This window comes from Rhinichthys klamathensis, unplaced genomic scaffold, assembly GCF_029890125.1.
Source record: "Rhinichthys klamathensis goyatoka isolate OS25496 unplaced genomic scaffold, OSU_Roscu_1.1 h1tg000232l_1, whole genome shotgun sequence".
Taxonomy (NCBI): domain Eukaryota; kingdom Metazoa; phylum Chordata; class Actinopteri; order Cypriniformes; family Leuciscidae; genus Rhinichthys; species Rhinichthys klamathensis.
In genome coordinates, this window is record NW_026606756.1 from 2099174 (window position 1) to 2243352 (window position 144179).

General features: G+C 41.3%; 3 protein-coding genes and 2 long non-coding RNA genes across 6 annotated transcripts; 4 read left to right on the plus strand and 1 right to left on the minus strand.

Annotated features, from left to right (window-relative positions):
* The first annotated feature begins 28600 nt into the window (after positions 1-28600).
* amfrb (autocrine motility factor receptor b) lies at positions 28601-30575 on the plus strand. The gene is made up of 4 exons (XM_056265369.1): positions 28601-28671; positions 29475-29613; positions 29763-29896; positions 30368-30575. The coding sequence occupies exons 1-4, from the start codon at positions 28601-28603 to the stop codon at positions 30573-30575; spliced, it is 552 nt and encodes a 183-aa protein (XP_056121344.1).
* Positions 30576-30650: 75 nt separating this feature from the next.
* On the plus strand, positions 30651-31524 carry LOC130099669 (uncharacterized). The gene is made up of 3 exons (XR_008808432.1): positions 30651-30869; positions 31183-31271; positions 31354-31524. It is a non-coding gene; the product is annotated as an uncharacterized LOC130099669 (long non-coding RNA).
* A 614-nt stretch (positions 31525-32138) lies between these two features.
* On the plus strand, positions 32139-67399 carry dpep2 (dipeptidase 2). Its single transcript, XM_056265375.1, has 11 exons — positions 32139-32247; positions 33168-33316; positions 56751-56877; positions 57641-57770; positions 60116-60257; positions 60477-60546; positions 61272-61448; positions 62954-63038; positions 63123-63198; positions 63633-63768; positions 67076-67399. The coding sequence occupies exons 2-11, from the start codon at positions 33177-33179 to the stop codon at positions 67262-67264; spliced, it is 1272 nt and encodes a 423-aa protein (XP_056121350.1). The 5' UTR covers positions 32139-32247; positions 33168-33176; the 3' UTR covers positions 67265-67399.
* A 2010-nt stretch (positions 67400-69409) lies between these two features.
* On the minus strand, positions 69410-116843 carry slc12a4 (solute carrier family 12 member 4). 2 transcript variants are annotated; one of them, XM_056265325.1, is made up of 24 exons: positions 116590-116843; positions 110348-110445; positions 110045-110176; positions 109802-109948; positions 100359-100413; positions 100131-100261; positions 99786-100027; positions 99456-99670; positions 99100-99264; positions 97261-97359; positions 97034-97091; positions 96768-96942; positions 96264-96382; positions 94956-95054; positions 94572-94691; positions 94353-94457; positions 93592-93760; positions 92937-93132; positions 92663-92832; positions 91865-91996; positions 91662-91769; positions 81771-81958; positions 81222-81355; positions 69410-69946 (listed from the first exon to the last, which is right to left on the minus strand). In XM_056265325.1, the coding sequence occupies exons 1-24, from the start codon at positions 116726-116728 to the stop codon at positions 69855-69857; spliced, it is 3288 nt and encodes a 1095-aa protein (XP_056121300.1). In that variant the 5' UTR covers positions 116729-116843; the 3' UTR covers positions 69410-69854. The 2 variants fall into 2 exon arrangements, with proteins under 2 accessions (XP_056121300.1, XP_056121301.1); XM_056265326.1 differs by lacking the exon at positions 116590-116843 and adding an exon at positions 111751-111855.
* LOC130099598 (uncharacterized) lies at positions 93604-97369 on the plus strand. The gene is made up of 2 exons (XR_008808418.1): positions 93604-93694; positions 96810-97369. It is a non-coding gene; the product is annotated as an uncharacterized LOC130099598 (long non-coding RNA).
* Positions 116844-144179: the final 27336 nt, after the last annotated feature.

Sequence of the window (144179 nt, forward strand, 5' to 3'; positions counted from 1 at the left end):
ACATGTAATTTTAATGCCAACATGTTTTATTTCTTATGGTTTGGTTGCACTTTGAATACAGCTTTGTGCGTCTAATAACGCGTGCAGCCGACGTCATACATCGCTTGATGTTGCCTCTACTTTAGTAGCCTAGGCTACTTGCTCTGAATCGTTTGAGAACCACTGGACATTGCTCTGGAAATCGTTAATGCACCGAGTGGAACGATAGAATACATCATTCAATAATAATTAGCCCACTAGGCCGATTAGCCTAAAGTGACTTTTTAAAGTGAACTTCTTGCAAGTTCAACCCACCAGTTCAATTATGTAGTATGTTCAGACTGCATTTGTCACTTCATATTTGTACATTTATATGTAAATGTCTTGTCACATAGGCTATATTATTTTTACATTATTAGCCTATAGCCTACAACAATAGCAAGTAACAACATGCTGCAATGATAATCACATGTGTCATTAAGCTTGCTGTATAGTGGAGTGAAATATTAAAAGATGTGAAAATAAAAGCAAACATATACACAGACATGATCTAAATCGAGGATATTACAATCAGACAATTTGCAATGCATCCACAGGACACCTCTCTTTATAAGTCTCTGAATGAGACTAATTGTTGACTCGATTGTACCACCTTGTGGTGCTTTGCAGAACATTCTCTAATAAATGTAAACACTTTATTTCACATGGTTTATACAATATATTTCACGAAGAGTTATGCTACACGACTGTTCAAAGTGTCATTAAGAATGTCATTTTTAAGGAGTCAATACATTAAATTGATCAAATGTGACAGTACAACTTTTACATTGTTACAAATTCTGTTTCAAATAATGTTGTTCTTTTTTAACTTTCTGTTAAAGAATCCTGAAAAAAAAAATCCACAAAATTATTAAGCCGCACAACTGTTTCAACATTGATGGAAAAAACAAATATTTCTTAAAGCAAATCAGCATATTAGAATGATTTCTGAAGGATCATGTGACACTGGAGAAGACTGGAGTAATGATGCTGAAAATTCAGCTTTGCCATCACATGATTAAATAGCATTTTAAAATATATTCAAATAGAAAACCATTATTTCAAATTGTAATACTATTTACAGTATTACTGTTTTGCTATAATTTGTTTCAGTAAATAATTGCAGCCTTGGTGAGCATAAGAGACATCTTTTAAAAACATAAAAAACGTCTTACCAACCACAAACTTTTATAGAATACTCAGACAGTGTAAGGGGGGAAAAAAACAAGGAAAAAAACTCACTTTAAAAATATATCCTGTTAAATTTACAGTAAAAAATGGCAGCTGTAGCAGCCAGAAATTCACTGTAAAAAAACATACTGTAGCAGAATGTCTGTATTTTACAATTTATAACTGTTTATTTCATTAAGCAGGGTTTGACTTGGCTTGTCCGGGACAAGTGGATTTATTGAAGGGGCAAGTGAAAGGGAATCTTACTTGCCCGACCGGACAAGTGGCTTGATTAAAACTTCAGTGACAAAAAAATAACTAGGGAAGCATCGATATGCGATACTCAATATTGACTTTGTTCTATTTCACCAACTAAAATTTTGCTTCAGAATAAATTGTTTACACCACCAAAAATCCTTTCCCCCCAGGGTAAGTAACATTTTGACTTGGACAAGTGAATGATCGATACACTTATACAGATGGTAAAACAGTTCACCACATGATGAATCAGAATTCCTTTTTACATAGAAATCTGAAATGTGAAGTAAACACAAAATAAGTGAATAAAAATTAGTTCTGAAAAAGAAAAGAATGAGCAGGAAACTGGTCTCCAGAGAAAAAGAGAGGTGAGAGCTCTGCAATGAACTGAGATTTGTTTAGCTTCTGTGAGTTCTTTAACATCTGTGAACATCACCATATCTATATTATTGTGTGTGATCATGTATTCATTTTAGCAGCAAGCACTTCATGGACTTCACAGATCAAAACGCTGTCCTGCAAAACAGTCAAATATATAGGCACTAAATTATTAAAACATTTAATATTACAAAATATTTATGTATTTATTCTTCATGAAGATCCAAAATTTGGCGTATTTCAAAAATATTCCAAATCTTCTCCCTCTCTGATATTTCTGTATTTGGTTGTGTTGTGAACTTTTGCAGCGCGTTTCCTTATTTGGAGCACACGTGTGTTGTGAAACTGATGAAGATGTTTTTTTTAATTTGCTGGTGTTTTTTTCTATTTGCACGCGTGTTTTTCTATTTGCATGTGTTTTTTTCTATTTGCATGCGTTTTTTTCTATTTGCACACGTTTTTCTCTATTTGCATGTGTTTGCTTCAGTTGCAGCGCGTTGAGCTGTCTCGGCCACCGTACAATCAAATTGTGAGGGCGGGCTTTATACGATGATGGACAGATGATCAACAATAGGCGCGTTTCCATTACAGATTTGCGCAAAACTTTTGCGATTTTTTCTAAATGTCGATAAAAAACTATTGCGAAATGACGGCGTTTCCATTAACTGATGTTATGCGACTTTTTCCCCTCTCGCGATAAGTCATTTAAACATCAACGGGTAGGTTTATAGCCTATATCCCTATATCACAGCCACCGCACCACCACACTAGACATTATTATTAATAGAAGGAGACGTGGTGTGTTATCCAAGCATTAATGGCAGGGAAAGACCCGTATACTGCGAACGGCATAAGGAGTTTCTGGGTGTTTCTCCCTCATTTCTGCTCCGAGGTCTGATTGTGGCATTTCTTTGAGGTTTAGAATCCAGTATTCCTGTAGCCTATTGTTTCTTTTATGAATTTAATAAAGAACTCTGTCCAAACGGTCAGTGTACATTTGTGTCCATTCGTTTTTCCTTATTTAACCCGTATTGCAAAACGAAAAATGAACGGTGGTTGTTGTTTTTTAAATGCAAAGTTGAACACCAATTTTTTTTTTTAAATTTAAACTGTACTACACAAATGCTGCGAAAAAAAAAAAAAAATCGACTAAATTTCAGATGTTTGTTTATGACTTTTTGCCCCTTTACTAAACATTTAAAATATTCCCAACTTAATACAATTTTTTTTTAGATTTTAATGGTTTTCTAAGGCCAAATTAGAACCTGAAAATTATATTTTTCCCGCAGTGCTGAATGAGAAGAGCCATATTTAGGCCTATGTCTCTGGAACCAGCCTACAGAAAGGTGATTTAGGTGAGTTATAGGCTAATGATAATAAATGTGTCTGAAAGAATAACGAGGCATTTTAATTTTATTAATAAACTATTGTTTTCTAAATTAGTGTCGGCTAAAAACATCTCCATCTCCGCTGAGGCGCGCCGCGCGAATGCACCTTTAGAGAGAAATGCACCATTCATACGGATTACATAATCAGAAGGTATTAGCTTTCGATTCGAATTTGTTCGTTTTAAAGTGGACATTTCAAGCTTTAACTTTTTTCACGGAGATCATGAAAGCGCGCATGATTGTTTTATTTTATTATTTATTACTATTTTATTTTGTCTAACCATTATGAATGACATTTGACGAATTGCTTTGTTCCTTTTTTTGGATAAAAGCATCTTCTAAATATGTAGCCTAATAAATGTTATAATAATGATGATAATTATTAGCCCATTATTATTTGCGTATACCACGGACGGACCCCAAACACACCGCGTCTTCTAAGTCAGGTGACTGTAAATGCGCAAAAACTGTTTCCATTGCAGTTTTGCGAAATATTCCTTTTTCGAATTGCCTGAAAAACCTCCTCATGCGAGCGTAAAAACTTTTTTGCGATAAATGGGAGTTTTTGCGAAATTGACGTGTTTCCATTGAGCGTAATTTCAATTCGCAATTTCAATTTGCGCAATTTGAAGGGTAATGGAAACGCGGCTAATAACGTAATCATCCACGTCACCAATGAGCGCTTGGGTTGAATTCGTTTACAACTAAGAATGGTTGCCGCTGGAGAATTGAGATGTGTGTAGATTCAGCCATCGCGTCTGTTATAGAAGATGTAGACAGCACATTAATTTTAACCTGTTAACCGTCACCAGTGCGTGGGCGCTCTGAAGCGTTTTTTTTTTAAATAGTTCAAAGTTACTATCATATTTAATGTTATTAACTTGACAAACTATACATCATTAAAACGATATAAGACTCAAGTTTCAGTATTTGACCACTATTGTATTCTGAGAAACTTATAGTGACAGTTATGTCTTAATTTGTGTCAGGAGTTATGAAATTAAAAAATGAGTCGTTACCTTTAATATGAATTATGAGCGTCAGCCGGTCTCATTCAGAAAAAAACTCCCGTGCGATCGTCATGACAGCGATTCACAAAACAACGTCCCTCAGGGCTTTTAGCTCAAACATGTGCAGATTTGGAGAAATATTGATAGATTATCATAGGTTTACATCAGATTTCTATAGACAGGAATAATATTTATTGAATTTATACCCAAATGCGTCGATGTAATCATTTTGAGCGCTGTATTCTCTGATGTACTGAGTTATCCATTCATACTGAAGTCTGGGGCGCTGTTGCACAGTAAAGTCCATATATGGATCACATGAAGAAGAGCCATAATCATGTGACATTCAGGAAGTCCTGACACATAAACAAAGCTATCCGAGATCGCTGTAAAGTGCAGATAAAGATGTTTTGAAGACAATAAACATGATTGCAATGATATTTGATTTACCTGTGTTCTTCCAGTCATGTCAGGTATTTTCATAATAATAGATTATATGTATAATGTAATGCTAATCGAGATAGACTTTCAAATTGTGCAGAATACAATAAAATAATATATTTTCTATCTGATTTTTTTATCTGAAGCCAAATCAGATTACAGAAAGTTATTTAAAACACTCGACTTGCGCTACAAAGTAAGTTTAGAGCACAAACATAGTTTTATTCTCATAAATTGTCGTGTATTGATGGTGTGCTAAGCTAACATGCTAGCTAGTACTGAGCACCTGCTACCTAACTTCGGTGTAATTTTTATGATTTTTTTTTTCTAAATAAGAATGCTTACTGAAATGTTTCGTTTTTCAAAAAGGGCATTTGATACAGTTTCACTGTGAAGTGAGAACTTTTATAAAAGAAATGAGGGATTGAAACATTGTGAATTGCTAGTCGTTAGTGATTATAATGCAGACAAAAGAAAAGCATATTTAGAGCAATAAACAGGCTGGAGAGGTGTGAATATGTGCAGGGGAGACTGAGACTGAATGGGGCTTGTTTTTGCATCACAAAACAATAGAGGCAATAGACTGAATAGATGCTTATAAGATGACAATAAACCCCAGTCTAATCAAAATAAAGTCATATGACATGATCTTGAAAAACATTGAACTAAATACAGAGTTTTAGACTTATCATCTTCAGATTTTAAATATAACATGGCCAGACATGTGGCTTTAGCTGCAGTGCATTTCTAGATTGCTACAATGCCAACTTCAATTTTATTTTCATGAATAGGTTTCATAAAAATAAATGTATAATAACTTTACAAAACTTTGAAGCTATTTATAACTATTTTTTTTCATTATGACAATAATTAATTCTACATTTACAATAAACTTCCAGGTGTCAGCTTTCAAATGAGATCTTACTTGTGCTTTTAGTACAAAGGGTTCATGAACTGTATCTGTTTCAGTTTGGGAATGCCATATCTGGGGATTTTTCAAAAATGGGGTTGCAGGTTAACAGGTTAAAAGAGGAACAGAGAACCGCGATCAAGGCATTTGTTGATCGGAAAGATGTTTTTGCCGTCCTTCATACAGGATTCGGTCTATCCAATTGAGTGCAGAGTTATTTTTTTTCCTGGTTCGGTTGAAACACGCCCCATAATCACAGTATCAGACTCATCTGACTAGAATCTGAGTATGACGACGTCAGGCTGGGAAAATTCTGTGTTTGGTGGGGAAAGTTAAATGGTTACACCACTTGACATTTTTAGAATGATTAACTCAAATTGCTGAAAATGTTCCTTTTTTGATGTATGAAACCAGCATGAATACAAAATCTATATTTTTAAGAACTTGGCACTTTAAACTTAATTTTTCTAAATTATTTTTTAAACTAGATTTTTTGCTTTTCTAAATTTATTTTCTTTTTTTTTCATTCAAACAATTAACATGGTCATGCCCATTCCTCAGACCAGGGTCCGTATTCACAAAGAATTTTAAGGCTAAAAGTAGCTCCTAACTGGCGAATTTAGGAGCAACTCCTAAAAATAATGGGCGTGTCACTCCTAACTTTAGGACTCCTAATTTTTTTCACTAAGAGTAATTCACAAAGTATTTTAGCCCTTAAAGTAGCACCTAAGTCTGGGACAGCTTAAAAGAAGTCAAGAGGACTCCTAACTCACTAAGACCTATTCACAAAGGATTGTAGCGCATACCACCACCTCTCGCAGTCGTCCGGGGTCCGCGACACAAGCGGGAATGCTGCATTGATCTGCAAACAAATCCTCTCCCATGTCTCACGCTTAGTTTTGCTTGATATCCCAGTGCCGAATTTCCCTTTTATTATGTTTTTTTTCAGCACCAACTGGGCCAGCAGCAGTAACTGATCCTGCGTCTAGTTGGGCTTTCTTTTCCGTTTTGGCGAGTTCATAATCCACCGTCATTCAACTATTACATTACTTCAATAGGAGCAACATTTCCTTGCTTTAAGTAGTCTATTTAGGCTAATATAGGATGTCAATTAACCAAGCAAGTGTTAATGCAAATGTCGTTTTTTTATTATTAGGCAAGTGGCGGTTTTCATTAGGGTATTAGGCACTATTCACATATAGCGCCTAAAAACGCGTAGAAAACGCTAGGCGCGCCGCATTCTCCTTTTTCCAAAGCGCTAGGGTGGTTGTGCTCCGGTTGGTTCTTGTCACGTCACGTGATCTACGGTGTGCTTGCGGCATTCTGAAAAGTTGAGATGTTTTTATCTCGATGCGGCACGGACGTGCTTGGAAAAAACGAGCGCATCGCTTCCATTATGAGCGCGTATACCGCGCGCCTACATTTGAAATAACGAACTTGAGCGCGCAAAAGACGCGATATGTGAGCAGGCCCTTAGGCTACCTTGATTTAATTTAATTCACGACTTTTCTCTCTTGTATCTCTGCCTTTTTAGAATTACACTTCACTGGGGCCTGCACAAACATGTCATATGCATTTCGATGGCATTACTATTATTATTTTGTGTAGGACACAGACATGTTAAGGCTCAATCCCAATTCACCCCTTGGCCATACCCCTTGTTTTCGAGTGTACCCCTTGGCCCTTAAAACAGTTACAAGGGCCAAGGGATTGAAATATCCCCCTACGAAATGGAACAACCCTTCATGAACCCGATACGTCATCAGTCGTCGGCGATGGCTCTGCCGTTACAGAGTTTTTACAGGATTTCTCCATGACAACGACTGACAATCAGCGCAGCTGCTCTTAACTTTGAGGAAACATGATGATTATAACATTCCTTACTCGAAATGTATGTCTTTTCTGATTCGGAAAGGTAATTTATTATACAATTTCTTGATTTAAATGACTATATTATTATTATAAGAGTAAACAAAGTGCATGGTGGTGTCATCTGGCGCTAAATTTAAATGTTTAACTGTTTGTGAAGCCATCTCGCCAGTGATTTGCGATGCATTCTGTGAACTTTCTCGTAGCCCTCCGTTTGGAGTGTGCCTCTGAAAAATCTCCGTTTCGAGGGCTATGTAGCCCTACCCCTTCGCCCTACCCCTCGATCTCAACAAGAATCGGGACACCCTACCCCTAGACGTGAACGCGCAAAACAGAGGGGTAGGGCCAAGGGGTAGGGGCAAGGGGTGAATTGGGATTGAGCCTTAGTTTAGGAGTTATCATTTTTCCTTACTAAGAGTAGGTCTGAAAGGCATTGTGAATAACTTTTAAGAGAAAACTCCTAGCTAAAATATTTTAGTGCGATTTAGGAGTACTCCTGGTGGTAAGATAAAATTCTTTGTGAATACGGCCCCTGATGTTTTAATATTGTAGCCTACTGTATTAGGTTTTAGGGCTTGGGGAATTAGTGTCATTAGAGCAAATGTACGCGCAGCTAGTAGGTCCGTCCGTGTATATTGACCAAAAGATACACGGACCCTAGAAGTGACATATTACATTATTAATCTCCTCAGGTGCTTGTGAACACACTGTGCTGTTCTCTCCTGCTGATGGCAAAATGTATCCAGTTTATTGTGTTCGGTGATCTCAGAATGAATGAAAAACAGGTAATCCTTGTGGCACGTGTCCAGCCAGAGATTAAACATAACAATGAAATAACTATGTTTGTTTAATTAGTGTGTTTATCCATATCCATACATTGTACTGTATGACTAATGAACCCTTCTGCTTGTTCTGTTACATTTTTGTGGCCTTGACATTCCTGCTATAAGAACCTCAAGGACAAAATCTGGAACTTTCTATTCTACAAGTTCATCTTTCTCTTTGGTGTGCTGAATGTGCAGACAGAGAGGGAGCTGGCCATGTGGTGTCTTTGGTGCTCTGCACTTCTCTTTCTCCAGCTCTTGGCCCAGCTCTGCAAAGTTCGTTTTGAGTATGTAAGTAAATATATTTTCAGTTGATATCCAGAAACCCAATACTCAGAGAGAGAAATCCAGTGCCAGGAAACTGTGGAAAACACAGATGACCTACCATGTGACTACCCAAGTCCATATCAATTTCAGGTTGAACATTATAAATAGCATTAGAGTCCTTGAATCCTAGTGTGTTTACTAAGATAATATTTAGTTTAGTCTTAACATTAGAGAAGATTATGCTTTTAAATCAGTATCATTCCCCCATGCAAGTGCTCTCCCCTGCACAGCAACAGTAAGGCTAATGAGGTCACTGTAACACAAGATTCTGTTGAGCATCTATATTATTTTGTCATAACCATCTCAATGCTGTGTATTCAATGTAACTTTGTATTCAATGAGACTTGAGAATGATATTGTGTGTTTTGTATTTCATAGCTCTCTTCATCCTCCATCACGACTCTGGGCAGCCATATGCGCGTGTTGTCAGTGTTGATGTGTTTGTTTGTGTTCTCTGGGGGGCTCACTGTCGTATGTGGCCTAGTGGGGTTTTCCCATGAAAGGCACACTCTCTCCTTTATGGCAGTTGAAGTAAGTTTCTATTTGTGTGCATGTGAAGCTGTTTGTATCTGTATCTGAGTCTGTATGCATGTGGAAGCAAGTACTGTAGCCTATACATTTGTTTTTAAGTGTACAGATTCTTAAAAATCATTATTTTTCTACAGTGTCTTATGGTAACTATATGAGCCATGCAATTCTACGGTAAGTATTTGTAAAAGTGAGCTTCACCATCCACATTCAAACAAACAAACATGTATCAGCATTAACTAATTACACCACAGCAAGTCCTGCTAAAAGCTATCAGGTCCATGGGGCTATATATATATATATATATATATATATATTAGTGCAGTCAAAATTAAAATATACGCACACAATGAATTTTTTCATTTTAACACTTTTTTGTTTTTCGTCGTCCTTTGGCTATAGCGTTACAATATATGATCACGCTCTTATTCAAGAAAATGTTTTTAAACCATTCACGCACGATAAGACCAAAAAGAGAAGGCATTGCTTTACTACTGCCGCACGTGTCTGTGAATCTCCTGTCTTTGTGACACACACACCCGTGCGCACAGAAAGCCGTTTCAGGCAGCGCTTGCATGGACAAAAACACGAAATTATGCCAAAAATGTATGGGGTTAGATTTCTGTCACAATTCTGCGTGCGCAAGATCACATTTTGAGCGTATTTTGAGTATTTGGATGTGCGCAGGAGTTCTCTTTCGCATGTGCAACGTTTCACTTTCTTGCTCCTCTCATACCAGCCCTGTCACGACAGACTGACGGAAGCAAGTGCAGTTAAACTCTTTTATTATAGTAGTAACAATGAGAGACAGTCCAAACACAGGCAAACAGGCAGGTGGCGCAGGAACTCCGATGGTCAGATGGTAGGTGAAGTGGAGGTGCGGTGAGAGGTGTCCAGTGAGCGATATAGTCCAGAAAATCCACAGAACAAGAAACCGGAACAAGGAAGGCAAGAGACTGGAACGCGACAGGAACACACACACACCGGGGAAACCACATACAACGATCTGACAGGGAAGATGAGAAAGTGGTGAGTATAAATACACATGATCTGACAAGCTGCAGCTGGTGAAGGGATAATGAGCTGATTGATGATGAACGCTGACGAGCGGCACGCCCATCTAATCAGCGCGCTGACATATAACAACAGAAACACGAGACAAGAAGAAAACATAGGATTTACCAACCGTGACAAGCCCTGAGCGCTCTCAGCTTGCTCAACACAACCCAGCGTTACAATATGCCATAATTCCAGCCAATCAGAGATGAGGCTGCTAAATTCTGATTGGCTGGCTTGACAACCGATCACAAGACTCCCTGCATCACCGACAGTAGAAGAGGAACAATTCATGGTGGAAGAGATGTTTTTTTAATGGCTTGAACACTTTAAGTTCAAATGTCTACTACTCGACGACCACGTAACTAGCTTATTTTTAATCAAAATCAAATCGTACTATTACTGTACATAATGGCATGTCCCAGTGTTTCCTACACGTCCTCAAGTGGTAGTTCTAACTTCTTTCTGAACGCCAAGTTATGTAATTAACATTAGTGGAATATGAATGCAACCGAGCTGGGGTCTTTGAGAGAGTAGTGAGAGAGTAGGATGCGTGTCAGATCAGTGTGTGCGTCAGGTCTTAAAGTGACAGCAGCCTATTAAACCTGCTGCTGTGAAGTCGTCATTAACACTAGAAGTGCCAGAATTCCATAACTACTAGAACTGCCACAGGCGGTCATTTTGACCGTTAGATTGCAAACTCTATATCTTTAATGATAAATACCCAACTGAGAGATTTATTATATTAGGATATCTTTTAAAAACAAAACAACACCAAACTGTACATTTAAACAAGTTTAATTATACATTTATAAATAATAATATCGTTAGTAGCCCGTAATTAGCGCATATTCAACATAACTCAGAACAAGATAATAACAACTAAAAGTATCTTATTTAGATATAATTTTGACAGTGAGAGAGACAATGTCACGGTTTATGAATTCGCTGTATTCTTTCTCGTCTTGTTGTGTGCGTGTGGGCGTGGTTGCTGATCATTGCCGCTGATCATTGCCGCTGATCAGCACGCCCGCTGCTGCAGATCAACGCGCCAGCTGCAGCTGATCAGCGAACGCTTTTTAGTGTCTGTTGTCACCAGAGGTGGAAAGTAACGAATTACATTGATCGCGTTACGTAATTGAGTAGTTTTTTTGTGTACTTCTACTTTTTTAAGTAGTTTTTAAAATCTGTACTTTTACTTAAGTACGTTTTCTTTGAAGTATTGTACTTCGCTACATTTGAAATCATATCCGTTACTGAGTAAAAAATAATAATATAAGAAGAAAAGAAAAAAAAACACTCCGGAAACTACTGCAGATTGAAGGGCGGGAGAACAAACGCGCAAAAAAGGTGACGCAGACACAGCTGAAGCTGAAACCGAAGCGCCAAGCGAATTATGGCCAGTATGAAAATACTTTGTAGAAAAAAAGCGTGGTTGTCCTCGAGGATAGATATCCAATTTGCAAAAAATGTGGACGCAAAGTAGCTGCAAAAGGAGGATATAGGACACCATCCCTCCTGCAGATAAAGGTATGTCCCGATTTACATGATGCAGAGGGAACCCCGGAATCCAGTCATGAAAATGAAATTTACATAACGCAGATGTCACGTAAAACACGCAAAATAATGGATGGGTGAATACATGGAAAGTAGAACTGTGCAATAAATCCAATCGCGACATGGTCTGTGAATATTTAACGTTAAGCTAAGCACAAAAATACTGCATGTAAATATAACCCTATTTGTTCTGCTGAGCTGCGCCGCTTTGTCTACTACATACTCAAGTACGCGTGACATTCAGAGTCTCACAAACAATTTGAGGATATGAATACATGAACATTTCCAGAGCTGCTCTGAGAGAACGCCTAATGAGCATTTTCATAATTTTATTTGAGATAAACCATTGTCAAATACACTTTGAAACACTTTTTTTTTTTTTTTTTTTACACTTTTGGTGTTCACTACAACCCGTCAAAATAAAAGTTTGGTTTTACTAGGAGAAATTAGGACAGAAATATATTACTTTAAAAGAACGTAGCCTATATTACGTTCACAGTGATATCACATTGATGTATGATAGATGAATAGTGATGTCTGTAGTTTGAGAGCATATGTTAGTTATAAGGAATATAATAATATTTTTTTAAAATAAACAATTTTTTAAAAAGACATAGCTTGTGGGGTAAAACGCCCCCCAAGGGGCATAGTTTCTCTTTATCATAATTACTACAGTAACATATTTCTGTTCATCAAAGTCTTTATTTTACACTTTAATGCAGTATAACTAGGCGGTAAAATCAAAATATTTGATAAAAACATGAAAAAATTACCTCAAGTGAGCATTAGCTAGCTTGGTGAATGCAATGATGGAAGGTGGTTAGGTGACCCAATGATAAAACACAGTGACCTTTAATGCATTTATGGAATATATTTCACTATAAATATACTAATTTATGTTTAATATTTATTTAGGGTTTTCTGTTTTTCTTGATGATAGTGGTGAACAAATACTACATCAATTATCAACCCCATATAGGCCTAGTGTAGAAATCAAAATATTAAAATGTTAGAAATTTGGCTATTTTGTACATTGCTGAAATAAATATTAATAGGTATATATATATATATACATGTTGTTGCATTACTTGCCTTTTACTTTTAGAGATTAAAAACTATGTTAATTTTGCTGTTGATCTATGAAGCAAACTGGTTGGTAAGAAAGGGGGCATTTTACCCCACCTTGGGGGGCGTTTTACCCCACCGCTGGGGCAAAACGCCCCCTTTGTACAAAAATATTTTCAGTCAAAAAAAAATATTTATTATGAAGGTTGAGCAATTTTAATATTTGGTAAATAACTCCTGCCATAGACACTCAAAACTATGGGATGATTATAGTATCAAAATGATTAACACGTGCAAGCACACTTATCAATGAACTTGATACATGTTGCAGAAATGTTTTATCCATGCCTTTCAACTTGTGTGTGCAAAATTCAAAATTGAATGAATGTGAAGCAATTTGTACAAATAGAGACATTTTTGTGAATACAAATGTTTTCCTTTGTATTAGTGTATCATAATTTGCACATGCAACACAGAAGACGTGCATGTGTGGATCAGGTGACGCGCGTGCATTCATTGACTCGATTCATTGAGTCGATCCTATTTGATTCATTTGGATTTTGAGACTTTCATTTCGCGGGTTTCGCCTTGCACGATCCACACACAGCTGTCTGAGAAAAGCTGCTACCACTAGATGGCAGTATTCTGCTAAAACAGACAACGGCAGCATAATCAAGCGTTCTTCCGCATTTAAGACGCTTAATGAGAGTGATATTGAAGCACCAAATTTAGTACACAACAATATAGGCCTACCCTATTAATAAAGCATACTTTATAGGGGCAAACATTACGTCAGATTATGAACAACACCCATAGAAAACCATTATAAAACGCTTAACGTGCAATCGCGCGTTGCATGTTCAGTAAGGTGTATTGGCTACTGAGTTTAAATATCACCGTCTTACTGCATTGACGTTAAGCTTTTTCTTTATAATATGCTCTATGGGAGGAAAACTATATAGCCTACAGACAAGAGACTACATGAACGCAATGTACGGCGTTTCAAGTTAATAACATTTTCCTTCCCGAGCCTGTTAAAAAGAAAAAGCTTAACATGAAATAAAAATTCTGCAGTTGCGTTTAACTTTGCATGTGAATGGGAGAGCAACCGGTCCGAGAGTGCAGTGAAGTTTGATATTCGCCTCATTTTATAAAGGGACCATCTGCAAACTCCACTCACAGTCAAAAAAATATAAACGTCCAGTCATTCATTCAAATGAACATATTTCCAAGGTTATATTATAACCTTGGAAGTCTAGTGGGCAGACTGACTTAGCCTACTGTTACTGTACTATGTCCAGCCAATATCTCGATTGAACAGTAGCCTACAATTTTTTAATTTACTGTAAATTGTTTTTCTATTCATGTTCCAAAGGTTGTAGTACGTTCCTAGTGACAAGTCAGGTGAAATTTTACATTATTCACTTGTAGTAAGTCACCAAAAACCCGTTTGGTTAATTACAGTAATTTTTTTATCAAATAATAATTGTTTACTAAATAGGCTACATGAAGGGAGTTATTGGGGGCAATTTCACCTGTAGTAAGCCAGTCTAGTCACTGAACATACTACAACCATTTTGAACATGAAAAAACCCTTTTGGTGAATTACAGTATTTTTCTGCAGAATACAGGCTACATGAAGGGAAGTATTGTCCAAATTTTACTTGTAAGTCAGTCTTACAGAAACCTTCTACGAGCTTTGGAATTTGAAAATGTCTGTTATTAAATTTAAAAAGTAATTTGAATTAAAACAAATTATACGTTTTAACCACTGATCTATATAGAATGACATTATAGATCAGTGGTTTTAACGCAGTTAGTGGAATTGGCAGACGTTCCCTTGTGCATCATGAGCTGTGGTTAGCGCGTCAAAGCATTCTCGTGTAGAAATATGCAGCTACAGGCCCGCTACGCCAGTTGATTTTCAATTAATATTTCATGTCGATATACAATGGTTGCATATTGTTAAAACTCATCGTGCTATAGTAAGACTATAGCCTATGGCTTAAGGGTCAAGGGAAAACAAATGTAGCCTACTGCGAAAATCGTCTTTAATATTTAAAAACAGACATTTTCAAATTCCTGCTTGTATACTATGTACACAATGTGTAGTCAGATAAAAATAAGCATATAATATGAACGCAACTGCGAAATTTCACCTTTTTTTAACAGGAAGGAAAATTGTATTAACTTGAAACGCCATGCGTTGCGTTCATGTAGTCTCTTGTCTGTAGGCTATATAGTTTTCCTCCCATAGAGCATATTATAAAGAAAAAGCTTAACGTCAATGCAGTAAGACGGTGATATTTAAACTCAGTAGCCAATACACCTTACTGAACATGCAACGCGCGATTGCATGTTAAGCGTTTTATAATGGTTTTCTATGGGTGTTGTTCATAATCTGACGTAATGTTTGCCTCTATAAAGTATGCTTTATTAATAGGGTAGGCCTATATTATTGTGTACTAAATTTGGTGCTTCAATATCACTCTCATTAAGCGTCTTAAATGCGGAAGAACGCTTGATTATGCTGCCGTTGTCTGTTTTAGCAGAATACTGCCATCTAGTGGTAGCAGCTTTTCTCAGACAGCTGTGTGTGGATCGTGCAAGGCGAAACCCGCGAAATGAAAGTCTCAAAATCCAAATGAATCAAATAGGATCGACTCAATGAATCGAGTCAATGAATGCACGCGCGTCACCTGATCCACACATGCACGTCTTCTGTGTTGCATGTGCAAATTATGATACACTAATACAAAGGAAAACATTTGTATTCACAAAAATGTCTCTATTTGTACAAATTGCTTCACATTCATTCAATTTTGAATTTTGCACACACAAGTTGAAAGGCATGGATAAAACATTTCTGCAACATGTATCAAGTTCATTGATAAGTGTGCTTGCACGTGTTAATCATTTTGATACTAAAATCATCCCATACAAAACTGGGATGGCAATTCTAGTCACATTTAAGTTTTGTTTCACAGTAATGTCACATTTTTCTTAAGGGGGGCGTTTTCCCCCACTCTACCCTACATGTTGCTGCTGATTGGACTGCAGTTCTGACACGCACACCAAACAAGAGAAAACATCTCAAACCCCGTTTGCACACCGGTGCACGCCGCACGCCGTTTCCAGGAAACATGACGTTCAACCCGGAAACCGTAGCAAAACGTTGCGCACCGTTGTGATCTTGAACATGCCCCTAGTCTTTGTCAGATCGTTGTGGATGTTTCCTGCGTGTTTGTTCCCTGCCTGTATCCGTTTTCCGTGTGTCATCCATCCGTGTTGTTCAGCACTCCTGGTTCTACACGCAGCGTCCCTGTGCTGCCAAGGGCTTCATACCGGACATTTGCACACCTTTACTCTCCCAGCATCTGACCAGCTCCCAATAAACATATCTGTCATTTCGCAATTGAATCTTCTGATTATATCCTAACAGACAAAGGTCAACCGCGCGTTACCGCGGGAAATGTAACAAAAGAATACCGCGAAATTCAGTGCGGTCAATGACCGTCTATGGCCGAAATATAGGTAAATATGTTCATTTGCCTTGTGTGTAATTTATATTAAATTTTTTAAAAATGAAAATACAGACACTTTTAGGAAAAGTCAGGTACCAGCAGGATTTTATTTATTTTTTCAACAAAGTTATTGCAGATATAAAATTCAAACCGGTCAAAATGACCGTCATGGCCGTAGTGTTAATGTTAATCAAAGAACAAATTACATAAAAATCACTCACTGGCACTGCTCTTGACTGAATAGCGTTTTTAGCTTTAAGAAGGATGAATCTATATTTAATTTATAATTTATGCAGTGAAGACTGTGGTGTTTGATAACTTTATAAAATTTCTGTATCCTACCTGTTAGACTTACAATTTTTAAGCACTGTTTACAAGGTTACTGTCACAGTTGTGTTCTGTTTAGTTTGTTTTCATTGGACCAAGGTTATTTTCGTAAATGGAAACTAAGACTACAACTATTGAGAAACATTTTCGTAAACTGAAATAAAATAGACATTTCAACATAAATGAAAAACTAAAACTAAACGAAACTAACAACAGTTACTGAAAAACTAACTGAAATAAAATAATAATTAGAAAAAATAAATCATCGTTTTCGTAATTAATAAGCTCTCATCATGTACCGGAAAATAAGTTTTTTTCCATTCCACTGCGCTACTTTATTTTACAATGTATGACCGTTGCGCTCAAGTCTCACGTCTTTTGTTTCGCGCATGACGCGACGTTCTAAAAACGCGACACTCAAGTTAAAATAAGTTCCACTTTTAAAAGACACATATCTTTTCCCCCATTCCACCGCCCACATCTTTTTTTCCGTTTTTCAAAGTAAAACCGCTTTCTGTGTGAACCAGCCCTAAGAAGCAGAAATGGCCAAATAAATATTTCCATCATGTCTAAACTCAATGCAAATACAGCTGTACCTTAATTCCAGGTAAGATAACAATCTCATGTGAAACTAAACAAGATACCACCACACATAGTAGACAAGATAGGCTACCACACTGAGCAGAAAACGGAAAAAACAAATAGCATGTCTAGCCCACGAATAGATGTCCACATGTCAGAGTAGAAGTAGACTATACTAAATGTCTAGTTTGAATAGAACATTTGAATATGAGTATAACTATGAGAATATGATTTTAAAATATGCAAAAGACAAAAAGTATAAATGGATCAATACAAGAATAATGTTTGGAAAGGATTAATCATAAAAATCATATGCATATTTTCTTCTTTTTCTTATACACCACGTTAAACACGATTTCATTTTTAATATGAATGAATAATTTTTACTTTTTAGTTGCATTTGTTTAGTTTTTTGTTCATCCTCGAACAATTAGGCTATTTTATTTTTATTATTAAGAGCTTTTCACAAGAGTTAACTGTAAACTGCAAACATTAAACTGCTGGAATTAAATGTCTTTAACTGGTAGTGTTCTATTAACTCTGCTAAACTATAATTAACTATAATAAAACTAAAACTAAATATATAAAAACTAAATAGAAATGTGTTCACAGAATAAAAACTAAACTAAAACTAACAAAACCATTAATGAAACTAACTAAAACTAAACTGAAATTTATAGGAAATTTGGAAATGATATTAAAATAAAAACTAATTTAAAAATGTAAAACTATAATAACCTTGCATTGGACTTGTCTGCCTATCTTCATGTCACGTGTCATCATCATTATCAGTTCATCTGTATCACCTGTGTTTAGTTTATCATCATCCTCATCATCTGTTTCACCTGTGTTCTGTCAATCAATGTTCATCTGTGTTTGTATTTAGTTCCCTTCTGTTCAGTCAGTCTTTGTTCAGTCAGTCTTTGTCCGTTCTCCGTTGTATTTAGTGTGTGTTTACCTTCTGCCTGTCTGTACCAGTTTAAGTTGTTGTAAGTAAACACTTTTCTTTGGAACTTTGGACTCCTCATCTCCTTCTGCCTGCACCACACCCTTGACAGAAGAACGGACCGCCCAAAATGGACGATAGGGTCAAGATAATCGTCATGGCTTAGGAAAGCCAAAACTTTTTTACTTTTGCCCTGGATTTTTGCAGCCTTGCCGTCAACAGCGCCCTCGATGACGAGAGCCTGTGCACCTTGTTCCGGATTGGGGCCACATTTAACCATCAAATCGACCTCCCAGACACCATCGGACTAGACTGGGTGGAGACCGTCATCCGGTGTCTGAAGAGCGTCGTGCCTCGATCCGGAACACCGCTAGACCCAGGGAATCCTCACGTCATGCCTGAGCAGCCTGATCTTCACGTCATGCCTGACCAGCCTGAGCCTTTTTATGTCATGTCTGCCAAACCAGTGTCCCGCCAAGACCGCCCGTCCAGATTCTCGTCCCGCTGAGACCGCCCGTCCAGAGTCTTGTCCCGCAGAGACCGCCCGTCCAGAGTCTCGTCCCGCACAGACCGCCCGTCCAGAGTCTCGTCCCGCAGAGACCGCGCGTCCAGAGTCTCGTCCCGCACAGACCGCCTGTCCAGAGTCTCGGCCCGCAGAGACGTCCTTTCAGAGTCTCGTCCCCCAGAGACCGCCCTTCCAGAGTCTCGTACCGCCGAGCCTGACCTTCCAGAGTCTCGTCCCCCCGAGCCTGTTCTCGTCATGCCCGCCGAGCCAGAGACTGTTCACGTCACGCCCGCCGAGCCATAGACTGTTCACGTCATGCCCGCCGAGCCATAGACTGTTCACGTCATGCCCGCCGAGCCATAGCGATCATGTCATGCCCGCCGAGCCAGAGACTGTTCACGTCATGCCCGCCGAGCCAGAGACTGTTCACGTCATGCCCGCCGAGCCAGAGACTGTTCACGTCAGTCCTGCCGAGCCTGAGTCTTCTGTCCCCGAGCCTGAGTCTTCTGTCCCCGAGCCTGAGTCGATGTCTGAATTCCCACCCAGCCTCCGTCTCCCACCTCCTCCCATCTGCCACCTCTCAACCCTTCTTCCACCACTGCCTGTCCACCCCTCAGCTCTTCAAACCACCTACGGGGAGGTGGAGTCGCCGTGGGTCTGCCATCCTGCAGCTCCAGCCTGGTCGGTGGATCCCTGGTCTCCACCTCCAACCTCCGTGATCAGGACTCTACCTCGGCCCCTCGATCCATCAGCTCCACCTTGGCTCCTACCTCCCTCAGCTCCACCTTGGCCCATCAGTTCACCAGTTCCACCAGTCTCCCTCGTCCCCCCGGATCCACCTTGGTCGCTTGTCGACCTTCCCTCACCTCTGGACTGCACTCCTCTGGCTACGCCTCATCCCTTCGTCTCCCCAGCTCCGTTGGACTCCCTTCAGTTCCTCCTTGGTCCTCACTCCCTCGGTCTCTACCATGCCTTTCTGTGTCCCCACCTGCACCTCAGACGCCAGAGCCGGCGGCTTCTCCAAGTCCCGCCGGATCCTCGGCGTTGCCTAGGCTCGTCGGCGCTCCGGCTCCACCCTGGTCTCCTCTCCCACCTGCTCCGCCCCCATCAGTTGGCCACCTGGAGTCCACCATGGCTCCTCCCTCCGTCAGCTCCGCCCTGGCCGCCTGCACATCCTGCTCTGCCCTGGCCGCCTGCATCGTCTGCTCCGCCCTGGTCCCTCCTGCCTTCTGTCTACCCTCACCTGCTCTTCATCCTCCTCCTGAGTCCCCTCCCTCCCTCCGCAGTTGGTCTATCTATGGCGCGAGGATGCGCCTACCGGCAGGGGGGAGTAATGTCACAGTTGTGTTCTGTTTAGTTTGTTTTTATTGGACTTTTCTGCCTATCTTCATGTCATTATCAGTTCATCTGTATCACCTGTGTTTAGTTTATCATCTGTTTCACCTGTGTTCTGGCAATGTTCATCTGTGTTTGTATTTAGTTCCCTTCTGTTCAGTCAGTCTTTGTCCATTCTCTGTTGTATTTAGTGTGTGTGTGTACCTTCTGCCTGTCTATACAAGTTTAAGTTATATTGTTGTAAGTAAATGCTTTGCTTTGGAACTTTGGACTCCTCATCTCCTTCTGCCTGCACCACACCCTTGACAGTTACATGGGTCAGAAGCGATGAAAACAAACTTTTTGTGAAGAAATGTGAAATTATTGCCATGTAAAAATATATAAACAAAATTAATATTAGGTTTTATTAATCGAGATTAATTACAGAAAAAAATGTGATTAAAGGTGGGATCAGCAGATTTTGAAAAACACTTTTGAAAACTGTGTCGAACAGAATACCAAAACACACTTGTAACCAATCAGCAGTAAGGGGCGTGTCTACTAATGATGGGGAGGAGAGTTGCGCTCAGTGCACACAGCACAGACATTAGCCGAACGACTACAGAAAGAGAGAGATGGCAGATAAAAAACAAAAGAGGAAAACGACTGTGGAACTTAAAATTAAAAAGAAGGCTTACGATCAGGCAAGAGGTAGGAATCGTGTTAATATCGGAGAAGCTTAACAGCGCTGGAGAGAACTGAAAGGCCTAACATCGGACCGCAAGGTTGCTTTATTTCTTCTCTATAGGTGAGTAACATTGTTTAGCTTTGTTTCACATAACTAATATATGCTGGCTTTTGCTTGAATATGCTTGTGTGTCATCTTTGGTTTTATTTGCGATTTTATTGTCATTCGCTTCAGCTATGAAAAATATACATTAATTTCCACACCGAATAAGCCTGGAGCATCTCAATCTCCTCCACTGTCTGTTTCAACATGTGCACGCGTTCTATGTCATCTATTTCCAAGCATTTGTCCGTGGCAACATTCCGACCTCTACCTCTACCTCCTCGTGTGCCTGTGTTGAGCGTCGTCTTCCACGTGTAATGGAGCTGAACCATTGACGCGTTAACACATTACTACCAAAATACTTTTGACATGGATTACCATAGTAACACATTGTATTATTGATGACATCATACCCTCTGCCGGCAGGTACAGCAGATTCCGCCATAGTCATTGGCTGGGTTACGATCGCGTACATAAGTGTGGGGCGGAGCTATCTCAATAGGGTGAGATGTTTTAGGGGTAGGGCGTGTTTGTTTTGGTGATTTCAAATATCAACATTGCCAAAAAGTGTTTTTCAAAAACTACTGATCCTACCTTTAATTAGTTGTTTTTTTAATCGATTGACAGCACTAATATATACACACACACATATATATATAGCCTATACAGTCATCTGTCACTTTATTAGGTACACCTGTTGAACTGCTTGTGAACGCAAATATCTAATCATTCAATCACAATCAATGAATTTAGGCATGTAGACATGATCAAGATGATCTGCTGAAGTTCAAACTGAGCATCAGAATGGGGAAGAAATGTGATTTAAGTGACTTTGAGCTTGGCATATTTGTTGGTGCAGGATGGGCTGGTCTGAGTATTTCAGAAACCACTGATCTACTGGAATTTGAATGCACAACCATCTCTAGGGTTTACAGAGAATGGTCAGAAAAAATTTCCAGTGAGCTGCAGTTCTGTAGGCGACAATGCCTTGTTGATGCCAGAGGTCAGAGGAGAACGGCCAGACTGGTTCACGCTGATAGAAAGGCAACAGTTACTCAAATAACCACTTAAACCACTTGGTTAAAACCAAGGTCTGCAGAAGAGCATCTCTGAACGCACAACACGCCAAACCTTGAAGCAAATGGGCTACAGCAGAAGACACAATGGGTGGCACTCCTGTTAGCTAAGAACAGGAAACAGCCTACAATTCACACAGGCTCACAAAAATTGGGCAATAGAAGATTTGAAAAACGTTGCCTGGTTTGATGAGTCTCGATTTCTGCTGCAACATTCAGATAGGGTCAGAATTTGGAGTAAACAACATGAAAGCATGGATCCATTATGCCTTGTGTCAACGGTTCATGCTGGTGGTGGTGGTAGTGTAATGGTGTGGAGGGTATTTTCTTGGCACACTTTGGGCTCCTTAGTACCAATTGAGCATTGTTTAAATGCCACAGCCTTTCTTAGTATTGCTGCTGACCATGTCCATCCCTTTATGACCACAGTGACATATTCTGATGGCTATTTTCAGCAGGATAACATGCCATGTCACAAAGCTCAATTCATCTCAAATTGGCTTAGTGGACATGACAATGAGTTCACTATACTCAATGGCTTCCACAGTCACCAGATCTCAATCCAATAGAGCACCTTTGGGATGTGGTGGAACAGGAGATTCACATCATTGATGTGCAGCCGACAAATCGAATCGGTTACCTAACGTAACCTCGGTTCTCTCTAGATGAGGGAACGAGTATTGCGTAAGCTAGCTTACGCTATGGGAAAGATTCATCTTTTCTGAATTATTGAAGCCAAAAAATTATCCTTAATTTTGTATCCATTGTCAACGCAGTGCAGCAGCTGCAGACCTTGAGCGGGCTATCTGCGGGAACTGCTGCAGCCTATGGACGGACAGAATGAACTCGCGTCCAATGAGAGGCGCTCGCGCCTTCATCACGTCACAGCCCGCCAAACTGGGCGTGGGTAGAGTGTATATTAGAGCGGTCCAAAGGCTGCCTCCCTGGTTTTCATAGAATGAAGCGAAAAACGCTCGTGGCGCGAGCACGGCCGGCTACGCAATACTCGTTCCCTCATCTAGAGAGAACCGAGGTTACGTTAGGTAACCGATTCGTTCTCTTACGAGAGGTTCTCTCGTATTGCGTAAGCTAGCTTACGCTACGGGAACCCATTGTCAACGCCGTGCGCGCCAAGCATCCACAGCATGAGCCCTGGGGGAGAAAACCCCGGGGAGCCCTATGAGTGGGGAAAGCATTTTAGCCAGCAAAAGCGCGGGCCAGTGTGAATGCAATACATAAGCACGTAGCGGGAAGAGAGACAGAGCGGTAGTGCCGGTCTGTGGAGAGTTTCCCATCAGTGCAGCTCACCAGGAGAGCTGTAGCGTATTAGACCGCTAGCAATTTAGCCTGCAGGGCGGGTACTTCCAGATTCTAAAATCTGACAAAGGTGGAGGGGGAAGCCCAGCCCGCTGCCACACATATGTCGTGAATGGAAATCCCGCTGGACCACGCCCACGATGAGGCCATGCCTCTAGTGGAGTGAGCCCTAATGCCCAAAGGGCATGGCAGGTCTTTTGATGCATACGCAGCAGCAATAGTGTCCACTATCCATCTAGACCAGGGGTCTCAAACTCAACTTAACTGGGGGCCGCTGGAGGTAGAGTCTGGGTCAGGCTGGGCCGCATCAAGTATTCCACAAAAAATAGTATTCAAGTATTCCAAAAAAGTAGCACAACTGATCCAATCTTCAAGAGCTGTCCTTCTGACAGTTGAAGTTCATTTTTCTTATACACAAAATCTTTGTGATACTTCATTTTACAAACATTCTTTTTCTTTTCCTTATAACACATATTTGTGATACTTATATTTGCTTATGTCCTTTTTTTTCTTTATACAACACATTAATGATATTGAATGTTTTTTTTGGAAGGCACATTTCCTTTTATTATACTTAGAAAAACGATTATTGCTTTTGAAATACAAATATTTGCAGTCATGTCTGCCCGTCTTAGGGCCTGTTCACATATCGCGTCTTTTGCGCGCTCAAGTTCGTTATTTCAAATGTAGGTGCGCGGTATGCGCGCTCATAATGGAAGCGACGCGGTCGTGGTGCGACACGCTCGTTTTTTCCAAGCGCGTGCGCGCCGCATCGAGATAAAAACATCTCAACTTTTCAGAATGATGCAAGTGCACCGTAGCTTAGCAACGACAGACGCCTACGGAACGCGACCGCCCTAGCGCTTTGGAAAAAGGAGAACGCGGCGCGCCTAGCGTTTTCTACGCGTTTTTGGGCGCTAAATGTGAATTCAGCCTTATTTAATTATTTCTACACATGTATAGTGTCTCAGGCAAATTACTGACTTTGCACAAATCAAAGCAAACCTTCTTATCAACCTGCTGGACACATATTACAAGCTCAAAATGATTATTCTCACATTGTTTTAGAGCAGGGGTCTCCAACACGGTGCTCGCGAGCTACCAGTAGCTCGTGGCATGTTCACATATCGCGCTCACATATTTTGCTTGCTCAAGTTCGTTATTTCAAATGTAGGCACGCGCCAGGCGCGCTCATAAGCGACGCGCTCATTTTTTCCAGGCGCAGTAAGTTTGTACTTCGCGGTTGTCTATGACAACTATTGACAACAAACCCACCGTAAGCTGTCATGAGACTATCTATGGTAGCCCATAAGGGATAAAAAATATATATATATTTTTTTTAAACGCGGCACACGCAACGACGGGCCGCACTAACATTAAACTTTAATGTCAAGTAGGGGGCCACAAAATATCACCCGCGAGTTTGAGACCACTGATCTAGACAGTGTCTGTTTCGAGGCGGCGAGACCCTTGGTGCGCCCCCCCGAACGAAAAGCTGCTCAGTGCGTCTGAAAGAGGCAGAGCGCGCAGTATACAATCTCAGTGCTCTCACAGGGCAGAGGAGATTGGCGTCACATTCGCTATCGGATTTGCGCTCTGAACGGGGTACCGATCACTTTGGGGACATAGTTTCATAGTTTCTAGGTTTCAAAATGACCTTGGAGTCATTTGGTCCAAACTCAAGACACGCAGTGCTGACAGACAGCGCATGAAGGTCTCCCACACGTTTAACTGATGACAAGGCAGTCAGAAAAACGGTTTTGAGTGAAAGGTATTTCACATCCACGGATTGAAGCGGTTCGAAAGGAGGGGCTTTCATAGCTTCGAGAACTATAGAAAGATCCCAAATAGGAACCGATGGGGGGCGCGGGGGGTTCATCCTTCTAGCTCCCCTGAGGAAATGGATGACCAGCTCGTTTTTTCCCAGTGACTGGCCGTGCAGGGGTTCAGTGAACGCCGCGACGGCCGCCACGTATACTTTGAGCGTGGATGGGGACCTGCCCTTATCCAATAGCTCTTGTAAAAACACGAGCAGCGGCGAAACCCCACATGTCCGTGGGTCCAGATCTCTGTCGGTGCACCATTTCAATAACACAGACCATTTGGACGCGTAGAGTCTTCCACGAGCGCGTACTCGACCGCTATCATTTCCAGACAATTTATGTGAAGGAGCTTTTCCTGTACTGACCATAGGCCAAACACCGGTGAGCCCTCGCAGACCGCACCCCAAGCCGTGTTGGACGCGTCTGTCGAGATGACTTTTCGGCGGGACACAGCTCCCATCGTCACTCCCTGCTGGTACCATTCGGCCACTGTCCAGGGCTGCAGAGCTGAGATACAGGTCTGAGTCACTCTGATTAGCTGGCGGCCTGTGGCCCAAGCCCGGCGAAACGCGCGGGTGTTTAGCCAATGTTGAAGCGGGCGCATGCGCAGTAAACCCAGCTGGAGTACTGCTGAGGCTGAGGCCATGTAACCTAGCATCTTCTGAAATAGTTTCAGAGGCGTGAGGTTGTTCATCTGAAAAGATGCGGCTAGTCGCTGAACACGGCGCGCGCCCTGTGTTGATAAGCGAGCCGACATAGCCACGGAGTCTAGCTCTATTCCAAGGAAGGAAATCGCTCGACTGGGCTGAAGTGAGCTCTTGGTCCAATTGATTGTGAGACCCAGGCTGTTCAGATGACTGAGGAGAACTGTCCTGTGAGACAGTAGCTCCATCTGTGATTGTGCCAAAATCAGCCAATCGTCCAAATAGTTCAGTATTCGCAAGCCCTGGCTCCGCAGGGGTGCGAGCGCCGCGTCCATACACTTCGTAAAAACACGGGGTGCTAGGGACAGGCCGAACGGCAGGACGGTGTATTGATAAACCTGACCGTCGAAGGCGAATCTCAAGAATGGCCTATGACGGGGATTTATCTGAATCTGAAAATAAGCATCTTTCAGATCGAGAGATATAAACCAGTCCCCCTGGTGCACGTGCGCGAGGAGTTTCCTGACTGTAAGCATTTTGAACGGTCTCTTCACGAGCACCCTGTTAAAAAATCTGAGATCCAAAATCGGTCTGAGGCCGCCGTCTTTCTTGGGAACAAGAAAATAACGGCTGTAAAACCCTGACTCGCTCAGACAAGGCGGCACTCTCTCTATGGCCCTTTTGCACAGAAGGTTTGCTATTTCTGAACGAAGCATGCAGGCTGCTGCTGCGTTCACAGTCGTTTCGAGCCGCGCTCGGAAGCGGGGAGGGCGGCGATCGAATTGTAGCAAATAACCTTGTTTTATCGTGCTTAACACCCATTTGGGTATCCCTGGAATAGCTTCCCACGCTTTGAAGCGTAACGCTAGAGGGTGAATGGCCAAATCGCCCTGATTGCCGCGCACAGCGAGCTGGACAGAATGTGTGAGCGCGCTTACTGTGCTTATGCATGACGGCTCGCAAACAGCAGGAACAGGCTGTTCTGTGAGTGACTTCCCGATTGAGGTGAATGGGGAAAGAGTCACATCTGTTAAGAGATGCGCGAGCATTGTCACGGGCACGGGACTTGTATACAGAGAGGTGATGGCTGGCCGTGTGACAGAGCGGGCAGAGAGGGGGCGCGCACACGGGCTCGTGGGCGAGTTTATTGACTCTAACACTCGAGCGGGCTGTGCCCGCTTTATGTGAGTGGGCTCTGACAGGGACACGGGTAGTGTAATGCTTGTGTGTAGGGGCGAACACTGGGTTGTGGGCACATTTTCTACACACAAGGCACGTTTGCTCTTTTAAGAGATTTCTCTGGGTCGCCGTAAAAACGGCGTTTGGGTGCAGGCAAGCGGGTAGCGTCACCAGCTTGTTGGCTGCTGTATACACCACTGCAGTAGCCTGAGATAAGGGGACTGACAGGGGGCGAAGCTTTGACGGCGGTCCGGCCGCGGCGGGACTGAGCCGTCGTTTTCTCAGCGCAGCTAGGAGGACTTCGGCTTCTCAGGTTTCAGCGTGATCCGAGGCCGAGGCCCGCGGGGGGGCGGCGGTCTGTGGCGGCTGTCTGAGCGCGATCTAGGGCGGCCACCCTGTCGACGCTGAAAGGTCTGGCTGTGCTGAGCTGGGCGCTGTGCAGAGTCTCGTGCAGGAGGCCGGTCACGTGGGCGGCCTGCAGAGGAGCTAGCGCGACGAGGCAGGAAAAGGTTCATGGCCTGGGTGGCTTTTTGGACTTCCGAGAAACGGTCAAAAATGCCACTCACTGCGGGCCCGAAGAGACCGGAAGAAGAGAGCGGCGCGTTGAGGAACGTGGCGCATTCAGTTTCCCCCATGTCGGCAAGCGTTAGCCATAGATGTCTCTCGGTTACCGTTAGCGAGGCCATGCACTTTCCCAGGGCTTGGGCTGCAGCTTTCGTGGCGCGAAGAGAAAGGTCCGTCGCGCTCCTTAAGTCTGATACAGCCTCTGAGTGCCTGTCTTTCTCATCCCACTCTCGAAGCAGATCCGCTTGGAGGATCTGTAGGACGGCCATGGAATGCAGAGCGGATGGGGCTTGGCCGGCGGCGGCATAAGCGCGGCCAACACAAGCGGAAGTGGTTCTGCAGGCCTTAGACGGGAGCGTAGGCTTAGACCGCCATCTCGCGGAGAGCAGGCAAAGGTGCGCTGCGACCGAATCTACGACCGGAGGGATGGAAGAATAACCCTTCTCGGCGGCGCCATCCACCGAAGAGAGAGAGGTGGAGACATGGGAGCGGGTCCTGGCCGAGAGAGGCGCGCTCCACGACTTAGTGAGCTCGGCGTGGAGTTCCGGCAGGAAGGGAGCGGCCCGGGCCGCGGGCGCCGCGTGGCGACGGCTCTGTAGAAAACAGCCGTCGAGTCTGTTGGGGGCCTGCTCAGGGGGCGGTGACCACTCGAGCCCGAGGCGGTCGACGGCCTGTGTGAGGAGGCGCATTAATTCCTCTTCGACTCCGGCGCGGGTCCTGCTGGATTCGCGGGCCGAGGAGGAGGCGAGAGAGCCTGACCACTCCTCGCTGTCCGAAGCCAAGACGGAACAGCAGTCTTTCACCTCCGCTTCGTCATCCGAAATGGCAGCAGTGCGGCCGCTTGGCGGCAACTGCGCTTCCGGGGAGGGCGGGGGGGGTGAAGGCGAGGCTCGAGGGAGAGGCTCCGGCGAGACGGTCGCTTCTATCATCGGTTCCGGCGGCCTTTGGGAGCGGCGCTTTTTCTTGCGCGGCGAGACGAAAGGCGGCGCGGCGGCTTCGGTTTTAAATGCTTCGAGTCGAGCCCGCAGGGTTCCAGTCCCAGGCAGAGAACGCAGATGAGATGGCGGTCTCCGGCGCTGAGAGGGGCGCGGCATGAGCCGCAGTTGGTGCGAGGCATCTTTAAAAAGACGCTCGTGCTCTTTTGTGAAGTTCCCTGAGGAACTAGCTTAGCTCTAAAAAGGATACGTCACCGGATGGCGTAGCTTGCCGGATGGCTGAAGGTGGCGAAGGCGGCCGGCTTCTTCAAGCGCTGTCCAAGCTCGCTAAAATGCCCCTCAGACGGTGACGTGGCCTCTGTGGATCAGATGCAAAGAGCTTCGCTGAAGAGATGAAAATCAGGGAGGCAGCCTTTGGACCGCTCTAATATACACTCTAGCCACGAACCTCTCGTAAGAGAACTACAGCATCTACGTGATGCTATCATGTCAATATGGACCAAAATCTCTGAGGAATGTTTTCAGTACCTTGTTGAATCTATGGCACAAAGAATTAAGGCAGTTCAGAAGGCAAAAGTGAATCCAACCGGTATTAGCAAGGTGTACCTAATAAAGTGGCCAGTGCTTGTATATATATTTCACATACACATATGTACACACAGACATGTGAACTTCATTTACATGGTGGTCAGGAAAAGCATGAACCTTCTTCAGAATTTTTCCTATTGTGATCCACTGTCAGGTTTTTATATAATGATGGTGGGAAAATTATGACATTTATTTTTTGGTGCACTATTCTTCTGAAAATAAAAAATGCTGCTTTATCAGCATTTACTCATTTATTTATAACAAAATTATTGGCTGTTTAAATTAAAGGAAAGTTAATGATGTTTGGCTTATTAGTCACATTAGGATAAAGAATAATTGGTAAAAAAAAAAAAAGTATTCAGGTTTTATCAGAACTCAAGTACAAATTCCCCAAAATAATACTTAAGTGTAATAGTGGAGAATTACTCAAGTACTTTACACCTCTGGTAAATATAGACCCATAAGACGTGATTTTGAATTCTGTCTTGTTATATGCATTTATAGGAGATATATCCTTATATGTTCTTTAGGCTGTGTGCCTGCTAATTGAAATCTCATTTTGTTCAGGTACACAATTCACCTGTATGACCTGATCTGTGAAGATTTCTGGGAAGATAAAGAGGTCTGTATTTATTACACAGACTTTGTCATGGAGATGGGTATTCTTTTCCTAGATATGATGCATCATATCCACATTCTGGTGAGACAATCATCTTGTTTTTTTTTCTTCACTTTTATGTTAAAAACAATTAATTTAACAAACCATTTAAACAGTTTTTTTATGATTATTATTAGGCTACTATTAAATAAGAATCATTCGCATATTTTCTTGTCTTTTGCCTTTTCCAGCTCTATGGGAATATTTGGTTCTCTGTGGCTGATTTGATTATATTGACAGACTTACGGTTCTTGTCTCAGGAAATGCAACACAAGTTACTTCAACACAAAAACTACCTGCATATTTATGATGTTATGGACATGAAGTAGGTGTTATGGGACTTTTAAGCTTGGCAACATAGTTAGTTAAATGTCTATAGTGGTGAACCGGACACTACAGAAAATAGGATTTTTGTGTTCCCATTTGGTATTTTATTTTATTTTTACTTCTTTTTTCTTTTTGTAATTTGGTGCCAAGGTATTAACTCAAAAGTATATATAAATGTACATAAATTTTTTAAAATGTAATTATTAAAAACATTGCTAGAATTATGTTAAATGTGGGAATGTTGTCACAGTCTGTGAAAAGGTTTGAATAATAGTTAATATTTCTACTTAATGTGACAGGGAAGTTTCCCAAACTCTGTTTTTCCCCTGTAATGTATTATTATGCTGTATGCTGGTTTATTTTTGTACATAAGTAAGGTAACAGCTGTTGTATGTGCATTCTGTTTTGGTAATTTGCTGTAATGAAGTGAGAAAAGACAGTCCTCCTAAATCATAATATCTCTTGGCAGGTTTTCTATGGCTACAATGGAAGAGCTGGCATCTCATGATGACAGATGTGCTGTTTGCTGGGAAAAGATGTACACAGCATACAAACTGCCCTGTGGGCACCTTTTCCACAAGTATGAAAACTACCACAATTCAGATAGAGAAGGGTTTATTATTCATCCACCCTGGGTACTGAATGTGAATGTAATCTCCCATGCAGCACTAAGTTGAATGGTTGACTATAAAGTATTCAGTATTTGGAAATAAATAGACAATTTGCTAGGAAACCTTTTTACATGGTCTCTAAGATACTGGTATCTGTGTGTGTTCTCCGGTCGTGCTTGCGTTCCTGGCTAGAGCAGGATATGTCATGTCCCACATGTAGGATGTCTGTAAATATGAGTGGCAGTCATACCAGAAATGAACAGGAGGTGGCATCATTGTCAGTCAGTTTGGGCCCAGCTGCTGTGGCAAACACAAATAGAGCTCCAAGCAATTACCAAAGTCACCTCTTCCATTTTGATGGTACAGCTAATAATTGTTTTTTTACACATTGAAAAAATATACACTTCTCAAAGTAATTGCTCATATTGCCCTATCTGAAGACTCAAAGTGAACCCTCCAAAATGCATTAAGTCAGCTTTAAACTCCTAACTGCTGACTCAATGGGTTGTTAATGTACACACACAGTATAGACACATTTGCTTTTTATTATGCTTTTTAACAGAGTTTGATCATTGCTTCAAAGAATCTTAGACTTTTTCTTTGCAGTCACTCTTAAATAATATTTTAGGATTGTTTTGGGTATTTAATGAAATATCCCCTTTTCTTCTTACAGGTTCCCAAATCGCTAATCTGCCTGGCATTTCAGTTGAATTTTTGCACTCTCCTAATATGATTGATGTTCAATTGCAGACAGACTCACAGGTGTGAGAATTTATATGACGTTGTTTTCTGTTTTAATTTTTAAATTTTATCTCATAACCGTTATTCATTTACTGTTTTGCAGGCACACCAGGAATAAATGTTTCCTCTGGTATAACTACCCGAGTGACCATTTATAGACGTTTCGAAACCAACAAATTAAGAAGAATGTGCCACTGACTGCATTTCTCTGTGCCTCTCTTGACAAATATAAATTGCTCTCCTGAGCAGATCAAAAGAATGAACCATTGAGTTCAAGTTGATTGATGGCACCTATACAATGCAAGTTTATTTGTATTGCACATTTCATGCATTGTAGTAATTCAAAGTTATTTACATTAAACGAGTTTTAAAAAATAATCATAAAATAATCACAACAAATGTGTAAAAAAAATAAAACCAACAATAAAAGCAAAGAATAAAAAATTATTAAAAATGTATATATTAGAAGGAAGTTAGTGAAAGTGTCAGGTGTGTGTGTGTGTGTGTGTGTGTGTTTGTGTGTTTGTAATATTTATTTATTTTATTTGTATTTTTAAATTTTAGGTATAAATCAGAAGATTTCCTCTCAAACGGTTTAGTATCCTATTACGACATTGTACATACATTTGTCGATATATTCTTTGTTTTCTGAGATCAGTAATGACATTTTTTCAGTTTTTGTAGGCTATACTTTTTACATTGCCTGTAGCCATAACTAAATTAATTTGTTTTGCCAAATAAGGCTAGAATAGGCGACATTGCACAATGGCCAAAGCACAAAGATTTTTACTAAATGTTTACCGGGGTACCCCCGGAACGCGATTGGACTAGTTTGGGTCGTGGTTGGGCGGGTTTTGTTACGCAAACCTGGCAACCCTGCATATAGCGAAACACGTGCAAGTTCCGCACAAAAAAAAAAAAAAAAAACAGATTACACCACTGAGCATTTAACATCTCTTCACGTCCATGAGTACATTTAAGCAAGCCTCCTGACTCGGTGAGTAGCTAGTGATATTTATAATATGGTGTATTTTACGAATGGACATTTCAGGCGTGTTTAATTCAGTTTGACATAACGGAGTAGGGGAGATCTGAGCCGTTTCACTTTTTAGCGTTCACTGCTTTTTAATTAAACTTAAAGATTACAGACCCGTGGAACATCTTCACCGTTTAGCAGAGGCGTGTTATTGCACTACATTAGGCTATATGGGGCTAATATTTTGACACAAAGGTTTGACATAAAGTAGGCTATATCTAGTTTTTGTAAGCTGTATGTTTCATAACATGTTTCAATGCTAGTGAAACATGTAAAGCACATAGGACATCGGGCCAACATAAGTTAAATTTTTATCAGTGAGTTGTATAAAATGAAAATTCGTAATTGAATTTTACATTACATTTTGCCCTGTCTCTCACCTTTTTAATCATTGTTTTTATTATTATATCGGGGTTTTAATGGATTTATAGTAAATGGGTAATTGTGTATTTGGCCTGCGTGTTTGCTGGGGAAAGTTGAGTCATTTTTGATTGTAGTAATTATATGATCCGGGGAGGAGTCTGACGTTTATAGATCTCAGGAGTCTGAAAGTAGGCTATGTTTCCATAACGATACAACTATTTTAAAAAGAAAATAAATAAATATAACAATGGAAATAATGGACACTTTTGAAATTAGCACGAGCAACCTGAAAAAAAGCTTTAAAAATAGATTTTATAATCGAGCTGAAATATAGCACTTGTGACAAACTCCCTATGTGACAACTAGCCCAGGTCTCCCCTTTATCTATATCTTTTTTGAATTGTTATAAATGCATGCTCTTTTGAACAGGTTTGAAACTTGTTACTGTGCATGTCATTTGCTTGCAAATTCTGAACTATTTTTAATGTAGCAAATCGTTTATGACTTTTTATTATCAGCACCATAGGATGTTAATATATAAAGAAGCAGGCATCAGAGGCACATGGAAACAGTGGTTCATATGCAGCCTTCTCTCACTTCTTCATGGAGTAATATCCGAAACCACTAGAGCACTGGATATAATGACAAAATATCCACTAATTGATGGGTAGGACTCCCTTTTCACTCTTTTACTCACTTGTATTTTTAATCTGCACTTTAAACATAACTGGTTTATGATATATATATATATATAACAGAATATATATATGTATATAGACAACTGAGAGCCCAATATTAGGGCTATTATTGAGGGTATGATTAATTTTTTTTTGTATATATATATATATATATATATATATATATATATATATATATATATATATATATATATATTGTTTTGTTTGTAGAGTACACATGAACAATACAATAGGTTCTGCGTTACCTATCAAGTTGATATTGATTTCATTTACATTTTTTTTAAAGCTGCAGTCCGTGGCTTTTTGGGTTAAAAATTATCCAAAATAAATTTTTGAGCAAATACATAACCAGCCAGTGTTCAAAACTATCTGCTTGCCCTAGCTCGATTCAAAGCGGTAAGCTTGTAATAATGTTTTTAATTCCAGTGGTACTGGTGGATTTCCGCAGGAAATTCGAGCATGTCTTTGCGTCATTACGTCACATCTGTACACTTAAAGGAGTCTCGGCCAGTAGGCTATATTGCGTGTGAGGATGTTGGAGGTGGAGATTTATAGCCTTTTCTTACAGCACTTGATATAATTAAACTTATCAATTTGATTGCGGATCCAGAAAGGTTCAAACAACAATCACCAGTGACAACTGGAGATTCATCTGTTGTAAAATGCAAAAGACTTCGGAGTGGCTACAGAAAAAAAAGAGACTGCAACAGGGCCCATGCGAAAACAAGGTTAAATATCGGAAGGGCATTAAATGTAGTCACGCAATGCTGATGTTGAACGTGAACAATTTGAGAACAAAGTATAATTTCCACGGTTTTACGTAATATGATAAGCGATTGTTAGATTTAATCAGCGCGATTTACTGCAATGATTTTTTTCCCTTAGTTGGTCAGAACAAAAGTGGATGTTACTTTGTTCAGATGATATTTTCTGTTGAAAATTATTATGTTTGTCATACTTCCAAAAAGAATAATCTGTGATTCTGAATGACAGTATCCACACCGACTGACAGCCTCACACTCTCCTCAAACATTGGATTCATCCACGCTGTGCCATGTCGAAGCACAACTCTATGGAAGTAAAATAATGACAAATGTTTTTGAAACAAAAAGCCTGTTGAATTGTACTACTTGAAAAAAATATGCATTGCATTAACCCTGCTTGTATTTTAACGCATTGTATTTTTTAGGGCTTGGATTTTTATGGGCTGAAATTTTGCATGGTTGAATATTTAAGCTGTGAATATTTAAATTCAAAACATTTCAAACACATTTTCATTAGTAAAATTTCAATAATCCATATTCACCTTTCATATTTCACTTTCAAAATATTCAAACTGATTAAAAATGCAACCTATATTCAACAGGCGGTTTTCAGTTCATTTTATTTCGCTTTGCAAATTTGCTTCCACAAATTCAGTGGTTCTAATTCGACAGTAAATTCAACGTTGACATCCAGGAACTGCAGGAACAGCAGTAGATTACCGAGCATAATCTCCATCTGCTGTTAGTCGACCTCACAAGCAGGGGGTGCAAGCGCGGGTTGTTGACAAAGACCAGAGCAACAGTTAGAGCAAGCCATTCATTCATAACTATTTTACAACAATTGAGCATGCATTAAAGGGTAACTAAACACTGAAACAACTTTTTTTAGTTAATGATCTGTAAGAATGGAGCTTCATAAATGCTGTTCTTTGATTCAAGTACATTTTTTGACATTTGGGTATAAAGTGTTTTAATTTTCAAATATATGGTGTAAAAACGTATGAGTGCTGCCCTCTTCAGGTTAAACGGAAAGCTCCTGCAGTAGGGGTACTCTCTGACGTAGGATACTCTCTGACGTAACTCTGTCACGCCCTTGGTGCGAGCTCACCACGCCCTTGGCAGCCCCTGGTATAAAAGCATCTGGTTCCGTCAAAACTACTGTAGCGAGTCAGGAGTTGGAATTACGAGTATTGAAAACGATCAGGATAGTTTTATATTTGAAAATCAACAAACAACAAATAAAACAAGCAGCTCTATGCACTTTTTAAGACAAGATTCTATTCTGTGGCATTTCCTTCTGACCGTCGTCAATAGCAACGCATTATAAACAGTGCAAATCCATGCATCACAACGGACGCGCTCTCTTGGTTCATTCAAATACAATTTGCCGTCTTGCGTCTACGTTTATGATTGTATTGAAAATAAAATCAGAGTTAATTTATTGTTTACAGAGTTTGATAATATTGTTGTGATCATCTTGTCTGGACGATTGTTTTGTACGCTGTACAAAATGGATTTATAAACAGGTAAGATTTAAAACATTAATGCGAACTTTTCTTCGTGGAAGCTTCACGTTTATTTCAAGTGAGTGAGATAAAATATTTCAACTCAAAACAACATTTTGAAGTGTATTGCAGCGACTTTTTTGTGCATGTTCTGCAGACAGGGTGACCATCATCGATTAAGTTTCCCCCAGGACTTTTGTAAAAGCCAAAATATGACCACACACCTCAGATTTGGCCCTCTTAAAAGGCAGAAAAATCAGATGAAGGTGGGGAAGAAAATACTTCAAATGACCGCTCTGTTGCAAAGCTACTTGCGTCACTCCAGTCGGTCTCCATTTTAGCGAGTTTGACAGCAGCTGTCAATCAATCCCTCACTGCGGTCTCAGTTTGTCCCCTCTATCTCCGCTGGGCTCTGCCCACTTTTCCAGCATTTTTCAAATATTGCCAGTGGGGGAGTCAGGCTCTGACCAGGGGTTTAGTTACCCTTTAAGTTTTTTGTGATGATTATCTGGGTCCGTATATATATGCAGAAAAGATGATAAAGGCACAAAAGTTGTTTTTATGTTTCATTCATTAACTTCATTGTTACTTCCCTGTGTAGCCTTACATGTTATCAGCTTTTTCTACCATGAACGGGATTATAATCGGTTTCCCTCAATACCTCATCATACTCAGGAATTCCCCTTCCGTCGGGACAAAGCGCTTAACGTAGCTTATAATGGACTAATACAGTGATAGAAAAGACCAAACTCACACCTTATTGGGGAAGTATGCCTACATATATGTACTCCGTTAGATTAAACTGGGAAGGGTCATAGCACTTTGGAAGTTGACTGGCTGAGGGATGCCTGGTCATGTGACAGAGTACGCTGTGCGCGAAATGGCTGCCGCTTCTCATCGCAAACCGTTGTTTTGTTTTGTTATTGTTAAACTTTTGTAAATTGTAATCTTTGTTTGTCACGTTTTCTCTATTAACATCGTATTGCTTGCCTCTGGGTGACATTGGCAAGCGGACACTGGAACGGAGAATCTGGACTTGTTTGCTTCTTTTCATCCTCAACTTCATGTTGTCTGCTTCTGGGCGACACTGCTGAACGGAGAATCTGGATTTTTTCTTTTTCCCGGGTCACGAAACTTGGATATATACTTGGGATAAATACTGCTGTTGGCTCCGGATGTGCTTTCGTGCGACATAAAATCTTACTGGAACAGTGTTGGATGTTCGAAGCACCTGTTGCATGGATGTTACATTTTCTGAAGTCCCTGACACTCTCTGGACAATTTGGACAATCTCTGCTAATCTCTGCTCAGCATCTCACTTTATGAACTCCCCGCGAGCCCTCTGTCCACTGTTTCGGCTTTACCATTCTGCACTCTCGGTGGGTAAGTTTCCCCTTATTCATTGCGTAGTTTTTTATTGTAGTTCTGCCCTCTTTGGTCTGGCTAACGTGTTGGCCTCGCATTACTATTCCCGCGAGCCCTCTACCGCTGCATATCTGTGAGTCCCATAACATCTAATGCAGCAGGTAGGCAAGTTTTAACTTGTTTGGTGAGCTGCTTGGTTTAGTTTTGTGGATTCACTCAATATCAGTCGGGTTCTGGCTAACGTAGTGTTGTAGTAACGTGGGTGGCCATTTGGTTTTCTGTGAGTGCCGTCTTAAATTGCAAAGAGATGTACTTTGCCATTTATAAAACTCCGGCACTGAGACTGCTGGCCCTGGGCTTTGCTGGCCTTGTTCTGCTTCTCATTCATGGAATGGATTTAAACTATACTTCATTGCAACTGCACAACCTCAATAGTCTAACCCGTCTGGAATCCTCCACGTTTGACTTATGTACTACTCTCGGAATTGCACGTCGTACACGTTATATCCATCGGTCTGCTAAACGTAGATGGCTTTATAACCATGACCCCTCTCTCTCAATACCTGTGATACTGTCACCGAGATCGGGGCGTTACCATGGTAACGATGTGACTCTCCACCGTGCTAGGACTCTCATAGCCCTAACCAAAGATGTGACCTACTCGTCGCATGTTCCCCATCGATACAACTGTGCACTTTTTAACACTCATTCTCTGACTGGCAAGGGTACACTGCTGAATGAAGTTACATCTGAGAGAGACCTGGATTTACTCTTTCTGACTGAAACCTGGCAAACATCTGACGACTTCATTGAACTGAACCTTCTAACCCCTGCTGGATATAGTTATTTCACAAAACCTCGACTTAGTGGTGGTCTGGCAGTGATCTTTAAGAACAACTACAAAGTGACTAAATATGACATTCTCGATGTTGCAAGTTTTGAATGTCTCTCACTTCAACTTGCTGGACCCGCTCCGCTTCTGATTCTACTGATTTACAGACCCCCTAGAAACAACCCAAACTTCTGTTCTGATCTGACTGAACTTCTCACTCTCGCTTCTGCCCGGCATGATAGAATAATGATGCTTGGTGATTTTAACATGCATGTTGATTCTGATTGTACTGCTGCAAAATACTTTTTGTCTGTTCTGGATTATTTTGAAGTATCTCAGCATATCGATTTCCCAACACATTCCCACTCTCATACTCTCGATCTGCTCTGTACGGTTGGTATTGACAATGTGCATGCCCAGGGTCACAATCTGGGTATCTCTGATCACAAACTAATACTTTTTGACTTCCCACTACCCATTGTAAAACCTATAACTAACACTATTATATCCTACCGAAATCTGAAAACCATAACTGTTGAAAATTTCTCCACTGCCATTGCTGTTTCGGCTCTTCCTTCCTCACTCAATCTGCTGTGTCCTGATAGTTTCTACCTACGATAAATCGCTTGGTGATGTATTGGATGAGCTTGCTCCTTTTAATAACTAGAACTGTTCCGTCTACTCACTCCTCTCCTTGGTTCACCCCTGAGCTCAGAGTTCTGAAAACTCAATGTAGGCGTCTTGAAAGACTCCACAACAAAACCTCCCTTCTTGCCCATGCCATTTCCTTTTCTGAATTGGTAGTGAAATACAAAGAAGCGCTTAACATCGCACGCTCCAACTATCTCTCTACTGTTATTAACAAAGCTAAATGCAAACCCAAAACACTTTTTTTAGAAATAAATAAACTGGTCAAACCGTCCACCGTAGCTCTTACTGGTTCTGCTGATCTTTGTGAAGGTTTTCAGTCTTTCTTCCTACAAAAAATTGACAACATTTATCAGTCTTTTTCCTCTACTGCCATTACCCCTGAACTCCATATTTGATTGGTTGTCCGCTAGACACTTTTTCACTCACAAATACATCTGTGGTTGCAAATATGATTAACAAATCAAATTCAACTTCCTGTACACTTGATCCTATTCCAACATACCTGCTAAAAACTCATTCCTCCTTACTCATTCAACCTATTACCCAACTTATTAACAGGTCTCTTGCCACTGCCACTGTTCCGCTTAATCTGAAAGTAGCAGCCATTACCCCAATCCTTAAGAAGTCTGGTCTCGACAACGCCACTCACAGTAATTATAGACCAATATCAAATCTCGCTTTCGTTGGCAAGCTACTTGAGAAGGTAGTTGTGGCACAGCTTCAATCACACTTAGAGAGACATAATCTCTTTGAACCCCTTCAATCCGGTTTCCGTACACATCACAGTACAGAAACAGCTCTCCTAAAAGTATTAAACGATCTCCTTCTGGCTTCTGATTCGGGTGCACATAGTATCCTGGTTCTCCTTGACCTCAGTGCAGCTTTTGACACTGTGTGCCACTCTACACTTATCTCACGACTGTCTGAAATAGGCATCACGGGTGCGGCACTTCAGTGGTTGACCTCGTATCTATGTGATAGACAACAATTTGTTGAGATAGGCAACAATTGCTCACGGTCTGTTTGTGTTTCCCATGGTGTGCCCCAAGGCTCTGTACTTGGCCTGCTTCTATTTCTAATATACTTACTACCGTTAGGCCAGATCATCAGACAGCATGGTCTCAATTTTCATAGCTACGCTGATGATATTCAAATCTACTTCACGATTGACCCGAACTCATCTTTTCCACCCCCTTCAGTTATCTCCTGCCTTCACGACCTTAAAACATGGATGTCCTCTAACTTTTCGCAGCTTAATGCTGGTAAAACAGAAATCCTGTTGATCAACCCTAGATCACAGAGCTCACCCAGACATGACATTTTTATTGACATAGATGGTGTTGAGATTAGGCCTTCAAAAACTGTACGAAATCTGGGAGTTTTGTTCGACCCCACGCTCTGCTTTCACTCACACATTAGTCAGACTGTCAAATCATGCTTCTTCCACCTGCGGAATATTGCTCGTATTCGCCCCTCTCTTACCTTTACAGATGCGGAAACTGTTATTCATGCTTTTATCACTTCCAGATTGGACTTCTGTAATTCATTATATAGCGGACTACCCACCAAAGCAATACACCGTCTCCAAATGGTTCAAAACTCTGCTGCACGCACCCTCACATATAATAAAAAATCTGCTCACATCACTCCTATCCTTCACCAACTGCACTGGCTTCCTGTCATACACCGCATCCAATTTAAACTGTTAATCCTAATATTTAAAGCCCTACATGGCCTGGCACCCAAATACCTTGTTGACTTGGTACAGCCATACGTTCCAACTCGGGCCCTCAGATCTAGCACGGAAAACCTTCTCGTGGTAACCCGGGTCAGACTCTCCACGGTGGGCGGTAGGGCTTTTAATTTTGCTGGCCCTACGCTCTGGAATAAGCTGCCCCCGAATCTTCGTGCGAACGACAACATCCGGTCCTTCAAAAAACATCTAAAAACTATTTTTTTTAAGCTTGCCCAATAAATCATTATCCTCATCACTGTTTTCTCTGTTCTACACTTTTCCAACTCTATCTGCTACATACTTTGTCATAATAGCATATTTTGATAAATAATGCAATATCTCTATCTTTTCATGCATCTTTTCCCAGTGTATGCTTGTTTCCATCTGTTCTGTCTCTCGTAAGCAAATGGCCTTTGTATTTGTTCGCTTGTTGTTTGTTTGCTATTTGTTTGTTATTTGTATTACATCGTGAAGCGACCTTGGGTTCTTGAAAGGCGCTATAGAAAATAAACTTATTATTATTATTATTATTATTATTATTATTACTTTCATATTGTTGACCTATTGTTAGTTTAACTGTAAGTCGCTTTGGATAAAAGCGTCTGCTAAATGACTAAATGTAAAATTGACTTGACATTCGCACATTTAGGGACCGTCTCTAAAGTAACATTGGTAGTCCTATAGGCCTAAACGTTTCTAACTTCAATAGCAAACTTCAATTTATTTGTATAAATTGCACATTATGCCTGACACCTACATGAACACTTTACAGTTGGTTTTATGACTGTAAGTTGTTTTCTTCAAATGCTATTGAAGTTAGAAACGTGTAGACCAATGTCGTATGTAACTTTAGAGACGGTCCCTAAATGTGCGAATGTCCAATGTCAAGCCAACTTTATGCCTAGTATCACTGAGAAACGCTGAACATTAAACTTTGCGCATTAAGTTCATATTCTGAGTCCTTCTGCTTGCCTGCGAGTTTGGTCTTTTATATCACTGTATTAGTCCATTATGCTACATTAAGCGTTTTCTATGTCCAGCAGGGGAATCCTGACTTGAGGGAAACCCTAGTACTGCATGCAGCACATTGCTGCAATATAAAGTTAAGGCAACTAAACAACCAAGAGAAATATGTCAAACTCAAATGTAACACTGGATCTGTAGGCTACATCCGCATCGGGGGAATAACATTATAATCTTGTTCCCGGTAGAGAAAGATGCATGTAGGCTACACAGGAAAAGTAATCGTGAAGACACTGAATTTCACATAAAACAGACGTCATAATAATCACAGATACACTTACATTATTGTAAATGAGTTTTTATGAATGAATGGCTTGCTCTAACTGTTGCTCTGGTCTTCGTCAACAACCCGCGCTTGCACCCCCTGCTGGTGAGGTCGACTAACAGCAGATTGGAGATTATGCTCTGTAATCTACTGCTTTTCCTGCAGTTCCTGGATGTCAACGTTGAATTTACTGTCAAATTTGAACCACTGAATTTGTGCAAGCGAATTTGCAAAGCGAAATAAAATGAACTGAAAACTGCCTGTTGAATATTATAGGTTGTATTTTTAATCAGTTTGAATATTTTGGAAGTGAAATATGAAAGGTGAATATGGATTAATGAAATTTTACTAATGAAAATGTGTTTGAAATGTTTTGAATTTAAATATTCACAGCTTAAATATTCAACCATGCAAAATTTCAGCCCATAAAAATGCAAGCCCTAAAAATACAATGCGTTAAAATACAAGCAGGGTTAATCCAATGCATATTTTTTTTTTCAAGTAGTACAATTCAACAGGCTTTGTTTCAAAAACATTTGGCATTATTTTACTTCCATACTAGAGATGCGCGGATGGGCTATTATTTCATCCGCAACCGCATCACAAAACTCATCATCCGTCCGCCATCCATCCGTACCAACGTTTTTGACCAATTTTCAAAACCGCACCCGCCCGCCATCCGCTGATTGGGCGATACAAGGCGCTGCTGATGACAGCCGCGAGACTAGAAAGCTCTCACAATATCAGCAGTGAACTCCTCTCCGATCGGCGCGCAGGGACAAAAATAAATAAATTAAACGCACTTCGGCAAACCTGACCTTATCTGATAGGCTACTGTACAATATGTTCATTGTAGCCTAATAGAAAACGCATTTTGGCACATAATTTCAACATGCTGCTATTGTATGGGGCGCCAACAATGTTACGTGACAGTTCTCCATTACGGACTTGAACACTCAGAAAGCGGCACTAAAAGACTTTCAAACTTTCACAGAGGCCTCAAAAAAGCACAAAGCCTTTCTTTAAAGCGAATTTCGTTTTGTATTAATTGTATCTTCATTTTAATCCATGTTTCATTAACTAATTTCCTGGATTTAATAAATAGGCTAAAAATAAGTAAATAGTCTATCTTGATTGTGTAGGCTATTTTTTATTATAAAATATTGGGCTGTGTATACCGACATGGATCAATTATTAATATTATATTTCATCTGTCTTTTGTAGGCATAGCTGATGGCGCACCAACGAAAAAGCCTATAGTGACTTTGGTGTTTCTTTAATATCGAGGCTCTATAGTTTATTATATGATTGTTAGGTGATGGTATAAAATGAATTGCACTGTGCCTGAAAAAGACGCGCTCTCCGCTCTCTTCCCGTGCATTCAAAATTAACGGGAGTCTTCAGAACAGGCTCGTCCAGCGTCAACAGCACCGAACTTAGCTCCAGTGTCAATCAACGTCTGGGCCAGTTGGTGGAATCCTTTACCAGAAACAATATCGAACGGGCGCATATCAAGAGAGCGCACAACTTATTCCAGGCAACACTTTTCTGACCTTCTATTTCCTTTGTTTTTAATTCTCCTTTTTTTAGTTTGTCACGTACCTCCTTCGCCAGCGTTGCCATCTCTGATAACAAGCAGTCTCTGCATAGACTCGAGCTGATGAAAATTTTCAAAGTGTGCTCGATTTATTTTTTATTTTTTGGATGTAGGTATAGTCAGATAACAATATTTAACAATGTATATTTTTCATTTGATTGGTTCAACCGCCCGCCACCCGCCCGAATTTAATTTTAAAAAAAATGTTCGTCCCGTCATCCGCCCGATCCGCGGTTTATTCGCCAACCGCGCATCTCTATTCCATACAACTCACGTAAAGTTGATAATTCCGCAAATAACTGATATTGCAGATTTCGAACAGAGATGGCGAAAAAGAGGAAAAACTGCGGACTGCAGCTTTAAAATAACCAGCTAGTAGCCTATTCATTTATATTTATTAAGAATATAGACAAACCTTATTTAATGTAATAGTCTAGATTGGCAAAATTGGCAAAACAGATAAAAAAATTTGATCTGTCCCATATTAAATCATTCCCTTTTTGTTTTCTATTTATAAAAAAATAAAAATAACAGCACATGAATCTATAATTCAAAGTTTCATCAGAAACCACAAATGCCTTTACTCTAATGCTAATAAATGTATGTCACAATCAGCTGCTGGGTCATTATTTAGTAGAACGAAATAACTCCACATGATGTTTCTCTGTCTCTGTCATTCACTCAATCGGTTAAAATGCAGAGGTGCAAAAGCATCGGGTGAAAAAGGTCAAATCTTGTAAAAACATGTAGTTTAAACACTATTTTAACTACATTAGTGCAGTATAATTAACTTAAAAGATCATCTACATTTCTCATTTTCATTCATGTAGATAACATGGAAAATGTGCCATGCTTTATTACACGACACTGTTTTCCACTAAAAACAGAATACTTTTTATCTTTTTTGGCCGTTCATGTACACAACAACGGCGTTTTGGTGGCCTGAAAATTAGAGCCCGACCGATATGGATTTTTGGGGGCCGATGCCGATACCGATATTAGGGAGTAAAAAAAGCCCGATGCCGATATTATTTATGTGTATATTATAATACAGTAGCAATATTATTTGTGTATTATAGTACAGTATACCAGTCAAAAGTTTGGACACTTTTCTATTGGTGTGTACAAACTTTTGATGGGTACTTTACACAGTATAAACAGAATAAATATACACGTTTTGCAATGATCACTCAAATGTCAATGATCAAACACTTGTGTGACACAGATATGTAATGGAGGCAGGGGGAATGATAGAATGAGAATTATACAGTTGAGCTGTAACCAAACTAGTTTGCATTGCATGTTATATATTATATTATATTATATTATATTATATTATATTATATTATATTATATTATATTATATTATATTATAAATACTGTTGCATAATCTTCACTAACGACTTTGTCTTTTAATTTAGTCATAACTTGTATCAATAAATATTAGTGCTGGGCCGTTATCGGCGTTAACGTGCTGCGTTAACGTGAGACTCTTATCGGGCGATAAAAAAATATCGCCGTTAATCAAAGTTGGGTTGGGATCATAAATAGCTTTTTCGAATATCGTTATATTTTCGCGCAATTCTAATGTGTAGTATGACGCCGCGCCTACTGTCACAGATCGCGCAGTAGGGTATTTTCCTGTCAGGGACACAAGGTGTACTTTTACTTTGTTACGTTGGGCGACGTTCCTCTCGTTACTTTATTTGAATGCAATACGTTGTTAAATGAGTTTATTCCAAGCGCGCTGTGTCCTTTGTATGGGCATGAGCGATGCTCATTTACAAATGAATCACTCTTTTGAGTCGATTCTGTTCAAAGACTTCATCAAACAAGTTGTCAGATGATCTGTCTAAATCGGTTCGCGAATCAGTTGATCTGTTCAGTTCCTCGCGCACTGAATCGTCTGAAGCGCTTTCAATTCACACTCGGAGTCGAAACAGGAAGATTTAAGAGCATCAAGAGCGTTGGATGAAGTGGCCGATCTACAGTCTAGTCTAGTGAATGCAAATCTGCAAATGCATCATATTTTTGCCATTGATGAAGATCTTTATTAGCTGAACATCTTCGTAAGCTGTCTGTGAATGAATGATTCCACAGGACGATACATTCGATTTCATTTCATTCAGGTAATACATTGTGTGTGAATTGTGCGTGTATTGCGCAGTGGCTTAATCACACGAATAGTTTACATTGATTGAAACTAATTTGTTTAAAAATGAGGCTATTGCAGTAACAAGACAGGTTCACATAAAATTCTTATGACAAATGATGACATTATTTTTTGATCTAACGAGCATTGGCGATGCAAAAACGGACTGTCGTGCGTATTGTTTTTCTTCTTCTTCCAATTAGCCTACTATGTTAAAAAAAGGACGAAAACATGTTACTTGTTCAATTAATAAACAGTTTGTTTGATGACAAATCGCTAAAGATGAAATTGGCCTCCCTTTCTGTCATTGCGTTTTTTTTTTTTTGTTTTTTTTTTACGATATTCAACTTTTGCTCCTCGATTGTCGAATGGCATTTTTGGCAGAAATGCACATCCCTACGCGAGGCAAACTATTCTCAAAGACTTACTTTTAGTCATTATTTGGGTAGCACACATATTCTGAATGCCTTCGGGAGAATTCAAATGAGCCATTTTAATCTAGATTAAAAAAAAATAATCTATGCCCACCTCTAATAAATATATAAAAAGTGTCACTGACAAAACCTTATTATCTTCTATTTTTAGTCTTAATTCCTCTAATCTCTACCAGTGGAGGAAGAACTCAGATCTGTTTACTAAAGTAAAATTAATAATATCATAATGAAAACGTTTTTAATTACATATGTACAGTACTTTTATACTATTTTAAATAATCAGTAAGCAAAATGTACTAAACGTGAAACTAGGCTACTCTTAATGCAAAATGGCCCTATATAAAGTGTTATAATTATATAAATTATTGGAATATTGCTTGATGTTGTAACGTAGCGTTATAGGCAGAATGAGTTTTAACACTGTGTCTACACCGGACGCGGCCGTTATTGCTCGCGTCGCAACAGCTGTTTACCCTAGACAAAGCAGAATCAGTTTTCTGTCGGAGATTTGTCGCTGGCGCCACGCATTTTAATCAATGTTTCATCAACCAATTGCCTGGATTTAATAAATAAGAAGTAAATATAGCAGACATTATAATCAGGACTTCTCAGCTGCGCGCTTGCAATAGTCACAAGCTCACACAATACGTGACAGAGGCTGGTAGCAGAGAAATCAATTCTGTGAATTACACTCAAAAGTAAATCAAATCAAAAGTAATAGGCTACTACCCACCGGATGAAGAAGGGTTGGCTCTCAGTCTCCACAGGCAACATAAAATATTCATTTTATTTTATTTTTCGTGTTCGCATTTATGAGGAAAAAACAATGTTACGGACGCGACAGTTCAGCACTACGGACGTGAGCGCTCTGAAAGCGGCACTAAAATATGCTTTGAAACTTTCACATAGACACCAAACAGAAAGCACAAAACCTTTCGTTTCAAAGTGAATTTCTATTTGTATTAATTGTATCTTAATTTTAATCAATGTTTCATCAAGCAATTGCCTGGATTTAATAAATAAGAAGTAAATATAGCAGACGATAGATAATCTCGACACGGAGGCGCCGGCGGGTGAACTCGAGCTCGTCTCATGAACCGAAACTCAGCGTATAGACCTGAGAATTGAAATATATCTATATTGAAATGTCTACTTTTAAACAGAACAATCCAAAACGAAAGACAGACAGACTTATGTAATCGTATGAAATGTGCATTTCTCTCTGGCATGTTCACTGAAGATCGCGAGTCAGCATCGTCAACTTCATCTTTGGCTGACACTGACTGAAAACACTTGTTTATTAATAAACAATTAAAATGTCTCCTTGCTATATTTGTTGTGTTTATAATCATTACTTTTGCCAGTTCTTTGTGACAGCTTTTAGGTGCTTTATTGGCAGCGCCACCCTTACATGAATCACCGCACCCGCATTTTTTAAAATATTAATTTATCGGCCATTATAAATGCCGATACCGATAGTTAGGAAAATGCCTAATATCGGCCCGCCGATATATCGGTCGGGCTCTACTGAAAATGCAACCTTTTGAAAATGACACACTTATCTCCGTGTAAAAAAACTACTCAGTTACTATCGTAACCTCAGTTCCCTGAGAGAGGGAACGAGTATTGCGTAGCTATACGCAGTTGGGAAACTCATTTTCCTCGATTTACTGAAGCCAATATGTAAAATGCATTTGCAGCTGCACAGCTAGCACACTGAGCGTCTGGCTCGCGCATAGGCTGTGCTGCACATCCAATGGCGCGGGCGCCTCTGACGTCTTACAGATCTAGCCTTACGTCAGAGCCCGCCAAGGGGGTGTGCCTTAGCCTATAATAGTCCCCGAATTCGCCATTATAGCAGGTTTATACGACTGAAGCGACAACCCGCCAAGTTACTAAAGCTATAACTATAGTTATAGTGCGGCCGGCTACGCAATACTCGTTCCCTCTCTCAGGGAACTGAGGTTACGATAGTAACTGAGTAGTTCCCTTTCGAACGGTCACTTCGTATTGCGTTGCTATACGCAGTGGGGATGCCATGCAAAACGCCGCACCATAAGTAACTGGTTACACTGCAACTCAGGACCCCTGAGCTAACAGAACAAGCCAGAAAGCAATATATATATATATATAATTCAGACACCGTCGGGTCTAGAATACTATATAAACGTCAGTAACAAACCAACATAATATACTGACAAAACCAGACACTGTCAGGATTGTTAGTACAGGAAAATATAACCGGCCAAAGCGGGTTTTATATATATATGTGTATATGATTATGCACAGTAATCTTTGTAGACAAGACCGGACCCCGTCGGATCTTAATCATACAGAAAGCACCTTCGCCTGCAGGGAAGGCACCTCCATATTATAGAACTTCATAAATGTGGAAGGCGAGGAGGACCAGCCGGCCGCATCACAAATATCTTGAATGGGAAAGCCAGATGACCAAGCCCATGATGAGGCCATGCCTCTGGTTGAATGGGCCTTGATACCTATAGGGCAAACCTGACCCACTGAGGTATAAGCCATAGAAATGGCATCCACTATCCATCTAGACAGTCTTTGCTTAGTGACTGGATCACCCTTAGGTCGGCCACCAAAGCAGACAAAAAGCTGTTCTGAATGTATAAAAGACGCAGAACGATCCAGATAGATTCTCAGCGCCCTGATAGGGCAGATAAGATTAACCTCCCCATCCTCGGCAGAAGGGGGAAGGGCTAATAACGTAATAACTTGTGTTCTAAACGGCGTTGAGAGCACCTTGGGTACATAACCATGCCTAGGTTTGAGAAGGACTCTGGAGTCATCCGTTTCAAACTCCAATCATGCAGGACTCACAGAGAGAGCCTGCAGATCTCCCACTCGCTTGATAGATGCCAGTGCCATCAGGAGAGCAGTCTTTAGCGAGAGAGGTTTAAGATCAACCGACTGGAGCGGCTCAAAAGGTGGCCCCTTCAGAGCCCTAAGGACCGTGGAGAGGTCCCAAGGTGGCACCGAAGGAGGTCTGGAGGGGTTAATCCTCCAAGCACCTTTTAGAATCCGTACCACAAGGTCATTTCTTCCTAGTGATTGGCCAGCCACCAGAGCATGATGCGCTGCAATGGCTGCCACGTACACTTTGAGCGTGGACGGGGTGTGGCCCGCGTACAACAGCTCCTGTAGGAAGGAGAGTACCACAGATACCTCGCATGACTCTGGGTCCACTCGATTTTTCGAGCACCAGCTGGAAAAACCCAAACATCTCAAAGCATAAAGGCGCAGAGTAGACAGGGCCCTTGCTTCAGAGATAGTGGTTAAGACCTTCTCAGGAAGGTCTCTGGGTACCCGTTTAGGGGCCACACATGGAGGGCCCATAAATCGGGTCGAGGATGCCATATCTAGGGCCCTATGATTTCCGCGATCACGGAATCGCGGACGGAATTACGGAATTGGCAAATTAACGCGGAATCTAGTGTTAACGCGTAATTTCGTGGAATTTTACATATTTGGATTGAAATTCTGTTTTTGTGTGGGAGAAGAACGTATGTCTGGTGAAAATGCAGACCGGGGGAAGCAAATCTGGGCGACACAACCCCTCCCGTCATTTCAGCTCCAATGACGGCATCAAAACAATGAAAGCATGGCGAAGCGGCTCTCCGCGGCTCTGCTTTCCTCGGCGAAAAAGTTAAGAAACTCAACGCTATAAGCCCTCAGTACCGAGCCGAGCAGTTCGCACGTGACTTTTATGCAGTGTTTCCCACACATAGACTAATTCGCGGCCACAAAATCAACTCCGGCCGCCACATATTGCAATTCGTTCATTTTTTTATGCTATTTAAAACACGCAGCGTATTCTTTCCGTTGTATTTCCTTTCCCCGCTCTCCCTCCGTCTCTCTATCACTCACGCGTCTCTCTCACATACACGCACGCACACACACACACACACAAACACACCACGTCTGTCTATGAGGCGCCGGACTGGACAAAAGCGAAGCGAACTCCGCGAGCGACACTGGGCGAGAGAGAGAGACAGAGTGTGACTTTTATTTAAACTTTAAACTAATATAATTTGTTTTACTGGACAGTTTAAAGCTCATAACCATATTTTGTTGTTACTTGAAGAGTGCAGTGTCATGTGGCATCATGCAGTATCTGTCCTGAAAAGGCTACTGAGTAAATGTCTGTAATTTAAGGTCATTCCTATTTTATTTGTATACATTTTAATCATTAACTTTAAAAGCACACTCTTTTTATGACTAAAATAACAGTAAAGGGAAAAAAATTAATTCTTCAAAATTAAAACTGAAAAAAACGGAATTTGGGAAAAAATAAAACGGATTTCATAGGGCCCTACATATCGTCCCGTTGGCCTGTGTGAGGAGGTCCTTCCTCATTGGAACAGGCCAGGGGATTGTGTCCGATAACTGATCCGGCTCCGGAAACCACGGCCTGGATTTCCAGAGAGGAGCCACCAGAAGGACTGGGCATCCGCTCTCCCTGACCCGTTCGATGACTTGTGGAATCATCGATACGGGGGGGGAAAGCGTAAAGGGGGCGGCTGGGCCAGAGATGGGCCAGCGCGTCCCTGTTCTTTGAGAAGAACACCTTGCAGTGGGTGTTGGCTCTCGAGGAGAAAATGTCGACTTCGGCCTCGTCGAACACCCTCCATATCAGACTGACCGTCTGTGGGTTCAGGGACCTCTCGCCTAGGGGAGTGTTGCCCCGTGAGAGCATATCCACGCCCAAATTCTGGACACCCGGGACATGCGCTGCTCTCAGAGAGCTCAGATTGGTCTGTGCCCACAAGAGGAGGTCCCTCGCCATAGCATGCAGGTTGCCCGACCTGATGCCACCCTGGCGATTTATGTAGGCCACCACTGACATGTTGTCCATGCGGACTAAGACGTGATGACCTCTGAGGTTTGACAGAAATGCTTTCAGGGCCAAACCAACTGCTTTCATTTCCAGACAGTTGATATACATGCTCTGCTCCGTGCTCGACCAGAGGCCGGAGGCAGGCTTGCCCTCGTGCAGCGCTCCCCAACCCAGGTTGGATGCGTCTGTAAAAACCACCTTCCTCCTGGAAACTATCCCCATGGTCACCCCTTTGTGCTACCAGTCCTGAGCCCGCCAGGGAATCAGGGTTCTTAAACCACAGTGATTCACCATGATGCGCAGGCTGCCTGACTGCCATGCATGGGTTGGCACATGGCGTTTCAGCCAGTGCTGCAGCGAGCGCATATGCACAGTAATCCAATATGGAGTACTGGTGATGCGGATGCCATTAGACCAAGCAGTTTCCGAAATTTCTTCAGGGGCGCAAGGCTGAACGAGGCTGCCAGCGTCTGCACAGAGAGCGCACGCTCTCGAGTGAGCCGCGCTGTCATTGCCACTGAATCTAAAACTGTGCCCAGAAAGACCACAGTCTGGCTGGGGGTCAGTTCGCTCTTGGTAACATTGATTGTGAGCCCCAGGCATTTAAGATGGCCGAGAATCAAATCCCTGTGAACTATCAGTTCGTCTCTCGACTGCACCAGCACTAGCCAGTCGTCGAGATAATTCAGCACGCGCACTCCCTGACATTTCAGTGGGGAGAGCGCTGCATCCATACATTTCGTGAATGTACGGGGTGCTAATGACAGACCGAACGGCAGAACGGTGTATTGATACGCCCTCCCCTCGAAGGCGAATCTCAAGAATGGCCTGTGACGAGGGTCTATCTGAATATGAAAATATGCATCTTTCAGAGCCATTGTAACAAACCAATCCCCGGTCGAACTTGCGCAAGGATTTGTTTGAGCGTTAACATTTTGAAAGGCCGTCTCATGAGGGCTTTGTTCAAATGTCTCAAATCTAGTATGGGTCTGAGCCCGCCGTCCGTCTTCGGAATTAGAAAATAGCGGCTGTAGGACCCCGAATATATTAGTGCGGGAGGGACTGGCTCTATCGCTCCTTTTGCTAATAAATTCTGTACTTCTCACCGACGTCTCGATAACCACCTGAAATTTTGGGGGTCTGCGAGCGAATTGGAGCGAGCTTTATAATGTTTATGACCCAACTCGACACACCGGGGATGGCTTGCCAGGCCATGGCCCGTGTGGCTAGGGCTTGACACACTGAATGAAACAGGCTGCCTAACATAGGGGGACCTGGTACCCTTATAATGTGATTTGTGCACATACTGAGTGTTTGACTGACTATACCGGCTTTTGCCTGGGGGGGAAGTCAGTGTTACAACAGGGAGGGGGGCACCTAGTGAAGGGGGACCGTGAACCCGTGTATTGTGACTTTGAAACATGCTCTTTTTGTGCTTTATATGAGTCGCCGTGAAAACGACGTTTGTTTGCAAAGGCGCGCTCACTGCTGCGGGCCTGTTTACAATAATAAAATCCCCAGCCGCCTGAACTAAACAGGGAGCTGTGGGAAGTTTTGCTGGTCTTTTTGAGGGTGGTCCAGCTAGCGCGAGACACGAGCCCTCTCTCTTTCCCCTTAGTGCTAGGACGACTTCGGAGGTACCTGATCTAGCACGACGCTGGATCGTGGGCCTTGTCGCCGGGGGAGCGGGTAACGCTTCGCAGGCCTTGGCTGGCGGTGGGCATCAGCCGCAGGGTGGGGCTGAGAGGCCTGTTTCGCTGGCTTGGCTGGATGAGGCGAAGATGGTGGCTTGGGCTTGCTGGACGTGGAGCTTGAGCGTTTTGGCAAGAAGTGTCGCATAGCCTGGGATGCTTTCTGTGCCTCTGTGTATCTCTACGAGAACCCCTTCACCTCCGGGCCGAAGAGACCTGAGCTGGAAACTGGGGCGTCGAGAAACTTCGTTCTGTCAGCGTCTTTGATCTCGGTGAGGTTGAGCCAAAGATGACGCTCGAGCACGACCAAGCTCGCCATATTCCTTCCGATGCCCTGTGCTGTAGCCTTAGTAGCACTCAGTGCTACAGACTGCACTGCTTAGGTCTCAAAGTCTCAGGGTCCGGGCCAGCCTCGTCCATGGACTGGAGGAGCTTGGCCTGGTAGACCTGCAACACAGCCATAGTGAGCAGGGCCGATGCAACCTGACTGGAGGCGGAATACGCGCGTCCAGCGAGGGCTGAGGTGCTTTGGCAGGGTTTGTTGGGATGAGTGGCTCTAGCTTGCCAGCTAGCCGCTGTGCTCGGGCAAAGATGAGCGGCCACGGCCTCTTCGAGGGGCGGCAACGACTCGTATCCCTTTTCCGCTGCGCCGTCCACGGAGAAGAGCGTCGCGCAAATTGCAGATCCCACACGCGTTGAGTAAGGAGCACGCCAGGCCTTGGTGAGCTCCTTGTGGACCTCGGGGAAAAGTGGCTCTGGTCCATCCGTCCAGCCGACTTCGAGGAGGCTCTTCGGGCATGGCCCACTCTAGCTCGAGGTCCGCGACGGCCTTCGTCAGGATCCGAAGCATTTCAGCGTCGGAGTTAGTCCTGGTAACTGATCCGCTGGCCACAGACTGAGAAGCAGTGACGGGGTCGAGAGAGCCCGGCCATTCCTCCTCAGACGCAGCGATGGACAGGCTGTCATCGTGCTTGAGCGACCCGCCGAAGGAGACGAGGCCTGCCACATGGGAGGGGGGGCGCTGGTCTCCTGCGAACAGGACCGGAGTTGGCGTCTGAGTAGGAGAGAGTGAAGCACGCGGGGTGAGTACGGGGACTATTATAGGCTAAGGCCACGCCCCCTTGGCGGGCTCTGACATAAGGCTAGCACATTGGTCGCACGTCAGAGGCGCCCGCGCCATTGGATGTGCAGTTGCCGCAGCACAGCCTATGAGCAAGCCAGACGTTCAGTGTGCTAGCTGTGCAGCTGCAAATGCGTCTTACATATAGGCTTCAGTAAATCGAGGAAAAGGAGTTTCCCCACTGCGTATAGCTATGCAATACGAAATGACCGTTCGAAAGGGAACTAAAAAAACCACGAGTCTGTGAAAACGGTGACGTCAAGCACATGCGTAAGCTATTATGTGTTTAGTCTATTGGCTTTTTTTTTTTTTTGCAAATGAAAGCCTACTACGGAGCCCGGGAAGTCACCCGTGTGAAAAAGTCTCCTCATAAAATCTTAAACTGTTCCCTCTGTTTAACAAATCGTGCCAACAAATTAATAAACCGTACCCACGAGTTCCTAATCCGTGCCTTCAGTTTTAGCAATCTGTACCCACAAATTCATAAACTGTGCCCACGCTTTCGCAATCCGTTCCCACGGGTTTGTAAACTGTACTCATGGATTTGTGGTCCCTCCCCCAGTCTGTGTCTGCTGATTAAACTAGGCCACCTGTTTAGGTGCGGGATGCATTGCATTGTGTTTAAACTTTATTTTTCAAAATTGATAATTTCCTGAATTTTCTAAAAACCGATTTAGGCATTTAAGCTACATATAACATATTTATAAGACGCTTTTATCCAAAACGACTTACAAAAAAGGATCAAAGCAATTCGTCAAATGTCAGTCATAATACAGGTTAGACAATTATAATAAAGGGCTAAGATTATCACAAATAAACAAGATTTTGACGCACATCATTCATATTAAATCGTCTATTCCACCATATTCCACCACTATTGTGGAGCACGCTTACTGCATGACATGGAGGCACCGGCGCGATCACTTGCATTTTCCTATCAAAAACATTGGAAACAACTTAAAATACTCCATAATTTCTGGTCATACAGAAAAGAATAATACATAATTCGCAACTACTTTTATTTGTGTAAACTCACAATAACAAGAAAACGTTGTGCTTTTGTAAAATAAAACAGTCAGGGCGCGCTTTCATGGACTCCGTGAACTGGAGCGCTTCTCATAAATGAACTGATAAACCGCGTATACTAGCCTCACAGACATGAGAAATATACCCATATAATGCTTGAAATGTCCACTTTTAAACAAACAAATTTGAATCGAAAGCAAATACCGTCTGATTATGTAATACGTATGAAAGGTGCATTTTTCTCTAAAGGCGCATCCGCTTTACAGCAGAGATATTTTTTCAGACACATTTATTATCATTAGCCTACTTTTGCCGGTGCTCTGCGGCAAGATGTATGCGTGCGCTTGAGCGCGGAATTGGCTATATTCCTCCATGCACCCAGTATTTAAGCAGAAATTAATATAAACGTGTGATTAGTCGACTAATTGCTTAAATGAATGACTACTAGTCGACTAGAAAAATCTTTAGTCTATGGCAACTCTAATCAATACATTTAGTTGACATTTACTTAGTAATTAGTATCCAGCTCTTTACATTAAATTAGTTGAGTTAACATAATTAATGAAGTAATTAGTATCCAGCTCTTTACATTAAATTAGTTGAGTTAACATAATTAATGAACTAATAAAATGATAAAATAAAGATTAAATTAAGACGCTAACCATATATTTCTATATAGCAACGCTTGTTCCACCACACAAAGGACTGTTTTTAAGGTGAACATCCTTTATACATGTGAAGATTGTATTGTATCTTGAAGATGGTTGTATTGTATTGTATCTTCTGTTATAAAGATGAAGATTTTCACAAATCCGTGACTTGTCCGTGGGAATGGATTGTGAAAGCGTGGGCATGGTTTATGAATTTGTGGGTACAGATTGCAAAAACTGAAGATTTTTGATGGTTTACAAATCTGAGAGCGCGGATTACGTTTATCAATCAGTGGGCTCGATTTGGACATCATCACAAGTAGTTATAAGAATGAATCAACACAATATAACATTTTGTCATCATACAAAATTAATGGTTCCTTACAACAGACTCAAGGATGATATATGTTTTTGAAGCCTTTGTGTTCAAAGGTTTTGACATTTTCTTAAAGGAAATAAAAAGGGACTTTATATCAGAGGAGAACATTCTAAAATTGGGATTAGTGTGTTGTGTATTTACGAAATTCAAATGGACCTTTCTGTGTTTCCTTATACCCTCCTATGTTACGTGATTGTTCTACGTAAACACCGTGAAGTTTGAGTGTATCATTCGTTGAAATAAAACGGCAAGCACTGGTTTACGCTTACTCCTGCCTATCGTGTATTTATACAGAAAATATAAGAAATGTATAACACAGTGATATTTCTGGCTTTGTGAAAATGAAATTTACCTAGAAGACAAAGTAATAATACAGTATTATCAAGATTAACATCCTTAGAATGAAAATCGAACAAAAAAATTATAATTATGTAATTTGACTCTATAGGCATGTGCGTTCGGCTTGAGTGCACTGTAGTAAAAGAATGCATATGTGCGTAGTCTTTCTTTACAAAGTGACATCGCCAACCACTTGTCTGGCATGCATAATACCGTGTTATTAGTTGTTTTCGCGGATCCGTGTGAATGGGGATCATTTTGATAACGTTGTCATCTTTACAAAGAAGAAACGCAACAGTTTTTAGCACATCGTTGACGTGTAAACGTACCCTTAGTGGAGGATTTCTGTAACCTGGTGGAAAACAAACACTTTTAACATGAAAATGACATGAAATTACCAATATAACCAGTAGATGGCTGCAGAGGACCACTCATTAGCCATTTCCACTCCCTTTATAGTTCTTTGTATTTTGCTTTTGAATTTATTATCAAATTAATATTATGACAAATTTTAGCTATTTCATTGTACTTAAGTATGAAGTATAGCAAGAGTAGGAAAAGTCACAAAGTCTTGTAGGTCCCCTAAAAAGGCTTTTTTTATTTTTTTTATTGCCAATTAAAAAACTTAATTTTCTAATGAAAATAGCATCATGATCAATTTTTAAAGTATGCCTTCGTCAGTGTGAAGTGCTCCATTTTCGCTGGAGGAAAACAACAGTGTGATGTAGGGTTAACGCAGTGGTTGGGAAACCGTCTTTTTTCATATTAGTTTAAAGGGGGCTAAGGCAATCACATATTAGTGTACAGATTATAGAGTTAATAGCAAATTTTTATTGATAGAAATATAGGGAGGCTAAAGCCCTCCCAAAATGGGCCTGGTGACGCCCCTGAATGGCAAATGACTCACAGAGAGGGTTGTAGTTAAGTTATCAAACAAATAAGTACACCCCCTGCTATTAAAATGGTGCTGTGATGTCTTTTGATTTCACACTGCTTCCCTTTCTCTTTACTCAGACACAATGACCTTGCACTACGTCTAAGAATAATTTATAACAACAAACTGAGCCGGATCAATATGCACAACATTCCTCATGTGGCTACAGATATCAGTCGCCTCACTGCTGGTCATGTTGGAGGGCAGGTAATTTCTGATCCCGACTTTAATTTATATCTTTAAATATCCTGTACTTAGATTTGCTACCTACTACAATTTGTAAATTTAAAGTCACAAACCTATTTGTGTGTACTGCCTTGTTATAGACACAGATCAAGTCCTGGGTCTAATGCTCAAAGTTGTTCTACCACAAACTCCCCAAATTCACACACAGCTTCTAAATTGTACAGTTTCATAAGATATATAATTATTAGGTTTGTAGAATTTCACACTAACTGTATTCTAATTAATTTGTTATTGAACAACTCCTTTCACCTAGAATTTAGTTCCCCTCACACTAATGAACATTATATTGTCTTAAAACTCCACTCTCCTCTGAAACGCATCTAAATCAACAAAAGAATTGCTTCAAACATTATTAATGTTTTGGAATGGCCCAGCCAGAGCCTGGACTCAGGTCTCTGAAATGTGCCACTTTGGTTATCATTGGCATTCCAGATGTTGTAATTTTTATATTAAAGGAGCAAAAGTTCTGATATGATTTATCTTTCTTTGATTTTTTTTACATTAAAAAAAACTGTTGTTTTTAATAGGGGTGCGTAGATGTACACTGTATAATTTCTTTGTTATTATTTTCACTGAACCACCAATTGTTCAAAAAAGTGTTGTTTTACTACTCTTCCTTAAAATTAATGATTCCCTGAACAGTTTGGGCCCACAAGTGAGTGTCCAGATTGCCTTTTTTTTTTGTAACTTTGTTCCAGAGAAATAAGCCCTTGATATTTGTCAGGTTTTTGCAGCGTACGTGTTGTGCACGGCTCAGGATAAGGATGCTGTCAGACTGACATTGGAACAGATTGATGTAATTCGTCGTGTATGTACTGAAAACCCAGAGCTGGAACTGGTCACTACAGCTGAAGGTACTACCACCCTCAACCTGACAAAAAATATTTTCACTTTGCTGTGACTGAACATTCTGAAGGTTTCAGCTTTATACTAAATAGTTTAGATAATATTCTAATAGAAATGCTTACTGTAATATTAACGTTTATAGATTGGTATGTCGTCTAAAAAAAAAGAAGCACTTTTTGAGGGAGATCTACAGCTGGTAGAAAACTATTTGACACAGTCTTGTCTTCTCATGACTGATATTGCTTCTAGTTTAGACATGTTACTTTTTTTATTGAATATTCTGCAATGAATAGAGAAGACAAGTATCTGTGGCCATTGAGCACAGGCTTCGGCATATCATGTCATGTCATGTATCTTGTAGTGTGTTGCTTAAAGGGATAGTTCACCCAGACAAAATTAAATTCTGTGATTTACTCACCCTCATGTCAACTGTTTTTATTATGTGTAATAAAAAGTTAATTTGAGATGTATTTTTCCCATGCAGTGGTTTGCCATTGAAGCTTGTTTCCGACACTGAATAAAAAATAAAGAAATTGCAGACTTTTTATCTCGCAATTCGGACTTTTTTTTCTCAGTATTGTCATATAAACTCAGAGTTGTGAGTTATAAAGTCAGAATTGCGTGATATGAAGTAAACTACAAATGCACTACAAACTGGTCGTGTCAGAATTGCAAGTTTATATCTCACAATTCTGAAGTCTCGAGACTAGCGATATACAGCGACAAAGTCGCTGGCGGTGTAAACGGGGCTTGACTATAACACGCAATTGCGAGTTATAAAGTCAGAATTGCGAGTTATAAAGTCATAATTGTGAGATGTAAAGTATTTTTCCCCCTCAGAATTGGACTTGGGTGAACTATGCCTTTAAGTTTCTTTGGTTTGCACATAGATAGTCTCTCCAGAGAAACTATAAAAATAGAAATCTTAATGAGATAAAAGTCTCTACATTGTTACAAAAGATAACGGAAGTCCGGAGAGGATGTGTGCTTAGTTATCTCCGGCGCATTCCAATTAACAAGAATCTTTCCTATACTTGCAGTGTAAGTGAAATGAGAAGAGACTCTATGCAATCTCACAGCTACCTGCCTGAGGATATCCTCACTCAAAATGATTGGACCAATGCATGCCATATGTAATACTGTGTAACACTGTATAACATATGGACTGCATTTCACATACACTACTTACTGTTCAAAGGTTTGTGGTCAGTAAAATATTAAAACTGATTTTTTTTAAATAAGTCTCTTATGCTCACAAAGGCTGCATTTATTTGATCAAATGCAGTAAAAACAGTCATATTGGGAAATATTATTACAGTTTAAACAACTGTTTTTCTATTTAAATATATTTTAAAATGTAATTTATTGCTTTGATGGCAAAGCTGAATTTACAGCAGGAATTACTCAATTTTAAAAAAAATTTACAAAAGATTTACTGTCACTTTTGATCAATTCAATGCATAATTTATGAATAAAAGTATTAATTTCTACTGACTCTAAACTTTTGAACTGTGGTATATAGAAGTGTCTGCAAGAGTTTTGTGTGAAATATGTGTAGTTCTCGGAGTGTCAGATAGTTTCAGAAAATGCATATTCTTAATGTTTATACACGATGGGGTTTGAGGAGTAAGAAGTAACTCATTCTTAATGTCTGAATCTAGTCAAAATATACTGTAACAAAAATGTACTCTGAGGTTCACCTTTCAAACAACCATCAATTCAAGACACGCACGCGTTTTGTTTTTGTTTTTGTTTTTATGAAGACTTGTTTTATCCATAGACATACTATAGTATTTATACTCTACAAACTTTACATTCTATCCCCTAACCCTTACAAAAAATTTCAGAACAAAAAAAACCATTTAGTATGGTTTGTAAACGGTTTTCCTCATGAGGAATGAAATTTTGTCCCCACAATGTCAATACTTTCAGGTTTTACTATTCTTGTGAGGACTTTTGTTCTCCACAATGTAGGGAATACTTGGGCCACACACACCAAAACTAGTACTGCATTTACAAGCCATATGGATTAATAGATGTTGTTTAATATAATGTAGTAAGACCTAAGACCATGACAACATGATAATGGACAGTTTCTTGAAGACTGAACAGCATCAGATGACTTGAGCTAAATGGCAAGTGCTTGTATTAGCAACAGCTATAGCTGTACTCAGCCATGATCGCATCACATAATCTGTTCACCTCATTTTACAATGGAAACTCCTGTCCATTGAGCTCAGTTTATTATTGATGTGGAGTGAAGATAAAAATAAAAGGATTACACATGGTTCTAAATATTTGTGTCTTTCAATTGTTCAGTATTTAAGGATTTTTTGTGTGTGTATGTTTTAAGGAATGAGGAATAGTACAAAAATCACATGTCTCATCAGTGTGGAGGGAGGCCACTCCATCGACAGCAGTTTACCAGCACTACGCATGTTCTATCAGCTTGGAGTAAGATCCATGGCCCTCACACACACCTGCAACACGCCATGGTAAATACTCACCATAGATGTACAACACATGCTAATAATAATAATGACGTGTACAGTCATAAAAACAACTTTATTAATAGTGAATTGAGAGAGGAACACAAATGTAACACATTCTGCATACTTACAGACATGCTGTCCCAGAATTTTATTTTATTTATTTTTATTATTTTATTTCATATAGTTCAGTTATTCAACTTTCTTCTATAATGTCACTTGTAGGGCTGAGACCTCATCTAGTTTTTACCCATTTTACCAGCGGAAGAGCAACAGCTTGACAGAATTTGGCAAGGTAAGGTTTTCTTATTGATGGATATGAGTCAATGAATCAATATATTAGAAGATGAAGTTTAATTTGAGATAGTTATAGTTGAAAGTTAGATAGAAAATAGAAAGTTACAGTTGTATTTAGTGGGGAATATGACCCTGTATTAAATGCCTCTTTTGACTTCTATATTTGGAAATCCCTTTATTGTGTCCTCTTTTTGAACCCAAAGACTAGAGACGAAAAAATACTAAAAGGTCAAAGACTTTTTTTTTTCTTTTTTCTTTTTTTTTGCTAACAAATGCCTTAAATCTTGGAGAAAATATTCATGGCCATGATTTTTATATCCTGTTTGTACAGTAGGTCATTGTTCTTAAAAAATATTGTGAGCATGTGTGTACTAAAATTGCTGCTTCTTCTTTTTTTTTACCTAGGAGATATGAAAGACTAAATTGTTGTGGACAATTAACCTATTATGTGATATGAATCAAGTACATTAGAAAAACTCCAGCAAAATCTGAATCTACTGTTTTCATAATTATATACTTGTTCTTGAAGTGTAACAACAATTATCAGTACATATTTTGCTGTGGAATTCACTTTGGCACTGATTAAGTGTGATGTACATCATACAAATTTACACTAACTACCCTGACTTGAATTGAATTTAATGGATCAGAACTAACTGCTTTGCATTAGTAATAAATGAATTTAACCATTTCCTAATGTGTATCTTTACCTGCTCACCCCAGGCAGTGGTGAACGAGATGAACAGGTTGGGAATGCTGGTTGATCTGTCCCATAGCTCCTGGGAGACAGCCAGAGCGGTGTTAAACCATTCTACCGCTCCAGTTATTTTCAGCCACTCGTCAGCCTATGCTATCTGTAACAATACTCGCAATGTACCCGACGACCTGCTACTGCGTCTGGTGAGACTGTTGTTTGGTTTGCTACATTAAAGGAGTAGTTCACTTTAAAATTACCCCATGATTTACTCACCCTCAAGCCATCCTAGGTGTATATGACTTTCTTCTTTCAGACAAATACAATCGGATATATAAAATATCCTGGCTCTTCCAAGCTTGACAATGGCAGTGAATTGCAACCAACAGTTTGAAGCTCAAAAAAGTGATTCCATCCATCATAAAAGAACTCCACATGGCTCCGGGGGGTTAATAAAGCCCTTCTGAAGCAAAGCGATGAATTTGTGTAAGAAAAATATGCATATTTAACATGTTATATATAACAAGGCCATATGCAGTCTACTTGCGTCCAAAGCGCAACTTGCGCAACTTGTGACGTCTGAAGTAGCGTAGTGCGTCATGGCGTAGCGTAAATATCAGCAGTACGCCGCATTACTCGCATAAGTTGTGCTTTACACTTAAGTCGAATCTGTATGTTCGTTTGGCCGGAGGCTATTTATTGTACTTTATAAAGTTTTAAATATTAATATTGTTCTTACACAAACTCGCTTTGCTTCAGAAGGCCTTTATTTAACCCACGGAACCGTGTGGAGTTCGTTTATGATGCATGGATTCACTCTTTTGAGCTTCAAGCAATTCACTGCCATTATCAAGCTTGGAAGAGCCAGGATATTTTTTTAAATAACTCCGATTGTATTCGTCTGAAAGAAGAAAGTCATATGGATGGCTTGAGGGTGAGTAAATCATGGGGTAATTTTCATTTTAAAGTGAACTACTCCTTTAAGCCCTATGTGGACAGGACTAGATTTCCTGGAGGACGTTAGATAATTTTGTGTTTGACAGGCATACTTTGTAATTTTAATACCCTCTGAAATGGCAATTTCTATTCCTGTCCGAATGCGAATGTCTGTGATTGCTAATTTTGTACTATCCCAGCGAATCTCCTTGTTTTTTTTTACCTACCTGAGAAACTGTTTGTGCACCAGTCTTCCGTGTGCTTTCATTTCAAAATATTCCAACAAAATATGATAAATCGAGTTTTCCCTGCTCACTTATGTGTGTTTATTATAAACAGCCACTTCTATAAACTTGTGTGAAGTTTATTTATATAGGGTTTTTATAATAAATTAAAATTATATCAATAAATAATTCATTAAAAGACAAATATGTCATACGTGATATATCCAAGCACAGCAGATGAACTTATGTAATGCCCACACCTAGAAAACACATCTAGAAATAAACACAGATGTTAAGTTCTGCCGAATCGGTATGTGAATTCCGACATCGGGTGATAAGAATTGTAACTTAAACGTCATTTAGAAAACTAGTCCTGTCCGAATAGGGCTTTAGACATAGTTAAACAAAAACAAATTGCCAGTTTCCAAATCTCTAAAATGCAGATTTTACTCACTAAAAAAGACAATAGTGTAAATTGTACACTCTTTTCTACTTTTATCTACGTAACATGTATGATATTATGAAAAGGACAAACTTTGCTTTCTTTCTAGAAAGAGAATGGTGGGCTTATCATGGTGAATTTCTACAGAAGTTTTGTAGCATGTTCAAATACCACAAATGTGTCTGTTGTGGCTGGTAAGACAACAGAGACAATTTAAAAAACAAAAAATTTAAATTTAAAAATTTTGTTTTCATTAGAAACTTTTTTTTTTTTTTTAGATCATTTTGATCATATAAAACATGTGATTGGCACTGAAAGCATTGGGATTGGAGCAGACTTTGATGGAGCTCAAGGGCAAGTAAACATTTCATCTATATTTACATTACAGAAATCTCATGCATTAAATGCACACTTCTTTGCTAACGTGCCTCTACGGAGTCCATGCTTGCAGTATTCTGCAGAAACAATCATAGATTTCTGCGGAATTTAAACAAAACTGTTTTACATATGCTACACCCCTTGCGTGCCCATTTATAGATATTTGACTGATTCGATAATGTTTTCATCTACCAATAAGACTGTAGTACTCTCAGCACCATTAAACACATTTTACAATATTTAAATTAATTCCAAAGATTTCCACGCATATCCCTAAGAATCACAAAGAAAAGCATAGATTCCACGTGGCTTGTGCCCCTGTTGCCACGTGGCTTGTGCCCCTGTTGCCACGTGGCTTGTGCCCAAACAAAAATGTTTGTTTGTGTTAAAGTGTGCCTGTGTTTTCACAGATTCCCTCAAGGGCTTGAGGATGTCTCCAAATATCCAGCACTAATTGAGGAGCTGATATCAAGGAACTGGAGTGAGGAAGAGCTGGCAGGAGTGCTAAGACTGAACTTCCTTAGAGTGTTCCAAAAGGTTGAGAAGGTCAGGAAATAATTTCTTGTGTTCAGTTCCTATTTCAATTAGGTCAGTAAAAGTAGCTATCAATCATGGCATCTTTAGGGTTAGTACAAATATATACTGTAGTGCACACATAGTAAACGATTCACGCTTGCAATCAACATTAGTGAACATAACATACACTCTTAAAAATAAAGGTTCCACTTCCAAAAGGTCTTGGTGTGTTAGTGTTTTGTTTTTTGTTTTTTTGTGATTCCATAGATTTTTTTGGTCCCCTTAATGCCCATAGAGGGTGGGATCTCACTCACAGAATGTAGACATAGTGTCAGCCATCTTTTTTTGGAAGCTAAGCTAGCAGGCTCTTGTTCTGTGGAGAAAGCTGAGTAGTAGGGGTTACCATCCTCTTTTTCCTGGACATGTCTGGCCGTCGAGATCGTACAAAATGTCCGGGATTCAGCTTTTGCTTTCTGCAGTCGCCATTCATTGTTTACATGCACACCTTTTGTTTCAATCTAACTGAATTCATTCCGATTGGTGAATCTGAATGTAGTGTTTACATGAACGCTAAACAAGTGATCGGTTGATGTGCGTTTTAACATTGCTAAGAAAATTCCCGCTCCTCCGTGAGAGATACGAGACTGGTGCGTCTCACTAGGTGTCGCTCATCAGTAATCACGCCAGCGGCCTCGCGCCGTTCTCCCGCGGCCCTCAGTCTCGTCCTGCTCGCCACAGTAAACATAATTAATGGCGACTGTAGAACGCAAAAGCCGAATCCCAGACATTTTGGGCGATCTCGAAATCCCGGGCAGACTCATCACAGAGACTCACTAGTAGCCTAAACTTGTTGTTTAACTACTGCGCTCTGTTACCGGTAGTCGTGGCCTCCTAGGGCAGTGAAGCAAGTGCATTCTGGGAGTTGTTGTCTTTCATCCACATAAGCCAAAAATAAATTTTTTGGCTTTTCTCAGTCTAGATAGCTCCAAATTCAAAAATAATTTCACATTTCTTCTACATAAATGACCCATTTTAAATACACATTCATCTTTCCAGAGGTGAAGTATCCCTTTAATGACCATATGTTTGTTGTAGACTGTTCTCTGATGTAACAGGCCTTCCTGACTACTGATTATTTTATCTTTGGTCACAGTCAGCACTTGTGAATCTCCTTTTGGTTTTCTGTGAAAATAGCAAAGCTTTTAACTCTTTAAAGGTATTCTTTTCTTGACTACTTTCTTTTTGGCACCGTGCACCTTCAAAAGACAGTCCTGCCAAATCACTGCCTAAGCTTTTTTTGTACACATTCTTAGATTATCTTATTCCTCTGCCTCTTCCTTTCTTCTACTACAATGGTGATCTTTACACTCCTAGTGTAACTCCTACTGTCTCTCTATTCTGCACACAATGATCCCCATTAATTTATCTAAACACTGTAAACTTAAGACCTACACTAATTACAAAACATTTTTTTTTATTTTTTTTCATCGTCCACCGTCAGCTGACCCCTTCTGTGAAATTACAGTTGTTATTGCAACTCCCTCTTCAAAAAAGCATTACATCTCAAATCTGTCTCTCCTATTACCCTCTATCCCTGGTTATCAGTGAACCGCTCCAAAACCAAACAGACCATATACCATGACGGATATAATATACATATACACTCACCTAAAGGATTATTAGGAACACCATACTAATACTGTGTTTGACCCCCTTTCGCCTTCAGAACTGCCTTAATTCTACGTTGCATTGATTCAACAAGGTTCTTTAGAAATGTTGGCCCATATTGATAGGATAGCATCCTATCAATTTTTGCAGCATCCTATTGCAGTTGATGGAGATTTGTGGGATGCACATCCAGGGCACAAAGCTCCCGTTCCACCACATCCCAAAGATGCTCTATTGGGTTGAGATCTGGTGACTGTGGGGGCCATTTTAGTACAGTTAACTCATTGTCATGTTCAAGAAACCAATTTGAAATGATTCGAGCTTTGTGACATGGTGCATTATCCTGCTGGAAGTAGCCATCAGAGGATGGGTACATGGTGGTCATAAACGGATGGACATGGTCAGAAACAATGCTCAGGTAGGCCGTGGCATTTAAACGATGCCCAATTGGCACTAAGGGGCCTAAAGTGTGCCAAGAAAACATCCCCCACACCATTACACCACCACCACCAGCCTGCACAGTGGTAACAAGGCATGATGGATCCATGTTCTCATTCTGTTTACGCCAAATTCTGACTCTACCATCTGAATGTCTCAACAGAAATCGAGACTCATCAGACCAGGCAACATTTTTCCAGTCTTCAACTGTCCAATTTTGGTGAGCTCTTGCAAATTGTAGCCTCTTTTTCCTATATGTAGTGGAGATGAGTGGTACCCGGTGGGGTCTTCTGCTGTTGTAGCCCATCCGCCTCAAGGTTGTGCGTATTGTGGCTTCACAAATGCTTTGCTGCATACCTCGGTTTTAACGAGTGGTTATTTCAGTCAATGTTGCTCTTCTATCAGCTTGAATCAGTCGGCCCATTCTCCTCTGACCTCTAGCATCAACAAGGCATTTTCGCCCACAGGACTGCCGCATACTGGATGTTTTTCCCTTTTCACACCATTCTTTGTAAACCCTAGAAATGGCTGTGCGTGAAAATCCCAGTAACTGAGCAGATTGTGAAATACTCAGACCGGCCCGTCTGGCACCAACAACCATGCCACGCTCAAAATTGCTTAAATTACCTTTCTATCTCATTCTGAAATTCAGTTTGGAGTTCAGGAGATTGTCTTGACCAGGACCACACCCCTAAATGCATTGAAGCAACTGCCATGTGATTATTTGATTAGATTATTGCATTAATGAGAAATTGAACAGGTGTTCCTAATAATCCTTTAGGTGAGTGTACATATCACACCTTACCATGCTCTTCTAGATAAGGTGTGATAAGCTTCCTCCAAATGTCACTACACTGGTTCTGCACATTCAGTCTGAAGAGATGTAATCTAGCTGCACTTAGTTTGGATCGCAACCAATGCAAACTGTTTTCTCCATTAGCCTTACGTATCACTTCCACAAGCTACAGAAAACCCTGTCTTCTCGTGACTTAAGTTTGCTTTGTTGTAGATTGGCATCTTTTTATATATTTGGAAATTTCAAAACACCTTTTTAAATAAAATTTATCAAAAATGTTTAAATAAATCAACATTCCTTTAATCCACTTTAAGGATGTGTACCGAAATAAAATACACATTCTTACAGTTTCAAGTATATTAAAAATCTCATTCACTGTGGTCATAGCACATTTGAAAATGTTATATATATATCTTTCTCTCTCCATATGTTCAGGTACGTGATGATATGCAATACACTTTACCCAGCGAAGTTGAAATCCCATTTTTGGAAGCAAACAACAGCTGTCGTGTGATACTGACTAATCCAGTCAGAGTCGACAGTAGCTATCGAAATGGAAAAGGTTCATTGATGCCTGGAAGAGCTATCGCCTGGTTTATCATACTTTTGATCCAGTTACTGTAATCTACATTAAGACAAAGAATCTTCCAGAGACAGTATACAAATCAAATGTTCTACGACACACTGCCTTGAGATTGCCTTGCCAACACTTTAAATCTTAAGACAAGAAGTTGAAGTAAATTTTCTGACTGAAACTGACACTTTGGAATTTTGGAAACTTGTGTTGTTTTGGAATGTTTTGTAACAGTTTCTGAAGAAGACCATACTTTAGCTATGCATATTAATAAACCATTATAGTGTACAGATGACATTTCTGTAAATGAATAAAAAATAGAGTTTTGTGTTCCGCTCATGAGATAACAAAATTAAGTAACAAACAATCTGCATTGTTGCATTATCTCGTACTGCCATAGCATATCATCAAGAGGCATCTGTTTCTTTTGTTCTGTTTCTTTTTTTTTGTGGCAGTAGTAGCGTTAAATTATAGGAAATTATTGTTTTTTATTAAACAAGTGTATTATTAGTATAACAATAATTATCGTTATTATTTGTTTCCGAACACATTTCTCAAACACTCCTTTTACCTCTTACCTTGGACCAATAAGTAAACACACACCACTGAGCAAGTTGACATGTTGAACTGCTCAAACTTAGAAACTAATCTTTTGGAAGCACCAGAGAGCCCATAGTGTATGCTTGTATTTATCTGCATATGATAAATAATACTTTATAATATGATACGATAATACTATATTAAATGTAAATTATTAAATAAGGAAAAAAATACTCATCACCTTTACGATGCAATACCACCTGTTTTTAGCTACCTTCTTTTAGTTAAACCATGAGGTTTGCAGTTAAAGGTTGTCTTTTTTTCCCAGGCAAAAATAAGATTATACAATACAAATAGCATATTCTGCAATTCATAGTGCACTTTATTGTAACTTTCATATTTTTATAGTTTAAGTATATTTATCTTAATACTATACATAAGTCAACTGCATGTTTCATTGAAGCGTTTAATCTTTCTCTTCAACATGGAACACTATACAGATGTAACACTATACAACCGGTAAGAGAGCATTGCCTTTATATTTCAGATATAAATGTTGTTAGTCAAGTCTTTCATATTTTCTTCTATTTGTATAACAAATGTATATTGTCTGTACAGTTATCATGCCCTAAAACAAGAATAAAGACTTTGTATCAGTATCCAAAATGTCTCCTCCTCAATGCGAGTTGCGTACTAAAATTCAGTATATTGAAAATAACAAAACTGTTCATTTACAATCTCTTAAAATAATTGATAAAATGCAGTTATAAATTACAAAATCTACAGAGCTATTCATATCCAATATTTATCCCAATCTAGCTCCTTTGGTTATTTTTTAAAGCTAATCCATCCAATACAATGGGTAGTTTCTACAAATAAATAATAAAGACAAAATAAATAAAAAAATAGAAGCGCTCAAATGGAAATTTAAATTCAGCACTTGCTATAATTTAAGTTCAGCAATAGAATGGCAGTCTTAAATGTACTAGGAAGCACTAGATCTGTTACATGGCCAGTGAAAGTCATGATAATTGCGTGTATTTCGTCCTATATATTAAAAAAATGTCATGCATGTAATTTTATATATTAAAAGCACATGTAAAGTTTTAAATTAGTCACTGTTAACGGTTGTGAAATATTTGTATTGGTTCTCGCCCAAACCTAGCCTGGTTAACATCATACCACGTCTCATTGAGATTGAGATGTGGTCTGGGAACCACATGTTCATTTTCTCGTATTTAAGGCGTGGTTTACGAATGCCCAGAGCCGTTTATTGGGTGCTACGAATGTCTATCAAATGTGCCTGTACGTAGCTCATAGCCAATCGTTTCAATTATACCAGATGACGTATGTAGAGCAACAGAAATTAGACGAGGAAGAAGACGATGGGTCAGAGATTTATGTGTACACGATGGCGTATGTATCTAAGGCTGCATCGAAAGGTAACTTCGCGTCTGCTGCCATGTTTGATCCATAGGTATAAACAAACTGCTTCGGTGTGTCGCATAGACGTCGTCATCGTCTTGCTGCTCCCTCCCCGTTCTGTGATTGGTCCCCTCGCTGAGGCGAAATTCTGGTCCATGGTATCCAGACTGCCTAGCAGCGTGAATAAAATCGCGCTGCGCAAAGGCAGCATGGGGAAACCCAGGCTAGCCCAAACCACGATTTTCTCTAATTGATTGTTAGCTTGCTTGAAAGTGCATGTTGCCACACCAGAGATATGTAGTGTGGTGGTGGAAAAAGCTCAAATGTTTTAAAGGAATTGTCTATTAATGTTTTACGTAAGCATTGTTGTTGCGGGAATCATCTTGTTATTTTGTCTAGCAAACATGGCCTACATTCCAATGTGATTCCAAATGTTATGGCATGATTGTGGAAGGAATTCAGTTGAAAAGGTACACATCTGAAACAGTTCTAACATGCTATTGAAATATTTAAAGTGAAATTAATGTATTGAATAGTACCTTTCAGTTTATCATTGATTATATATTTAGGATGGCATAAGATGTTCAGTATTCACATACCACTTTTTTGACTTGCACTATATATAGTTTACAGTAACACACAGTAACAGTGGTCTATGAATTGATCTTTGGCCTTTCACGAATAGATGGTGATGACCTCACGACCTCCACCTCTCACAAGCAACACTCTTTCTAGACCCTCAGTCAACACCTCAAGAAATTCCATATCTGAAACCTACGAGTTAAAGATACAGCCTGAGAAGTATGGATAAATTAATACAATAGATAATAGGGCAGTTTTGCCCAAATGAGGAAATCTGTTATGGCCGATTTATCCATATTCTGCCAAAAACTAAGCACACTATCAATAGAAAGCTTTACAGTTTTATTTTTTAACCATCACTAGGACACATTTCTCAATACGTTGGTCACTTTTTCAAAACTCTTCACACAGTGAGCACAACAGCTGTGTATGTGGGCTAAACTCTGGATCATTTATGATTGCTTTGTCACAAGTTTAACATACACAGGATACGATGTTGCTATCCTCTGTGCTAGGATATACCTGATAACTGCTGTTGGTGGTTGAAGCAGCTCCACGGAGACCAGTTAGTGAGGAAAGGATGACAGAGGAGCTCTCAAGTGGGCACCCTCCTTCTTCAACGTTTCATTGATAAGCCCACAACGCCTTCAGAGGGCTCAATGGCGAGTTCTGGCATCTCAGAATCACCCCCCTCTGTTTCCTTCCTTTCCACTAAATTATTGTGGGGCCCAGCTAGGATCTTGCTTTTTCATCCATAGCCACTGGCTACTTCTTTCCGCTACCTCTGACAAGGCTTTGATGACAAGGCGTAAACTCCGGCCTCAAATCCCCATGTCCCTGAGGAGTCTGGTAGTTGATGCCGCCACAAAGCCTCTACACTCCACTTTCACAGGATACACTTTGGTGCTCCAGCTGCCATGCTGTGCCTTAGCTGCTAGCTCTGCATAGTGCAAATGTTTGTGTTCAAATGACTCCTCCACCCCATCCTCCCAGGGCAAAGTTCGACAATGTAAACCTACCAAATTAGGTCTTAAGGGGGTATCAGCAATCTCTAAAGGAAATGCCAGCTGTTGGCCAATGTCAACCAGCATTTGATGTCTACTCAGTCACTTGCTGAGTAGAGCTGGCTTTGTTCTGATGGTGGGGAGACACTTTTGGTTGCCTTGACCCCCTCTCGGACAAAAGCAATCGCCTGTGCAGGTTTTATGGTGGAAGGGGATTTGCAGCAGTTCATTTAGTTTCCTGGATGGAGGCGAGGCTCTTAAGGACTTGGTTGAGTGATTGATTGATTAATACTTTATTTATCCCGAGGGAAATTTAGGTATCCAGTAACATACAAAAACAAAAACATACATAGAAATATACATACATTAAAACCTATAAAATAGAATTAAAATACAATTACCTTATAACACCGTAGCCACAGTAAGCAGTGCAAAAACAGTAAATAGTGCTAATGGAGTGGAGATGTAGGTAAACCATACAGATACAGATGGAAGTACAAGAAGTACAGCTGGAGGTAGAAAAATTGTCCAATTATCTATTATCCTCACTGTTGTACAGTCTGATGGCCAGTGGGACAAAAGAGTTTTTAAGTCTGTTGGTGGAGCTGGGCTAAGACAGCAGTCTGCCACTGAACACACTCCTCTGCCTGGCGAAGATGTTGTACACAGGGTGGTTGGCATTGTCCAGTATGGACAGCAGTTTGTCCAGGGTCCTTTTTTCTGCCACTATCGCCAGAGAGTCCAGCTCTGAGCCTACTACTGAGCCAGCTCTCCTTACCAGTCTGTCCAGTCGACTGACGTCTCTCTTCTTGCCGTTTCCTCCCCAACAAACTACAGCATAAAAGAGGACGCTGGCCACCACAGACTGGTAGAACATTAGCAGGAGTTTTTTGCAGATGTTGAAAGACCTCAGCCTTCTCAAGAAGTACAGACGGCTCTGCCCTTTCCTGAACAGAGTGTCCATATTTGCTGTCCAGTCCAGCTTGTCATCCATTTGCAGCCCCAGATATTTGTAGGTCCTGACCACCTCCACATCAACCCCATCGATGGACACAGGCTGTAGATGTGGTTTCTTCCTTCTGAAGTCCACCACTATCTCCTTTGTTTTGGAGGGGTTCAGCTGTAGATGGTTGATCCTGCACCACCTCACAAAGTCCTCAACCAGGCTCATGTACTCCCCCTCCTGTCCATCCTTAATACAGCCAACTATCGCAGTATCATCTGAGTATTTCTGTACGTGGCACTCCAGTACTACTGACCACAGTGTCTGATGTCCAGCCCTTCAGTCTGACGTACTGTGGTCTGTCTGTGAGGTAGTCCGTAATCCATGTCACCAGGAGTGGATCCACCCTCATCTCTATCAGCTTGTCACTCAACAGGAGTGACAAGCTGATAGAGATGGTATCAAAGGCGCTGGAGAAATCAAAAAACGATATTCTCACAGCTCCCTTCTCCTTGTCTAGATGTGAGTAGGCCCTGTTAAGCAGATAGAGGATGGTGTCCTCCACCCCCTTGGACTTGGTTGTGCTGCCAGGTATATCGTCCCTGAGTGAGAATCGCCTTACAGGCTCTAAGTATATGTTTGAGGGAAGCTGGCAAGGAACAAAGGGCAAACTATGGATCATGATTGATCATGATGATGATTGTAAAACTCAACCAACTTGCTTCCATCACCCACAGATCCTTCCAGGTAAAATTCCTCTTCTCGACACTTTCCCACTTCCTCCACTGCCCCTGCTTGCCAAGAGAGACTGACTTGGCCCACCGTACAGCCTCTTCCTGATGGCATACTTCCTTCACCACAATTTTCCTTCACCCCAAGGCTGTGGACTTAATCCAGCTGGTTAAGCTGTTACAAACCCAAAGCTTCCCCTTCCTTATCGGACATGTCCCACAATGTCTGCATGTTTTAAGGATGCCATTGCCCCTTCTATTGCTTTCGCTGGACCCCACTTGTGCCCAGATCTCAAGGTTGGTGCGTTGCTGCTTACCACCCCATCTCTGGATTCCTTCAACATCATTTGTAATCTTACTTTCACACACTTGAATTCCTCTTTTAGACTGGTAAAGAGCAGTTTGAGTACCCCATTCAGACCAATGCTGGCGAGACACTGTTGGACTCCAATCCACTTCTTAATATGACGTGTAACCTATCTTTCCATCTTCTCCACCGCTGAGCTTGGAACCTCATAGATTGAAAGGGGCCATAGCACTCGGGGTAGCAGCCCAAACTTGTACACACCAGCTCTTTCGTTTTCTAGCCAATTGAGTGTTATCAATTGCTTGTAAACCACTGCTGATCTCCTTCTGCAGTTGTTATACCTTGACTTTGTCCTCCAGGCTTGCGTCATACTACCTTCCAAGACTTTTGACAGGTTGCTCAGAAACTGTTGGGTCACTCCTGATGAAGAACCTAAGCTCCGTAGGCACCCCCTTGACAATAGAGATGCTACGTGATTTGTATGGTTTTATCCTCATACAAGCCCACTTGATGGTCTCTTGCAATTTTCCAAGTAATCTAGTACATGGAACAGTGGTAGTCAAGAGTTGAGATAACATCCATGAAAGCTCTGAGAAGAGGAAGGCGTTGCATCATCTACTCTCTGGCCTCCCACAACCCATTTTGAGGCTCGAATTTTGAATTCCATGGCCATGGTGAATGCCAGAGGTGAGATCATACATCCTGCCATTATACATACTTCCAGGTGCTGCCAAGTGGTAGTAAAATCTTTAGTGGTAAAACAGAACTGCACATCTTGGAAAGTATGCTTTTACCAGGCCTGTGATGGTATCTGGAATGTGGAAGAAGCTGAAGGCAGCCCAGAGAAGATTGTGAGGTGCTGAACCAAAGGCATTGGTGAGATCCAAAAAGACTACATGGAGATCCCTCTTCCCTGCTTTCGCCATTTGGATCTCATGACAAATCATGCTTGTATGTTCTGTATGTATCTTTGCCTTCTGTACAGATGTATCAATGTACCAATTCATCTGCATCTACTCAGACACCCTCCTTGCAATAACGCCAAAGAAGCTTTTACCTTCCACATTCAGCAGAGAGATTGGTATGAACTGACTGATGTTTAGAGCATCATTCCCCTTTGGTATTAAGACCACACCTGCCCTGCCTGTGCCATGCTTTGGGTGCTATTCTCTTCTGCCGTGCTGTTCTCATGAGTCTTCATAAAAGCCTTCAATTCAATTCAAATCACTTTATTCATCCCCAGGGGGCAATTGAATGACACAAAGAGCAGCATATATTCCACCACATACAGGACATCATCATTAAAATAAATAAATTGATACATGGTAATATATAAAAAGAAAAGGGGATGGGATGAATGCATCAGTGATCAGTCTATGGCGTGTTGTAGTGCTGTCCAAAGATTTGGAGGGTGGGCGGGGGCTGGGAGTTTAGGAGCTGAAAAGCCCTGGGGACAAAGGTCGCCTTCCTCCTCTGGGTCTTACAAGCTTGACAGCGGAGTCTGCGCCTTGAGGGGAGCCACTGAAACATCGAAAACATGACATGTGATGGATCACAAGGATCCTACTGGCAGTCTTCAAGGTCTGCTGTTCGCATAGGGTGGACAGAGCTCTCAAGAGTAGTCCAATAATTCTGGAACAGACTTTAACAATTTGATGTAAGCAGTTCCTGTTTTGAAGACTAATGGAGTAAAACCAACAAGTGAAGAAAAATGTTATCACACTTTCAATAAATGAGTAGTAAAATGTGGTTAGGATATCCTTGCTTACATCAAATGATCTTAGTTTCCTGAGTAGGTACTGCCCCTGATGGCATTTCTTCAGGATTTCCTCTATGTTGGACTAAAACTTCAGCTGGTTGTCAAAAATAGTCCCGAGGTATTTATACTCCTCTACAACCTCTACTAGCTTTCCCTGGATGGTAGTAGTGACTGCCTCAGTCAACTGCCTCTGCTTGGGTGAGAAGGTCACTATCATCTCCTTAGTTGTATCCACATTCAGCTCTAAACGGGACATTTCACACCACTTCACAAACTCCTGCAGAGCTGAGCTGTGATCATGGAAGGAGCCTGAAAGCAGAGACAGGATGACTGTGTCATCTGCTAATTTCACCATGTGACAGTTTGGCTGAGTAGACCTGCAATCGTCTTTGTGTGGAGGAGGGAAGAAAGGACACACCCTTGTGACGAACCTGTTGACCTGATCCGGACAACTGAGAAGGTGTCGTTGACCAATACTCTCTGTGTCCTGTTGGTCAGAAAGTATATAATCCACAAGGTAAGCTGATGATCCAAGCGAAAGCGGGTGATGAGCTTCTCTGCCTGGATATATGGCTGCATGGTGTTAAATGTCGATGAAAAAAAAAGGTCGGGCTGCAGCCTGCAACCTGGATGGGCTTGCGACTGCCAGGACTGAAGTTAACTTCTGCCATACTTTTAAGGCGCTACCATGCAGTGTGGAGGTTGCCCTGGGCAAATGTTCTCTCCACCTTCTTTTTGTATCTCAGTTTGGCCTTTTTTATGGCACGCTTGACCTCTCTGTTGACCTCTTTCTTTTCTAGCTCAGAGCCCTCTTTTTTTATTCAAAATCTCCTTTAGGTCCTTGATCACCCAGGGTTTGTTGTTAGAGAATATTGTGACCCGCTTAGTAGGTATAATACTGTCCACACAGAAAGAGATATAAGATGATACTGTATCCACTTGCTCCTTTAAGTCACTAGAAGAGGATGTCAGTATGGACCAGTCGGTAGTCTCTGTCGGCAGTCCACTGCTTAATGTCCCTCCTTATTTTCTCTGACCTCTTCACAACTGGTAGGTATGCTGGGGCTAGTAAAATGCCAAGGTGGTCATCAAAACCAAGATTGGAGAGGGGGACGGCTTTATATGCTTCTGACACTGATCCATAGCATTTATCCAGTGTCTTTCCTGGACAGTTGATATATTGATAAAAACAGATAAGAGATCTGTCCACTGAGCAGTGATTAAAATAACTTAGAATTAATTTAGGGGCGTCTGGGGTAGGGATGTCCCGATCAGGTTTTTTTGCCCTCAAGTCCGAGTCATTTGATTTTGAGTATCTACCGATACCGAGTCCCGATCCGATACTTATATAATACATAAAAAAAGAATAAAGATGAGCGTAAAAAAACAGATCCAGGATGTTCCTTATTTTTTATTTAATTCACCTTATTTTAACATTCAACAACTGTTAACAAACAGAGCACTTCTGTGAGGTAGCTTGAACAATCAATTAATAAATAACATAAATTCTTCACTTTTGGACTTTAGTGCAACAGTAAATATAGAAAAAGTCTAATATAAAAACAAATAGCACCTCAACTTAAAATACCCGGCAGGCATGTAAACAAAAAATAAAAAGTATTTTTTTAAAAATAATGAGAATATATATATATATATATATATATATATATATATATATATATATATATATATATATATTAGGGCTGGGCGGTATGACGGTATATATCGTTACCGCGGTAGAAAATGTCAACCGTAACAGATATTTTTATTCCGTGTATACCGCGAAATGCAAATAAGTGGGCGTGGTTAACTCGCGTGCAACGTGCGTGAGACTGAAACACTGAGAATTGTAAAAAGAAACACGGAGAAAGCAGATCAAGAGGATCCACAAAGGAATTACATTTTCTAAAGGGTTGTTGTTGTTAACGTGATATTTTCGGGGGGAAAGGCGCAGCAGTCACTAGAGCAGTGCAGCACCCAGGCTACAGATTAGTGCACGCTCGTAACGGGGAAAGCTGGACAACAACAGTTATCAATATCGTAACGAATAGAAATAACCTTAAATAATCTCTTATAATCTTTCCGTCTCTTATGTATAGTTTTTAAACACGCAAACAGCTTGCCGCCCGTGGTAATGAACAACCTGCTTGTTAAAGTGAATGTATAATCCTGTAGCCTATCTAAGGCAAAATTACTAAATATGCATCGCGAGTTATATATTTCTAACTCCAAACAATTGGCCACCGAACCAGCTGATAAAATCTTCCTTTGATTCGATACGTGATTACAACTTGACACTCGACATTAACCGATCGCATTTTACTGATGCAGAAGACGCGCGCGTGCACACGCACTGAGGGAGCGCGGTGTTCACCGGGCTATGGTCAAATAATGACGCAGTTACAAGGTGTGTATAATTTAAACTAGGCTACTTAGTCAACACTAACAGTAGCTGCTGTTCGGTTTTCAAACTGCTGCTCTCCCGCTAGTCACTTCTGAACGTCTATTGATTAAAGCCGTTAAAGCGCAGGGTGACGGGTTGCCAGATATCACAAAAAGAGCAAAACAAGCCCCTTAAAAACGAGTGTAGCCTAAGCAGACATGGCAAAAATGTACCGGGGAACACATTTAAACAACTAGTATTACTATCCTACAAAATTAAAAGGAAGTAACTAATTTATCATGAATAGAATAGTTCAATATAAAATATTCTGATATTATAAACTGATTGATGAAGTAAAGCATAACATGAGATTGAAAAATGATTCAGAAACACTTTATTTAAAGTTTAATTGCACCTATGAGTTGTATTTAATATCAATCAGTTGGGGGCAGTTTATCTAAAAGTTGATGAGTGTGTTTTGTTTATATTTAGCTATCTAAATACCAAATAAATCATTTACCAAATAAGAGAAAAAGAAAACAATGTGAAGTACTTTTCATTTCTAAAGTATTTGGGTTTATTTATTATACAAAGCCCTTTTTGTCGATTTTTCGAGAATAACTACATATAGAAATATCTATATCGTGAAATATATCGTTACCGTGAAATAAAATGAGTCATACCGTGAAATAGAATTTTGGTCATACCGCCCACCCCTAATATATATATATATATATACATTAGGGGTGTAACAGTTCACAAAATTCGCGGTTCGATACGATACGATACAGCAAAAAGAAAGAAATGCCAGAGAAATTTCCTATTTATTAAAAGAAAAAATATTTTTAAATAAGTTTGAGTTTACCTACATCTTGAAACATTCAGGTTTATAAAAGGGGGTAATCTTTGAAGGATGAACAAATAATTTTTTGGTAATCACATTAAAAATAACATTTAAATATATATATTTGAATTTTGAAGTGCAACATTAAATCCATGTTCATTCACGGCACATGTTTCTCCTGGTTCCCACGTCAGCGCTGTTTGATCTAATAGAGATCTACGGTTAATAACGGAGAAATTTGAATGCTTCTCACTAGATCTCGCAGCAATGTTATTACTTCAGTGCCGAATTCAAATGTTTTCTTCGCTTGATCTCGCGCTGCACAGATGTTGCTGGTCCGAAATATAATGAGTAGCGCAGTTTCGTTCCGCTTTCATTACGTTTGCCATTTGATGTTGCGCAACGTTGTGGTGATCGCGCCAGCGCGGATTTTGTCGGCAGAAAAATGGTCCTAGGAATCGTTCGGTTTGTATGCGTACCAAACCGGAAGCCTCGTACGAATACATGTACCGTTACACCCCTAATTTACATATATCCGAGTCCTGATCGGGAAGGAACGTCCGATTCCGATCGAGTCTGAAACCACGTGATCGGGCCCGATTTCCGATCGCGTGATCGGATCGGGACATCCCTAGTCTGGGGATATAAGTTCAAGTTTATCTAGCGTTTGTCTAATACAGTCAATGGCTAAGGACTCTTTAGCTCTGGGATGAATGTAGACTACAATTAAAAACAGTTGTTGAAATTCCCTTGGTAAATAGAAGGGACGCAGGGAAACAGCATACAATTCAATGTCAGCATTGCACAGTTCTTCCCTAACAACAGTTGTCGTGCACCAGCTCTTGTTGCATTATAAGCAAACACCGCCTCCCAGCTGTTTGCCTGTGAGCGTGGGATCTGAATCAATACGTATGGGGGATCCAAAGCCATCGATATGCAGTTTGTCATTAGCATCATTCGCATTAAGCCATGTCTCAGTAAATGCCAGAATAGATGCGGTCCGATATTCATACATGTAATTGACATTGGCTTGCAGTTCATCAGTTTTGTTGCGCAGATAGCGCACATTGGCTGGTATAATAGAGGGGAGTGCATGATATTTATTTTTTTCCCTTTTGAGTCTGGCTCTAATTCCACCCTTCTTGCCTTGCTTTGTAACTGCTGGATCTCATCTGGAAGCCTCACAGACAACGCAACTTCATGGGAATAATATTGCATTTGCAAGAGAATGTGCCTCGAGTATGTAATCCGCTTTCCATTCAGAGTACATAAACCGTATGTGAGACAGGAGAAGAAATCCAGGTAGTGTAACAGGAACGCCACTAACCGCAGTAGAATTGCAATATCCATTCCTCTATTGTTTGCGTTGCAAGCTAGCCGGTGTTGGTTAGCTCAATCAGCTGTTTCAGGTAGCCTCCTCAGCGAACAGATAGGCATGGAAAGACCCGAGTCTAGCAGAGCTAGGAGCAGGCCGCAAAGTAAATCCTTCTAAGGAAGAACTTTAGAGTATCTTAGAATCTCATTTTATCCGCACTTCACGGGTGATAAACTATACACAACAATCCCACTCGCGAGAAAAAAAAAAGACATAAAAACTGAACGAGGCACTTGATCTCCTGTTGCCTCATGGAAACTGGTGCATATTGAATGTTCTTTGCACCTTTCTTTACTTGCACCCCAAAGCGCTCTACACCGCACTGACAGATGATATCACCTATTACCTCCAATTTTCTTTCCACTGGCCCCTGCACTTGCTCTAAGATCCTGATCAAGTCAATATTAACCGTTTCCAAGACTTTCTTATCCACTGAACCCGGCCACTTTACCTGCAGTCTGTGCCCCACTATCATTCCCTCCACTGTGGGTTTATAAAGCTGGTTGGGTTCTGCCATTGCCAACTCTGTGCTTGGGTCCTCCTTCCCTGTTACAGTGGTATTGATGCGCTGCAAGCTATGGTTTGTGTCCAGTTGCTGCACTTAAGTTGACTGATTTGATCCTTTATGTAGAAAGTAGTCAAGCCTCTGCCTTTCTTCTCCTAAGCCACTTCTTTTCCACCCACATGCACATACCTGCAATTTATGGCCCATCTCTGTTGTTGCTGTACCAGTCTCCGCCATATTATCTTGTACCGTGCTGCTAATATTCATAGTCATTTCCAGTCCAGAATCAATTACCTTATTGTCAGCCAATGAGTCTTCTTGCACCCCCACTCTTGCATACTCTAGGAGTATTCTCTTTTGTTGTGTTTAAGTTGCTGTAGAGGGTGTCTCCAACATGCTGAAAATTTTGTAGCTAGGGTAGCATGGGTAGCTAGCCCTAGTCTGTCCCATCGGGGTCCATTCCCTCCTGCCAGCTGTCTCTCCAAGCCGCCACAAGGTATTTCCCCTGTTGTCAACTGATCTTTCCCAGAAGTCACTGGAAAAAATCTTTTAGCATCCCATCCTAAGGAATGGAAGAGTCCTCATAAGAGATCTGTGCTCTCTCAACTGCTGCTCTACCTAAGAAAAACCACAAAGTGCTTTCTGGAAGACTGGTGAGAGAGTACTGAAAATGGAGCATCTAAAGCATCTTCCACATCGTCCTGCTCTCAATCAACGACCATCAGACACAGCGTGTGTGTCCACGGTTTTCAGTGTGTGTGTGTGTGTGTGTTTGTTTGTTCACCACTACTCCTAATGTGTGTGCACTCACTTGGATGGGTTAAATGCAGAGGACATATTCCAAATATGGGTTACCATACTTGGCCTTTACATGTCACTTTCACTTCACTTTCCCAGAAAGAGGTACTTCTATGGCGATAAAAAGCATTCCTTTCTCCAATTGCTCCATTACTGAAAGACTTGCTAATGGTCACCCATTTCTATGGTTCCAGGAAGGAGACGTTAGATTACCGCTGGCCAAGGTATTGGCAGAGAAGACAGAGAGTGGGTCACAATGGCGACGATGTCCACCTTCTACCACTATGTCCACACTATCCGCCCCTTTCCGGCATGGTCAGAATCCTTAAAAAGATCGGCCTTGTAGACCTGCAGCACCACCATGGCATCACAGTGAGCATAGCCCCTCCACTTCTAAACAGATGACACACAAATCATGTGTATTATCTGGTGTGATAAACCACACACAGCGTTACACATCTCATAAATCTCCCAGTTATAGTTTATTTTATTCTGACAACAGGCATATTCACAAGCACACACAAACCACAACCTGAAGTCAAAGAAGCTGATGTTTTCTCTAGGTGGCCTTTTGTAGCTGATCTGTGACGTCATCTGACTGCGGTAACCAATTAAAATGTATATTCACAAGTGCTTCAGACATCGGATCATGCGAAGTGTTCCCATAGTTTCAACTCAAAGAGTTCCACTTTGAAAGATAACTTTGTGCGTTTAAAAAAAGTGACCCAAGTGTTAAGAAATGTGTCCAAGCGATTTAAAAAAAACCTTGTAAAATAGTACTTTAGAGCATATAATTCTCTGTGAAGGATACAGTTTTCATCTCCCTCTGTGTTGCGTGGAGGTCCTGGCATGTTCAGCAGCACAAGTCTAGCATCATGGGATTTATTAACAATAACCTCATTCAGCTTCACAGCTGTGTGCATCCGCCGAACATTTGATTGGTCACTGTAACAAACAAACACACACACACATACACACACACACACACACACACACACACACACACACACACACACACACACACACACACACACACACACACACACACACACACACACACACACACACACAGTTTTGATTTAAACTAATGTAAATCTATATCTTTTGCAAATATGTAAAATAAAAGTACTATGGCTCTAATTTTTGCTTTTGGGGAAAATAGGCAAGCATGCACACCTGCATAGTTTACTCATGTAAAAAAGGAAGAACAACAAGGAACAGGTTACAGTGATCCTCTTTATGCTTACTAATAAAAAACAAATAGGTCTACTGTTCAAAGGTAAAAAGTAAAACTTATAAACTTTATTTCAGATACTGTGCAGTGGTGCATTCCAGTTCTTGTTCCTGCTTGCCTACTCACGGTTTAATGCTGATTAGTTCTCTGAAGTTTTCTGGTGCATTGCTTCGGTTCCGTCTTTCTGCTTCTATTTTTTCACTAGTCCAGGTCATCTGGTTTTTCTCTGGTAACACTTCAATGGTTTCCTCTTCTTCATCGGAGTATAAACTGCCCATTCTGATCAGCGAGTGTCTATCCTTCACTAGTTGGGCCTACATTGAAGAGTAATGAGACCACATTTTAAAGAGCTGCTACTGCATATATTTGGCTTTTACAATCAACAAGACATTAAATGTGTCAGTACTAGTATGGGTCACCAAGTATGACCTGCCTAATTTTGTGACACGAAATGCTGCATTTCATGAAATTTGGTTACACTTCAATGCATTATGTACACAAACACGAAAGCCAATTATTGTTGTTGTTTTTTCATCTGAAATGTAGTCATCACATTTGGTGAACAAAATTCTAAATTACAAACTGATTTCCATGGACAAAATGGTGAATGCACTTTGAATTTTGTGGATAACAGGAAACAAAATACACCCAACATGTCACAAAATGCCTTTTGTCCACAAATTAGTAATTGTATACTGTATTAAATATGCATTGTGTCCACAAAACAATATGGATCTCAAAAATAGTTACAATAAAAAACTTTACTTCAGGAAAACTTGTTGATGATATACATATACACATATATATATATATATATATATATATATATATATATATATATATATATATATATACACTCACCGGCCACTTTATTAGGTACACCTGTCCAACTGCTCGTTAACACTTAATTTCTAAGCAGCCAATCACATGGCGGCAACTCAGTGCATTTAGGCATGTAGACATGGTCAAGACAATCTCCTGCAGTTCAAACCGAGCATCAGTATGGGGAAGAAAGGTGATTTGAGTGACTTTGAACGTGGCATGATTGTTGGTGCCAGAAGGGCTGGTCTGGGTATTTCAGAAACTGCTAATCTACTGGGATTTTCACGCACAACCATCTCTAGGGTTTACAGAGAATGGTCCGAAAAAGAAAAAACATCCAGTGAGCGGCAGTTCTGTGGGCGGAAATGCCTTGTTGATGCCAGAGGTCAGAGGAGAATGGCCAGACTGGTTCGAGCTGATAGAAGGGCAACAGTGACTGAAATAACCACTCGTTACAACCGAGGTATGCAGCAAAGCATTTGTGAAGCCACAACACGCACAACCTTGAGGCGGATGGGCTACAACAGCAGAAGACTCCACCGGGTACCACTCATCTCCACTACAAATAGGAAAAAGAGGCTACAATTTGCAAGAGCTCACCAAAATTGAACAGTTGAAGACTGGAAAAATGTTGCCTGGTCTGATGAGTCTCGATTTCTGTTGAGACATTCAGATGGTAGAGTCAGAATTTGGCGTAAACAGAATGAGAACATGGAACCATCATGCCTTGTTACCACTGTGCAGGCTGGTGGTGTAATGGTGTGGGGGATGTTTTCCTGGCACACTTTAGGCCCCTTAGTGCCAATTGGGCATCGTTTAAATGCCACGGCCTACCTGAGCATTGTTTCTGACCATGTCCATCCCTTTATGGCCACCATGTACCCATCCTCTGATGGCTACTTCCACCATGTCACAAAGCTCTAATCATTTCAAATTGGTTTCTTGAACATGACAATGAGTTCACTGTACTAAAATGGCCTCCACAGTCACCAGATCTCAACCCAATAGAGCATCTTTGGGATGTGGTGGAACGGGAGATTCGCATCATGGATGTGCAGCCGACAAATCTGCGGCAACTGTGTGATGCCATCATGTCAATATGGAGCAAACTCCCTGAGGAATGCTTCCAGCACCTTGTTGAATCTATGCCACGAAGAATTGAGGCAGTTCTGAAGGCAAAAGGGGGTCCAACCCGTTACTAGCATGGGGTACCTAATAAAGTGGCCGGTGAGTGTATATGTATATATATATATATATATATATATATATATATATATATATTTTTTTTTTTTACACAACCCCAAATCCAAAAAAGTTGGGACATTTTGTAAAATGCAATAAAATCAATCTGTGATTTGTTAATTCCCTTTAACCTTTATTTAACTGACAAAAGGACAAAGAAAAGATTTTCAAAGTTTTCATTGACCAACCTAAGTGTATTTTGTAAATAGAAACAAATTTTGATATTGACGGCTGCAACACACTCCAAAAACGTTAGGACAGAGGCATGTTTACCACTGTCACACATCACCTTTCCTTTTACACTTTTTAAATGTTTTTTTTAATGGGAATTGAGGATACTAATTGTTGAAGTTTTGCTAGAGGAATTTTTGCCCAATCTCACCTGAAGACAGCTGGTAGTGAAGCTGGTGGAAGTGGTCTGTGGTCATCGTTGTCTGATTCTCCTTTTCGTGATGGGCCACACATTTTCAATAAGAGACGGATCTGGACTGCAGGCAGGCAGTCAAGCACATCCCTACTACGGTGTAGAGTGTCTAGAAACTACTCTGTTTAAGCATGTGCAGATTCTGCAGAATGAGGCCTGGCATTGTCTCTGTACAATCCTAATATATGCCTCCACGTCAGTGGTACCTTCACACACATGCAAGTCACCCGTTTGTACTGATGCATACCCATACCATGGCAGATGTTTGCTTTTTGTTCCTGTCGCTGATGAAAGTCTGTATGGTCCCTTTAGTCTTTGGGACTGAGAACTCGATGTCTGTTTTTCCCAAAAAACAAGCTGAAATGTGGACTGACCACAATACAGATTTCCACTGTCTCTTGTATCATCTGAGATGAGTTCGGGCCCAGATAACTCAGCGTCATCACTGCATAGAACAGATGTATAGCTTTCTCCTCGCATAATAGAGATATAGAGTTTCAAGTGGCATTCCTTGATGCAGCAGCAGACTGTGTTAAGTGAAATCAGTTTTCCAAAGTACTCCCGAGCCCATGTGGCTGTATTTAACACAGTAGCATGACGGTTTCTCATGCAATATTATCTGAGGGCTCAAAGGTCATACACATTCAAAAGAGGTATATTGCCTTGCCGTACACAGAATGAGATTTCTCTGGATTGCCTGAATCTTTTCACAATACTATGTATGGTAGAAGGTGAAAGACCTAAATTCCTTGCAACCTTGCATTTAGAAATGTGATTTTTGAATTGTTTGTCAATTCTCACATGATATTTGGCACAAAGTGATGAGCCATGGCCCATCTTTGCTGGCAAAGACTGAGAAGCTCTTTTACACCCTCACCTATTACCAATTCACCTTCTTATTGTAGACTGTTTCAAAAGAGTTTTAACTTGGAAACTCTTTAACCTTTTTTGTTTGGTCACAATTATTATTATACTTTTGTGTGTTGCAGCCATCAAAATTTGTTTATATTTACAAAAAAGCACTTAAGCTGGTCAGTGACATTTTTTTTATTTGTATAGTCTTTTCAGTTAATAAAGGTTCACGAGTTCACACTTACAAATAAGTCAGATAGAATAAATGCATATTTGGCGTGCTGTCCAAAGAGGGCTCCGGGCTCGGTATGCGGCCCGAACCCATAGTACTCCCCCGTTCATGACTGTGGAAGAATGAGCCAGGAGTGAGGAGTCGGGGTGGTGGAGGGATGCTGAAACTGTCAAGGAATGTTAGGTGAGTTCACAGTGGATATTTATATATGCTTCCTCTCGTGCTGATAGGGTAGACATGTAATAGTTTGGTGACGAGTTGATTGGAATGATTTATTTGAACGTGCTCCTCCCGAACCTTGTTTATAAAACATCATTTCACGAGTTCACACTTACAAATAAGTCAGATAGAATAAATGCATATTTGGCGTGCTGTCCGAGGAGAGGGCTCCGGGCTCGGTATGCGGCCCAAACCCATAGTACTCCCCCAAAAACTGTGAAATAAAATGCAGGACAGCCGCCAGAATGGTGCTGATGACCCCCCAAAAACTTGTGAAATGTAAAGCTTAAGATATCAGCTGCGGGAAGAGGTGGTTGCTGGGAGGTTTCTTTTAACGTAGGACGGGAGTAGGTTGACTTGGAGTTGGATGGGTGTGCCTCTTGGGTGGAAGGTTGTAAATGGTGCAGGGACGGAGGAGGATGGTATGGCTGATACGGTGGAAATAAGGTGGATGGAAAAGAAGACACCGCTGCGGCAGTGGATCGGACTTCTTTGGTAAACGGAACTCCTGCGGGAGAGGAGTGCACGACACTGCTGCGGCAGTGGACCAGACTTGCTTTAAGTTAATGGAGCTCCTGCGGGAGCGGAGTAGATGGCACTGCTGCGGCAGTGGAGCAAGCTGGATGGAGTAACAGAGCTCCTGCGGGAGCGGAGTGCACGACACTGCTGCGGCAGTGGACCAGACTTGCTTGAAATAATGGGGCTCCTGCGGGAGCGGAGTAGATGACACTGCTGTGGCAGTGGAGCAAGCTGGATGGAGTAACAGAGCTCCTGCGGGAGCGGGGTGCACGACACTGCTGCGGTAGTGGACCAAACTTGCTTTAGGTAACTGGAGCTCCTGCGGGAGCGGAGTAGATGGCACTGCTGCGGCAGTGGAGCAATCTGGATGGGGTAACAGAGCTCCTGCGGGAGCGGAGTAGATGACACTGCTGCGGCAGTGAAGCAAGTTGGATGGAGTAACGGAGCTCCTGCGGGAGCGGAGTGTACGACACTGCTGCGGCAGTGGACCAGACTTGCTTTAGGTTGGTGGAGCTCCTGCGGGAGCGAAGTACATGGTACTGCTGCGGCAGTGGAGCAAGCTGGATGGAGTAACAGAGCTCCTGCGGGAGCGGAGTGCACGACACTGCTGCGGCAGTGGACCAGACTTGCTTTAAGTTAATGGAGCTCCTGCGGGAGCGGAGTAGATGGCACTGCTGCGGCAGTGGAGCAAGCTGGATGGAGTAACAGAGCTCCTGCGGGAGCGGAGTGCACGACACTGCTGCGGCAGTGGACCAGACTTGCTTGAAATAATGGGGCTCCTGCGGGAGCGGAGTAGATGACACTGCTGAGGCAGTGGAGCAAGTTGGATGGAGTAATGGAGCTCCTGCGGGAGCGGGGTAGATGACACTGCTGCGGCAGTGGATCAGACTTTGGTCGAGTTAATGGAGTTCCTGCGGGCGGAGTAGAGGGTGCTGCTGCAACGATAAATGGACTTGCCTTTGGCTTGCTTCCTGGGATCCTATGGTGGGTTGAGAGGAAGTTTAGCTGAGTAGGGATCGTTGGGCTTCTTTGGTATGGAGGTGGTTAGAACGGATGTAACTCTTAAAGGCCACCGACGACCAGCGGCCGAGCTCTTGGATTTGCTGCTGGGAAAGGCCTTTTTGGGCAGCTGTGGTTGCTGCACCTATGCGGAATGAATGGCTGGAAAAATTATTTGCTGGGATGTTTGCTTGGAGTAAGATGGATTTGAGATGTTTTTGGAACCAGAAACGTGTAACGGGGCGATTGAAATCGTCGGTGAAGAGTGGGTCGGAAGGGGACTTGGTCTGAGAGTTTCTGAATTGTGAGTACGGGAAGAGAGTTTGGTATGGTTGGATTGGTGATTGGAGATTGAAGATGTATATGAAGTGGCCTTTTTTCATTTGGTCTGTCTTGCTTTGTTTGATGAAGTAAGAAATGGTTTCGTTGTCTAATACTGAAAGATCTGAGATTGTGGGATGGACTTTAGGGTTGAAGTTGGAAGTGATGGTGAGTTCTGAGCATCTGAGGAAACCGAAGAAAGCCAATATGAACATGGCATCCAGTGTGCGGGCGGTGTTGGTGGAGTGGTAGCCTCGGCGGAGGGTAGAGATACATTTGGTGAGTATGTCCAAGGTTATTGGTTGTCTGGCATCTGGACGGGTTTTTTTTTTTTGGATGCCTTTGATAAGCATTGATGTCTGGGAATTTGCTATGTCTGCGGAGGGTGAACCAAAAAGGAGTTTGTGGAAGAATTGGATTCCGCTTAGATAGCCCTTGATGGAGCGGGCTTTGAGGTTCTTGGTGCTGTCCAGATAGGATATAAATGAAGTGATGTTGAGCAGAGAAAAACTGGGAAAAGGCTGGTTGAATGTGAAGTGGAAAGACTTAAAACACTTCCATGCGGTTAGGTAGGATTGGAGGGTGCTGGGTGAAACGGCTTGCAGAATGGAGTTAAGAGAAGCATCTAGAAGTGGTTTCAATGGATGGTTTATGGGAATATTAACTCTGAATAGTGAGGTACTGGGGTTGGGCATGGGTCCGCCTCTGGTGCCAACAGCCTGAATTTCTGGAAAGCAAAACGAGAGAGAGAGTCAGCTATTTGATTTTTGGACCCAGGAACATGTTTTGCAGTTAAGATGAACTGGTCGCAAGCTGCGATCCAAATGAGGCGTCTTAGGAGAGGCATTAAAGCGGGGGAATTTGAGCGGCCTTTGTTGATGCAATGCACGGTTGCTTCATTATCACAGTGTACCATGATGCTGTTAGTCGACCATTCTTTGCCCCACAAGAAGGCTGCTACCACTAAAGGATACAACTCGAATAATGCTGAGGATGTTAGTGATTGTGGTAAATCTAACAACTGGGCTGGCCATGTAGACGCGAACCAACGACCTTGGTAGAAACCTCCGAAACCAACGGAAGGAGCTGCATCTGTGAACCGTTGGATATCCGTAGGGAGAGAAATCAGATTATTATAGAAAAATGACAGGCCGTTCCATTGTTTAAGGAATGTTATCCATAAACTGAGCTCGTTGCTACATGAAGTAGTTAGGGAGATTTGGTCCTCTAGCTCGTGAACTGATGATGCAAGGAAGAGGAGATGTGAGATGAAAGGGCGATCTTGTGGGATAATGCGCATCGCAAAGTTCAAATGGCCGAGCAGAGATAGAAGCTCTCGTTTAGAGCAATTTGGATTTTCTAGAAGGGTGGATGCGACCAGAATAATCCTGTCGATTTTTTCCTTGGGTAGTGAGGCCTGGAAGTTGATTGTGTCCAATTTAATGCCCAGGAATTCGATGGATGTGGCTGGACCCATGGTTTTTTCTTGGGCGATTGGAATCCCGAGCTCGCTGAAGACTTTTTGGACTGTGAGAAGATGTGCGGCTGGGATCGATTCAGGCGGAGAGATGATCAGGAAATCGTCTAGCAAGTGGATTAGGTAGGGTATCGAGTAGTTGTTGGAAAGAATCCAACAAATAGCCTCTGAAAGCATGTCGAAAATTTTGGGGCTACTTTTGCAGCCGAAAGTTAAACGGACAGAAAAATAAAATTTTCCTTGCCATCGTACGCCGAACAAATGCCACGAATCCGGGTGGATGGGCATCACTTTAAAGGCAGAGGTGATGTCAACTTTAGCAAGCCAAGCGCCGTAACCTGCGTCTTTAATCAATGTTATGGCTTGATCAATGGTGTGGTAATGAAGAGATAATTGTTTGAGCGAGATGATTAATGCTTGGAAACGGAGAATTATGGGGGGCTGAAAGATCGATTATAAGGCGTTTTTTGCCTGAAAATTTCCTGGTGGCCACTCCAATTGGGCTGATACGGAAATGTTCAAAAGGAGGAATGTCAAAAGGACCAATCATAAAGCCCGATATGATTTCTTTTTTAATCAGGGTGTCGACTGTGTCAGGTTCGGCGAAAGCAGATTGGAGATTATCACATATGATACTCTGTGTGGGGAGGCTTTCGACGCCCGGATTAAAGCCATGCTCGAGACCAGACAGTAAATAGTCCTTAAAATCAGTGTTAGGGTGGTGGGATAATTCAGAAGACAGACGGGAAAAATTCACAGGAGTCGATAAGTAGTTTTTTGAATCTTTATTTACGGACCTTTTGACAGGGCATAAAGTGCGCGCGTGCGCGCCGCCACAGTAGCTGCAAATATGTAAAAAAACGGCAGCGTTGCCTTAGGCAACGCCCCGCATTGAAATTATTGCAGGCTTGGTTGTTGGATGGGAATGAGATTTTTCTTCTTTGGGAATCCGTAGCTGAGTCGTTGGGATTAAAGTTTGCTGGTCGCGGGACATAACTGGTTGATTTTCCAGCTGATGAATCTGGGCGGGGAGGATTTTCGGGGTTAATCAAAGGACAAGCTGTGGTGGAATAAGAGACAGATCTGCAAACTGCGCAGGATATGTTGCGGCAGCCTAAGAACACTCTGTTGTGTAGCTGCTTGTCAAGGGCTCCCCAGTAAGGGCACTGGTTCCACTGAGCTACACGGACGGCGCATTTTGCTGAGAACAATTTGTGGTAAGTGTAAAAATGTGTTCCTCCATATGACAACGCGAGCTCTGCAATTATTGCGAGATAGTCGTTCAGTTCTCGTCTTCTGTGGGGGAGTGCGGCGCAAATGATTTCGCTATACCGGCTGAAAGCAATTGCGAATTCGGAAAATGACAGGATGCGGGATGAATTGTGAACTGGGTTTTTCAAGGTGACTGCAAAATCGCCGCAATCGATTTGCCTATTTGAAACAGAGGAAGGGAGGATAGATAGAAGAGAGGATAAATCAATATCCGCACCTGTGAGTATTTGGGCTCTGATGTTGTTGGTCACGAGGGGCGGTTCCATAGCTGTAGCGTTCGGCGGGATGGGCATCGGCGTTGCGGAAAATAGGGTGAAAGAAGAATGGTTTTGGGGAAAAGTATTACGAGGGAAAAAGCCCGGGACCGAAGCCGTTTGTGGAGGCAACCTCACACTTGGGTCGGTCCCTAAAGCTTGGGGGGGAGCTGGAAAAGTTGGGAAAGAAGAGAGCTGGAGAGGTAGGAAGTGTGAGTGGGCCTGCGGCTCTAGCTGAGGCAACCTCGCGCTAGAGACTGACGGTGGGACTGCGGGCCAGGGACAGGAAAAAGGGTTGGAAAAAGTTACGGGAGGATGGTGGGGTGGTTGGGCTTGAAGCGTTGGCATACTCACGTTTAAAGAGCGGCCTGTTTCGCATGAAACTGGCAAAGTAGCGTGAGGTGCGGTGCTGGAAAACGCCACGGTCTGTAGCTCAGCAGAGCGGAGAGAGGAGTGGGGCCTGGCGGCGGCGGAATCTGGGGCGCGGCCCAGGCTAGCTGAAGGCCTGCTGTGGCCTGGCGCTCGCGTAGAACTGGGCCCTGCGGCGTCGGGAGAAGGAGTTTTCTGAAAACGTGAGTTTGATGTTTTGTTACTTGCCTTTTTTGCTGTTTTTGAAGGTGGAGTGGATTTCGGAGAAGGGAAAGCTGCCTGGAGAGAAACATACAAGTTGTACAGTTGTGATTTGTTCATCCTCCTAGAAAAATGAACGTCAGCGCTGATTAGCGCTTGTCTCAGCCCCAGCACTGTCCATTTCTCGATTGCCGGAATATTGGGTTGTGCTGAGGTGTAGGAGGAAGCTGGAGATGGTGGAGGTCTTGATGGTGGAGGTGAGGGCAAACCACGGCGCCTCGGGGTACGAGAGGCGGCTCGGCTAGGCCGGCGGCCGCGCCGTGAAGCTGGAGGTTCGGGAGCGGTATCCTGTTGAGCATGGGAACTCGTAGCGGTGATAGGGAGCTGAGATGGACCCTGGCTGATGAAGGAGTCGTCATCGGAAGGGTAGAGTTCGATCTCTGACATTGTGGCAAAAGGGCGGGACCAAATGCTGAAACTGTCAAGGAATGTTAGGTGAGTTGACAGTGGATATTTATATATGCTTCCTCTCGTGCTGATAGGGTAGACATGTAATAGTTTGGTGACGAGTTGATTGGAATGATTTATTTGAACGTGCTCCTCCCGAACCTTGTTTATAAAACATCATATAAAGAGAATTAACAAATCACAGATTCTTGATTTTATTGCATTTTACAAAATGTCCCAAATTTTCTGGATTTGGGATAATATCGTTTGTCATTTCATAATATACTTCAATGATTTCTGTATTCTTCTGTTGGTAAAAGACAATGTTAGTGCAGAGCAGACATAATGAATGTGAAGGTTGCAGTACCTCTCTGTCTCTCTCTGCACAGGAGAGCCTCATTTGTTTTAGCATCTGTGACCTCTGTTCCATCATCAGTGTCCGTTCATACGTATATGCGGAGATGTCGCTGTCGTGCTGCAAATAAGAACATTTGACAGCATGAAATTATAATTGCATAAATGTTTGTGATGTGTGGGATGTATTAATAGTGAAGAAAGTGTTCTGTATACCATCTCAACCACTTCCACTTCTGCTTCTAATCTCAGCTGGTACAGGAAGGTTGCCAGGTCCTTCTTCATCTGAATACTGTTATCATCCATTTGAGCCACAGTGAAGATTCGCATCTTACATTTACGCCAGACCTGAAGTACAAGAAGAAAACCAAATAAATATAAACATAGCACAACCACAAAGTACTTACAAATATACAATAACAATAATACAAAGGGGGGATTACTTTATAATTACAATTATACAGTCATGTATTTTCAAGAGCTTGTACAACATACAAGGTTGAATATGTAAACTTCACATTCCAAAATCTATCTATCATTACAGAAGGCATAATACATTGCAGATTCATTAGGGGGCTGTTATTAAGTATTTTTTATATCAAAAATGGTAGGTGGATCCTGTTATAGAACAAGAAAACCCTAACGAAGGCCTGTTTGGGCTGATACTGTACGCGTTAGTGTTTTTTAAGATGTAGCCCTGTCTTGCAATAAAGGCGTTTTACCTTTCTAACTATGTGAGTGCCTGGAAGTGGATTTCCTTGTTCTACAACAGGATCAACCTAGCATTTTTTACATTTTGTTCCCCTTCTGGAGCACCCTTTTGTTTGTGAGTACCAGATGCACCCCTGGTTGAGATATTTTCTTGGTATATTTTTAATGTTGGTACAGCTATAATGCTTAAAACAATCTAACTATTACTCTCATCAACAGTATTTTTTTTAATGCAAACTGTGAACAATTTTATGTTACATTTGAATGTTAATGGCAATGGAATGTAAATTGCTAATTGTTCACCTTATGTTGTTTGAGAAGGAAAGGCAGGAGCATGAGCATTCCACCATCATGGACAATCCACCAGACGTCAATATATCCATCAGTAAAGCGCTCATGGTTGCTGGGATAGAATGACACATTTTTTGGGACCATCAGAGCCAGGTGGGCAGCTGTAGTACAGCGGACTGTATCTACAGGTGAGAGGATATGAAAGGGGAGTAGATTAAAATCAGCCTGTTGTGTTTCAGTGCAGACAATTATAAGTGCACATCATTCATATAAATCTTGTTCTTACTAATAAAGGTTTTCCAAGCCCGTGGGTCTTCACTTTGTCTCCAGCCATATGGCCAACCCATAACAACTGTGTTGTGCTTCATGCCTCCCAGACCGCAGGACTGGATCAAATGTGCGATCCCCTCTCTCACTTTGGAGGCTACCACTACCTGACAGAAGCCCTTCACCCGCTCAATCTCCATCATGTTCTTTATTGCCTGGTGAAGGGTACAAACACAGCACAACCATGGAAACCTACAATAAAATCAATATCCATTGCTTCTACTTTAATATATAAATGTTGCCTCTTGTTATTTCTTGAAAAGACACAAGACCAAATTTCTTGCCAACTACAATTGAATATGGCTGCAAAGTTATAAAGTACAAATCCACCACAGTTCATTTATCTGGATGAAGATCATTGTGCAGTAGTGGCCAAAAGTGATGTCTGGAAGGGATAATTGTTTGTAATGAGTCTACAAGTTTGATTAAACCATCAAAATATTAGGAAAATATTTCATATTTTGCTAAATATTTTAAATATTAGGGAAGAAAAAAATGTCAATTTTCCTAAGCTGGACATCACTTTTGGCCACTACTGTATTTGCATCTGTAATTTAAGAGCACAGTGCACAAGGTGATGATAAAAGTGCATGTAAATCAGGAAACTTCCTCACCTGTTCTGACGCTTGTGTTTCCCCATAGCATTCCAGGAAGTTTCCCTGTATCACAGAACCTACGATGGTTAGGCCTTTTCCTGCCTTCAGCTGTGAGGCAAAGGTAAGCATTCTGGGATACTTTACATGTAGATCCTCATCCAACTTCAGCAGAACCAGCAGCTGTGGCCTATTACAATTATTTTATTTTAATGTGATTGTAGTGTAATTATTTATATAAAAAAGCAAAACATTAAAAAAAAAGTGACTGTGATGATGTTTATATTGTTATAAATATTTCTAATTAATATAAAGGCTGTTTTTCTTTTGAACATTCTATTCATCAAAGAATGCTGAAAAAGTGCATCATGTTTTCCACAAAAAATATTAAGCAGCACAACCTTTTTCAAAATAAATAAGAAAAAAAAATGTTTCTTGAACACCAAATAAGCATATTAGACTGAAGACTGGAGTGACGGCTGCTGACGATTCAGCTTTGCAATCACAGGAATAATTTACATTTTTGGTAATAGCCTTGGTGAACACAAGAAACTTCTTTCAAAAACATTAAAAAATCTGACCAACCCCAAACTTTTGAACTGCAGTGTTACTGTCAGTACAAACACTGTTTGAAGTATGCAGGAGGAGTATATTATTCAAACAATATCTTCCTGCTTCTTAAACAGTATTTAAATATATTATTTGAAAGTGTTCCTAGGTCATTTCCAAATACGTTTTTTTGGAAAATATCAGCTGATAATATTTTCAATTAGCTTCACAACCTCCAGTTTTTGGTGTGGGGAGGTCCAGCTTCCAGGCGAAGAAGTGAGTAACGGGCGGCACTAAGAGACAACCCGCGGATCCCATCCCCCCATTCCTTCTCTGCTCTAAGAGAGAGGAAAAATATACAAGACTGAGATTTGTAAAGTAAAGATGGATAATTGGTGATTTCAGTTTAATTTCAGATGTCAGGTTAATGGATGTAACTAGGAATCACTTACCCCTGATACTCAATGTACTTGTAGATCATACCAGCAATGCCCATTGCTACAATGGCATAGTACCAAGAGGAGATAAACATAAGGGCTAAACACATACTCATGCCCAGAAAAGACAGAGCCCTGAAAGAGAGCGATAACAGAGAGCACATCATAAAAAGACCTATTATTTTACTATACACTTCAAAAGCGTGACCTGTTTTTATTAAAGGTCATTATTAAATAATTGCAGGAAGTGAATAACAGATATCTAGGGCTGAGTTCCAGTGAGTTTTGTGAACACAGTTTGAGCTGAATTTAAATGTCAGTACAAGAGAAGTTCCCAGAACATGCACAAATATGATCATCACATAAATGAATGCACACACAATCGAAATGCAAACTTACCAGTGGTAGTATCTAAACCGTGGTCTCCAGTTTGGCGTTCTTAAAAGTGTTTGTACTGCACATGCCAAGTTTACAAAAAGATAACACATCAGGAAAAACCTGTCAAGTGAACAAGCATTTATACATATTAGAATTAGTAACATGTAATACATGTAATGGCAATCCAGGTAAAAAAAAAAACATTATGGTATTAAATGAAAAGGGGGGAAAAAAAGTTTTTATTTCTGAAAGAACATGTAGCATCTGTGCTGAGCCCATACGTTGCTTTAAAAGACACTTAATATTCATTAAAATTATCGATTTGACTTCACTGACACTATTGGATAAGAACAAAACTTTAACTGAATTGAGCTGGATGATGACACAACTCTTCTGATTCAACTTTGTTTTAAATTTACATATTTGCAAGTTGCAACAGAATAGGCTCTATATATGCTATACCGAGAATTTATATTGGCTTCTATACTCTTTGGCTATACTAAAGGAACGTTAGTCACAAAAACAGACAAAACAGCCACTCCTCATTTTGTTTATGCTTATGTTTATTTAATATAATAAAGCAAATAACTAATATATATATATATATATATATATATATATATATATATATATAATGACATCTAAACGTATGAAAGTTTCGTTTCAAAGACGGGAGGACAGCAAATTTTGAAGACATACTCCCGTTTTCCTCCGCTTTAAATCTCCCCAACCGGAAACTGAAGAGCAGCCTTGCGTCAAAGGCGGAAGTTATGCGTGCATATAGCCTATTGATTAAACACAACTGACTCAAGCTGAATAACGACACAATTGACTTTCATAGAACTGCTTATAGCTGAATTAAACTTTACACAGCCATTAAACTGAACTGACACAAGCAGAATAATGACACTATTGTCTTCTGTAGAGCATCGTTACAGCATAATTTGAATTAGTCGCATGTTTGATGAAGTTTGCATCAGTAATCATTAATTTTCTGTTTATTACTGTGAAGTTGCTTTGAAACAATCTGTATTATATAAAGTGCTATATAAATAAAAAGGTGACCACTTAATAAGAAGCAACTATAAATTGATATCTAGCCTTCATTTTACCAATGAGATCTATTTGCAAAAGAATTCAATATACATTTCAAAATATGCTTTAAATGTATCAAAAATGACAACAATAATAAATAAATAAATAAATAAATAAATAAAAAACCCATTAACATTAGATGTTCAATATAAAAAGGACATCTTAAAACGCAGTTTAAATCATTTATTTTGTGTGAATTGAATCTGTATGTGCATATTTGTGGTGTGTTCTCACATGGAGAGAATAGGAGCGACCAGATCCAGTGATGCAATGAGGATGCCGAGCTCTGCTATGAGTCCCGTCAGCAGCAGAGCCCACGTGGGCTCTCCATTAGCTTTTCCGTGTCCAAAGACCTGTGCATGTGCAAACACATGAACACATAGGGATGGAAAGTAATAGTCAGCTGTTAGCATCACATATTTACATTTTGGGAACAACATTTTACATATGACATGCAAATGTTTGCTTTTATGGCATTTGTGGTTTGGCACAAAAAAAGGAAGTAACCATAATCCAGAAACTCACAATACGCACATTTACATCTCACTGGAATTCATTTCAAACTTTATCAGTCTTGTTTTAAGTTTTAAAACTCAGTATATTTACAATGTGTTTTGAACCACATAAAAAATGCTGCTATTTTATTCTGTGTACTTGTTATTGTAATGAATAACATCAACATGATGGAAAAGTGTGTTATTTAGATATTTTGTGATCATAAATCAGAAGATCTCTCACTCTAAGGAAAGGGATGATGTTATCTTTAGCAATGGCTTGCAGGAGGCGGGGAGCTCCAGTCAGGGACTGAAGTCCTGCACCCACTGTGGAGAAGAATGAGCCAATCACAATGACCCAAGGAGAAGGCCAAGACAGTGTGCCAACCACCAAGTTTTTTCTGACTGCATCTCCAAATCTAAAAGACATATGCAAGAACACATAAGACACAACATGCTTGTTTCCATCTAAAAGTGTCTATTTGCTCGCTCTAGAGATAGATAACTTACTTATCTCTCAGCACCGCACCTTCAATACAGGCCCCAAATAGAACCACAGAGCTGAAATCTGTCAAATGAGTCATGGAATTCTATGTAACTTTGAATGCAAAATAGGACTGCTCACACTTTGTATAACAGTTTGTTTGAAAAGAAAAAGAAAACATACAGTTGATAAGAGTATTAGTTAGAAGGGTTATTTAAAACATATTATCAGTACCAACAGCAATAAAGGATACAGACAAGAGACGTAGTTGTAATGGCCAGAATCGTCCCTATTGGTATAGACTTCTGTGCGTCTCTTAGATCTCCAGATCTGTTCGATCCTGCCATAATGCCTGTCGCAGAGACAGAGATTGACAAAAATAGTGAAATTAAAGTCATTTTTCATCAAGTCATAATACTTAGATACTTAAATGATAGTGCAGTCAGCTGACTATATTTTATCCAGCTTATTACACAGGTACTCGCCAAATAAATAAATTAGTGGGCATTAAATAATGATTGAACTTAGTTTAGGCTAAGCTTTTTAAACTTTCACTTAGAAAAAATAGTGTATTATAACATGTAACCATGAGTGGATTGACAGGTTACAGCGTTGTCACGGACACCATGAAATTTACATCAACTGCGCCTTTACAGATTGGCTAAATGTTGCCGCTTGCAGTCCAGTTGCCATGGCATTGACACTGACTGATAGAAACATTATCACACACATAACCATAAAGCGGTAATTTGTTTTTTTATTGATTTGATTTCAAATCATTTTAAATAACCAACAAATAGACAACCCTTATATTACTCACTTTAAAAAAACTTAACTCATTATTTTGTGTTATCTTTTTGCATGGGTTTTTTTTAGTTTAACTAACTTATTTCGATAAGTTGAGGTGTCTGGACAATCTAGTTATCTCTACACAAAAAAATAAGTTGAAACAACTAAATTGCAAAAAAAAAATTACAGTGCTGTAACTGTCTAGATTTGCAATATGTTTAATCTGTCCCATATTAAATCATTCCTTTTTTGTTTTCTATGTATTAAAAAAATAACAGCACATCAATCTATAATTCAGAATTGTATCAGAAACCACTAATGCCTTTACTCTAATGCTATAATGTATGTCACAGTCAGCTGCTGGTTCATTATTTAGTAGAACAAAATATGTCATTCACTCAAGCAGTTTAAATGCAGAGATGCAAAAGCATCAGGGGTGAAAAGGGTAAAATATATTTTTCTCAACACAATGTTTTAAACACTATTTTTAACTCTACATTTGTGCAGTAAAATTAACTTAAAAGAAGATCTACATTTCTCATTTTCATTCATGGAGATAACATGGAAAATGTGCCATGCTTTAATGGAGGATTTCTGTCACCTGGTGGAAAACAAACACTTTTAACATGAAAATGACATGAAATGACCAAAATAACCAGTAGATGGCTGCATAGGACCACTCATTAGCCATTTCTACTCTCTTTTATAGTTCTTAGTGTTTTATTTTCAAATGAATATTATGATAAGATTTTGCTATTTTATTGTACTGAAGTATTAAGTATAGCAAGAGACTCTCAAAGGTCCTCTAGAAAGGCATATTTTTTCTTTAATTGCCAGTTTAAAAATGTAAAAAAATTAATTTTCATATGAAATTAGCATCATAATTGTTAATCGCAATTTTTTAGGGGGGCTGGGTGGAAATTTAGGGGGGTAAAGCCTTCTTAAAATGGGCCTAGTGACGCCCCTGCTATGGGTGCCAACCAAAACAAGACAAATACGCAATTGTATTCTGGAAATAAGCCCAAAAAAAAAGAAATACAACCCGCCACTGACCAAATCTATAAACAAGTTATTCAAAAAAAAAACAATCCCAAAGTTGCTTACAATATCTGGATTGGCAACTCTGCCTCCTTCCCATAGTGGCCCTCACATAGGCCTACATAATTTTACTTTACATGTAGCAAATACTAATAACATTACACAGCTTGATTCTTCGATTGACCAATCAGAATTAAGTATTCGAGGGTGTAATAAATAATAAATACATATGTTTTTTTAACCAAAGAGGACATATGAGTTTTACCTGTGGCAGAAGGAAAAAAGATTCCCACTAAGAGGGTGAAGGAAGTGGCAATGTCAGCCGACACATAGAAGCCAAAGGTCTCCATGGAGCCATGGACATCGACAGAGGACAGACTTGCCTTTTCGAGAATCTGCCCTTTCTCCATGTAATCCCCCCACATGTTTTCTGCACATACATGCATAAAAATAAAATAAATAAATACATATACAAAACCACATATAATACATGTCAAAGAGCAAGTGCCTGGAAAAGAAGAGCCCTTTTCATCATCTTTAAATATATGTTATAATTTTCAAATCTGTTTTCTTTTTTTTTACCAAGATGACATGCTGTGGACCAGACAAGTGTGTCCTTACCTTTAATGATCCCACTGGCCAGCCCAGGAATGCCTGGGATCTCTGTAACATTGTTCTGAAAGAAGTACTCATCACAATGAGCACTGCTGGAATTCTCAGAGCTGCAGAAGTTCTTCCAAAGCTTGCTGGTAACCGTCTCATTACCGACAACTACTGTCTTCCCACAAACATCAAACAAATCACGAACCAATGTCCGGTTTCCCAACATACAGATCCTATACATGGTTAAAAAAATAAAAATAAAAAACTCATATATTATTTTATCTAATTACATTTTCATTTAAATATTACATTTTGTGTTTTGTTTTGTCTAGCAACATAAAGACTTACGGAAACTCAGGAGGGTGGAAGATGGATTTGACAGCTCCAGCGTAGATAGACACAATGGAGATTATGACACAGGCCAAGAACAGGGAGGCAAATTTGTTGACATACTTGACCCCCACAAAGACAACTACAGCCATAAGGCTCAAACATATTGTGCCATACACTCGCATGTTATTCAGCATTGCACCACTCCCCGCATGAATATCTGCGGGATGGAATATGGCAGCCTGGGGAATCAGATATTTCTGTAGACAAAAAGAGTTGATGAATGAATATTTTCAGAGCTGGATCATTTTAGGTTTTGGATCATTGTGTGTGTGTGTGTTGTCATAATATAAGGAGACTGACCAGAAATATTTCAATTGCTCCCAGTATGTACATGGCAGCAGCGAAGGTTGTGCCTAAATAAAAACAGAGACCAACTGCACCACCGAACTCAGGGCCCAGAGACCGAGATATCATGAAATAGGCCCCACCAGCTGCCAATTAAAAAAAAATAGATAAATACATTTGTGTGTGTTTGTAGCTACTGTGAAATATTATATAATACAAAGGAGTATAAACACTACAAATTACCTGGAACTACACCATTGGTGGCTATGGCACTCATCGAGATTGCTGTTAACATTGTCTGTTAAAAATAAGATTAAATCATACATTTAAGCATTTTACCCTAAAGGGCTATCTTCTGCTTTCTGTATATCAAACTCACTGTGCAATGATTGCAGAGTTACAGAGCTCACATACTGCCTGCCTGACTCATTAATAACAGCTGCATTTGAGGGGTAGGTATTTTTCTGCAGTGAAAGTAGCAACTTAATCTAATAATGTAATCCGGTTGATTCATGAAACCTCAAATAAAAAAATAAAAAAAACCTACCCAGCTAACAGGGAACGTTCTCAGAGCTTAGGATAACATTCTCTTATTCTCTTATCTATTTCTCTTATCTAAGTTATGAACAAATTTTCTTCCAGTAACATTAACAGAAGGTTCTTTGAAAAAAGTTAACTGGTATTTAATAATGTTCTCAAAACATTAGCACAAAAACATTATTCATGGAACTTTTTTGAGACATTTTAGTTGGATGTTTATGTTTTTTTAATGAAAATATTAGATATATTAAATATTAAAATTAGATAATGTATTAACTAACATGAACTAACAATGGGAAATACATTTGTTACAGTATTTATTAATCTTTGTTAATGTTAGTTAATAAAAATACAGCTGTTCATTGTTTGTTCATGTTAATTCACAGTGCATTAACTAATGTTAACAAATACAACCATTGATTTTAATAACGTATCAGTAAATGTTGAAATTAATATTAACTAAGAATAATAAATGCTGAAGAAGTATTGTTCATTCTTAGTTCTAAGGTAATCAACAACTAATGTTAACTAATGAACCTTATTGTAAAGTGTTACCATGAAAATGTTATACTTAAAACTTTTTAATGTTCTCTAAACATTCTGATACGTTCCCATAGTGCAAAATGATGTCTGCATAACCAAGAAAAAACATTTTAAAAACTGGACGTTTTACACGTCCAGAGAACGTTCAAAAAGAATGTTTTTATAACTTAATGAGAACGTTCTCTCATTTCAGCCCGTTCTCATCCTTTGGCGTCATACATGTGACGCTTTGTACATTTCGTCGAAATCTTACGCACATGGCATCCTTTAGCATCAATATGAGACGCAGAACCCAAGGCGTCATACAGGTGACGCTCGTCTAAATCCGACGCACATGGCATCGTTTAGCGTCAATATGAGACGCAGATCCCAAGGCGTCATAACCGTACCCTACCCCAGACCTAAACCTACCCATAACAGTGCGTGTTATATTGACGCTAAAGGATACCATGTGCGTAAGATTTCGACGAAATGTCATATGGCGTCACCTATATGACGCCAAAGGATGAGAATGCGTGTACATTCTTAGAACATTTTTTTGTTAGCTGAGAAACACCTGATATATATTTTGTTCCAGGTGTCAAAATGTAGCATGTAAACTTACTATTTTGAAACTTGAATGCTTTAAAATGCTACTTATCAGACACGCTGTCCTAGAAAAGCATACAGATAAAGGACTGCTCTCAACCTGTGATGCTGCAGAAGTTACCAAAGTATTCAGTCATGCACAACCAGACTGGTCTATGCGAAATCTTTCATATGTGAATTTATTCAAATATAAAAAATTTTATGAATGTTCTTTTTGTTCAATATATCTTTTGATATCATACACTAGTAGTTCATTTATCCTATTCAGACATAGTTAACTTTTGTCCTGAAGATGTAGGCCTACATGTCTAAATTTTGTTGCCACATCTCCAAAAGTTGAGACATAGGGTGTATTCACACCAGGAAAGTCCGATAGTTCACTTGCTTTGGTCCGGACCAAATAATTTTTTGTCTTTTTTTTTTTTGGTACGGTTCGCTTTCACACTGCTCTTTTTGCAAGTGAACCAAAATTTGTAAACAAAACCACACGTGTGCTAAGGTCGTCCATTCATTGGGCAAGGATTCTCAAGTAGGGAAATCAGGAAGTGCAAAAATGGCTCAGCATGGAGATATTTCGTACTGCAATATTTGTTATTTTACTAATTTTGTGTTATTCTGTACAAACGCAATATGAAGAAACTGCGCAGAAGACGGATAAGGTATAAAGTTCCCTTTCGAGAGGTTCCTCCTTTTGCGTAAGTAGCTTACGCTATGGGAAAACTCCTTTTCTCGAGAAATATTGAAGTCTTTATGTAAAACGCATTGCAGCTGCACAGCATACAGCAATGAGCGAGGCAGCTCGGTCATTGGCTGTGCTGCGGCAACTGCACGAACCTATGACGGGGCGACTCTGAACCCGCTTCCAATGAGCGTGCTTCGCGCCCGCGCGCGTCAGAGCCCGCCAAGATGGGCGTGGCCAAGGGCTATATATTGGGCGCCCCGTCGTCTGAGTTCTTTAGATTTAATCTCCTTCAGCAAAGACCTTCTCTTCGCTGGATCGACAAGCCTACAGCAGGACTGCTTCGAGGACGCCGGCACCTTCAGCCGCCTTCGATTGCCTTCTGCTAAGCCATCCGGCGCGCATCACCTATATCCTTTTCAAAGCTACCAGTGTTCGCCCCCGCGACACTATCTAAAAGAGCAAATTAACTGGGCGTTGTTTCAAATGCCTTCCTGCGCCTCGTGTCGAGGCCCTCTTCAGGACGGGGATCGTCACATCATTTGCACCCACTGCCTGGGACCGGACCACGCAGAGGCTGCCCTTACTCGAGGCGGATGCCCCGAGTGTGACGCCCTGGGCCTCACCGAGCTGCGCGCTCGCTTCGCCGCTTTCGCCGCGAAAGAGCCCACCTCCACCGTGCTACCATCCCCTCTGGTCGAGCCGCGTAAGAAGAAGCTTCACCACCACCCGATGACTCCCCGCCGCCAGTCCAGTTCACACAGGCGGACCAGCACCCCTCCAGCAGAGCGATGGGTCTCGTCTCGTTTGGCGCGTCAGGGGATGACGACCAAAAGGATGACAGCCTTTCCTTTGATGCTGCATCCGACGACTGGCCAGGCTCGTCCTTCGACCCCGCGCCATCGACGTTAGCGGGCACGAGCGTGGGCTCCAGCATGGACTCGGAAATCGTCCGCATCCTGTCTAAGGCCGTGGAAGACCTCGGGCTCGATTGGTCTTCCCCGGAAGAACCCGCCCGCAGCCGACTGGACGAGTGGTTCCTGCAGGGGCGCAGGCAGGCTCCTCGGCAAAGGCCCTCCCCTTTCTTCCCGGAAGTTCACGACGAACTCACGAAGTCGTGGAAAGCCCCGCACTCCGCTCGCCTGAAGCCTTCTTTCTCTTTGTTGCTCTCCTCTGTGGACGGCGCGAAAGAAAGAGGCTACGAGGGGACTCCGCCCCTCGAGGAGGCTGTGGCCAATCACCTCTGTCCACCCTCCACCGATGGATGGAGAGCCAAAGCTTCTCATCCCTCGAAGCCTTGCCGATCTACTTCAGCTCTCTCTTCAGCATACGCCGGCGCCGGCCAAGCTGCGTCAGCGCTTCACTCCATGGCTGTCCTCCAAGTGTTTCAAGCTAAACTTCTCCGCACCATGGACGAGTCCGGACCTGATCCTGAGGCATTCAAGGATCTGCGCAGCGCCACTGACATAGCACTGCGAGCCACAAAAGCCACCGCCCAATCCATCGGCCTTGTTATGGCTAACCTGACTGTCCTTGAGCGCCATCTGTGGCTAACGCTAACAGAGATGAAGGATGCAGATAAGGCGTCATTCCTCGATGCGCCTATCTCCCAAAGCGGCCTGTTCGGACCAGTGGTGAAGGAGTTCGCTGAGCGCTTCACCGAAGCCCGTAAGGATTCGCAGGCTATGCGACACTTCCTGCCCAAGCGATCTAGCTCATCGCAGAGCCGCCAAAAGCCGCCTCAGCAACAGCGAGTCAAGACGGCGCCTCCCGTCTCTCAGCCCAGACCTGAAACTGACTTTCGACGCCGCTCGCGCTCTGCCAACAGGAAGCAACCGCCCGAGCAACGGGGACCTCGGCCCAAGATTGTGCTGAACCCAGAGCCTCGTAAGTCTTCCTAGCTACAGGGAGAAAGAGAGAGAGCGCGTGTCTCGCAGAAGCCGGACCGCTCTCTCCAAAACGTCTAAAGCATTACCCAGTCCCCCAACAGGCGGCTGGAAATGTCTGTACAGCAGCCAATGGGCCAGCCGCACAGCTCTCTCACCTGCAAACAAACGCCGTTTTTACGGCGACACACAGAAATCACATAAAGAGCCATTTTCTGCCTGTGTCATTAAGGTGTCACGTGTCCACACTAAAGTGCGCATTCCCACATATCAAAACTGTCAAAGCAGTGCCAAATGCTTTCCCAGCTCAGGCTGGACGCCCCATAAATGTAGATTGTGTGCCCACTGTCATGTATGCACCACTGCACATAAGCACTGTTCCCACAGTTATAAACACTTCGCCAGTAAAAGCGGGAAATTCTATAAGAGTAGCGCGTGTGCCCGCTGTTATGCACGCACCCCAACTCACAAACACTGTTTATATAAAAGTTTTATGAAAGTGGCGCGCGTGCCTACCACAGTCTATGCACCCCCACCCATAAGCACTGTCCATACAGTCTTAAACATTTCCCCAACTCACACTGTGAGCATTACAGATGTGGCGAGCGTGCCTGTAATCTCACACGTGCCCCTGCACTCGGCATTCAACAAAGCTGCTCAGCGCGCGCCCGCGCCTCTGAGAGCTGTAATCTCAGTATTAGCACAGGGCGATTTGCCGGCGGGAGCCATACGTCACTGCGACACGCCCCCAGCCAGCATTCAGCCCATATCTGTGCGAGCGAAAGCTTGGGAAAATATCCCCGGCATGCCGAAATGGGTTTTGAACATAATAAAACACGATTACTCGCTTCAATTCGCTCGCAGACCGCCCCGCTTCACAGCGGTGGTCGAAACGAAAGTGAGAAAAGATGTTTCACATGTTCTACGCACCGAGGTGCTCAAACTGATAGAGAAGTGCGCTATCGAAACAGTCCCTCCCTCTGTGAGCGAGGCAGGTTTTTACAGTCGCTATTTTCTCGTCCCGAAGAAGGATGGTGGTCTCCGCCCCATTCTAGATCTCAGACATCTGAACAAAGCTTTAATGATTCGCTCGTTCAGAATGTTAACAACCAAACATATACTCGCTCAAGTTCGCCCAGGGGATTGGTTTCTATCTGTGGATCTGAAAGACGCTTACTTTCACATTCCGATAGCGCCTCATCATAGGCCATTTCTGAGATTCGCTTTCGAGGGACAGTCATACCAGTACACAGTACTACCATTCGGCCTATCACTGGCACCCCGTACATTTACGAAATGCATGGATGCAGCACTTTCCCCCCTGAGACAGCGGGGAGTGCGAATACTGAATTATCTCGACGATTGGCTAGTCCTAGCACAATCAGAGAGCCAGTTAGTGACACACAGGTCTTGGATTATCAGTCATCTAGAACGCCTGGGTCTAAGAATCAATTTTGCAAAGAGCATGCTATCCCCCAGCCAGAATATTTCTTTTCTGGGAATAGTGCTAGACTCAGTACAGATGACGGCACGCCTCTCATCAGAGCGTGCGCTCACTATCCGGCGCCTTGCAACATTGTTCAGAGCGTCTTCGCGTCAAGCGATTTCAAAAGATGCTCGGTCTCATGGCCTCAGCATCAGCTGTACTCCAGCTAGGATTGTTGCGCATGCGTCTTCTCCAACGCTGGCTCAAAAGCCGTGTCCCCACTCACGCGTGGCGCTCGGGCCACTTTTTAATCAGAGCGAATCACGGCTGCATAAAAGCCCTGACGCCCTGGAAAGCTGTCGACTGGTATCAGTCCGGTGTGAGTCTGGGCGTGAACACAAGGAGAAAAATGATCACGACAGATGCCTCCAAAATAGGTTGGGGGGCCCTTTACGAGGGCAGGCCTGTCTCCGGCTTGTGGTCAAACCCGGAGAAGCGCCTACATATAAACTGTCTGGAATTGAAAGCGGTCGCTTTGAGCCCTGCTTCCGTACCTGAAGGACGAGCACGTCCTGGTCCGAACAAACAACATGACGGTAGTCTCGTATATAAATCGTCAGGGTGCACTCAGGTCGAGCTCCCTGCACTCGATGGCCAAGGAACTCATCCTATGGTCCCAGCGCAACCTGCGCTCGCTGAGAGCAGCGCATGTGCCAGGTGTTCTGAACCAGGGAGCGGACATGCTGTCCAGAGACAAAGTTCTCCCAGGAGAATGGTCTCTCCACCATTCTTTGGATTCAGTGGTTATGGCAAACCTTTGGCAGAGCAGAGGTCGACCTCTTTGCCTCCAAGGAAAATGCGCACTGCCCTCTCTTCTTTTCAAAGAGCACAGACGCGCTCGCCCAAATCTGGCAGAGTCGCCCGCTGTATGCCTTCCCTCCGGTCGCGATGCTACCTCAGGTCATCAGTCGGATCAGGGAGGAGAAATGTGCAGTGCTCCTGGTAGCCCCACTCTGGAAGAACCAGACGTGGTTTCCAGAACTGATGCAGATGATGCAATCTGCCCCATGGCCGATTCCGCTGAGGCTAGACCTCCTCAGGCAGGCCTGATGATCCTCCATCCCCGCCCCGATCTGTGGGCCCTCCATGCATGGCCCCTCAACGGGTTCCTGGGAACCTCCCCAGTGGAGTGTTGAGAACCATCACTGAGGCGCGAGCGCCCTCTACAAGGCGCTTATATGCCCAGAAATGGAAGGTGTTCAGTGACTGGTGTGAATCCAGGAACCTGAACCCTGAGACATGCGAGGTACCGAGTGTGCTCGTTTTCTTACAAGAGCTGTTGGAGGCAGGACGCACCCCCTCCACGCTCAAAGTATATGTGGCTGCCATAGCGGCATCACACGACCCTGTAGAAGGACGCACACTAGGGAAAAACTACCTAGTTGTTCGTTTCCTGAGGGGCGCCAGGAGGATAAATCCCCCACGCCCCCCCTCAGTGCCGATCTGGGACCTGGCCACGGTCCTGGACGGACTCAAAAGTGCCCCGTTCGAACCCCTCAGAACTGTGCACCTTAAACAGCTCTCGCTCAAAACTGCTCTCTTGCTGGCTCTCGCCTCGGTCAAGAGAGTGGGCGACCTGCACGCGCTGTCATCAAGCGCTGCCTGCCTGGAGTTTGGACCTAACGACAGCAGAGTTGTCCTCAGGCCAAAACACGGGTATATTCCTAAGGTGCTCTCTACACCCTTCAGAGCACAGGTGATATCTCTGGCCGCGCTATCGTCTCCAGCAGACGAAAGCGACGCTAATTTACTCTGCCCGGTCAGGGCGCTCAGAGTATATTTGGAACGTTCTGCCCTGTTCAGACAGAGAGAGCAATTGTTCGTATGCCTTGGCGGCCGCACCAAAGGTCTCGCTGTTTCAAAGCAGAGAATATCGCGCTGGATAGTTGATGCTATAGCGCTGGCTTATGAAGCCAAGGGCCTTCAGTGCCCCTTGGGCATCAGAGGTCACTCTACGAGAGGCATGGCCTCCTCGTGGGCGTGGGATGAGTGGGATACCCATTCAAGATATTTGTGCGGCAGCAGGCTGGGCCTCACCGTCAACATTTATCAGGTTTTATAACCTACAGGTCCCCTCATTGCACTCCAACATACTGTCGGTCTAACTATGCATAGGCTGGAGTGTGTACATGCTGAGCATTATCTCCTCCCTTATAGGATCCGTCTCTGACTGACTTAGAGGGTTTTTTCATGCATATCAGTACATAAAAATGTGCTTGTGTGTTTTCTCTGGACGCCCATTGGGCCGTTCCACATTGTCCCTTATAAAGCCCGCCTTCGGCCGGCTCGTTGGATACTTACTTTGCTTAAAGGCTCAGGCATCTGCCTCCGGCTTAATAGAGCGAAGTCAGCACGCACAGCGTTTTACATGGTGTTCCCATAGCGTAAGCTACTTACGCAATAGGAGGAACCTCTCGAAAGGGAACGACTCGGTTACTAATGTATCCTCGGTTCCCGGAGAGGAGGGAACGAGTATTGCGTAAGCTGCCGTGCTTGTGCTTGGTCAGTTCGCTTCAGTCGATTGACCCTAAAGAACTTAGACGACGGGGCGCCCAATATATGGCCCTTGGCCACGCCCATCTTGGCGGGCTCTGACGCGCGCGGGCGCGAAGCACGCTCATTGGAAGCGGGTTCAGAGTCGCGGCCCCGTCATAGGTTCGTGCAGTTGCCGCAGCACAGCCAATGACCGAGCTGCCTCGCTCATTGCTGTATGCTGTGCAGCTGCAATGCGTTTTACATAAAGACTTCAATATTTCTCGAGAAAAGGAGTTTTCCCATAGCGTAAGCTACTTACGCAATACTCGTTCCCTCCTCTCAGGGAACCGAGGTTACGTTAGTAACCGAGTCGTTTTCATTCATAGAGAGGGGCTATGTTCATACATTCAAATAATGAGATTCTTCTTGTATATACTGCTAACAAGTGCTGTCAATGTTAACGCTTGCGAGCTTTTTTGCATCTATGCGCGATTAGACTAAAGAGAACGCTCTGTATGTGAATGTCCTGATGCACACACTCATTCATTCATTCCATTCTAATGACGCACACACGACGCGCAGAAAGACGCGCAACAGTATCGTGTGGCCAGACAGCGCGCCGGAATGGAATTCTCTTTCGCACTTGAACAACAATAACACAAACCATTATGCCAAAAATCTCCGACTACGGAAGCCTGTTAAACTTAAAGGCGCAGTGCTTTCTTGCAATTGGGTCGGTTCATGTTCACACCGTAAACGAACCGTACCAGAGTTCGTTTGGAACCGTACCGAGACCACCTCTTCAGCTGGGTCTCGGTTCGGTTGTTTGGTCCGCACCCGAGTTCGATTGCTGTATTCACACCTGCCTAAAAGGTCCGCACCAAGGGGGGAAACGAACTAGAGTTCGATTCAATCGAACCAAACAAGGCAGGTGTGAATACACCCATAGTATCTTATATCTTTCTTATCTCCGTCTGGTATCCTGTCTCAAATCAAATGTGTTCGCATAAACTCATTGTCTTACTTGGAATCAAAGTACATATTATAAGGTAATATTAATATTAAGAGTAATATTATAAGGTCTTTAGACATGATGAAAGTGTTAAAACCACTCTTGTAGGATGTAGTACCAAGCGGTCAAAGCTTAGAGTGGTACATTTTTCTAAGAAGTTGTCTTTCTTCAAGGTACAAAGGTACAAAGAGAAATACCAAGAATTGTATTAAGTTATTTCCCTAGTCCCTTCCTGTTATGTAAGCACAGCATATCATTTGTTTTGTTTCAGAAGACATATTATTTGACATACTGACATACTTTTATATTATTTACTGTCTGTGTCTTGTTTTTCACAATTGTCCATTGCCAGTGTCGAACTGCTTAAATGCAATGCAGGCTGTTTTTTTACAGGACAGATACACAGGCAAAAGTGTGGCAGAAAAGCCATGATAAACACAGCCTGATACTTATGAGGGTGTGTCTGCAGTAACTCACGCATGAACAACACATGAGAACGATGAGGAAGGACTGGACGACACCTGCTGTTCCCACAATCCAGGTGAGACGCAGAAAAAGAATCACACCAAATATGTTCTGCAGACATGGCAGGTACACTCCCATCAGCGTGCCCATATTCGGAGACTACAGAGAAATAAGCAGGAAAGAGAAAAGTCTCTCAGACTTTTTTAATTTTTATTTTGGTTAGAGTGAAAATATAATTTTCACTTTTTAAATAACCTTGGGCACTTGTCTTCTGGATGCATCAGCACTTTCTGCCTCTTCATGTTCTTTGGCTCCCTGAGTAACATTTGTGTAATTGACCAGCCGGCTGAGGAGAGACGAGACCTTCGGCCGAATGTCCAGCTCTTCCTAAGGAAACATACACCTCAGTACCACATATGATGTATAGCAGAATTCTACACAAAGCATTTTTCCACTATTCATGTGTTGTTATTGATATTATGTTAAAATTAGTGAGATTTTAGATTATAGTGGGAACTAAGTACTGCAAAGAGAAGGAAAGGAAAATTTAAAATGAACCTCAAACAGAGCCAGGTTTCTGTCGTAGAAGTCATTCCTCTTAGATGCTGAGTCTGAACTGCTGAGAAAGGGACTGTCTTCTTTATGATTGCCATGACCTGGAGGGGGAGGGCATTTACAACTTATTTACTGGATTTAACAGACATACAGTATCCTTGATATGTAGTTTGAGTTAATGAAAGTAATCTTCTTTGTGTATATGTGTATGGTGTCCATTAGCGTTTAGATTTCCTTTTTCCCCCCTCCATCCTTAATTTGCTTGACTGTTTTTATTATCTTTTTCCACTGTATCATTTCACATATGATATCTTTTTTTTTTTTTATGTAACATTTATTTCCCCTCAACCGATGAATGATTTTTTTCACCAAATAATTTTTTCACTTTAGGGTGGAGTTTATTTTCTCAGAATAACTTTTTTCACCCACAATTATGTAATTTCCTGTCCTACGCCTACTGAGTTAATGTCACTATGTCCCATTCTTTACGCTCTTACACTGTGCCATTGTGTAACAATTGAGTAAAATGAAATCATTGTAATTATATATTTTTGGAATCATCTTCACATATGTAAAAAGTGTGTGGAGTGTGTGGAGATCTTGATTTTGTTTATATTTATTAGGCTGATATTCCCAACCTTCAATTAGAAAATGGCATTTTGAAGCATACAGTAAAGATACAGAGAAAACCACGTAAAAACTCTTTATTTATATATACTCTTAAAAAAGAAAAAAAGCAGTTTAACCTTTTTTTTTTTGCACCCAATCTTTACAGGGCCTTATACATTGATTTTTAACAGTAGTCAGATAATAAAGCTAAATTCATAGTCTTTTTTAATGATTTAGTTTAATAAGAACTGAATGAATCTAAATAAATAATGCCTTGCAGCTCCTCAAGAACTCTTTTATAAGATTGGCATCAAGCATTAAACGCATTTTGTATTTCTGCTTCCCTGAATCTTTCTCCCTCTCCATTTCTTTCATTATTTCATTATGTCCTTTAATCAGGTCACTGAATCAGAACACTTAATCAGTTTGAATGTTTTGTGTCCTCACACTCTCTGCTTTCACAACAAATGTCAATACAAACACAAGCAAAGCACCCAAATACAGTGCCAGTCTTAATACGCTTTCTGTGATAGATATGACTGCTAAATTTGTCAGGTTCATAACAATTAAGCAGTTTGGTCTGTATCGCCCTACTTAGACCTTTTTTTTTTTTTTTTTTTTTTTGCACTAGACAACCACATTAAATACGTTAGCCTGTCCATCTAACTGTTTTAAGCGGTTTGGATTGACATGAGCCTCATTTAATAGAGGGGAAAGAATAATTTACAGAGAGTTTACAATGAATCAGTTCATAAGCTCAGAAAATATCTCTTTTTCCCCCTATAAGTCTCACTCACCTGTGTCCAGGGTTAATGTGCCATTATAGGTAGAGTTTGCATTAGCATTGTTGTGGTGGATCAGCATGTTTGTCTATGTACAACAAGGCAGGCAGCACTCTGAGCAGTGGTCATAGTCTATATCCAGGTCAATGTGATCTATTAACTGTTACTGAGAGAGCGAGGGGGATCAGTATATTCACACACACACATATGTAAAAAGTCAGATTCAGAGAACATCGACTGCTCACAAACTATATGCTACATTCTTACACACCGGATTCAATATGCAAGCAGAATCACACTAAGTGTTTAGGGTCAAGAACGCATCAAATATCACAATCTACCTTCCATAAAACATCTAATCCAGAATGTTAATACATTTTAAACAGTCGTTTAATGAATAAAATGCCTGAAAATTCAGAAAATGGAACAGCCATTCTGCACTGGTGGATTGGAATATGTTCTTTATTATATTGAAACATGTTCTTTATTAAATGAGAAAAGGAGAATGGTAAAATGCTGCCATCTAGGGTTATACATTGACAACTGTTCTTTTCTTAATCTGTATTACAGTAATGATACAATGTGGACCGATTTTAAACACTACAAAGATGTTTACAATTTGTATCCTGAGCATTTAACCGAATTATTTCTAAGAAAAGCAAAACAGAAATGACTTGACAGCCCCACACCCAGAATGTCTCTTGCTGTGTGTCTGCAGGAGGGAGAAGCAAGAGCTTTATGGTGGCGGGTCTGGACACGTTAACAGGAATATGCCAAAAGCTGTAGATCAAAGCCAAAGCTGAAACCACACAAATGTAGTGTTTAGTGTGAGCTCAAGTCTGAGAGACATTTATCCAATCTGAACAAGAACATTACTTGTTCACATTGAAGATTGTATAGTTACTTTTTTACATGCTACACAGTCAGTTGTTTTCAACAGTCTTTAAACATCACACACGCAAGCTGTTGTTCCATGAGTACGTGGGAAGACTCAGGCACATTTGGTAACCAGCAGCAGAAAAGTTTAGTTCAAACATCTGCAAATTGTTGCTCAGACAATAGCCTAAATGTAGACCAGGTTCAGTGCAAACAGCCTCCAAAGTCGAACATATTGAAGAGACAAAATGCATATTTTTTTATTTTTATGCTGGAAAATGCAAAAGCTGATTAACCTCAGGAAGAAATTAACCATAGGAGCTTAAGTATTAAATTTGCAAAAAAATCCCATTTATTAAACATTTAAAGCCTTCATTATGAGTCAAAGTCACGCTGTTTAGTCCGATTTAGCCCTGTTTTTTTGTTGTTTTTTTTGGCTGTCTGTGTGTTATGACGGCATACTTGGTTGCTTGACATGATTGTAATAATAATATCCGTTGTGTGACTACATTATTAACAATGTTAATACATTATTGTGTGCCTCTGTCTGTGATTTTTGTGGTGTTTTACATTTTGAGACTAATGTGCTCATAAACTACATAATTGCATAACCCACTCTATTCACCCGCACAGACAACACTTTCCTGATCCTTCATTACAAGTCAACCAGCTCCAGTGAGTATCTTGAGAACAGTCACATTAAAGGGATAGTTCACCCAAAAATGAACATTTTCCTGTGATTTACTCACCCTCAAGCCATCCTTTCAGACGAACACAATCAGAGGTATATTTTAAAATATCCTGGCTCTTCCAAGCTTTATAATGGAAGTGAGGGCATTAATAATAATATTAATATAATAATAATTAATATATTAATAAAAATAATAATTAAGTCCTGTTAATAAATATTTAACAGTTTACAGATGATGTCAATTACACAGCCAAACTATTACAAGAGTGTTTCTTTTAACCTTTACAAATGATAGGGATGGATTGCCTTTTTAAGTGTTTTTCCTGAGAAGAGAAGTTTGTTACACAATTAGCCCATCACTAGACTGAATTAGATGAGTACAGTTGAATGAGCCTGTGGAATTGGACCCTGCTGGGAGAGCAGAACGTACGAAGGCTTTGATGTGCGTTAATGAGGGAGAAGAAGCTGTACTGTATGAAGCTCCAGTAATTAAAAACATTATCAAAAGGCAAAAAATATATACTATACTTACTCAAAAGTACTATGAAAACAACACTGTAAAAAAAACCTAGAAACAAATGTTTTATTGGCATGTAAATAATGCCAATAAAACCCTGCAAATAATTAATTGATTATTATCAAATCATAGCTTTTATATTACAATATACTTTAAGATAGCCCTACACTTAATGCAATTGGACATGCATAATTAATAGTATGATTGCATTAAAATTAATGATTGCATTAAAATATTGCACAATTTAAAACAAAATAAAGGGAACAATTTCTATATAACTTGTTCATACAGCTTACAACATCTACAGTTACTTGATCTAAACAGGTACACTACCGTTTAAAAGGTTTGGGTTTGGTAAGTTTTAAAAAAATGTTTTTGACAGAAGTGTCTTGATAAAAAATACACTAAATACAGAAATATTATTACGATGTAAAATAACTGTTTTCTATTTTATTATATTTTAAAATGTAATTTATTCCTGTGACAGCATCAGCCATTACTCCAGTCTTCAGTGTCACATAATATTTCAGAAATCATTAATGATATGCTGATTTGGTCCTTTCTTATTATTATCAATGTTGAAAACATTTGTGCTAATTAATATTGTTGTGTAAACCTGACAACTTTTTTCACGATTCTTTGATGAATAGAAAGTTTAAACGAACAACATTTGTTTTAAATAGAAATATTAACGTGGTAAATGCATTTACTGTCACTTTTGATCAATTTAATGCTTTCTTGCTAAAAAAAATAAGTATTAATTTTGAGAGCTTGATATATGCCCCTATTCAGCACAAGCTTTAGATGACCCTCATACGCTTCAAAGCAGATCAGTGTGTGCTTTTATACCATTTTTTTTTTAGCTCTGTTCCTGATCCTGATGAAGTCAAAAGAAAAAACAATTTCATATATGAGATTAGTAAGAGAAGTCATTTTAAGACATTCTGTGCTGCAGCTACAGCTGTCTCTTATAATATAATTGTTTTCCATAATTGACAATTGTTGGATTAAAGTTGTCTCTCCTTGGCTTACGCTATTGCTAATGAACTCCGAAAGCTTGTTGGACACACAAAACAGAACTGTGCAATATTTATATATTTAGGAAAAATACTCTTTATCCGTCTTCTTCCCTCTCTTCGTCTCTTTTCCTCTTAGTAACATGGAAGTAAGGCATGGTGTATGGGTTTGACTGAGACCTGATGCTTTTCCATTACAGGCCTGTTTCAGCACAATGACCGCAGTGTGTACTGCTTTAAACATTGCTGAGCTGACAAAGTTAGTAGTGTGAACACCCTTCTTCTGCTCTGCCCCTCCTAAATTTAAATGACCAGTGCGACTGCCACATAAGACTCTTCTTCATCAATCTATGCTTATGCATTGAAAATCATATTGGTACTCATTTGGTATTTAGAGATCTACAACCTCAATGACCACCCAAAATATCTCTTTTCTCATGTCTATGTGGTGATCAAAAGGCTGAAGTGATGCTGAATGTTGAATTACTGTACTTCCCAAACTTGCAAACAGGCATGCAGATACATCAAGGTTTTCCAGCCTGTCATGTCCATACTCGGAGAGAAAGTGAGCGAGAGAGAATATAAAGAGGCAGTGATAACATTAGACTATCAAAAATACATGGGAAATATGTCACGTGAAAATCAGTTTTTGTATATATAGTAGGCCTATATTTACTTTTTTCTATAAAAAATATATAGAAAAAAATGTTCTTTTGGGGTATTTGATTTGGATTGCACACTATTAATTATTTGCTGTACATTTGATATTACGTATGAAAATGTTTACTGCTATTGCAATGATTCATTTATAATAAGCTTTATAGTTATTCCTTATGGTGTGCTGTAAGGGAAGAATGCATATACAGATTGCACCCCCCCCCCCCACCCCCCCCTCCACCTGCAGTGATTCATTCAATGATTCACTTTGTTCATTCATTTCAACATAAAAATACAGCCTAAAGGCAAAAACATGAAAAGACCAGCTTGAGCAATGCATTTATCCCTTCACCTTACTAACAGTAAAATATTAGTATACAGTAAATGGGCTTTATATTTGTATATATGATGGTGTACATATCCCATTTACAAAAGCCTCACTCAACTATTATATAACCCTGGTGGTCTCTCATGCCAGTTACAGCTGCAGTAAACAGATGCTGATGTCTCTTAATCATGGGCTGCATGTCTTACAATCCGTTTCTCTCTTTTAAAATAAGCTAGAGAATGAAATGGAAAATATGGAGGAAATAAGTTAAACCCTCAGCTGCTGTCTTGGCACAAAGAGAGGTCTACATCTTTTGTGTCCATGAATACTTGAGGCCTGTCCCATTATGGCAGACCCCCCGGTCCCGCCTCTGCTTTGACTCTTGATAGTTTTCCTTTGTCACCACAGTGGTGTCTGGCATGTCAGCACTGTGCCAAGAGTCTCAGCTTGAGTTACTTTTATATCCCTCCCCTTACATCACATATACGTCATTTATAGAGATGCAACTTTTCCAACATGATAAAGGTCCCTCAAAACTTTCCAACAACTGGGATGTAAGTAATCAGTGGGTTCTATGAAGTTAGTGACAAAACAATTGTCATGATAACTAAATAGCTGATGCTTTGAGGATGTCTGTCACGAATACTAGGGTTAAATCTAACTTTTAAACTGAATAAACTTTCAATCTTAGCTCCTGATGTAGTTAAACCAAAAGTTTTATGCTTAGAGGGATGTTTTTCACAAAGTGATACATGAAAAGAAAACTTACCATCTGAGCTAACTGTGTCTCCATGTCCAGGGTATCCTCCCTGTCCTGTGTCTCTGTAATCCACCCAGTTTATACCCTCCAGACTGTCATAGTTGGACGGTGAGTTATCCTGCACTGGTACCACAGTGAAATGGGGCATGTTTTCTCCCGTTCAGTGTGAGTATCTGTCCCTCTCTTTCTCTTCTTTTGGCAGATAGCACGTTCCCGGCCAGCTGAACTCTCCCTGAAATCTCCAACACATTCCTCTAGTCTTCCCTCACTTCCTCTCAATCTATTTGCATAGTCCCCACCTTCTTCTCCTAGTCCCTCCTTCTGTTTGGACAAATAGAGAGGCTCTGACACTTTGGCCCGTCTCACAGTTTCCCCATGCACTCGCTCTCACTAATGTTTCCCAGTTTAATATGTGAATCACAATCTTGATGAGGAAAAGAACTGTTGTTAAAATCCAGACCCATTACAGTCTTTGCATAAAAACAGCTTAAAGTAAAACATTATACCATTTATATTCTAAAATCTCTCAGTTTTCAGTTTCACAGGGGAAAACCTTTCATGGATTTTGTCTGCATGTCAAAAGGAAATGGTAAATAAATACCTTGGCAAGACATGAGTGTACAAACAGAAGCCTGTTTCATCAAGTTAATAGGTTACGCTCAATCAATCCTATTCACACAATAGTAGTTTTGACCTAGACCAAATATATACTGGAGGTGCACCAAAATGTACAAAACCCATTTTAGGCATCGTCAGCATATGTGCAGACTAGTCTGGAAGTCTTTTCTTGCGAGATTTCTCAACTTCTCAACTGATATAACAGGGTGTTAGTGTCTGTCTGTCAGTTTAAACATTTCCTTTCAAGGAACTGCATGCAACAAAACCACAAAAGATGTGGGACCATTGGAGTAGTTTGTAATTACTGTAAGCTTTCCATTTTTTTTTCCATTTTAAGGTCAGGTCGTTTTGTAGCCCTGGCTAAAGCAAGGTTTTTTTTTTTTTTTTTTTTTTTTTTTTTTTTTTTGCTCTTGCAGTCTGCAAACAAAGGGGTATACTGAATAATAATGATACACCATCGTTCAAAAGGTTGTTTTTGAAAGAAGTCTCTTATGCTCACCAAGGCTGCATTTATTTGATCAAAAATACAGTAAAACTAATATTGTTTTCTGTTGTAAAATATTTTTAAAATGTATATCTATTCCAGTGATGGCAAAGCTGAAGTTTCATCAGACATTTCTCTTATCATCAGTCCTTAGTCTTCTTCAGTGAAACATTATAATATGCTGAATTGGTGCTCAAAAATGTTTCTTATTATAACCAGTGCTGAAAACATACAAAACAAAACATAAAAACACAAACCATGTGATACATTTTTATTAGAAAGTAAAAAAAACCCCAAAAAACAGCATTTATTTGAAAGACTTTTTTTTGTAACAATGTTAATGTCTTTACAGTCACTTTTGATCTTGCAAAAAAAAGAAAGAAAGTCACTGGTCCCAAACTTTTGAATAGTAGTGTCAATTATGGAAAACAATTATATTATAAATTATAATTTCATAATATAAAATGATAAAACTGTAAAATATAAAATTTACTACAGCACAGACGTTGTTTTATCAAAACTATATTCAGTAGCCAAACACTTCATTTGTGTCCATTTAAACCATTACATATTAGCAGGAGTTTCCGCTTAAATTAATGTTGAAGATAATAGCCACACGTTGGACATAATGATTTATACTGTACAAACTGAAGAACAAATGGATTTGCAACAGTCGCTTTGTTGCGTCCAGTGACAGCCTCAAGCTGTTGCGGTGCGGCGTGGCACAATCTGTAGACACGGTCAGACACTCAGTTTCATTCCTTTTAGGGAGAGGCACAGAAGGTCATAGACATGAACAGTGTTGGGGTAACATATTACAAGTAACGAGAGCAACGTAATCAGATTACCTTTTTCAAGCAACTAGTAAAGTAAAGCATTACTTTTAAATTTACAACAAAATAGCGGAGTTATTTTTTTAAATTGACTTTGTTTTCTTATAAGTTACTTTGTTTTCCAATTTATTGACTGACACCTCTCCTGTCCCCATGTTGAGAGAAATCGTGAGTGAGGCGCACATTGTGTGCGCTGTGTAAACATGATGGTTATTGTAATTCTAGGGCCCTATTTTAACTATCTAAGTGCATAGTCTAAAGCGCAAGGCGCAAGTGCACTTAGGGCGTGTCCGAATCCACTTTTGCTAGTTTAGCGACGGGAAAAATGGACGGCGCGCACGGTGCATGGTCTAAAAGGGTTGTCCCTATTCTCTTAATGAGTAAAGGGTGTGTTTTGAGTCTCATCTCCCATTCCCTTTAACCCTCTGGGGTCGGCGGTCGCGCCGGCGATACCAGCTCGTTTTTTTTCTTATCAGTGCAAAAGAGACTCAAAATATTGATTTTTGTCTTACATATAAGTGTTACACATCATTCAAAACTGTTAAATGTCTTCTTTTATTTGTGTACACTCAAATCGCGCCATAGCGGATTCGCTATTTACATGACGGAATTTGCAAGCGGAAAAACAGAACGCAAACGGATCTGCTCGTGCACGATGTTAAAGCGCGCAAGCAGACCATCTACGGACAAGCCGGGTTCCACCATATCTTTATGTACACAATATTAATCTTTAACATTGTAATCCTTTTATTTTTAATATTTGGCTAGTTTGTGTGCTGCTGCTGTGTCCCTGTGTGTGTAATAAGCAGAGTGTATGCGTTGTGGACCCGCCTATAGCTCACATTACTAACGCGCTCTTTAAATAACAAAAAAATACTGTGCAAATTTCAGTAGCCTCAAAATAGCAACGCGCCAACAATGCTCCTGAACACACCTCGTTTTCAGACCAGCACACTCATGGGCACACAAATAGGCGCAAATGCATTTGCTTTAAACAACGTGGCGCAGAACATGAAAATGATAACTGCGTCGGGCTGAAACTAGCAAAAAACACTTGCGTCGCGCTTGGCGCTGCAGTGCGCCGGGTGTATGATAGGGCCCCTAGACTTAATGTAAGCATGCATTTATTTATCTCACTTGCACAAAAACAAGTTCAGTATTACTCAAAATGGAATTTGATCCAGGAGTCAGGACTATAATTGCTCTATCAATAGAGAGCAGTCATCTGCTCATGTGAATAGCAGTGGACGTCCAAAGGAGAGAACACATATGAGCTGCTCAAAAATGTGTCAATAAGAGCTGGGGACGGAGCGGGAGAGCAATCAGTGAAAGGCGATAAAGAGTGCAGCACAGCACATATCTGTGAAGGAGAGCTGTGAGGGTGCGAATGACTGAGCACAACGTCTCCATTAATTCGTGCATGTAGTCATTTAATGTTTATATATTTTAAAGCACTGAATCACTATCGAATAGCGATTAATTCGATTCTTAGCGTTTTAGATAAATTATTGACCGAAATCAACGATTCACGATTAAAAAAATAATGTTTCAAGATCGATGCATATGCATCGTCAGGATTTGTAATCGATTAGGGCTGCACGATTTGGGGAAAATGTAATATTGCGATTATTGAGGTCAATATTGCGATATGCGATTGCGATATAATAAACAAATGGTTTCATGAGTCAACTTGCTTGGTTCTAAAGCAAAATGCACACACATTAGTGATAATTCTGAAATGTGTATTTCTCAACTCAAACTAGCAACAACAATTAAATGATTGATAACACCTATAATGATCAATAAGCCATTGATGTCTGGATAAATTATTTAATTTTAATTTAAGTGAACTTCAAACAATCCTCACATAAACCCATAATAAATGTCATATTTACCTGTGCTCTTCCTGTCTAACAGGTAGGACATATACAGAAATTGAATAGTTATCAAACAGTCTGGGCTGCATAAATTATAAATTATATGGACTAAAATCCTATTTAAAGCTACACAAGTTCTTTGGTCAAGAGCAGTGAGTGTTTTTCTCTGTTTCCTTTGTTCTTTGATTAACTTTACTGACAGAAAGCATTATTGGATGCTGGCCCTTTAAGAGTTGCTGACAGAGACGCGGATCTCACACGCGCCTTATTCTCTCACAACTCTTTACGACCATCGTAAGACTGCTCTTATGTTATGAAGACACTCGACAAATTATATTTTGGCATAATTGTGTGTGTTATTGTTCGTTCACTTCAAGCGGAGAGAGAACTGTATTCTGGCGCGCGGTCGGTGCATGCGCATGATACTGGCGCGCGTCTTTCAGTCAGGACATTCACAGGCAGCGCGCTCTCTTTTGACTTGTCTCGCTAAATGGTTTAAAGCATTCGCATGAATAAGAGCAGGATCATGTAACACTAGCCAAAGGATGACAAAAAATAACAGATGCTGCGTTAACAGCCCTAATTTGTTTATTTCATATAAAATCGCAGTATTTTGCGTCATATAATCGCATAGGCTTGACATCGCGATAACGATTGCGATATGATTAATCGTGCAGCACTATAATCGATGCATCGAGAAAACGAGTTAATCGTTACACCCCTAGTTGAGAGAGGTTTGTGCAGAATGTCTGGACCAGACCATGGACCATTGCAATTTAGCAAGTTGTGATGCAGAAACTGGCCTGGTGGCAATATCGGCTGGGTTCTGGTTTGTTGGTATGAAGTGCCACTGTGCTGGGACTGTACTTTGATGGATTCGCTGCATTCTGTTGTGTACATCCACAAAGAAACGCCTGGTCTCTTTGAATATGTAGCCCAAAACTACCTTGCTGTCGCAGTAGAACTTGACTGCATCTGGTTCGAAATCAATTTCCACAAGTGTTATTTCTGCAATTTCTACAGTTAATACTGCTGCACACATTTCAAGGCGTGGAATGGTGGGCCAGTTTAGCCTTGCCCAAAACAAATCCTACATGACTTAGTCCCTCTTCAGTGAAGACTCAAAGGTATAGGCCACTGCAGCTATAGACGTGTTGGATGAATCTGAGAACAGACATAGCTCTATGTACTTTAAACTGGAAAGTGAGAGTGGGACGTATATGGAGATTTGTAAGGAATTTTTCTATACTTCCCTTTTCTCGTGTTTGGCCTCAGGGAGTGGCATGTCCCAGTCGCATATGTCATGAGAAATTTCTCACAGTAAAGCTCTTCCTTTTATAGTCACTGGTGTCACAAACTGAAAGGGTCATAAAGGCTGTTGATGACAGACAACACTCCATAATGAGTGAAAGGCCTCTCAGCCTTTGTAACTTGAAAGGTGAATGTATCTGACACCATTTCCCAGCATAGTCTAAGACTCCTTTGGCTTGGAAGAGTTTCTTTGGTAAGATGCAGGTCTTTTATGCCTTTGGCTAGATCCTCTGGAGGAAAGACTTTCATCACTGTGGTTGAATTTGAAGCTATTTTGTGGAGTTTTATGTTTGACTGTGCAAGAGCTTTCTGGGTATGCTTCAGTAGACTGATGGCATCCTCTTCGTTTGGCAAAGATATCAGATCATCATCTACATAAAAATGTTCCTCAACAAATTGGCGAGTGTCTAACCCATTTTCATGTTAACCTTCCTATGCAGCGCGTCTCAGACCATACAGTAGATTGCAATGGCAGGGGAAGGGCTGTTTCCAAAGACATGAACACGCATCTGGTAGTCCATGATCTCTTTTGACTTGTCATTGTCTCTATGCCACAAGAAGCTCAGGTACTTCCTGTGATTATCCTGTACCACAAAGCAATATAACAATTTCTGAATGTCAGCAGTCATGGCTCCAAGGAGGGAATTGTTCATGTCGGGTCCTGTGAGAAGGATGCTGTTCAAAGAGATACCATGGAACTGGAATCAAAGACTATTCTTATCTGGTCTGGTTTTTGTGGATGATAGACTCCAAAGGTTGGTAGATACCAGGATTCCTCATTCTCTTTGAGTGGAGGAGTTAGTTCGGCGTGCTTGTCCTCTAACATATTTCCCATGAATTCTTGAAATTTTTCTTTTATCTCCGGTCTTTTGTCTAGAGTGTGCTTCAAGGAGAGAAGCCGCGAGAGAGCTTGATCTCGAGAAGTGGGCGGGGTGATTTGAAGGGTAGAGGAGTGACCCAGAAGTTTCTCTCGTCTTTACGAAAGTTCCTCTCCATGATCTTTAGGAAGGCTTGGTCTTCAAAGGAGAGAGCGCAATTGTTGTCATCTTTAGTTCTTTCGAACACTGTGAGACCAATGTCATTAAATGTCTTCTGGACCTTTGTAACTGTGTTTGGACAATTATGTTGGTTGGACTCCCCACCATGCTTTGTCCTCTCTTTCAAAGAAATGTGACTTGCACAAGGATTAAGGAAAGATGGTCTGCCATTTTCTAGCACGTTCGTCCTAAAGCTATTTAATTACGGCTTATGAGCATTATTGCGGCAGACTTTGCAGATCACGACCCATCCTAGATCAAGTCTTTGGGTGAAGGGAGAATTGTGAGGACCGTTTATTTGCTGCCTGAGCTTATGTACTCTGATGAGATGTCTCCCCAACAAAAGCAGGATTTGGGCATTTGAATCTAGTTACTGAATGAATCTTACAAAAGGTTTCAAGTGGGGATGACAAAGTGTTATCTCAGGGGTTGGTATTTTTGACATTGAGGATTTCATTGCATTCGATAAGTGGAGGAAGATCGATGCTCACACCTCCGCTAGATGCTTCTATCTAGAATCCATGCGTTTTCCTGCCCGTCATCTCCATGAAACATGCACAGGTTCTGAGCGAGTAAGGACGTGGGCTGCTTTAAACGTCAAACAAGTCAAGGAATTCTGAATGAGCCAAGGAGAGATTACTTTGGGTGTCAAGGAATACATACATGTTGACTGCATGTTCTGATTGTCCTTTCTTATACACTTTCATTAAAGGAGCATTTCACCCATTTCAACATTAATTTTTATTGAAAGTGGATCATAAATGTAGTCGAAATGTAAAAGAATTTTTGAATTTGGTGCCTTCTTGACTGAGAAAAGACAGAAAATGACTGAAGGGCGCATTTGTATGTAAGACAACAACTCCCACAATGCACCACATTGCACAGCTCCGCAAGACACTCCCACTAATCCAGAACAGCAAACATTAGAGAAATCACTTGCGTCTACAAGGCTAACTTTAGCTGCTACCAGAGTTTGAAATTCATTTCACACAAAATTTCTAGTTAGTTAGCTGTGGCGAGCAGGACGAGGGCGAGTGACGTGAGAGCAGCGCGAGGACGGTGGCGTGAGTGATAATGAAAGACACCGGTGAGACACACCGGTCTCGCATCTCTCACGGAGGAGCGGAAGCATAAAACGAGGAGTGACAACAGGGAAGATCGAGAGATGAACAGACCTGATTTTATGTTGTGTTTTGTTTCTGTTGTGTGTAGACAGCAGTCGTCAATGAGGGGCTGCTGGCTTACTTTCGTTTTGTATTTGTTCATTTTACTATTAAAATGTTTAAATGTTCGTCGGTTCCCGCCTCCTCCTTCCCACAACAACGAACCCCGTTAACGTTACGTTACATTGGCAAACTCATTAGTGAATTACTCCTCGTTTGTACTTCTTTCTATATGGTGAATTGCTGCATGATACCGGGATGTTCAGTCAGGCGAAACTAGGATGGTTCACATCACAACACAAACGTCCATGTGCTCGTCTGATTCAGAGATTTCGTCCAGGAGAAATTGCCATCGTTGAAATTCTCTGCAGCAGACGGACTCTATCTGTGTCCGTAGCGCACAGCGAGAGCACAGGCACCAGCAGTCCGCCCAGCTCGAGCCAGTCCGAGCTCCTCGTCCGCGACAGGCAGCCGCCTCCTGTTCCTCCATCAGCCTCAGCTGCTCTTCACTATATTGCGGCTTGTAAAGATAGCCACGAACATCAGATTCGAGCAGCAGAATTTCAAAATCCTCTTCTTCCATATCATGTTTAGTTTCTTCCGTCATTGTCATACTTCCTATCTCCACAGCGCTTGTTAGCTTAGCTTCCAAACAAGATGGCTGATATTGATTTCAGTATCTGCAAGTGAAGTCCCACCCACTGATCTGTAATAGGCCTGTAGGGTGAGTGGGTCCCACACCCTGGATAAATGATGAGCTAATGTTTGTAGTCTCTACACTTTTCAATGAAATGTGACTTCCTGCTTATTGTGACGCAAAATGACGATTTTTACGTCATAATAAGCAGGAAGTAAAACACTTAAATCCTTATTTCTCCCATCTCAGAGGAAAATAAGGGAATAAACCATGACCATTCAAAAATATGACTGGGCTTCTAAAGACACAAAGCTTAATGCAAATGGGTGAAGTGTCCCTTTAAGCATATTTTCAAACAAGAACGAACTGACTGGTTTGTACCACATACTGTACCTCTGCGCACTGGGAACTTACAGCAGCTGAGTCACTGAGGTTCTCTTTCCTTTCGATTTCTTGCTCTGTACGCTCTTGCTCTGCAGGGTTTGAGGTCCAAGGAGCCGGACCCAGATTCATAGCTGTGGAGTGGCATTCACTTTCACTTTCACATTCTCAGGGGCTGCATAACGTTGGTTGAGTCTGTCCTAGACCATTTGAAGGGCTAATTTGGGGTTGTTTATGTGCACAGATCTGAATCTTTTCGCATACTCCGATGACTCTTTGCCAAGCCACTTTGATAAGAGGTCCAGTTCCTCACCTGCTGTCAGATCCAGTCCTTCAATGACATTAATGAAAGAAGCTTGCCACACTCTATAATTTTCGGGACAATCATCGAACTTTGTGTGTCCGGTGGCAACAAGTTCTCTGCGTGCAAGATATTTTGCGAAGTTTGTCATGCTGGCTGCTTGGATAGGATCTGCTTGCGGTGTATTGTATGGCAGCGTATGTACGAAGGATTACAATTAATTTCTAATAATTTCCTTGTTATTCAGGAAAAAAATAAATATATATTGCACTATGGGAATTAAAAGGGCAGGTCTTAAAGGGTTAGTTCACCCAAAAATGAAAATTATGTCATTAATGACTCACCCTCATGTCGTTAGGGTCTTAGGGACTTAGAGAATACACATATGATCCGGAGGGATGCACATGGAGAACACTGGGGTGTCCAGCCGCAGGTGGAATATTTCAACCCACGGGGTGGCAAGGTGGCTTGCCAAGGGAAAGACACATGCTCAGAGAGGCTTACAGTGGAAATACACATGTGGGGGTCGCTCAGAGGAGGGACCATGCACACGGGAGGCACATAGCCGACGTGCAGGCAATAGACACTGGCGCCGACGTCAGGAGTGCTGGAGGAACTCAGGGCTCTCGGGGAAGCTCACCTGAGGAGAATATCGCACGTATCCAGTCCATGGAGTGGAATGGCGAGCAAGCGAAGACACCTGAGCGGGTCCAGTACTAGCTGGTTGAAGCGAGTACACGAGAGGCCACTGGCTCCACTCGGAGATTGTAGAATCTGGCGAATGTGTTAGGTGTCGGCCAGCCTGCAGCTCTGCAGATGTCTGTTAGCGAGGCGCCATGCGCTAGAGCCCAAGAGGATGCCACACTCCGGGTGGAGTGGGCAGTCACACCAAGGGGGCACGGTCCACCTTGCTGCTGGCATGCCAAAGCAATGGCGTCCACTAACCAGTGAGACAGCCTTTGCTAGGAGAGAGCCTTTCCCTTCAGCTTCCCACCATAACAGACAAAGAGCTGGTCTGAGGGCCTGAAACACTTCGTTCTGTCTACATAGGCGCGGAGAGCACGTACTGGACAGAGCAGTGCCAAGGCTGGGTCTGCCTCCTCCAGGGGCAGCGCTTGCAGGTTTACCACCTGGTCCCGGAAGGGAGTGGTAGGAACCTTGGGCACATATCCAAGCCGGGGTCTCAGGATCACGTGAGAGTAGGCCGGCCCGAATTCCAGGCACGCTTCGTCAACGGAGAATACGTGCAGGTCCCCTACCCTCTTGATGGAGGCCAATGAAACCAGGAGCGCTGTCTTCATTGACAGGAACTTAAGCTCCACTGATTGCAAAGGCTCAAAGGGAGCACTCTGCAGGGCAGTTAGAACCACTGAGAGGTCCCAAGAGGGAACGAGAGGAGGGCGAGGAGAATTCAGTCTCCTCGCTCCTCTCAGGAACCTGACGATCAGGTCGTGCTTCCCCACAGACTTACCTTCGACTGGGTCATGGTGTGCGGCAATAGCGGCAACATAGACTTTGAGGGTGGAGGGAGACAGCCTTCGCTCCAACCCTTCTTGAAGGAAGGAAAGCATGACACTGATCGAACATCTCCGGGGGTCCTCTCGGTGAGAAGAGCACCAGTTAACGAAGAGGTTCCACTTCAACGCATAGACGTGTCTAGCGGAAGTGTTGGTAGCCACCACCACTGCTGGTAGGGTACTCAAACCATAGGGTGTCCCGTCCCTGAGAAAGGAGGTCCTTCCTTAGGGGAATCGGCCAAGGAGGTGCTGTCGCGAGGAGTACAAGTTCGGAGACCAGGACCTGCGCAAGAAGGCTCATTGGGGGAAATGCATATTTGCGGCCCCGTGGCCAGCTGTGCGCCAGTGCATCCGTGCCGAACGTGCCCTTGGTCAGGGAATAATACAGGGCGCAATGGGTCGAGTCGTGAGAGGCAAACAGATCCATCTGTGCTTCCCTGAACTGGTCCCAAATCAGCTGAACCGACTGGGGATGGAGTCGCCAATCTCCCGGGAGGGGCTGAAGCTGTGAGAGCTCGTCGGCTGCACAGTTCAGGACTCCGGGGATATAAATGGCATGAAGCGACCTCAGATGCTTCTGACTCCATATGAGGAGGTGGCGGGCGAGTTGCGACATACAGCGGGAGCGTAGACCACCTACAGTGGCGGTGTTGTCTGATCGGACTAGTACGTGTTGATTGTTGAGCACGGCCCGGAAGCGGCGCAGAGCAAGACGTACAGCCAGCAACTCGAGGCAATTGACGTGCCATAGGACGTGCCATTTGTTCCATTGCACATGGCGCCCCAGCCCGTGGTAGAGGCATCTGTTGTTACAACAACACGCCAGGAAGCTCGTTGCAGTGGCACTCAGGCCCGTAGAAAACTGAGGTTCGACCACGGGGTAAAGGTCTGACGGCAGGTCAGAGTAACTGGTACTCGGAGGGTGCCGTGTTGCCATGCCCACCTCGGGACTCGGTCGCGAAGCCAAAGCTGAAGCGGTCTCATATGAAGCAATCCGAGCAAAAAAGTTTGCTCTTTTCCCAGTTGACCCGAAGGCCCAGACGAGCTAGGTGCCGGAGCACTAGGTCCCTGTGTTTGCAAACCTGGTCTCGAGAGTGAGGTAGTATCAGCCAGTCGTCGAGATAGTTCCGGATGCGAACCTCGTGTTCCCGTAGGGAAACAGGGTCTGCCTCGACGACCTTCGTGAAGACACAAGGAGACAGGGCTAGCCCGAAAGGGAGAACCGCGTACTGGTATGCCTGCCCCTCGAAAGCAAACCGTAGGAACGGTCTGTGTCGAGGGAGAATGGAGACATGGAAGTAGCCGTCCTTCAGGTCGATCGCTGCAAACCAATCCTGGAGCCGCACACATTCGAAAATGCGTTTGGCTTGAACGGCATCCTGTGAAGGGAGCGGTTCAGAACGCGCAGGTCCAGGATTTGCCATAACCCACCGGTTTTCTTCGGGACAATGAAGTACGGGCAGTAGAAGCCGGACCTCATCTCGGCTGGAGGGACCTTCGCCAGTAGGGCCCTTCGCCAGTAGGGTAGCAACCTCTGCTCTCATGATAGGGGACCAAAGTGGAACGACCAAAGTGGAGCGGACTCCCCTGAAGCGGGGAGGAGACAGCACGAACTGAATCGTGTAGCCGAGCCTGATCATCCGAGCGACCCAGCGGGACTATGAAGGTAAATCAGTAGCTAAACTCGAGAGCACGTAGATGTGAATTTGAAAACTTGTACAATAAATATTCGTACTTGTATGTGAACATTTACACTCACAGCTCCGATGTGAAAACCTGTAAAATAAAAATCTGAACTTGAACGCTGAGATTTGCACTCGCAGACAATAGTCACAAACCTGTATTCTGAATTTGAAGCTGCAGACAAGTAGTCACAAATGTGTAAAATGCCATTCACAGAAATACAATGACAATCACAAACATGTAAAATATATTTGCACTTCTTCTAACATTCAAATTCGCAGTACAACCTCAAATTGGCACTTGCAACTTCTCAAATCTGTCACTGCAAGTTCAAATTTCGCGCCTTGACTTTTGCTACTCTTTTCGCGATATATGAGGTGCAAAACTGATTTGTGCACTTGTAACTCAGTGCCGGTGAGAGCGGAAGGGGGGCGGGAGCGGGGGTGTTCGAAGGAGCTGTTTTATTGGTTGGCGCCTAGCCAATTAAATGGGACTTCTATTGTACGCGATGATGTCACGAAACCCGCCTCCTCGTGGATGTTCTGAAACGCTAACATGGCTTAATGCATTAGACCAGTACGTGTTTCTCAACCAGTGGGTCGTTGTTCGTTCTATAGGGGGTCGCAAGACTTTCTCTGGGTTAACCGGCACAGCCAATAAGTGGGCTTCATAAAAGGCTCATTGCAACAGGCTACGTTTACATGCAACCAAATCCAAATAATCCATTAGTAAACGCATTGACGGTGATGTACAGCCTGGGAAGCCTATAATTGAAGATGTGAAATTCTCTAATAAATGTCTTACATTGCCTTCCCTGGAGGATTTATATATAACAAAAAGGACTGATAAATATGAAATGTTTATGGACGATCTCTTAGTTGCCCAGCTCCAGAAAGACCACGCCAAAACCCTGCACAAAGCCAAGAAAAAGGACAAAAGGAAGAAGAAGTCGACCATTGACCCTGCAGCACGACCTGATATGGCAGAGCAGGGAGATGATAACCACAATTCGGAAAATGGAACAACTGAATAAACAACTGATGCATGTTGTAAAAAAGTTTGTGTTAATGAGTCAACTTAAATGTCCCAGATGTGAGATGTTAGATATGCAGGAGAAAGTCGCATCTCTAGAGATGCAACTTTGCCCTGCTGTCTGAAGTGTTATTTTTAGTTTGCATTGTCTTTCTTTTACGCTATCATTGCAGAAGCTAAGCAGGTGTTACAACTGTGACCTTTCTGTATAGATAAGGTAACGCTTTTTAGGAGGCCATTGTGAGGCCAGAGGCAGGATGTGGTTTTCACACCTGTAGGTGGGGAAAAACCAGTAGAATAGCGCCATAGCTCATGTGTGTAGAGCCTTAGAAGATTAACGACTTTTTGCTCAACAACAAGTGTAAGTGTTTGCTGGTTTTTGCATACCTTGTAAGGAATTATTGCTGAACTAGGACTGCCTCCCCTAATGCTTAGAGACGGCCCCAATTTAGACATATAAAAGATGATGTTTCCTGTTTCTCGGGGCCGCAACTTTTCGAGGTGAAGACTATATACGCTATTCTTTTATTTTTCTGTTTTTGAATTTATTGTCTTTGTATCATTCTGAAAATTTTTGAGTAAAACGAAACCATAAGTTTGGTGATTCGAAAACCTCTTAAAATCAGACTCAGAGTGATTTTTCCTAAAAATATCTTTATGTGAATTGAGATATTTTATACTGAGCAAAGAGCCCTGTGACACGAACCCAAGACTGAGCTGGGACGGACACCGCCGAGGATCCTATTCCATTTCCCAACATCAAGAACTATCAGGTGAGCATATGATGAAATGTGATTTGGATTGCATGTGAATGATATGAGGGAGGTTGATAGGTATTACAGCGGTATAAAAACACAACATGGTGCCCAATACGTGGGGCTTTTTGCTAGTAAGGAAATTATAAGGACAATAGTTCAAGACAGAAAATAAAAACGTGTATAGCCAAAGTCCACATACTACAGTCACTGTTATTATTAGCGGTTCAAAGGAATCGAATTGGGACATATATCACTTGCAAAGTTCCAGGGGAACTAAGTGATAAATCAGCGCGCAGGCTCATATGAAGACCTGTTAAAACGGACAAAAAACTCAAAGAACCCTGAGAGGGGGGTGAGTTAGTCTAAAGATACAAACCGGTTTTGGAGTGAACCCAAACACTTGCAGAAAATAAGGGAGTTGAATGAAAAGTCATGTAGATTTGTGAAAAGGTTGCATCCTTTGAATGCGACACATGGGTGACTAGGTTTTCGGTGTGCGCTTTCAACGTGGTCCGAACTGCTGCTCCCTTCGGGTTGCGTTGTCGGTGAGCATTGTTTTCCTGGTCACACGTGCCACAGGGAAATGCGAGCAGGTATTTCCTAAAAATCTATAGTGATGATTCTAGTATTTGTGAAGGAATTACAACACATAAGAAATGGGAAGCCGAATGATTACTATAGATTTAGTGACCAGCGACACTGCAGGAAAGTTAGAATGGTTGGATTTTACCAGATGTAAGTGCGGCTTTAGGGACATACCCTGGCGAGAGGTCAGAGAAATCGCTCAAGTAATAAACTTTAGGGTTGAAGAAGGAGCGGAAGCTCCAGCCTTCATTTACTCTAATAAAGGAGCAAACGATGAGGGCCCAAAAGTGCAGATTTTTAACACGACAGGGAAAGAAATGAAGGGCATCCCAACAAAAAGTTGGAACACTCTCATTGAGGACGGTTCAGGGGAAGAATCAGACAAAGGCTCCGCAACCTATAGCGTGATCTCTCAAGAAGAGATGAGAATGAACCTTGTTGAACCTGATGCTCCGCTCTATGAAGCCATACTTAGTCCTAGGGAGGAAACGTTGATAGAGTTTGAAGAGCCCCTTAGACTATATTTTGCGAAAGGAACAAACTTAGTGGTACTGAAGGCAGGGTATTTGCAGTTTGAGGAAGAGGCAGATGCGTTGGTTAACGCCGCTAACAGAGCCCTCCGCCATGAAGCTGGCGTTGCAGGAGCCTTTTTGCGACAGGCAGGGCGAAAGTTTCAAGATGAATCCGACAAGTTGTTAGAGAACCGTACCAGCTCTCTACAGACAGGAGACATAATTCTCCAAAAAATCGGAGGACCAAATGGTAAACCGGTAATTCATGCAATAGGGTACAAGAAAGGGGGTAGTTCTGATCTTGACGAAGAATTACAAGCGATAGCCGTCCTAAATATTTTAGTCGATAAGATATGTGCATGCGCTAGAGAGAATAAATACTGCACAATAGCCATGCCAGTGATCTCAGGGGGAGAATTCGGCTTTAATGAGGTCAAATTGGGTGCATATCTAGTAACCACGCTAGTTAGAAACAGCAATGACGCTAATTGGCCTAAAACATGGATGATCTGTCATCCTCATGCGGCAGTGTTGAGAGAGATTGCAAAATTAGTAAATCAAAATGAAGCGGCTGTCGATAGGAAATTAAGTCAGAAAGCAGGACGAGGACAGGGGTCAAATAAGCTAAGAGCGACAACCTCAATTGAGGAACAAGAATCAGGGTGGCCAGTATTAAAACGAACGGCCACTTCTAGAGGTGCTAAAGACCCCGTAGAAAACCCCTTCCCCAAATTAAATCTCTGTAAAAGTTACGAGACATTTGAATTGGGCAGAGGATCGTATCGACCGACACATGCAAAAAGCAAAAAGAAAGAAACCCTTTTAGAACAAAAAGCTATGTGGGATAAAGAATATGCCCCCGGGATTACTAATGGTCAATTGTGGTGTTTGCTTAACGGGGGCGACGCAGAAGAGATTCTCTCAGATACCAGACTGACTCGCAGGGCTAAAAGAGCCATTTTAGCCCAGAAAGACCTGACTAATAGAGCAGCTCTCGAGAACATAGTTAAAGGAAACATAGGGAATGCATGTTACGAGCAATATTACTCCGATGTAGACTCATTGAGTGATGATGAGCCCATAAGTGAATATGACCAGGAGGAAGCTTTAGAGATCGAACCACAAGGAGCAGCCTTGGTCGAAAGAGACAGGGCAGAAACCCCAGTCAGAGCCCTACAAGTCCCGCGGCAACTGCGGTTCAGAGAAACCGCTGATGATGAAGACAGGCAAGAGCCAGATGCAGAACAACCAGCTGAAGTGCCTGTGTTAAATCGACACTTAAAAGCCTTACATCTAGGCACTCCGGGGCAAAAGCCTAAAACCCCCGAGATCAAAACAAAGCTGGTTAAACAACCAGAAGTCGCTCTGACAGAAACAGGAACTACTTTAGAGGAACTGTTGAAACGCGATCAGGAGATGCGCATGTTGAAAAGGGCTAAGCTGAAAAATACTACAGTGAAAGGAAAAGTTCGGGAGATAGTCCGATATGGAGAACAGATGGGGATAACGGGTGTATCAATAGACTCATTTATTCTCGCTGAATTCGGAATTAGTGGGGGGAGAGAATTAGCGCAGACGCTAGAGAGCTTGATCCCCACAAACAAGGAGGAAATAGAACAGAAGCTGTTTGAGGAGAGATGGTCAACTGTAGGGGCCCTGTCAGCATGTCAGGAAGTGGCACACAAAGGTGTTGAGGGGCTCCTCAAACACATTTTCACTGGGGTAAAAAGTAATGCTCTTCTAGGAGCTTGAGAGTTTCTCTTATTAGGGCCTGAAACTGATCCAGAAGAACTGGAAAAAACCCTGATTAAATATGACCGCAAGACCGAATTAATTCAAAATGACAGGAGTAAATCAAACGAGAAACCGCAGGCAGCTAGAACTCAAACTAGGAAATCAGAAAGAGAAAGAAAGCCCTACAATCGCCATGAGCCAGAAAAAAGACAGATGTCAAATCAAAACCCTAGAACAGTGCCCAAGAGGAATGTAGGAGAAAACAATTATCGTAGGAGCTCAAATAGAGAAAGTGACAGGCATAGAGATCAGTCTAGGCCTAAAATTAGGAAGGAGACAGACAGACAAGAAAAGGGTTCCTACATCAGTCCTGAGAAATGGAACAAACTTAGTCAGGAAGATAAGACCAGAATCATAAAAGAAAGGGAGAAAACCAAAGATAATCCTAAGGTTGGAAGGGTTAAGGTTGACGATAATGCCGGTGACCGAGAATCTAAGGAGGAAAAACCAAAAGAACAGAAAGCAAGAAAAACAAAGAAAACGAATGGGGATTTAGATTAGGATGAAGCGGCCCCCCTGAAGTCAGCGCTACTCAAAACAGTGGAAAAAGATAAACGGCTTTATAAAACTTACGATGATACCGAGTTTCGCGTAGATACCGGAGCAGATATTAGTGTTATAAAACCCTCAGAGAATCACGGAGAATTAGTGGATTCAATAACAGTTGAAGATTTTGAAGGTCGCGTAAGTAATAAAAGCGTTTGGAAGAAGGAAAACATAAGAGTAGTGATGGGTAACGATAACTTGCTCTGCCCCGACGATTTAGTAAAAATAGGAAAATTAGGAATAGTCGATCAGAACAAAGAAATTCAGAGAATTATAAGAGACTCAGATTTAACAGATAAAGGGGGGCTGGAAATGCTTTTGGCAAAGTATCTGCCCTATTATTCAAAGAGTAAAAATGATTGTGGAAAGGTTCAATCGAATTACGAACATGTAATTCAAGGAGGCATTCCCCCTCCCCAGAGACAATACAAAATAAATAGTAGGGCAGAGAAAGAAATTGGAGAGACCATTAGAGAACTGACTGGTCAGGGAATAATACGAAAACTGAAGAAAAATGAAAGCGCCGCCACAAATGCTCCGATTCAGGCCGTAGCTAAACCGGATGGGAGTTGGCGTCTCGTTACGAATTTCAAGGCACTTAACAGACTCACAGTACCGGATACTAGATATCTAATTAACTGTGGTGAGGCTAGTGGGAGCATTGGCCAAGATAAAAAATGGTTGTCTAAAATTGATCTCGCTAACGGATTTTGAAGTGTTCCGTTAGCCAAAGAGAGTCAGGACAAAACTGCATTCACGTTTCAGGGTGACCAGTATGTGTACACTCGATTACCACAAGGTTACAAAAACTCACCAAATGTTTTTCAAAGCATGATGATTGAAACGCTGGCAGGGATACCGGTGACATTGATGACATACTCGTGGCCACAGAGACGGAGGCAGAACACATGAAGTTGCTAGAGCAGACTCTAGACAGAGTGACAGCTGCAGGTCTCAAACCAAGTTTGAAGAAAATGGAAATTGGAAAACAGGAGGTGGATTTCTTAGGATTCAAGTTAGGCAGGGATTCAAAAACTCTAACAACGAGCACTAGAGGCAAGTTAGAGGAATTGTTAAAATCAGGTCCTCCAAAATCCAAAAAACAGCTGCAATCACTGTTAGGGACGCTGAATTTTATCAGGGAACTGATTCCTAAGTATTCCAGGGAGGCTAAGCTGCTATATCAGGGCACAAGAGAGGGAAAATGGCAGTGGACGAATGAGATGGAAACAGCCAGAATAAAACTGATTGAGATTGAGACAGCGGAGAGTTAGAGCGGCGAGACGAAGCGGTTCCACTGATAGTTGATGTTAGGGAAGCAGAACAGGAAGTTACCCTGACACTGTCAAATCGTGATGGGAGAGGCCCCATAGCGTTTCTGACTCATACACAGGAACAGAGTATGATGAAATATGAAGAGAACGGTCCTGAAAGAGTGTTAGCTGCGGTGACGAAAAGGCTATTGCAGCTGAAAGCAATAGCAAAAGAACAGCCAATTGAAATTCATTCTCAAGCAGGCGAGCTAAGCAGACTAAAAAAGAACCTTGTGATGAATCAGGCAAGAATTAATTCCCAAAGATGGGATCAGTGGAATTTAATTTTAGGCGACAACCAACTAGAATGGAGAATGATTAAACTGAAAAGGAAAGAAAAAATGACCAAGTATCATGATGCACACCAGCATTTGCCTAAATATTTCACAGACGGCAGTGAGAAAGCAGGCAAGGTAAAATGGGGTTATTTGGTCAAGAAAAATGGTCAGCTGATTACTTCCCAGAGTAAAGAAATTGAAGGAACTGCCCAGTTAGCTGAAGTCACTGCGGTACAAAAAGCTTTGGAAAAGGCTGTCGAATTAGGACATAAAGAAATTGTCCTGACATGTGATTCGGAATATGTAGCTGACGGTTTGAATAGAGAACTGGAGATATGGAAAGTCAACGGCTTCCATAATGCGCGTAACAAACCTATGCCACATATAGAACAATGGGAAAAGATAGCTGAACTGATTGAGAAGGTGACAATACATTGTTATCACCAAGTCAGCCACACAAAACAGGAAAGTGAAGCAGCCCAAGGGAACAGGGAAATAGACAAGTTTATAGGGCGAGTTAAACTACAGGAAGTCACTGACTGTTTGAAAAAATGCATGATGAGTTAAACCATCCGAGCTATAACATGATTCAAATGGAACTTAGACTCCGAAATCTCAGCATACCAAATTGGAGAATGAGATATAGGGAAGTGAAGAAGGAATGTAAAATATGCAGAAAATTTATGACAGCCAAAGGAGCTCAGGAAAGCGAGCTACCGAAAGAATACAGAGGTCAAGAGGTCAGCCTCGACTTCGCCGGGCCTCTCCGGCCCAAAACCACAAGAGGAAACTGTTATTTCCTCTTAGCAGTTGACAACCACACTAAGAAAAAGATGGTCTGGCCAATGCGTGCTGCGCTAGAGAAAAATGTTGTTGAGTGTTTAAAGGAATGGATCAGATGGGAAGGAAAGATGGTGTCGATCAGAGCAGATGGAGCACATAACATTAGTGGCAAACTAGTGGAGGCATTCTGTAGAGAAAACAAAATAGTGCTGGTCAAGAGCATCCCCTATCGACCAGAGACAAATGGAATTGCTGAAAGAGCTATCCGTGAGGTGAAAGAATTTTTCAGTAAAAATGAGAAGCTGGGGCAGTGGGATAACCTCGTTGACTCCTGTCTTTTACATCTCAACAGATGTGATTACGTGACAGCCAGGGAAAAGGAGGTAAACCAGAACCCGAGATTCAAACCTGGAGACAGTGTGATAATCACTAGACGGAAAAAGGTAGGGAGATTCAACCAAGATCAGGGACAGTAGACACAGTCAAAGCGATTACAGGATCAAATACGGTAGAGCTAGAAAATAACGGAATCCAATCAAATAAAGACCTGGTTAAAAAATAAAAACATAAAAAATGGAAGAAATCATCAGGGTCACAAGCAGGAGAGGGCTGATTAGGGTAGAGCACGGTCAACATGGTTCAAAAGCTATGCTGTGGTTAGAGCCAGAACTTTAGAGGGTTTTGGGCTTCGGAGGAACTGAGACCACACCTGTGGAGGTTCGAGTCCGTCCATATATGTGTGTACTTTGTGACAAGGCAGTGGCTTTGCCTACTCTGGCCCCTGATGAAAAGAAATCTATGGGCCTAGAGTGGACAGTTAAAGAGCATAGCCACATTGAGATAGGAGGCATCCTAATATGTAAGAATTGTTGGCCACTCCATCCTAAGATGAGAGTAGATTCGTTCCGTGTGTCCGGTGGGACAGCTGAAAAGTGCAGTTGCACTTTTGATGGAAATAACAGTTGGACGTGTGTAGTATGTGGCACGAAGGATAGGACACTTATGTCATCAAGATACATATGGGAGGCCATAAGAGTTATGAAACCCATAGGGCTATTTCAGGATGGCATAATCACGAGATTTTCCAGACATCCCTGGATAGGGATGAGGAAACATGAAAGAGCAGCGTTTCTGGAAACTAGAATCCCCATCTTTCCCAATGATGATAAAGAAATTAAAAATCAGGCATTACGGGAGAGGGAGGCACTAGTCAAAGAAATAGTGAACAGAGATCGCGAGAGCGATCTGTCTCTGGCTGACCTAGAGTCTGCCAGATGGAACCTCTCTTTATGGCATACACCCATTATAAGATGTTTCCCAGAAGTTGAAATGAAGAGAGGCTCCTCGGGAAAGCTTGCTTGGGTGTATGTTAAGAGGGGACAAGAGTGGCAAGTAAGGACCTGGATCTCCCTAGCATTAGAAATAGCACAGGAAGGAGGATGGGAAGAAAGTCCCAAGTACAAAAAGGATTATCGAGGCACACTGTGTAGGTCAAATGTCACCAAAGAAAAAAGACAATCAAACAGGAAGGAGAAGTTTGTGGAGCTTTTAGTAGCTCCTCCCAAAGACATGAAAGAGCACAGAGTCTGGCAGGCTAGTGAGAAAAAATTTCAGATCGGAAACTTCTACGGGGATGATCAGATCACTGAAGAACCAGAGAAGCAATTCAAAATTGTATTGCATTTGAAAATTAATGTACTGACTAGCGCACACTCTGACTTTGATTGGATTGGAGGAATTGAAGCTGAACTACATGAGAAACAACCCGAAATCAGAGTAATCAAGAAAGGTCTGTTTAGGCGTGTTAAACGGCTCGTCTCCGAGCCAAAGAACTAACCTGTGATTTCAGACAATGGGGAAGGCGAGAGCGAAGGACGATCTGGCAGAGGAATTGGAAGGAGCGAGAGAAAACATCAGGAGATTGAAGCAACAACGAAATTGTTGGAAATGGATAAGTACATTTTTATGGGTTTTTCTAGGATTAGGGATAATTGTTCTGGCTGTAGTGCGGGTTAGTTATGTATTACAATGGGAAATATTAACTGGCCAAGTAATATAAGCCGAAGTACAAGTAGACAGAGAGAATGTTTCTGGATTTGATGTAATGGTACATGCAACGAAAAACAGAAATAAAAGTGAAGTAGAGAGAAATAATGGAAATTTCTGGAAATGGATAAATGGTAATTTGAATGATAAAAATCAAAATAATGATTTGCTTTATTACCTAATCAGAGAACCTAAAGTTAAGGTTAAAAGTACCGTAAAATTGAGGCGCTGGTATAGTAAAGAAGTAGAAATTTATGAGACCAATAGCTATATTACGGATCAGTGGAAAAATGAAATGTACAAATATTTTATTGGATCGACAAGCAGAACAAGTTCAAACGAAGAACTAGGGGGATGTTGGATATTCAAAACGAGTAAAGAATTTAATCCGTGGAAAATAGGCCAGTGCAAAAACAAAGGAACGGTTATGAGAAGAAAAGTGCGAAGCTGAGACACTGAACAAATAAAACGAGAATCTGAAATGGAAAAAAACAATAAAAGAATGGCTAAAATCTAGTAAGTTGTTAAATCCTCAAGGTGATTTTGTATTGCTAACAACGACGCACGGACGATATTTGGAGTCGCGATTGTCTCCAAATATGGATAACCGACTGGCGATGGAACTAATTGAAGCAGAGAAATATTACGCAACCAAAATTGATTTAGAACTGAATAAAACTGTTCCATGGATATGGTCAAAGAAATTAAAAATACCTCGAGTAAAGTATAATTATAAAAAGGAATCGTGGGAGGTAGATAGTCGACGAAGAGAAACTGAAGTTTATTTAATTAAAATGGTGTTGAATGAATCGTTGAAAACGGAAGAAGATTTGAAGAGTTACTATGAAAGTAAAATGATGATAATGGATAAATGCGTCAGACTAGCAATAGGCGATAAAAATCACAAAAACAAATATAAATACAACAACAATGGTTATAACGATTTTGCATATTCCAGCTTTTGTGATAAGCGAGGAGAATTGATGGATTGCAGTGATCTACTAAATGGCAGTGACCCAATATCAGGAAACCGTTCGGCAGGTGTTCTTAATATTAAAAGAAAATTGAGATTAAAAAGAGTAGGTATGAAACAACGGAAAGAGGAGGATGGAAAATATAGAATGAAATTGATTTTCCATGATGATGAATTATTGGGGGTAACAGGCAAGGAATGTGGTGAAATAATTAAGAATTGTTCGCGGGGACATGATCACATAACTATTAATCAAATGTTGTCAATAATATGTTATTGGTCTAATGGAATAGTACCATTGCCGTGGACTGTTTTAAAAAACAATCTGTCTGATAGATACCAGATGTCTTATGGCCCCAACGGTGTTGTCAGAACAGTGAGCAAAGATTTGCAGTGGAAAGTTATGCATGATCCAGACAGAATAGACGAAAATATTTGGCTGAGATATGAACTAAGAAAAGAGAGCCCGTTGAAAATAGCCAATTTAGAGTTGATAGCCCTAGACGATTTAGAACAGGTAATCTCAAGAAAGTCGTGGAAAAAATTATGGTGCAAAGGTATAGACCAGAATTATTATCTAGGAATGGAGTGGATGAGAAAAACTATTTGTAACCGTAGTGTTGAAATTATCGGGGCAGATAGCTTTCCAAGATGGTTTGATGAACCTAGACTATTTGTTGAAACAGGAATAAAGATGGTAGTGAATGCCACTACAGCCGTGACTAAATTTGTAACAAAGGATGTTTGGGAATGGCTAATAAGTTTTATGATCAGCCTAGGATGGTATGCTTTATATTGTGCCGCAGGAATAGTAGGATTCATGTTATTACTGATCATAATTAAATGTTCTTGTAATATGATAGGGCGGAGAATATGTTCAAGACGGGACAGAATAGATCAATTGGCAGTTTTAGAAAAAATTGTAAAGCTGCAAAGCTCTCAAATGAAGAGGAGGAGTCTCTCCGAGAAATCGCTGTTGCAACAGTGAATGGTCAGGAAACGTGTCAGATGACAAACTTGAGTGACAGGAGGAGTTAGGGTGATATAATTCTAGAGACAAAGGGAAAAGGGGGTCAAACTTTTTCTTTGCCAACTGTGAAGTTGATCATCGAACGACAAACCTTTTCACTTATTTCATTTTGAAATAACTCAAACGAAAATTTGTTCCAGTAAGACCAACAGTAGATCTAAATTGATAATTGCATAACATGGCATCCAACGGGACGAAAAACGGAACTTCAATGGAAACCGCCAACGAGATTGAGAGTTTCCAAGGAACCTCTGACAACTCGTTCGCGCAGGTTAGTGAATTGGGGACTTATATCATATGGATATTGTTAAATGGTTACAACCGAAATCTCTGTTGGCATGTTTTAATTTCTATGTTTCAAATTGTTAGAATTTCATTGATTGGCAAATTGAGCAAATTAGTATTAGTTTGCATAATGTTAATAAATTCTGATGGGTGGTCCAAATTGATTGAGCTAAGGGGAACAATAGCCTTATATTTCTTAAGTGGATCAAAATTAGCAATGGATATATGTTTAAAATTCACAAAGAGACATGATATCACCTATTGGTGCGAAATGTCAATGGTTGCAGTGACTACTTTGTATCTGACTGGGCTATTGATATTTCGACATGGAAAAGAAGCAAGGCTATGGATTGTAATAGGATCCTTGACCTTGTGCATTTTCTCTTTAGGGGTTTATATTCCCAGTGAAAATATGTTGTTATTGGGAATATTGATCCTTTTCAATAGATGGGACAAACTTAAAAGACCAATGAAAGTGTGCAGGGATTGCTGGACTGATGTCAGTTTTGGAGGTTCTAATTAATTTTATAACCAAATTACAGGAGCTGACAAGATTAATTGAAGTAGAGGAAAACAAGCGAGATAACGGGATTGAGCCTTGCATTGAACTGCCTTCTGGGAATGGACATTGGGGTGAAAGATGTCATGAATGTAACAGATTGATAAAACGTCTGTATTTTGAATTGATGAATGGAGAAAAATGGTGTGGATCATGCATGAATGATAAAAATAAGTGTGTAAAGAAATCGTCAACTGGAGTAACTTATATGTGGGACTTAGTTATAAAAGCGAGTGTTAGAAAAGGGCTTTGCCCTAGAAATGAATTGAAATTAAATGGGTTCTCAGAAGAATTATTGTGCCTGGATGGAAACAGGAGATATGTGTTCCCACCATGGTTGAAATTGTGTATTCCTGGGCGACAGTGGGAAACGATCTCAAATGAGGGGAGATCGATATGTACTTTTCAAGTTATAGAATTCTTAAATGATGAAGAAATTTTAACTTTTGACGGAGTGACTTTACAAAAGAGAGTCAAACATGTGGGCTCAGGGGCCTTTGGATTGGCGTTTGTTGACAAATCGCATGTCTTCTATAAATGCCTCAGGTGTTGATCCAGGAGACCGGGGGCCGAATGGCTGGAGAGACCTACGAGCAGTTTCTAAAACGGGCGAAACCCCGACCGGAAGCAGCAGAGCGGGTCTGGTTCTCCATGGTTGTCTTGAGGTTTTGTGTGGAGGATGGCGATGTGAATGACAACTATATCCATGAGGCCCCTAGATTCAAAGACCCGACAGTAATTTGGCCAATGAATCGATTTTGTGAGGTCACCCTAATTAGACAAAAGGGAATTTTATTTAAGTTGTATGTCGAACAGGAATACCAAAGTGTAATGAAAGGAATTATCTTAATGATTGACTGTCCCGTAGATAGAATTCCAATGACGGCAAAATTTACAAGAGATATTAAAAGTGACATTTATCATAGAATCCCAGGAGTGGGTGATGTACAGCCTGGGAAGCCTATAATTGAAGATGTGAAATTCTCTAATAAATGTCTTACATTGCCTTCCCTGGAGGATTTATATATAACAAAAAGGACTGATAAATATGAAATGTTTATGGACGATCTCTTAGTTGCCCAGCTCCAGAAAGACCACGCCAAAACCCTGCACAAAGCCAAGAAAAAGGACAAAAGGAAGAAGAAGTCGACCATTGACCCTGCAGCACGACCTGATATGGCAGAGCAGGGAGATGATAACCACAATTCGGAAAATGGAACAACTGAATAAACAACTGATGCATGTTGTAAAAAAGTTTGTGTTAATGAGTCAACTTAAATGTCCCAGATGTGAGATGTTAGATATGCAGGAGAAAGTCGCATCTCTAGAGATGCAACTTTGCCCTGCTGTCTGAAGTGTTATTTTTAGTTTGCATTGTCTTTCTTTTACGCTATCATTGCAGAAGCTAAGCAGGTGTTACAACTGTGACCTTTCTGTATAGATAAGGTAACGCTTTTTAGGAGGCCATTGTGAGGCCAGAGGCAGGATGTGGTTTTCACACCTGTAGGTGGGGAAAAACCAGTAGAATAGCGCCATAGCTCATGTGTGTAGAGCCTTAGAAGATTAACGACTTTTTGCTCAACAACAAGTGTAAGTGTTTGCTGCTTTTTGCATACCTTGTGAGGAATTATTGCTGAACTAGGACTGCCTCCCCTAATGCTTAGAGACGGCCCCAATTTAGACATATAAAAGATGATGTTTCCTGTTTCTCGGGGCCGCAACTTTTCGAGGTGAAGACTATAAAATGCTTTTCTTTTATTTTTCTGTTTTTGAATTTATTGTCTTTGTATCATTCTGAAAATTTTTGAGTAAAACGAAACCATAAGTTTGGTGATTCGAAAACCTCTTAAAATCAGACTCAGAGTGATTTTTCCTAAAAATATCTTTATGTGAATTGAGATATTTTATACTGAGCAAAGAGCCCTGTGACACGAACCCAAGACTGAGCTGGGACGGACACCGCCGAGGATCCTATTCCATTTCCCAACATCAAGAACTATCAGGTAAGCATATGATGAAATGTGATTTGGATTGCATGTGAATGATATGAGGGAGGTTGATAGGTATTACAGCGGTATAAAAACACAACAACGGTTCAATCGGACTAAAAAGCCTTCATGTAAACACCTTAATCGATCCGATTGAGCTCGATCCGAATAAAATTTCAATTCGATTGAAAGTGGTGTTTTATTCCTTTTCTAATCCAACTGGGAGGACATGTAAACACTTGATCGGATTGAAAACCGAAACTGAAAGGACTGCTCATAGCATAATGGTGTATGACGCGCTGAACGAGCTGTTCTTCCTTTTGAGTAAAGTGTCGTATAAATGAGCGTACCATCATGCTAAAATTCTCCTTTCACTCAGCGTCTGTGAAGTGGAGCAGGACAACGTCCCACCAGTCCTTGTTTCAGACTCTCATTCACAGACGACTGGTTTTGGGCGCTGGGCATTTTTACTGCGTGATAAATAAGCAGCACGGCACAACGGTTCATATGCTCATTGTCTCCAAATTATGACCAGCAATGGATAAATATTAAGTCTGCTGTTTAAAACAAATAAAGAACCAATGTAAGAGAATATAACTATTCACATATACATCATATGTATATACATCGCAATATACATACACATAACTAGTATGCGCAAACAGCGGGAAACTCTGTATATTCGTGCAGTGTGCGCATGTCAAAAAAATATAATTCGATTTGAATCTTGTGACATATAAACGCACACATTAACCCGATCACGTTTAGCGTTCATGTAAACACTACATTCAGATTCATTAATCGGATTGAATTCAGTCCGATTGAAACAAAAGTTGTGCATGTAAACGTATAGCCGATCCTCCAACGAATCGTAGGCTATTTTCATTCCTTGGATTCAAACCAGAAATGAATATCCACAACTCGCAGATTGTGCAACGAAGTTTCTCTTCCAATTTAGCACTACCTATCTTTGTGAGTCGGGATTTTCAACAGTGACTGCAACGAAAACAAAAAGCAGGAATAGGCTGACAACAGTTATTTGTGTGCGACTCGTAGTGAGTCACACTTTTCCAAATTCCACCGCGTCTGGATATGATCATTTCAGAGCGGCAGTCTCAAGTAGGCTATCACATTAACGTGAGTAAAAAAATCAGTTTGCCTCATATTGTGCCTAATTATTGAAAATGTTTGTGTGTTTTCGTGATTATCATTAATTATAATAAGCATATAGGCCTACGGTGTAGCCTAGATCTAAAGAGGCATTTCAGTTATTGA

Excerpts from the sequence above, each read along its gene's own strand:
- amfrb (XM_056265369.1), top strand. The coding sequence starts at position 28,601 with ATGGCTGAAGGTGGCGAAGGCGGCCGGCTTCTTCAAGCGCTGTCCAAG. Across the intron at positions 29,614-29,762 it reads TGCATCATATCCACATTCTG|CTCTATGGGAATATTTGGTT; the intron begins GTGAGACAATCA and ends TGCCTTTTCCAG. Across the intron at positions 29,897-30,367 it reads TATGATGTTATGGACATGAA|GTTTTCTATGGCTACAATGG; the intron begins GTAGGTGTTATG and ends ATCTCTTGGCAG.
- dpep2 (XM_056265375.1), top strand. The coding sequence starts at position 33,177 with ATGTTAATATATAAAGAAGCAGGCATCAGAGGCACATGGAAACAGTGG. Across the intron at positions 63,039-63,122 it reads AAATGTGTCTGTTGTGGCTG|ATCATTTTGATCATATAAAA; the intron begins GTAAGACAACAG and ends TTTTTTTTTTAG. Across the intron at positions 63,199-63,632 it reads GACTTTGATGGAGCTCAAGG|ATTCCCTCAAGGGCTTGAGG; the intron begins GCAAGTAAACAT and ends GTGTTTTCACAG.
- slc12a4 (XM_056265325.1), bottom strand. The coding sequence starts at position 116,728 with ATGCCCCATTTCACTGTGGTACCAGTGCAGGATAACTCACCGTCCAAC. Across the intron at positions 94,692-94,955 it reads CGGTTTAGATACTACCACTG|GGCTCTGTCTTTTCTGGGCA; the intron begins GTAAGTTTGCAT and ends GCTCTCTTTCAG. Across the intron at positions 91,770-91,864 it reads AAGTGGAAGTGGTTGAGATG|CACGACAGCGACATCTCCGC; the intron begins GTATACAGAACA and ends TCTTATTTGCAG.